The sequence below is a fragment of the Gymnoscopelus microlampas genome (assembly GCF_963454915.1).
Source record: "Gymnoscopelus microlampas genome assembly, chromosome: 17".
In the NCBI taxonomy this organism is placed as follows: domain Eukaryota; kingdom Metazoa; phylum Chordata; class Actinopteri; order Myctophiformes; family Myctophidae; genus Gymnoscopelus; species Gymnoscopelus microlampas.
The window spans coordinates 24,333,138-24,476,625 of NC_139954.1; the positions used below are offsets into that span (position 1 = coordinate 24,333,138).

General features: G+C 41.9%; 7 protein-coding genes across 19 annotated transcripts in view; 3 read left to right on the forward strand and 4 right to left on the reverse strand.

Annotated features, from left to right (window-relative positions):
- Positions 1-10,702: 10,702 nt before the first annotated feature.
- On the forward strand, positions 10,703-37,311 carry ppp2r3b (protein phosphatase 2, regulatory subunit B'', beta). Of its 4 annotated transcripts, XM_084084957.1 has the most exons (15): positions 10,703-10,765; positions 11,484-11,868; positions 24,724-24,909; positions 25,303-25,406; positions 26,065-26,167; positions 28,032-28,106; positions 29,297-29,383; positions 30,483-30,639; positions 32,293-32,341; positions 32,463-32,552; positions 32,825-33,000; positions 33,444-33,562; positions 33,993-34,099; positions 34,949-34,991; positions 35,597-35,728. In XM_084084957.1, the coding sequence occupies exons 2-14, from the start codon at positions 11,518-11,520 to the stop codon at positions 34,965-34,967; spliced, it is 1,623 nt and encodes a 540-aa protein (XP_083941083.1). In that variant the 5' UTR covers positions 10,703-10,765; positions 11,484-11,517; the 3' UTR covers positions 34,968-34,991; positions 35,597-35,728. The 4 variants fall into 4 exon arrangements, with proteins under 4 accessions (XP_083941083.1, XP_083941081.1, XP_083941082.1 ...); XM_084084955.1 differs by lacking the exon at positions 34,949-34,991 and having other exon boundaries at positions 35,597-37,311; XM_084084956.1 differs by lacking the exons at positions 10,703-10,765; positions 34,949-34,991 and adding an exon at positions 10,923-11,056 and having other exon boundaries at positions 35,597-37,311.
- A 68-nt stretch (positions 37,312-37,379) lies between these two features.
- LOC311064874 (cohesin subunit SA-2) lies at positions 37,380-58,747 on the reverse strand. 3 transcript variants are annotated; one of them, XM_084084893.1, is made up of 32 exons: positions 58,571-58,747; positions 56,946-57,064; positions 56,732-56,801; positions 55,370-55,534; positions 54,083-54,179; positions 53,874-53,950; positions 53,692-53,763; positions 52,811-53,015; positions 51,823-51,974; positions 51,600-51,673; positions 51,374-51,497; positions 51,134-51,232; positions 50,965-51,044; positions 50,755-50,862; positions 50,075-50,195; positions 49,634-49,751; positions 49,185-49,297; positions 46,745-46,837; positions 46,254-46,340; positions 45,129-45,329; positions 44,936-45,012; positions 44,754-44,838; positions 44,000-44,080; positions 43,711-43,791; positions 42,919-43,093; positions 41,246-41,382; positions 40,618-40,719; positions 40,359-40,510; positions 40,120-40,248; positions 39,847-40,022; positions 39,694-39,766; positions 37,380-39,508 (listed from the first exon to the last, which is right to left on the reverse strand). In XM_084084893.1, the coding sequence occupies exons 2-32, from the start codon at positions 56,984-56,986 to the stop codon at positions 39,340-39,342; spliced, it is 3,534 nt and encodes a 1,177-aa protein (XP_083941019.1). In that variant the 5' UTR covers positions 56,987-57,064; positions 58,571-58,747; the 3' UTR covers positions 37,380-39,339. The 3 variants fall into 3 exon arrangements, with proteins under 3 accessions (XP_083941019.1, XP_083941018.1, XP_083941020.1); XM_084084892.1 differs by having other exon boundaries at positions 43,699-43,791; XM_084084894.1 differs by lacking the exons at positions 52,811-53,015; positions 55,370-55,534; positions 56,732-56,801; positions 56,946-57,064; positions 58,571-58,747 and having other exon boundaries at positions 43,699-43,791; positions 54,083-54,143.
- Positions 58,748-62,090: 3,343 nt separating this feature from the next.
- LOC311064366 (uncharacterized protein) lies at positions 62,091-63,950 on the reverse strand (the record flags this gene model as incomplete). Its single annotated transcript, XM_084084197.1, has 5 exons — positions 63,840-63,950; positions 62,945-63,063; positions 62,664-62,724; positions 62,365-62,432; positions 62,091-62,210 (listed from the first exon to the last, which is right to left on the reverse strand). The coding sequence occupies exons 1-5, from the start codon at positions 63,898-63,900 to the stop codon at positions 62,091-62,093; spliced, it is 429 nt and encodes a 142-aa protein (XP_083940323.1). The 5' UTR covers positions 63,901-63,950.
- Positions 63,951-64,978: 1,028 nt separating this feature from the next.
- Positions 64,979-81,290, reverse strand: med14 (mediator complex subunit 14). Of its 2 annotated transcripts, XM_084085419.1 has the most exons (29): positions 80,906-81,290; positions 79,987-80,013; positions 79,795-79,900; positions 78,570-78,743; positions 77,966-78,095; positions 77,509-77,637; positions 77,002-77,109; positions 75,031-75,163; positions 74,768-74,918; positions 74,552-74,663; positions 74,063-74,188; positions 73,893-73,971; positions 73,647-73,806; positions 73,254-73,448; positions 72,985-73,119; positions 72,350-72,426; positions 72,086-72,246; positions 71,794-71,940; positions 71,267-71,511; positions 70,159-70,428; positions 69,556-69,799; positions 68,684-68,806; positions 68,220-68,396; positions 67,825-68,063; positions 67,534-67,713; positions 67,162-67,269; positions 66,909-67,034; positions 66,105-66,294; positions 64,979-65,690 (listed from the first exon to the last, which is right to left on the reverse strand). In XM_084085419.1, exons 1-29 carry the CDS (start codon positions 81,076-81,078, stop codon positions 65,614-65,616), a joined length of 4,302 nt encoding a protein of 1,433 aa, XP_083941545.1. In that variant the 5' UTR covers positions 81,079-81,290; the 3' UTR covers positions 64,979-65,613. The 2 variants fall into 2 exon arrangements, with proteins under 2 accessions (XP_083941545.1, XP_083941546.1); XM_084085420.1 differs by lacking the exon at positions 68,684-68,806.
- Positions 81,291-83,019: 1,729 nt separating this feature from the next.
- Positions 83,020-125,923, forward strand: usp9 (ubiquitin specific peptidase 9). Of its 5 annotated transcripts, none has more exons than XM_084084792.1 (48): positions 83,021-83,554; positions 92,855-93,129; positions 95,739-95,887; positions 95,971-96,050; positions 96,471-96,583; positions 97,831-98,049; positions 99,872-99,987; positions 100,135-100,386; positions 100,511-100,646; positions 100,982-101,134; positions 101,670-101,774; positions 101,937-102,143; positions 102,326-102,462; positions 102,990-103,028; positions 103,911-104,044; positions 104,167-104,257; positions 104,864-104,977; positions 105,107-105,335; positions 107,400-107,495; positions 108,007-108,218; positions 108,467-108,707; positions 109,109-109,258; positions 109,352-109,472; positions 109,567-109,697; positions 110,352-110,630; positions 111,187-111,312; positions 111,833-111,970; positions 112,517-112,683; positions 112,805-112,913; positions 113,047-113,193; positions 113,318-113,464; positions 113,900-114,107; positions 114,460-114,680; positions 114,968-115,155; positions 115,257-115,430; positions 115,556-115,697; positions 115,961-116,711; positions 118,341-118,464; positions 118,558-118,783; positions 119,145-119,274; positions 119,464-119,649; positions 119,961-120,181; positions 120,381-120,469; positions 120,652-120,808; positions 121,063-121,275; positions 121,970-122,080; positions 123,488-123,586; positions 123,753-125,923. In XM_084084792.1, the coding sequence occupies exons 2-48, from the start codon at positions 93,022-93,024 to the stop codon at positions 124,005-124,007; spliced, it is 7,941 nt and encodes a 2,646-aa protein (XP_083940918.1). In that variant the 5' UTR covers positions 83,021-83,554; positions 92,855-93,021; the 3' UTR covers positions 124,008-125,923. The 5 variants fall into 5 exon arrangements, with proteins under 5 accessions (XP_083940921.1, XP_083940918.1, XP_083940922.1 ...); XM_084084793.1 differs by lacking the exon at positions 83,021-83,554 and adding an exon at positions 83,926-84,045; XM_084084795.1 differs by lacking the exon at positions 121,970-122,080 and having other exon boundaries at positions 83,020-83,554.
- A 1,380-nt stretch (positions 125,924-127,303) lies between these two features.
- rpl8 (ribosomal protein L8) lies at positions 127,304-130,125 on the reverse strand. The gene is made up of 6 exons (XM_084084553.1): positions 130,101-130,125; positions 129,174-129,317; positions 128,919-129,060; positions 128,143-128,361; positions 127,778-127,893; positions 127,304-127,499 (listed from the first exon to the last, which is right to left on the reverse strand). The coding sequence occupies exons 2-6, from the start codon at positions 129,309-129,311 to the stop codon at positions 127,341-127,343; spliced, it is 774 nt and encodes a 257-aa protein (XP_083940679.1). The 5' UTR covers positions 129,312-129,317; positions 130,101-130,125; the 3' UTR covers positions 127,304-127,340.
- A 5,465-nt stretch (positions 130,126-135,590) lies between these two features.
- The window catches only part of ddx3xa (DEAD-box helicase 3 X-linked a), an 18,311-nt gene continuing 10,413 nt past the window's right edge, over positions 135,591-143,488 (forward strand). Inside the window, exons 1-5 of one of the 3 annotated variants that reach the window (XM_084083952.1) lie at positions 135,591-135,923; positions 137,659-137,710; positions 137,971-138,018; positions 142,741-142,917; positions 143,238-143,361. In XM_084083952.1, the coding sequence (XP_083940078.1) occupies positions 135,879-135,923; positions 137,659-137,710; positions 137,971-138,018; positions 142,741-142,917; positions 143,238-143,361 (446 nt within the window). In that variant the 5' untranslated portion in view covers positions 135,591-135,878. Of the gene's footprint in view, positions 135,924-137,658; positions 137,711-137,970; positions 138,019-142,740; positions 142,918-143,234; positions 143,362-143,488 lie in introns of all 3 variants that reach the window. The other 2 variants (XM_084083953.1, XM_084083954.1) reach the window with 2 other exon arrangements.

The window sequence follows — 143,488 nt, forward strand, 5'->3', positions numbered from 1 at the left end:
CTCTCTAGAATCCTTACCCAGTAGCATAGACTTTTAGATCTGCCTTGTAGAGTGACTTCTCACCTAGCTCCATTAACATCAATGTGTAAACATTTGTGTACCACTTTTTTTTACAGAAATAATTTTATATCTGTTGTATACTGTAAGTAGGTAATCCTCAGCGTAGCTTCCTGACATTCTCCTGCATGCTTTATACAGCTCCATTCCTGAAGTAACAGCCTTCCTACATTCAGACATGCCGAGTGCCGACCACTATCACACCACGCTAATGTGATGTAAAAATTGAATGATGAAATTCAAGGAGGCCAAATGAAAGAGAAGCCGGTGAGCGTGAGTGTGTGCATCTTTGACAGAGTATAGTATGCGTGTGTGTGTGTGTGTGTGTGTGTGTGTGTGTGTGTGTGTGTGTGTGTGTGTGTGTGTGTGTGTGTGTGTGTGTGTGTGTGTGTGTGTGTGCGTGTGTGCGCGCACTCTACAGGCCTGCATGTGAGCTCATGTGTGTTCAAAGGTGAGGCCTTGGGTGATAGAGCATAGGCTTCTTTTACCTCCTATAAGTACAGACGAGGATAAAAGCCAGCTGTAATGACCTTGGTATAATGAAGGCCTGCTGATTTCCATGATTTTCCTGCTTTCATGCCACAAATTTGCTATTCCATGGGAGGGTAAAAAAATAAAACGAGGGGTCTTTGTCTGGCAAAACTTTAGCGACCGACAACATTAGCTCAGAATTGAACACAACCTCTGGTTCCCATGTTCAAGTCATTAAAGAAAAGATTATTATCTCCAGGCAAATTAATAGATGAAACACATTTTTCTAAATGGATTGCTCTTTTTTTTTTAAGTTGACCAATTTAAGTGCAATTTCCCTAATTCGTGAAATTATTTTTGAAAGTGATGTAATGCCTGTTCCTTTTTATCTTGAAAGCAAAGGCTGCATCTAGTCTAGGGCCTCTCAGTACAGCTAATATGGCAAAACGAAATGAAAGGGCTTCAAAAGAGGCTTTTCCACTTGGAGCTCATGTGGTGCTGTGGCCGACCTCCAAATATGATTAGACTGTGGTAAATGCAACAATAGAAAACAATAAACAACTGGTAATTGGAGTGATCTTCGGTTCCGACAAAAAGCTCCCTTGATTTTCCGTGAATTGTGAGCAGCATTAGTGTTTGTGCACACTCTGCCTTTTTTGGAGGATATCAAAAAGGTCCAGCTCGTGCCTGACAGGACCGTCTCATAAAGAAATTAAGGTCTATGGCCTGATTAATACTTTGTCATAAGATGGTGTCACTCACCGAAAACAGCCGATCTACAAACTCACAACACGACCATGTATAAATTAAGCATATCAGGGAAATTCACATCCATTCAGCTTACTAACTGACATGACCTCACTTCTAATTCATGCTTGCTGTGTGCATGAAGTGAGGTTAATATGGTTTTAATAGGCTTACGTGGAGTGAGTGTGTGCATTTCTCCGTGTGTGTGTGTGTGTGTGTGTGTGTGTGTGTGTGTGTGTGTGAGAGAGAGAGAGAGAGAGAGAGTACATTTATGTGTATGGTAGTGTAGAGAGAGCTTGAGAGAGAGAGAGTGAATGAGAGGTGTAATGTTAATGCATCCCAGGTGAAGTGTGCCCCCTACAGGTAGTAGTTTATATCTCCACATTTTCATATCCTATCCAAGGCACGTGCAGTAAAAAAAGCATGGATTTCAAACAGTGTTATCAACGTCTAGGTTAAGCTGTATCGTGAAACGACATATTCCGCATCACACGTGAATTGTGCACGAATGTCTCTTGAGCATACAAGAACATTGTGATGTGGGGGTAAAAGAAGAGCATAGGTTGGCACACTTGCATCCAGGAGGTTTTCCTGCTTGGCTCTCCATCTCCACAACCAGCACATACTACCTCTTTCATTAATATCACTCCAGATTCCCCCCCCCCCCCATGCCCTAAGTTATACTTTATCGTATGAGTGTCATGCAAAAGTAAAATGGCTGATCTATAAGCTCACAACATGTCACATTGCAATGTGTTGTGAGGTGGAGATCTGCTATTTTTGATTTTTTTTTAATAAATATTAACTAATGACTAATGAAAAGTATTAACAAGACAACACTGGATCCATTGCAGGTTCTTTTTTTCTACTTTCTTTAGCTGTAGGTTTTGGACATACAAGGTTTCTGCCCGACAGAGACTATATGTGATAATAGAGAGAGAGAGAGCGAGAGGGAGAGAGAGAGAGAGAGAGAGAGAAAGAGAGAGCGAAAACTCTCGAAAGACCTCAATAGGCTGAGGCATTGTTTCTCTTTTAAAATCCTCTCAGATGGAAGAATCAAACTTCAGAGAGCCAGTGATGTGTCTAATGAAAGTGTCTCCTCCTCATGCCGCGTCTCCATTTCGCACAGTATATTAGGAATCTAAATGTTGACTGAAGAGGGTTTTGATTCTTTCCCTGTGATTAGCTTAAGGAATAAAAACAGCATAGCATGTTTACAGTGTAAGCCATGAAAGTGCCATGAGAGGGCTCATCACTATCCTGTGCCATTTTGGGAAGCAGAAAGTGAGGTTCTGTGTTTCGTACCACAGTTCAGTTGAAAGACATATCAAACGGAAAATGTTTAAGGCTGGAATCAAAGCAAATTCATGGTCAATAATATCCTTAGTTAGACCGGCATTGTTCTTGTAAATGTATTAGTATTACTTTTTCATTTCAACCATGCTTGGCTAATATTATAATTTGGAGACATGGGAGAATATTTGTATTATTATTTTATTTGTTTCCTTGAAAAATATGATGGCTCATAACTTATGAAGCAGGTATGACACATGACCTTGTCCTTGCAATGTGCATGTACCAAAATAGTAATTGTTCTTTTTGTACGACGTATATGGAGCTATCAAATCACTAAAATCTAACAGATCTAACAGATTACAGCATATGGAAAGTGGTTTCATGAAGAGACAAGTAGCAACACTTCCACTTCACACAGCCTAATATACTGCCATACTCCTATGCTACAGTATGAGCTTTAATATTACTACAATCTTTATTGTTTCAGATTTTAAGTCGTTCCATACTCCTCCACAATATAATGGATACGCAATAGACAAAAAGCAAACTACAGATACATCAATTACATATTGAATAACCAAACAACCAATCCTATAAACTTCAGTTAAAACTGTTAATTAATTAATTATTTCTCCGCCATAGTAGATAATCAAATCCTGATGTTTATGTGTGGGCAACATATTCTTTACACTGAAATTTGAAAGAAAGAAAAAATTATTGAATTACATTTGTGTAAAATGAGCTGCCATTTCTTTAACTTTTTAAAAATGTATTAAAAAAAAGAATATATATATATATATGGGGGGAAGAAAACTGAGACACATATTGCCGTTATTTTGCTCAGAGATCAAACGTTGCAAAGCTCAAAGAAAAGGAAGTTATACGTACACTTATAAAACCTGGCACAACCTAGAATCCAACCATAACCTATTGCCTATTCTACTGTACACAGAACATGATCCAGTCTAAATAACTCTCTACAGTAACAGAGCAGCAACACAACACTTTCAACTTTACTCACTCTCCTTATTAGAGCCGATTGCTTATTGCCTACTTCACAGAGAGTCCATATAGCATAGCTGACAGCAGTAAGGCAGAGCTGCACATATGAACTCCTCAGTAACACTTTCCTACGCTAACCAGCTGTCCCCCTGTGGTTTCAGCCTCGGCCAAACCTTTGAAATGTCCTTCAAGGCGTGAAAAAAAAACATGCACACAGCTTTGGGTAAAATCCTATTTGTACACTGTAATTACACTTTGAAAAGTTGCAAAGTTTAAAGTTTCAAGACCTTCACTTTTTCTCCTCGCATTTCTGATATTGATTAGGGTCTAAAATACATGTAAGGCTCGCTGTTGCAAAGTACAAAGAGGTTTCTGATTACGTTCTGTGCCTCGGAAAACTTTGAATGTTTCAGATTTTGCTTACTGCTGTTATCAAGGGAAGCAATCAGGAGAGTTCAGTCGATAATTTTCACAACCGTTGCAGACAGTGTTCATTTGCTCTTAACACAAAAAGCTACAGGCACTTTTTGAGCATAATATGTACGTGTGAGAGACCTTGGGTGATAAGCATTCTTTAAGACTAAACAACATACAAATGAACAGAACATAATCTATTTATGGTATACTGTATTGCATAAATTGATTTGTGGCAGATGATCAATTCAATCAGTAGCATATAATAAAGCTTTATGTTTTTGATTGGGCAATTTGTATTAATTAAAACATTTAAACAAACACATTTTGGGGAAAATAAACTGAAAATGTAATGTAAGTAATTAAAAAATCCATCAGCAAAATTTAATACTGTGTTCCTCTTTCTTGCTAGCAATTATTTTTGTCAGAGCCAGTGTCACAGCTTTTAAAATGCTGGACATCTAATTTAGGAGCGACGCTATTTAATTTGAAATGGACTTAATGCTGTACAATTAACACCTGAGTGTGTGACAACAAACCCTGCTCCACAAAATGTAGCCACCACAACTGACTCTCAAAAATATTATTAATCATGAATAATGAATAAAGCCACAAAAAAAATGTCTACAACCTTTCAAAATGAATTGAATGAATCTATGAGTGATGTATGTATGCATGCTGCTGTTGAGGTATCAGACCCGGTATGACGTGTCGTGAACAAAGGGAAAATCCTTTCCTCTTGCTAGCAGAAAAGATACAACTGTGAGTGTCATGTATGGTGCCCATTATTTGAACTGACCTCTCGCGGTGAAGCTGTCTATGGGATGCAGTAGGGGAGACACGATGTCTGGGCCCTCTCCTCTCTACGGTAATCAATAAGACTGTCCAGCTCCATACTCACTAACCAATTCTAGCTGCCTCAATGTGGGGAGAATAAGAGAGAAGAGAAGAGAAAAGAGAGAGTGGGAATCAAGCACAGATGTATCATTGTTATTCATGCAAAGAGAAGCAGGATCAAGTTTATAAGAGGCTAAATTGAACACACAGGACTAGTTTCCAGGAAAATAACTACTTCAATGAGTTGCAATTAGGGTATAACTTAAATCTGGATAATGGATGGCATAAAACAAACCATGCTAACAGAGGAATGCTGATGACATTTGAAATGTTCAGGAATAAAAGAAAACATGGGTGCATCCAATTGTGTAAATTAAAATGAGGTGTGTGTGTGTGTGTGTGTGTGTGTGTGTGTGTGTGTGTGTGTGTGTGTGTGTGTGTGTGTGTGTGTGTGCGTGTGCGTGTGTGTGAGAGAGAGAACTGTGTTCCAGTATTGCCTTCTAAAACTTTTCTGCGCCCAGTACAGTACTTGACTACACACTGGTCTATGTTAACTATCCCATGGGCGTTTGGAACCACAAACACATGTACACTTTGGTCTCTGAACTAACCTTACATGGTCCTTCAATGTTACTGAGCTGAGGATGGATGTCCCTTGTTTTGACTGTAGGAGGGGAGGCTTCTTCCGCTGACAGACAGGACTCCAACTGTAATCTGTAACAAAAATACACACAGCAAATATTACAGCTTTATGACATGAAGCGGTAATGCTGACAGCCAACTAGGTATATAATTCAACAAAAAAAACAACTACAAACAAACCAACAGCAACAGGAACAAGGTGAGCCTGGAGGAAGTGTGCACTGCACCATCCATCCATGTGGGGGAGGTCTCCAGTGTTGCCAAGTCTACTTATTATGACTTTTTTTTTTCTGTAAAGTCGCTTGTAAATATTGGTAGTTACGGTTTTTTTTTGGGCTTGTTTCTAAAGTGTAAGTTGCTTATTTTGGGCATGCTTCCTAATGTTGTTTAAACCAGTGGTTCTAAAACATTTTTATGTCAGGGACCCCCAAATTAATATGTGATTATCCAAGAACCCCCCCCCCCCCCCCCATCTGAAAATATTGTGTGACGAGTCGACGACCCCCCCCCCCCCCCCCCCCCCATACAAGATTTGTGTTGTTAAAATGTTTAAAATATATTCTACATATTCCACTTTTTTCCAAGATTATTTTTGAAAATAGCAGATCTACAAGCTATTATTTTCAAATAGCCGATGTACTGAGGTTACATCACTTCTTTTGGGCTTGTTTTCAAAGACCTTCGATTGATTGAATACTTTATTAGCAGGTTGCAAAAAACAAAGCACAGGAAAGTACAGTTCAATACAATGTCTGCTAAGAGGATTTGAAAAACCAAGAAAGCCTATGCCTTGTTTCCATTGGGGTCCTTTGTACTCAATTCATCGAAACATTTAATGGCAGACAAATATGGTATAATTAATGGTATAATTCAGCAACAACAAACAAACAAACCAACAACAACAGGAACAAGGTGAGCTCGGAGGAAGTGTGTGCAGCGTCCATCCATGAGAGCGGGGCAGGTCTCGCGTTAGTAGGGCTTTGGTTACCAAGGGAACGAGAACTTGAAAATGTGCGCCTCGCTAGAGCTCCGTTCGGCTCGGCTCCGTTCCGTCAGCAACGATAGGACATCCGGTTTTTGAGCTAGCAACAATAAGGTTTCCGGTTGCCTTCAAAATAAGATCTTGAATTTGTAATGTTTTTTAAAAGACACAAATCTATTTTAAAAATACATTTATGATGTATGTCTTTTAAATGGTGCATACTAGAACACTTCTAATTGCCAGTTTTTCTTTTTAAAAGACACACATTTATTGAAAAAATACATTTATGATGTATGTCTTTTAAATGGCTTACACTAGAGCAGTGGTTCTCAAACTTTTTCATGTCAAGGACCCCCAAATTGATATATATTTGTATTATATTATTGTATTGTATTATTATTTGTATTATATTTGGACCGCCAGAAGAGAAGATTTGTGTTGCAAATGAAAAAGTTCAAAATAATTTCAAGATTTTTCAAAAATGTTAAAAAATAGCAGATCTACAAGCTCGCAGCACGGCACGAAGTGACGCGCTGCGAGCTTGTAGATCTGCTATATTTAAAATAGCGAACTTATAAATGGATAAAGTGGTTAACTACTTTTGCTGGGGACCCCCTGGAACCATCCCAAAGACCCCTGGGGGTCCCCGGACCCCACTTTGAGAACCAATGTAGGCCTACTATAGCACTTCTAAGTGAGGTTGTTCCAGATCTAAATTGGCTATTGATCCCCATTAAATGTGCACAGTTTCTGATCCTGTTTTGCACTTGGATATTGTGTTCATTTGTGTGTGTTAGATATATGTATTTTCTTTTTGAAAATTATTATGATACAATATTGTTTATTTGCAGGAGCAAAAGAACAATGATAAAAGCAACAACAAAATATGCTACAAATAATAATAGTAGATGCAGTGCAGGTAAGATAAATAAATAAAAAACGTAAAGGGTTTATTAAGTTGATCTCACCTATTTAAAAAATAAAATACAATACAAATAAGAATGTAATCAGAAAAATACATTTAAAACGTATATTATTTAACAACATACATACAACATGGACACAGTATAAAAAAAAGATTAAAGACATATTGGTAGATTTGTAGTATATGTGCTGTTCCATAACTGAGCGCCCCTGAACTTGATAGAAAAAAAAATTGTGGGCTGCCCAGTGCGGCCAGAGGTCAGAAAAGTGCCACTTTCAGACAATAGTGGACATTGGACAGGAGACGGCTCCGCGAGGCAACACTTTGGACATATGCACGCGTTCAGGGAGACCTCCTCTACAACACCACACTCTCTGTTAAGCCGGACGGGTGTGAAATAGAAAGTGGCGGGTCGTCCAGTGAGGTCAGAGGTCAGAAAAGTGCCACTTTCAGACAATAGTGGGCGCTGGACAGGAGACCGCTCAGCGAGGCAGCACTTTGGACATACGCACACGTTCAGGGAGACCTCCTCTACAACACCACACTCTCCGCTAAGCCGGACGGGGCTCAAACAAAAAGTGGCGGGCCGTCCAGTGAGGTCAGAGGTCAGAAAAGTGCCACTTTCAGACAATAGTGGACTGGGCGCTGCACAGGAGACGGCTCAGCGAGGCAGCACTTTGAACATATGCACGCGTTCAGGGAGACCTCCTCTACAATACCACACTCTCCGCTAAGCCAGGCGGGGCTCAAACAAAAAGTGGCGGGCCGTCCAGCGAGGTCAGAGGTCAGAAAAGTGCCGCTTTCAGACAATAGTGGGCGCTGCACAGGAGACGGCTCCGCGAGGCAACACTTTGGACATATGCACGCGTTCAGGGAGACCTCCTCCACAACACCACACTCTCCGCTAAGCCGGACGGGGCTCAAACAAAAAGTGGCGGGCCGTCCAGTGAGGTCAGAGGTCAGAAAAGTGCCGCTTTCAGACAACACTGGACACTGGACAGGCACCGGCGGACACTGCCGACACTTCTGACATACGCAAGCGTGCAGGGACACCTCCCCTACAACGCCACACTCTCGGATAAGCCCGAGAGGTGTAAAAAAAGTGTGGTGGACCGTCCAGTGAGGTCAGGGGTCAGAAAAGGGCCATTTTCAGTGCATAGCCTTTACAAATTGGACGCTGGACACAAGACAGCTATTTGCCGTGGCACTTGTGACATACGCACAAGGTTTATCATACCTGCCATTCCATCTGTACTTTAATTTTATTTCTGTTATCTATAATTGTATTTCTACTTCATTACATCAGTATTGTTACTTGTTACTGACATATTTTGTTTGGTTGTGTAGAAACAGTCTTTGTAGAAACAGGTCTCAAAATTTCACTGCTTGTACCTGTATTGAGTAAGTGACAAATAAATATCTCTTGATTCTTGTTCAGATTAGTTCCAGAGTTCTCTTTGAAAATGTCACACATTTTGAAATGGCTCCACATCCATTGCCTGATTGATATTAAGCTGGTAGGTACACATGATGTAATAGACATGCCACTAAAAGTATGCACTTAAAAATGTATTTTCATTCATTGTTTATATTCTTTATAATTGTGAATGTTAAAAATTGTGGAAAGTTGAGCAGAACATATTTTTGCAACTGTGTCCAAGATGCCTTTTTGTGACACTTCAAGTGGCTGCACTATGAGTTGTGACATATTCTTTCTAGATGGTACGGCCTGGTCACCACATTGAGTACAAATATAGCGACCAAGATTTTTCAGGCAAAGCAGGTCATTTCCAAGGAAAGGAGCCCCAAGTGTGTCATCCACAAAGCTGTTTAATATGTGGCACACGCCTGTCATAGAAAATTGCCGAGACACTAATGACACCACCTGAGTGTTGGCAACACTGAGTTTCTCAAGCGCTTTTTTAAACAATGCTGGGGACTGCGCTGCTGCTGCTGCTGCTAGCCGTGTGTGACATTTTTGGAAAGCAGATGTCTGTTTTAGAAATGTTAGTATTGGTAATGGTATGGCTTCACACATATTGTGATTTGGTCTTTTATTGCAAAAAAACACATCCACATCATGGCCAATATCTTCCAAATTGTCCTCTATTGTGATGCCAGCATTAAGTGGTGCATCATTACATTTCACATAGAAATAAATGTACCCATGTGGTTTTGCCACTTGCAATGCATTTGCTGGTTGGAGGATCTTTATATTTGTATCATCTGCTTTAATTACAATGTTGTCATAAAGCAAATGTGCCCAGAGGTGTCCGGCTTTGGCCACAGAGCCTACATGACAAATGATTGAGTCCACTATTGTCTGAAAGCGGCACTTTTCTGACCTCTGACCTCACTGGACGGCCCGCCACTTTTTATTTGAGCCCCGTCCGGCTTAGCGGAGAGTATGGTGTTGTAGAGGAGTTCTCCCTGAACGCGTGCGTATGTTCAAAGTGTTGCCTCGCGGAGCCGTCTCCTGTGCAGCGCCCACTATTGTCTAAAAGTGGCACTTTTTGGCACTTTTCTGACCTCTGACCTCACTGGACGGTCCGCCACTTTTAGTTTGAGCCCCGCCTGGCTTAGCGGAGAGTGTGGTATTGTAGAGGAGGTCTCCCTGAACGTGTGCGTATGTTCAAAGTGTTGCCTCGCGGAGCCGTCTCCTGTGCAGTGTCCAATTTGTATAGGCATACAACATAATATGTCGTTTAAATGCTTAATTTATAGTTTTAATGTGCAAATTAACCGTTTTTCAATGGCTCCTTTTTGCTCTAAAGGGTACTCTTATTCTGAAGAGATCGTCCACCGGAAGTCTAATTGTTGCCACCTTATCGTTGCTGACGGAACACAGCTCGCCTCGCTCACATCAGTGTTGCCAGGTCGGCTTATTATAAGCGACTTTGGGCTTCTTTTTCTGTAAAGTTGCTTATAAAGATTGGTAGTTGCGGGTTGCTTTTGTCTTGCTTGTTTCTAAAGTGTACTTGCTTATTTGGGCTTCCTTCCCAAAAGAATATTATTATCTAAACCAGTGGTTGAACTTGGTTCACAAATATTTTCATGAAAATGTTTTGTGACAGGGAGCATTTGTGTTGTTTAACTAGAATGTAAAAAAATAAAAATAAAAATATTCCACATTTTATTGCAAGAGTTTTTGACAATAGCCCATCTACAAGCTCCGTTGTGAGCTTGTGGATTGGCTATTTTCAAGTGGCCGATGGTTTAAAGTGCTCATGTGGCCCAAGTTGCTTCTTTTGGGGTTGTTTTCCTAGACCTGGTTGCTTATTTCTCTCACAAGATATGGCAACACTGCTTGAAACATTGCGCCTGACATCCCTTAAACCGGTTAAAGGAAGAAGGTATCGCCGCCACAAAGAACCTGCTGACATGATATACAGGTATTTACAGTCATTGGCGACATCAAGGCTATACGTGACTGGACTGTATGTATGAACATGCATGTGAATAAAGTCACTAGCGTTATTCGCTCTTCGCTGTGTTCTGTAGTTGATGCATCATTAGCCCGCTAACGTGCTAAGTTTGCTAGCGTTAATAGCCTACTGTAACTGTAAACATTGCAGTCAGACTGTTGTTGTGGCTCCCGTGGTGTCAGACTGTCAGTGTCCACCTTGTGTGGTCCGTGGACCCCCCAGTGCAAATGGTTATTATAACCGAACCGCTGAAGGGAGGTAATCTTGTGTTTTCTATTTAATTGAATACACAGGACCACAATGGAAACAAGCCCCGATTTTACAATGATGTTAAAATGTGTTATCCTTTTAGCATCGTTGTAAAATCGTACCTCTGTACTATTTGCAAACTGTGAATAAAGTAATCAATCAATCAATCGATCAGGAAAGCCAGTGTGTTAAGGTTAATGTAGTTATTTAACAAGACAATCCAGCAGACAGACAAATTCAATAATTGAGCCCAGACATGTTTTAATTCAAACTGATCACATACAAAATACGGAGTTGTCTTGTATTCAATGGATTTGCTTGATGCGTGTATATTGTTATATCGTGTGTATTTTCAAGATGTAGTATATTCTGCAGAAGGTGGTGAACCATTAAGGCTAGATTGCATAAGTTGAGAATCGTTGTGTTTTTTCAACAGGTGCTTCTTTGGTCCTACGTGATTTTCTGTCAACATGCCATCACCACAAGTCCTCCAGCCAGTTGTTAAGATGAAGGTGGATGAACTCTTCCTCAACTGGTTGTCTGAACCAGACACACAGGCCGTTCTCACGGGATACCTCCACCTCATCAAGACTGGACAAAAGGTTGATTTAAGCGGCGGTGAAGCCAAGGACAAAGGGTCGGGGACCTTCGGTGAGAACAACAATGTGGCCACCTTGAGGGGCCTGGCAGAGAGGAAGTCCACCGCTACGAGCCCCACCTCTGCTCACACACTGCCCTCTGGGAGCAGCAGCAATGCCAGGGTGATGGGACCCAATGGCAGAGCTCTACGGAGGTCCGTCAGCACGGTCACCCCAAAGAAGGTAGAACTGTCCAGATTATAAACAGGGGGGGGGGGGAGTGGATCATGGAATGATGTAAACACATTTTAATGTGGTAGTGATCAGATCCATATCCTTTGTAAATTGGCTTTCAAAAGGAAAAAACAAACATACATGATATACAAGTGTACTATCATACATGATACAAGTGTATCATCACACAATCAAGATATTATCACCGCAAACGACACCTGCAGGGCAAGAACTTGAAGCAAGGATAGAGGGAATATAACAGACAGAGCATTACACAATACATATTCTGGAACATACAGTATGTACCAGATAGTATTAGTAAAACATAATTAGACTTACTAGGCTAAACCTTATACAAACTGTTATGAAACCGCTTCACAGGTTTAAACAAGATTCCAGAGAGCTTATGCCACAGAGAGGGCTTATACACCTGAGTTGCACTTGATAATAAAAGCGACAGGGTGTGGCTAACTGTCAGTTTGTGCCTGCTGGGACGGGTGTGCTGTCGGTGGAAGTGGCTGCGACTCAAGGCATGTGGAGAGATCTCCCACCGTGTGTATAATGTGTCATCACAATCTGTTGATGCTAAAGTACTGTATTGTGCACAGTGCATAGGTAAGAGAGAACACGTCTCTCACCTTCAGACGAGCCACCTTTGACTTTGAAATGGGAATGGGTTTTGAAAACAAACACCATTATCTGCCAACTACTTGGCAGCTATGCTGAGATATTATGGTCTGTTGTTCCCTCACTCCTGCCAGTTAACCCATTTAGACCTGGAAAGCCTATGTTGTTATACCTTTTCAATCCGGGAAAGCATCCGTGTAGTTTTAGATATCGCTGCTGTCGGGCAGAAACCTCTTATCTCCATATTCTTAACTTTTTGTGTTTTTTCGTAAATTAACGCCCTACTTGATCATCCTACAGCATAACACAAAAACATCAAAAGTAGCTGATCCGAAAAGCTCGAAAACGTGGCGCGAAGCGACGAGTTTTGAGCTTGTAGATCTGCTACTTTTGCTGCTTTTGAATTTGAATCCTGAAAAGTAACAGTTTTTGACATACTGTATGAGGCCTCAGGTCTAAATGGGTTAATCCAATCAAGCATTGCGGACCAAGTGGTGCGAGAGATACAGAGTCGATAATTAGTCTTCCGCTTTAGTTAATTAAATCAATTCAATGATTTAGCTGTTTGTGTTTATAGTCAGCAGATTCCAGCTGTAAATGCTCTGTCAAACTATATATTTCCCCTATCTTGCCACAAGGGGCTGCTGAGTCACTTATAGCAAGCAAGGGTGGTAGATGGCCATCCACGCCTTCCCACCAATGGTCTGGATGGAGCCTTCATGTCTGTAAGCATATGTAGAGAGACTGACAAATACTTTCCATATGCTTTGGATACACCCATGAATCAATGTGGTTCTGTATGGGAGGAGGGAGCATATGAATGCAGGCTATCCCTGGCACTCTAATAACTCCCCTTATTCTTTTGCACATGGTCTGGGCCAGCAGGACCAAGCCTGCTCTGATCAGGGTCTCCAGAGGTAAATGGGATTTTGTCAGGGACAGCTTCAATTATAGACTGTTAAAAAACCATTAAATGCTCAGTATGATTTGTACTGCTTTGTGTGCATGTCCTCCAAGCTGAGAGAGAAGGCTATCAGTGTGGCCTGGTGGAGGTTGGTGAAGGCCTCTACTGTATGTGATGACAGTGAGACAGCCAGGCAGCTGGTGGCATGCGCCCTCTGCCTCCTCCTCACATTCTACATGTTGTTGACACGTTGAGGGCAGGCCAGAGGAGGTGTTCGGCTGGTCACTGGTTCTCCTCCGCTCTTTCTCAGACCCCCAACACCACAGCTTGGAGAACCGGAGTTTGGCTGTCAGCAACAGTGCTTATCCGAGTGTCACATGAGACCCGCAGATCGAGTGTACAGACCAGTGTCTAGTTTTTGTGTATGTAAAATAAGAAAAGTGTCTATTGTATTTGTATGTATAATAAGACACTTGTATGTATAATAGACCAGTGTCTATTTTATGTTTGTAAATTAAGATCAGTGTCTATTTATTTGTGTGTAAAATAGACCAGTGTCTATTTTTTATGTATGTAAAGTAGCTCACAAACGTAGTTGAACCCACTAGTCTTTTGCATGCCGTTTTCACTTTGAAAAAGACATGGCCACCATCATTAGCTCATCAAAGTCTGGGGGGGTGGTGGTGGGGGTGGGGGGTATTCTCAGAAGATCCCCTGTTGAATGAGTGACAGCCATAATAGCCTGACCACAGAAGTCAGAGAACGTAACAGAAGACCAGTGAATTGCTACAGCGTCATTCAGACTCTGTCTGTGGATTTCAGATCGCTGTCTTTCTCATGAGGGACATCTGTTGGCAATGAATCTCTTGTCATGAGCTGTCTCACTTTATGTCTGTCTGCTTAATGTGCGTCCTCATGGTGAAACGATAAGAGCTTTGACAGATGCAAGAGAGCTTTTTGATTTCCACGTCCCCTTTTTCCCTCTGGGCTCCTCACTGATCTTTGGCCCCATTCACTGTCACATGGAGAAACTGCTGGACAGTTTGTGTATTCCGCCGTGGCGGGCAACGGTATGTGCCCACAGTGTGTCACTTCATATTAAAGGGATTGTGATCTAGCATAAAGTAAATGTTCCTATTTAAAGACAGCCAAAGGAATTCCTGAATACAAATGCATTCTTCAAAGGATTAGTTAAAAATTCAATTAACGTCATACTGATGCTGCCGGGAACAGCTGGTCCAACTTTGACACCAGACACCGATATAGATAGCCTTCGTTCCCTTGTGTTGGAATTATATACTCAGAACTGAGCCAGAGAGATGAGGTGTGGCATCACATTCATCCTCTGTGTGCTTCAGTGAAAACTACTCCAATCAGATGTCTGAATAATTAACCCATTAAGACCTGAGGCCGATTCTACAAAGGCCTTTTTAAATCAGTGGTTCTCAAACTTTTTCGGAATTCAAAATTACACTTTCACTTACACTTACACTTACACTTTCAAGATTTTTTAAATTACAAAAATAGCAGATGTACAAGCTCGCAGCACGGCACAAAGTGACGAGCTGTGAGCTTGTATATCTGCTATTTTCTTAATGGCCAACGCAAACATTTTAAATGACACAAATGCTTTCCTGGTTTTAATGGGTTAAAGGGATATTTCACTTTCAAAACATTTTTGTGTCATTTTATCGTCTACTCAGGCTTTTGTGAGCCTAAGAGTTGCTAAATTCTTAGTATTTAGATATTTGATATTCATTTTATCAGACACGCCCCCTTCCTATACAAACCCATTATAACTTCAAACTCCATTTTTAACATGTCAGATTCATCAAAAACACCCGGCCTTGGTTCTGGTGACTCATCCTGCCGTCATAATATGTGAGGGGCCATGTTTTTGATTACTTTTTCATTTAATCTTTTTATTGTATTTCATCTTCTTAATTTTAAATATAAAAAATAAATGAAAAAAGTAATTGAAAAAACACTGTCTCCTCACGTATTAGAAGGACAATATCAGTCACCAGAACCAAGGACGGGTGTTTCCGACTAATCTAACATGGTTAAAATGGACTTTGAAGTTACAATGGGTTTGTATAGGAAGGGGGCGTGTTTGATAAAATTAATATCAAATATCTAAATACTGAATCAAGCAACTTAAAAACTGTCCGGGGTGCTCCCAAAAGCCTGAGTAGATGATAAAATGACCCAACATTTTTTTTTAAGTGAAATATCCCTTTAAGGGCTGATCAATCACTCTAATTGGTTACTAACTAATGATGGTTTTCAGGGCTGCTATGCAGATCAACAACACTTACAGTATGACTGGCTCTGTGCCGATTGCAATAGGTCACACATAGAAACACGGTAGACCTTGACCTATAGTTCTTTGATTGCATTTCTAAGAAGATTGACCTTGATCTTTTAATTAAAGATATAACACACTTAGGGCTCATCATCACACCATCCTGGAAACCTTAATCTAAGTGTAATGACATTGTAAAATCCCTGTCGTTAATTTAAGGACCTACAGGTGAATTTTTACACTCTGTGTTAAATTAACACCGAGCATACAGTATGGACGTACAAGTCCATTTTTACACTCTGTGTTAAATTAACACTGAGCAGCGGGAACCCATGGACCTACAAGTCCATTTTTACACTCTGTGTTAAATTAACACTGACCATGGGGGACCTAATTAACACTGAGCATGGGGAACCTAATTAAAGACATTATGAAATGTCCTTGTATCCTCCTGTGTGGATTTTGCATCCCAGGCTATTTTCTCAAGGTGGCTTTTTATAACATGCTTGCTTGGTCGGGCTCAGCAACCTTGAAGCTATTTGAAGCTGGGGTTAAGGGTCACATTATCAGTTGCCTGACCTATCAGAGACACCGAAGTGCTAAACTGTTTCCCGCAAGAGTTTTTTATTAGGGCGCCTTGTTCACTTGTGAGTGCAAAGTAAGCTTTGTCTTTCAGCAGATAAGTCACAGTGTGCTGTTAGCCGACAATCTAGGTATATTACAGATATTTTGGTTGTCTACTTTTGTTGTTCCACCAGATAAGAAAAGATAAGATTTCAACACCTTGACTTTGTGAGTTTTCATATGTACTGAAACTGAACACCCTCTACAAGAAGGATTATGTATTCACAAAATCCCAGTGTGTCTCAATGCTTATTGATAATATGCTATTGTTGCCTCCACCAGTGTGTACGGCCAAAGGCTGGAGACTATGTTTTTGTGTGTGTGTGTGTGTGTGTGTGTGTGTGTGTCTGTGCGGAGCTCCGTTGGACTGCCTTCCAAAGTTTGCGGGCCCTGGTAGGCAACCCAACCTGCATTCTGAGGAACACACTTTTCTAGCATTGTATTTCTTATTAGTATTTGATATTATTCATCTGTGATTGGAATTGGACCGAAAAACTGAAAGTATGCCCTTTCATCATCAGTTCTTGTCTAGTCCGGCTACGCTGCTATTCAACTCTGTATTTTTCATAGCCACAACATAAAGACTGTTGTTGATTCTCTCTAGTGGCTCTCTGACCTTTACTCTTAACTTTCTGACCACTTAAGCCCTATATATTAAGTCGATCTACACTTTTCACTTATAATGTCCAAAATGGGGACACAGGTGGAAGGTGGTTTAAACATTTCTGCCTCCATGTATCTATATACTGGACACATTTTATAGCCAACCTCATGGTACCTGTGTTAGGTGGCTATGATCTTGCATGGTCACTCATATGCAAACCAGCTGATCTGCTCACATCATGTTGTACTCACTGGCCTTTTCTCTAAGCCCACGATGTTGCCAGTGAAGTAGACCCTATTTTTGGCCTGAGTTCATATGTATTCCAAATCCCTATCTCAGACATCAGATTGGGAAGGATTGAGACAGAGCTCTCTGGATTTCAGTTTTGTACCAGTGTGCCCATGTTGTTTACCAGCTCTCTGTCTCTCTCCAAGTACTGTCGGACTACCTACATAGTCTCTTATTCTTAATAGTTAGCCGCAATGCGATTGCAACACTAGAATCAAGAATCAAGAGGGGTTTGTATTGTCAGAAAATTTAAGAAAATAAAGTTCAAAGTACATGTAGAACGGCAGGTACGGAATCTGTAGAAATGGGGAATGTGTAAGAAGGCAGAAGATATACATAATGTACATTAATTTCACTTGTCTATTTCACTTGTCTATGTAAATTCTGCATGTAACATTTTGAGCAGCTGCTCATGATTCTTACAGATTGAATGCCGTTTTTGTTTTATTTAGTTTTGTTGTTCTTTTGTTTTTGATCATGTCCTCATTCAGGGTTCTGACAGGGGGAAAAAAAATAGTTTTTGAGCCCCAGGCTGTGAGACACCTCCAGTGCTTACCACTGGTCCAACAGTCCGTTACTGGGGTGGTGCTTGCTTGCCCTTCATACAGTAATCCTTTTTGCCCTCTTCTCAAGCAGCTGCTGTCGTATGTGTCCTGCAGGGACATAGACTAGAGAGCTCCTGGTGGTGCGCTCGGCCGACCTCACCACCTTCCGCAGCACTCGCAGATCCTGGGAAGAGCTATTTCTATACCATATAGTGATGGCCCCTGTCAGGATGCTCTGGGTTGTAGCAGAGTAGAAGCATTTCAGGACTAACGTAATGAGGCTGTCTAATAGTCTATGTCACTCTGTGTCGACAATGACTCGATACACTGCAGCAGCATCATTTCAACTCAATATCTGACACATAGGGCAATTTGGTGGTCAAAGGTCAACAACACTGAGGTCATCTGGCAAAGAGCTCAACTATGCACGCCTCTTTGTTGTTATTTGTTAAATCTTATTGATGATTTGGGAAAAGCCCGGCTTGGGGGACAACTTGTATTGGGTTTCTCCCACCCATCTATTGTGTATTTATTTCAGCTTTAGCTGTCTATTTGGACTGTACCATACTGTGTGATATGTATCCATTGATGCTAGGCAAGCTGGATTGAATCTGTACTTCTGTTCCTTACTTCCTTTATTCTCTGTGAACTGGGGTTTCTGCAAATAGCTCTCTGGGTCTGGCTGCTGGAAAAATTACAGATTACTAGATGTGCTGCTGGTCACCAAAACCAGACAGTCAATTTCATAATCTCATCTGTTATGTAATAAACACATGGTGGGACACATGGCTGCACTCAAATCAGATTTGGAGTGTTCGGCTTAGACACATTGCAAGATCACACACTCAAACGTCATATTTTCTTGTGCTTTTACAGTGAATGCTTTGGAGTCAGGCCTGTACAACTACGTAGATTGATAGTGGCCTCTTAGCATGCTGTTGTTTGGATATAGCCTGTCAACAATGACCAGTGAATCACAAACAAATCAGACAATTTAATTGTGAGCGGGATGCTTGTTGGAGTTTGTCCAGTATGTTTTTTTTAAGGGCACATGATTCATACCATCCTCTTCCTAGGAGGAAAATCAGAACCTGTGAGTGTGGGTCTCAAAATCAGAACCTGTGTGTGTGTGTGTGTGTGTGTGTGTGTGTGTGCGCGTGTGCATGTTTGTGTGTGTGTGTGTGTGTGTGCGCGTGTGCATGTTTGTGTGTGTGCATGTTTGTGTGTCAGTCGGTCGGATGCCCTCTTCCACAATGATCTCCAATTCACAGCCCACAATGCTGCTCATATGATGTGCACTCGTGTTTGAATCCACAGAGAGTTATTATGTAAACCAGCACATCATTATCCCTGTTGTGTGATGACGCCTAGTTATTTTCATGGAATAAACCTCAGATTTTCTTTAGTCTAACAAACACAGACTGAAGGGTGTTACGGCCACCAGCACATGATCTGCCAGGTTTATGTTGACCCCCAAGCAGCTTGCTTTTCATGGAACCGACGAGCTTTGAGGGCTGTTGGACAACAAAAGGCAGATGGCGTGAAAAAGACGTCACATATAGCTTATCAAGCATGTGCAGTATCCTGCATGGGGGGATAACAGGAACTGGGTTTGGGCTAAAACCAGCGGAAGAATGTGGACTCTGTGATCCCGTCGTCTAAAAATACTTATCATTTAAGTCCGGGTGTGCTTTTCTCTTCACACCCACATGTTTACACTCATACAGCAACGGTAGCAACACACTGCCTCTGTAGTGCCAAACATAAACATACACACATGCACGTACGCAGGCACACAGGCCACATTTGCATGTAACCTCAATTCTGTGTGTACATTTTTACACATAAACTTAACACACACGTGTATGCCTTTTTTCTTCATAATTAGATGCACTTGTAGAAGAACAATAGATGTTCCAGTACAGGTCTTTCCCCTGGGCCTATAGGCATTCAGCCAGGACCTCCTCTTCCCAGCACCCCACCAATAGTGCAGTTAGATCAGCACGTTTATAGAGAATTGATGTAATTGCTGTCAGTCCAGGACGGGCGCGAAGGGAGGTAAAGCGGATGTTTGTGTGCCGACTAAGAGATATACAGCTTTGTTTTTTCAGATCTGGTTTCTTGGGTTTAATAGGCACTGACTGGTTCAGCCATCAATCTTTTGAATTTGACACTACCCATAGCGCCGACTCTGGCCCGTCAACTGTGATAAGAAGACGACCCAAGCTTGCGAACAGGAGGCAAAACAAATGGAAATACATACTGTTCTGCATCCAACATGGGATTCTGCATCCAAGATGCGATATAGAACTGTAGCTTTTAAAATTTGACTGTTGTTTGCTTATGCTGTACGATGATTTGGCTTCCGCTCTTGTCAGCTTGCTTTATCCAACAGGAACAAACACATAGGCATACACATAGGTACATTTCTATGACAGCCTAGTATGCTATTATGAATTTCAATTGGTTCAGCATCTCAGTGATGTCTACTCATTTTTGTTAGATTTGTAAGACCAGGATGGAAGTTTCAGTTTTACTCTAGCATATCCACCATTTCCAATGGCGTATACTGGAATAACTTATAAAAAAGGAGAAGAATAGCTTGAATTGTTCACAATGTCAGCTGACCGTGCTGTCCCGAGGAGAGGGGAACAGCTTGCTGGGCCGAGAGGCAGGACCTGAGTTTTTCTTTGATGCGCTTGGTAATGTTGGAGCCGTTTCAGAGGGGAAGCTGGCGAGCAAGTGTAAGCGCTGTGTCATCTTGGTGTTCAGCTGTGTCCCCTTCAGCGGAATCTGCGGCCGCCACAAGCCGCAACAACAGGTCTGTCTCTTTACATAACCTTCTATGAGCGCTGAGGAATGCAAACTGGAAAGGGCAGATCCACCACACACACCCCTCCCACCCTGTGCATTCACTCACTCTCTCTCACACACACCCTCTCTTTCTTATCTCCCCAGTAGCTTTGAGGCTAGGGCTCCCTGACCCCGAGCAGTGTGTGTGTGTATTTGTGTGTGTTGTGCAGTGACTGGGACAGGACAGCAGGCAGAGCTGAGATTGCACAGCCAGATCTGGACTGAAAGAGCGAGATAGAGAGACACACAGTAGCAGCTGCAACCCTGCATTAAGGGTCTCATTCTGACAGAGGACAAATAGGGGGACGCAGCTTGACAGGACTTCTGCTGCTGCAACTGCGACTACTATCACAGAACTTCCAACTACAACCGTCTGCTTTGTACAACTGGGAGGATAAAACCAGATTGTGTGGGTGTGGGCGCACACGCCCCGTGCTGGTTGAGGATGAGGATGAAGGAGTTGTCCCTGCGTCAGGACCCTGACCTGAGGAAGGAGTTGGCCCTGTTGGCACGCGGCTGTGACTTTGTCCTGCCGTCGCGCTTCAAGAAGAGGCTGAAAGCCTTCCAGCAAGGACAGCAGGCAGGTGTTCATTATGATAGTGTCTCTTCCCAAGTGTCCCAGTCCATTCATGTGGACAGACTTGAGTGCAACTAGTGACTTAATTGCCAACTTTCTCCACAGGCTGCTAGTATTTGTCTCTCGTTTATTACAGGTCAGGATGCTGTTAATGTTTATTATGACTGCAGCTTTGACATAATGTGTACCGGTTACTCGGAATTATGGGTACTGTAGTTAGAGAGAAGAGCGGGGGAATTGGTTGTAGTTCTAATTTACTTGGCATTTGACACACAGAACTGTGTGTGTGTGTGTGTGTGTGTGTGTGTGTGTGTGTGTGTGTGTGTGTGTGTGTGTGTGTGTGTGTGTGTGTGTGTGTGTGTGTGTGTGTGTGTGTGTGTGTGTGTGTGTGTGTGTGTGTGTGTGTGTGTGTGTGTGTGTGTGTGTGTGTGTGTGTGCGCGCGCATGCACGCAAATTGGGCTTATCAATAACCTAAACCGTTCTTTTATGTAATGTCATGTAAAAACGACAAATGTGTCATCCTTTGTTTTTGTGTTGTTGTTTTTTTGTCCCAGTGGCAGGTGGTTAGTCTCAAAATTCTCCAGCCACTTTCACTGTTTGGCTACCTGCCAAAGTAGCTGTTAGTGAGTGGATAAACTTACCAGCTTTTACCTACCAAGTCCAAATACACAAGCATTTGAATAGCTCAAATTCTCACTATGGTTGTCACCATCAACTTGAACATTGTATCATTAATACATTTACTTTTCTTTGGGGTATCATTGAGTTTTGCTTCACAGAAAAGGGACTTAAGACTTTTTACTTTAGCTGTAGTTTATCAAAGAAAGTTTTGTCCTTGACAACTATGTTTGTGTTTGACCGCCTGACCGAGCCCGGTCAGACTGCATCATAGTGAATGTGTGGAATATCACAGGGATTAGCAGCTGTGCTTAGGGGCTCTGCTAGTGGTTAGCATCGGGGGGGGGGGGGGCACACTGCATGCTGAGCAGCAGTAGATGTCTATGTCCTTTTATAGCCATGGCTGATACACACCACCCCACACACACACACACACACACAGGACAGTGAAGGACTGTGGATCAGCTGCGTTTATCATCCGGTGCATTACACTGAGCAGAACGCCACACAACTTTTCCAAATAATCAACATGGACACACGCACGTGCACTGCAAACCATACAAGGTTGCCTGCCAGATGGAAGACATGGACATGGATGGATTCAGCCCCCTTATATGGGTGTTGTCTCTGTAGCCTACAATTACAGATGAAATATAAATTTAGGCAGTGAGCTACAATCCGCTGGCATGAAGATGTGTGCGTTTATCAGATCTAACAATAGGTGATAACTGGCTAGGTTTGAGTGGCACCTTAACAAACAAATGACATTTGTATCTCCTAGCAGTGGCCTCTGGCCTGTGCAAGTGTGTTTATGTGGTTGTTAAAGGCACAGAGAACGATCCAGTGCACAGATTCTTTAATCATGTAAATAGTCTTTGGGCATGAGCTAGAATGCAGCAGCCAAGATGTTTTTTGGCTGGACAGCAGTAGTGGGCCCAGCCCTATAAACACTGCATGTTCCTGTATCCGTCGTTTCAAATTAAAAGCCCTCCAGCATTTCATACACGGTCCAGACATACTAGGTTTTGACCTAGTCTTGTTTAGCAACTAGCTAATAATGTGAGACATCACTACACATGCGTTTGGGATTTGAATATGTTTGTGTGTGTGCAAGCGTGAATATGAAAAGCCTGTAGCTGGAGCCATAGTGCCTCTTGGCTCACACATAGTGGAGGCTGTGCCATTGAATCTCCTAACAGTATGTTTGCTATGCTTAGCAGGTCTACGTAAATCAAACTGGTATGGAAGTAAATTGATCATGACAGCTTAGGCCCTGGGCTTAATGTTATTGCATGATGTCATAGTTGTTAACCATTGAAAAGGAAAGATTGGTTTCCAGTGTGGTGGTTGTGGAACTTAGTGGCATGCTTTGCGCACCCGAAGCCCTTGTAGGCAAAGCTGTCACTTTGCGTCCTGGTTGTAGTCTGCGTTCGGGACGCAAAACACCCAGACACACTCTCTCACACACACACACACACACACACACACACACACACACACACACACACACACACACAATCACAGCTGTGCACAAGCGCTGGCATGCGCATGGTTTTAAGTTACCAAGGGCTGCGGCACTTTGGAATGACATTCATAGGAGTTAGTTGGGATTGAGATGCACAGAGACAGGGAGCTGAGAGAGAAACCGAGCTGGTCCGTGGATCCAGTATGAGCCCTTAACTCCTACTGTACCTTCTGTCTACGGTACAAACTTAAAATGTACACAAAGCACATGACCGCCTTTCATCTATCTGTAAAGCTGTCATGAGCAACTGCTCTTTGCCTGCAATCAGGCCCGTTATTTAAACCCAGCCATGGTGGCTCCGCTCATTCTCCTCTCTCACACTCTGATACATGCATGTCCATTCTTGTTATAGACATGGACAATGTGGTTATCTAGTGATTTGTTATCTCTCCTCTCACTGGATCACACACACATTCCTCTCCCTTTCCTCTTGAGATTAAAGCCAAACTGTGCCGGTTCTGTCTGTCCACAAGCTTTACTGGACCCTGTTTGTTTGATCATGATGTCTGGGTCATCCCTTTGTTCCCCAGGTTTCCCACTTACCTTAGGGTTAGGGAGGAACATAGATACCCTCCCATGATGTCTTGACAGTATTGCCCAAGAGTAGTATGCGAAGTGACCCATTATGTTGTCTGTTTTGACCGCTGTGTAGGAGCACATGTGCTGAAGTTGAGCAACGCCTTCTCTGTTGCTTAATCTAGAGTCAGTAGTTCACTGTCTGTAAGCTCCTGGTTGATTGTGTATTTTGGAATGCTGTTGGGTATTCTATTGCCAACCTACCTACACAGTAAAACCCTCAGTGTTGATTTATCCATTTGAGTGTACAAATGGACCCATCATTGTTACACTCTTGCCAATAAATGAACTGCGTATTCCCTTGTGGTACAGGTCAAATACAGACTATATCTCAGATCACATTGCTCATTTGCTCTCACCAAAAGCTCTCTCTACTATCCAGCGATATAGGAGCCTGTCTTTTCCTCAGCTCTTCATTGACATGATTTGCTGAATAATGCCATTCATTAGTCAGAAACAAGGCTGTGTGTAGCAGTCTATCAGTGGGCCAAAATAATAGTAAATGGTCCATTCTGTACCTGCCAATGTCAGTTGACACGTCTTAATTGAAAGCCATTACGGATAAATGGTTAATGGGCACGAGTGGCGGGGGAAATGATTTGCTGAGCAATCATAACTCTTCCCTAATGGACGGCTGGGGGTTAGCTGCGTGTGGGTCATGAGTGTTTACTAGAGCTACACGCCAGCGTAGCTAACGCCAGCTTTAGCACATGCTTCTGTGTGGATGCGAAGTGTTAGCATATGCTAGTATCAGTAGCTAACACAGTTTGTTTCTGTCACAACCCCCTCCCGTCCCCCACCCCTCTCTCTCTCTCAGGCCCAGGTGAAGCCGGAGGAGCCCGTCACCACAGCACTGAGTGAAAGCATTCCAAAGTTCTACTTCCCGCGTGGCAGGCCCAAAGCCAACCTCAACACCGACAGCCTCATTTCCAAGATCGAGAAAATATTTTCCCAATTCCCCAATGAAAGGGCCACCATTGAGGACATGGGGCAAGTTGCCAAGGTGAGAATGTGATTTGTAGCGCACGGGGGGCTGCCACCGCCACCCGGCAAATTATTTTCATTAGTGCTATTAGCCCCTTCTGACTTTATGAAATGTTTGCTGCTTTTAACCCCATGGAAAATATTATGGCTGGTCCCCCCTGAGGAATGCAGAGCTATGACCTGAGGGGAACCTGCACGTACAGAGAAATGACAGCAAGCGTTTTCCTCTGGGAAGAATTTGAATGAAGCGACGCAGCACTTATCAACCATAGGATACTGTGTCATTGTTCTGCTTTCTCTCGTACTGCTGTATTTGAAAGAAAGAGATTATGCGTGTGTGTTCATCTACAAACATTTTGTTTTCTTCTCTCTTGTACACAACTTCCATTCTCTCCCCTACATGTCTCCACAGGCCTGCGAGTGTCCTCTCTACTGGAAGGTCCCATTGTTCTTCTCGGCTGGAGGCGACAGATCGGGCTCACTGTCCGTTCACAAGTTCGTGGCCATGTGGAGAAAGTAAGACAATGGCTTCTCTCATGCCCAGTGCACCACAGAGACACACATACACATACACAATGGCAGCAACTCGCTGGTGATCTGAAAACACTGTGCCGTTATCTTCCATTATGACCACTTCTTTTTTCATTTGTAACAAAAGGAAAGAAAAAAAGAAATCACTTAACAGAAGTCACCAGCAGCCTCGAAGGAACCGCTTCTGTGCATATACTGTATATGCATAAAATAGTCAATTCAATGCGTCTCTTTCTGACAAAGACAAGAAATACCACAGGGCTTGTATAGTGAAGGCCTGTGCAATGGGTTCTGTACTGTATATTGTTGTATGCGATAGTCATGCTGTTGTATTAAAGTGCGAGCCCCCCAAGAGAAGTGGTCCTGCCTGGCCTTTTATACAAGCTTGTGACCGAGTGAGACGAGAAGCCATGGCAGAGACTTGCATTATTTCAGCATCATTCCCCTAACGCTCTTGAGCCTGTAATCGCCCCAGCAACAATTCAGAATCCTAATTTTGGAATGCATTATGTACCAGCACTCCCTCTTTTGAGCTGAAATAATTTCAGACTTGTGCTCTTGCATGTAGAAGGTTGGGGGGGTAGTACAAGGGAGGACGAGGGAGTAATCCAGCAAGCCATCTGTTCTCTCTTTTCCTCTCCAGAACTCTGCAGACCTGTCACGATGACGCGTCTAAATTTGTGCACCTCTTGGCCAAGCCTGGCTGTAATTACCTGGAACAAGAGGACTTTATTCCATTCCTGCAGGTACAGGCTAACCGCACACCCATGGAGAGGGCTAGGCTTGGCAGGATGGGATGGGATGGGAGGGTAAAACCGGACTGGTGGGGCTGAAGTTAATTTTCTAATTGTAAAGGTGGTGGACTGGTATGATGACTGTTAATTTGGGGTGCACCCGGTGCAGCACAGGAGGTATATCTAAGGGAATTTTACTTAACGCTTTTGCCTAAAGTGAAATTCCCTTCTAGTCTTTGGAGGGGACTGTAGCTCAGCAGAAATGAATGTCAGTTAACCTCTTGGTTGGGTGAGATGTATAAATGGCTCTTGCAATCAACTTTCAGCTCGGACCAGCAATTATAACATTTTATCTCATGGGAAAACACGGGATGCACTTTCATCTCAATATATGAATAGCCAAATTGACTGTTAAGTCCTGTCATGCAGATTTTGCTGCGCTAGCTGTATTCCCTGTCTGTCTGGTGAGCTGTTGGTGAGCCCCGCAGCCCTCCCCACACCTGATTCATTTTCATGCTGGCAGGAGTGGCTGGGCCGAGCCAGCCGGCCGTTAGTATACGATCAGAGATGCCTTCTGGCACACGCTGTTTAATTTGTATTGTGCTGCCCGGCAAAATCGCCTTTGACTGTTGTGATGAATGAAAGGTGGATTGCAGTGGAGTAGATTTGACTGTCCCCGCCTGTTTCCTCAGCCCTGTGATTTATGTGTTTTTCTATGATTTAATTTCTCCCAGGAAGAGTCAAAGAGGCACGGTGGCCCGCCCCAAAATAAAGCCTTTTAATTTCATTGCCGCCTTCGCATTTGTGTCAACATTTCATCCCCCCCACCCCCCACCCCAGTAGAAAGGAGAAAGGGTTGGAGGCGGGCATAGAGTAAGGGAAAGAGGCGTGAGGGAGTTTCATGGCAGCAATATAGCTATAGTTCATTTGAAATGCAGCCCACCACATGAAAGACCCTGGGTGATTGTGGCACGGGAAAAGGGAGAGCAGCCACTAAGAACAGTCACTGCAGGCCTCTATTTCTCTGCCCACTCAGAAAAGGTTAAGATCATCCCTGAAAAAAAACAGTCCGGTCCACTGTTGCAGACTTCAAAAGTTAACATTCGAATTAGACTGCCTTTTTTACATCAAGGTCTACGATTTTTCTACACAAAGCTTAACGTAAAAAACAGATGGTCTGATGGATTGATCTAGATGGACATTGACAACTGTGGATGTTTGAATAAGTACCCTAAGTTCCCATCCCACTTGCGATCTTTTTAATGTGCACCATCAAGCACAAAAGGCAGACAGATGTGGTGTGTCTGCTGCTCACTCATCTCTCAGACTCAGAAGACTTCCAGTAGAGTAAATGAACATACAGTATGTATTTGTTATCGTTATTGGGCACAGGATTCTGCTGTCCGGTCTGGTCCTTTTCCTTTTTACAGTTTTATTGTAGAGATGGGAGAGACAGAGTGGGCTGACATTTGGCACTTTTTTTTACTAAGAAAGGGTAACCCACAACCTTCCAACCCACCTGAAACTTTCCAAAACCTCTGAAGTTTTCTGAGTGTGTTTTTATTTACGTTTTCATTGAACCAAAACCACCCATGAAGGTGGATAAAAAAAACAAGCTGATCAACAAGCTCACTTGTAGATCGGCTGTTTTTTAAACATTTTGAAAGTATAACTTCTGAGTTCTGGTTTACCAGAGCTCCCTCAGGGTTAGTACCAGCTCCTGTGCAGGGCCCAAATTATGTTCTAAGAACCTTATCTGAAACCAAGCCGTAAGCGAATAGAAACAAATTCAGAACCTGTGAAATAAGTTACATGGCACGGCACGGCTCGCTTAGTTCTTCTAGTCGAAATGAGACATTTGCTTTCCTTTCCTCAGGATGTGGTGAACACTCACGCTGGCCTGGCCTTTCTGAAGGAGGCTTCTGACTTTCACTCGCGCTACATCAACACGGTGAGAGAGACCAGCAAAATAACACTGTAAAATCTGCAAAATCAACACTGTTCAATTAACTCGGAGGGTATGAAATGGTCCATTTCTACACTCAGAGTGGTAAATAACTCTCAGGATTTTGCCGTGTACACTAAGCAGAAAAGTGATGCCATTCCATATGCATTGCCTGTGCCTTGCCCTTTACTCAGCAAATATCTCTAGCAGATATCTACAAATATTCGTTCCATGCAAATCACACTGTATCGGTGCCCTTTCCCCAGTGTATTCCTATATGGTTTGAACTGAATACAGTGGTGGGAACTAATTACATTTATTTTGATACATAAGAGTACTTTTACTTTAGTTGAGTATTTTGATACATTATACTTCTCACAGGCAAATATTTTACTCCACTACAGTTATTTGATAACTTTAGTTACTACAGTTGTTCCTTTGCAGATTTTGATTATCAACAGAAAAAGTGCCTTATAATTCATATTGCTATATTATTATAGGTTAAGCTACCCAGCCGCACATACAGTAATCGGCCCCACCTTAACCAGCTGCAACATTAAAGGGTGTAAGTGATGTGAGTGCAAGTGGAATTTCTTTCTTCAGTAAACGGAAAATAAAGTTTCAGGTTGGGACTTGGTATGAGCTGGAGAAATGGAGAGATGCCTTTTAATAACGAAACAAATCATTGCCAAATGATTGCTATCAATATATAGAGCTATTTAACTAAAATGGTAGTACTAACACCCCTTCACAATGATGAATACATTAATGCATTACTAATTACAATACAATAATATGATTGAGAAATTGGCCTTTCTGCTTAAAGGAGAATTTCCCCCCACGTTATTCTTACCTTTATTATGACGTTATGATATCGCCCGGAAGTGTCGTGAAAGCGTGGCTTATGGTCGAGGGTATTCAAGAACAACGAGTTGCATAGTGTTCTCTCACTGTAAACATCAGATCTGTCCAGGAAAAAAAAAAGTATTTTAATTAAAATACGCGATTTAAAGCAAGAACCATAGGCGCAGGTTTTTAACTGTGGCGGATCCGTTAAGGAGTTATGGAATTTCTGTATTGTACCATTCGTACTGTAAGTATATTCTGATGTCAATGCTTTGGTACTTTGTGATTACAGGACTTATAAAGCAAAACATTTTGCTACTACCACTGACTGGTTATGTGTGATTTATCAGGTGATCCAGAGGATATTCTACAATGTGAATCGGTCGTGGACTGGCAGAATCACATGCTCCGAGCTCCGGAAAAGCAACTTCCTTCAGGTCGGACATAACTCTATAAAGACTTACAGTATACAGACAAACCCTCTCCTTTGTGGTTTTCTTTAGTTTTTTCATACTGGTTCCCATCTGGTTGTTGTTTGTGTTGTGGCTATCCTCAGTTAACACATTTAAAGGGCACGATCTGCAAGAAATGTAAAATGTTTGCTCCATTGACTAGAAATTGATCATTCAAAGTATGCTCCTCATTGACTTACACTGTACAGGCTCATAAACGAACACAAACAAAGCTGATTCTGACAATATAGAACATCACTAAACCTGGTACTATTTTTTATTTTCATCAAAATGTTTAGTAAAAATTGATTTTTCTATTGAAGATCTGGATCCACAGATCAAATCCAGGTTCTTCTTAATGAAAATGGCAAAATCAACAGGAAGTTGACATTTTTATTTAAAAACGGTACTGGAGTTTGTGATATTTTATACTGTCATAATCCGCTTTGTTTGCGTTCGTTTACGGGGTAAAAGACTGACTTTGAGAGATGTTTCACCGCACAGTGTAAGTCAATGAGGAGCATATTTTGAATGATGAATTTCTAGTTAATGTAGCAATTTTTTTTTTCTTTCTGATATTTTTTTCTGCCTTTTTTGGGAGTTACATCATGGCAAGGTAACAACACAACCCAAACCTCTACCAATGTGGTGTAGCCTTTGTAGTATAATATCATTGTCTTTTTTTTTTTTTTTTTAAGATATTTTTGGGGGCTTTTATTTAGACAGGACAGTAGGCTGACAGGAAATGGGGAGAGAGATGGGGGGGGGAGACATACAGCAAAGGTCGTCGGGAACGGGAGTCGAACCCGCGACACGCTGTCATGCTGGATTACCAGCATATGTGGTATGCGCCTGGACCGCTAGGCCAGCGGACGCCCCCTTCATTGTCTTTTTCCTCTTTTTATTGAGGTACATTTATTCATTGTGTCGTTTTTGTTTTCTTTTGTGTCTTTGTAGGATTGTTTATTTTCGTGCAGGGTGCTCTGGGGGAAAACATAATTTCACTGTGCTTGAGCAAAATGGCCAGCTGCTGAAGCAAGAAATGGAACCATTAGTTTTCTAAAGTTAATGTCTTCCTCTCCAGAATGTAGCCTTGCTGGAGCAGGAGGAAGATGTCAACCAGTTGACGGAGTTCTTCTCTTATGAACATTTCTACGTCATCTACTGCAAATTCTGGGAGCTGGATGCTGACCACGACCTCTACATAGACCAGAGAGACATGGCGCGACACAATGACCAAGGTACGGTACACACACACGTCCATCCCACAATACATAACGACAGGGGTATGGTATTTATATAATAATTCTATATAATAAGTATTCTGAGCGTGTGCACCCATACTTTAAGTGCCCATTTTGTTACATGTGTACACTCTTCTACACAGTTACAAATCAATTTGTCCTCCCAGCCCCCCTTTTTTTCAAGATATTTAAAAATACTTAGTTAAATAGCTTAATCTTGCGTAGCCTGCTAATACAGATATACAGGTGTTGAGCAGCCCTTACTGGCACAAAAAAAGAGAGACACTATAACTCCTGTCTTAGCGGCGCTCCATTGGCTCTCTATCTATTTCAGAATAAGTTTTCAAAGGTTTATTTGTTTTTATATAATTACATGGGCTGGCTCCTCCTTATCTCACAGAATTGTGGAACCGTATACCCCAGTCAGGGCTCTGAGGTCTGCTGACAAGTTGCTCTGGAACAGCCTACCCCTTCCCATTAGAAGCGCTCAGACTATTGGGGTTTTTAAATCTCTCCTCTAGACTAATTTATTTTCTCTAGCTTTTAATGTTGTTAGAGTCTTTTTTCATATACTTTCATTTTTGCATGTCCTGTGACTGTTGTTGCACAGGCCTGTTCTGTTGATGCCTTCCATGTAGCACTTTGGTAAATTATTATTGTTGTAAATGTGCTATATAAATAAAGCTTGATTTGATTTAATCAGAAATATCTGCCTCCTGATACATCTAAATAAATCTAAATTAAGTGGCTAAAAAGCTTGATTTGATTTAATCAGAAATCTCTGCCTCCTGATACATCTGGATACATCTAAATTAAGTGGCTAAAAACTGGGTGGAAAGTAACAATTCTAAAATAAAAAAACTGCATTATCCAAATACACAGCGCTTCTTTTGAAAACAATTCCAACCATACACTACATATTTTTTCCTGCACTCAGGAAGAAATGCCTTGGTGAATCAAAGGTATTGAACACTTAGCAAATCAGCTCATCACCCTACAATGAAGTGTAGCCACTTGCGACCAGCAACATACTGTACCTTCCAGGTCCGCTTTAACCTCCACAGAGAACCAGATAAGTTGGGTTTACTGTATCAGGAGTTGGTGCAATGGTGACAAGTAACTTGTCAGTCACTGCCAAGTATTTGAAATTAAATTTAGTAAACGCTTCACATAAAAATTCCCAGCAGCTGTTGTCTTCTTCTATGCAACGATTCTCATTTATCTGCCAGGTAAGAATCGAAAATAAGTATTTTTGAATACCATTAGGTCTAGTCCACACACAAGTACTGTACACACTTGGGAAAAGGGACGTTTCTCTCCCACACACTCCACACCACATGTTCTTGGTTGATGGGTCCATGAGTGCAGCAGGGGAAATGAGACACAAGATCAATGGGAGAGCAGTGTATTATGCTCTGGCTGGGTGACGCCATGTCTGGCACAATTACTACCACCGAGTGGCCAAAAATGATGAACAGAATATTTATGGTATTGTCAAGATAAAAACAGAGCTACATTTTGCAATGACGTCGGATTTATGATGTGTGAGAAGGGAAGTCTGAGAGAGTTGTACATTAAGCTGAAAGAGCTTAAAAACATGGAATTCAAGTGCTTGTATCGTAAATGTTTTCTCTCCACTGTGTTTTCTAGCCATCTCCCACAAGATGATCGAAAGAATATTCTCAGGAACGGTAACAAGGTAAGTGACCATGGTCTTCCCTTTTAAAGGATGAATGTGTCATACCAAATGCTTTGGTAGTGAATTAGTGAACAATGTTGAAAGTTAACATTGATCATCAACGTGCCTCGTGTTCTCTCAGGGACAGGCGGGTGTACAAGGAGGGGCGTTTGAGTTACGCTGACTTCGTCTGGTTCCTCATCTCTGAGGAGGACAAGAAGTCAGATACCAGGTATGCAAACATTGGGATAACCACTTGATTGTTAACTAGTATCTCTATTCTGGATGGGGGGCATTTGCTGAAAATTGCAGATCTACAAGCTCACAACGTGTTGCGAGCTTGTAGATCAGATTTGGTGTAGAGTGGGGAAAAGAGCAGACCAAAGTTTGAGTGTTTAAAGCTGCTGTCTTTAATGTACTGTAGTGTTTCTTTCCTCTTTTGGATAAACAAGATGTTGATACGCACTCACACTCTCCCTGCCTGTTCCCCCTGTGTCTGTCCAGTATAGAATACTGGTTCCGTTGCATGGACGTGGATGGGGACGGGGTGTTGAGTATGTACGAGCTGGAGTACTTCTACGAGGAGCAGTGCCAGAAGCTGGAGACTATGGCCATCGAACCTCTGCCATTTGAGGACTGCCTCTGCCAAATGCTCGACCTCGTCAAGCCAGAGGTTGAAGGTCAGGCCCGCTCAACATGTGTACACACACACACATAATGACACATTGCCGATGACAGTCACAACACGTGTCCAGGCCTGATCATCCGCTTGGCAAATAGTAATCGATGAAAGACTGATTGATTCATCGGTCCTGGCTGGCTCTGGATAGCCGTGACACCTAACTGTCAACGATCTCCTCCCTCCAGCATTTAGGCTTTACCAGTATGCATGGCAGCAAAAAGAATCTGACCTTTTTAGTGGAAGCAGTGACACGCCGTACCAACCGAGTTATAAGCATGAAACACGAGACATAGCCGCACCTAGGAGGGTATTTTAGGCCGTCATTTTCTGGTTGAACACTTAGCCAAATCAAACCTGTGACATAGACATATGCTGTGGACGGATAGGTAAAATAAGGGAACGCCGACATAAAGTTTACCCATTTTATATCCCCACTCCCAGGTAAGATCACACTGCGGGACCTGAAGAGATGCAAACTGGCCCACATCTTCTTTGACACATTCTTCAACATCGAGAAGTACCTGGACCACGAGCAGAGGGACCCCTTCTCTCTTATAAGGGTAATTAACTGACTCCACCCACAGGGCGGCACCTTATCTTGAAGTAGGGCTTCGGCAATTAACGGCCCATGTTTACACACACACACACACACACACACACACACACACACACACGTGTGTTTACATACACATATATATATATAAATAAATTACAAACTATTAGTCTGATTAACAACATAACCCGGTGTTATACTTCATTGTACATAGGGGTGTTTATAGTGGTGTGCAAAAATAGAAAAAATACCATATCTACAAGCTGGATCGTGACAGGTGAGCTTGTAGATAAGCTATTTTCACACACAAAAAAAGTTCTATAATTGTGTATTGATCATAATCGAGGCATGAGTTTTAATTAATGGTGATATTGATTTGAAGTCATCAGTTCACAAATGTATCTGACGTATTGTCTTTGCAACGTGTTTTTTCTAAGGAGATCGAGGTGGATCGCCAGGAGATGTCTGACTGGGAGAAGTATGCTGCAGAGGAGTATGACATCCTGGTGGCTGAGGAGACTGCCGGTGACCAGTACAATGAAGGGTAAGACTTGATTTATGGTCATCCAGTTAGGAATCACTTAATCGGGAGGGTATCACTTTCTCTTCAATCGAAAACCTAAATCCATGTGTTGATGCCAAATTACTATTTTATTTTATTTGTATTTATTTTTTACACAAAATAAATAATATAAGGGGTTGAAAAATAATCAGTAATCGACTTTCAAAAATGGCGATCTGCAAGCTCAAATGCATCGCAATGCGTTGTGAGCCTGTAGCTTATGTATGACGGTAAATATAAAATAGGGCAGTAAGTATAAAATAGGACTGTTTATATCATTCATGATATAATTTATTCTCGATTATTTGTTTAAAAAGTGCACTAAGTGATATTGTTTTGCTAAAATAAGTGTTAAATAGCTCTACTAAATTCTGATAGCAATCGTTGCTATTGAGTGTTTGTTCAGTAACAGGGGTCTCCCTGTCTCTCCCACTCTTTAGTAAACCGAAAATGCATTTTCAGGTCGGGATACCAATTTTATCCAACCAGGAGAGAGAAGCCATACAGCATACAGTATAAAAAGTGAAATTGCAAGTGATGACACAAGTGAGCAGACAAAATGATACCATTATAACACAATAAAATGGAAGCTGATAAATGTGTACTCTCTCCTGTTTGTTTACTCTCTCCTGTTTCAAACACTTTATATAGAATATAGAGCTTTAACCTTTTAACAAAAAAAAACGTTTTGTTTTAACCAAAACATTTCACTTACACTACATTTAATCAAAAAAGTAATCGTTAGAATAATCACTAAGATAATCGATAGTCGCAGCCCTAGATCCAGTGATGGATGAATCCATTGACAGCTATGTTATGTGGTGCTTTTAGGAACACCACTGACTCCTAATGACAGACTGTTCACAGCGGGCAGGTAAGGAGACATAGGGCTACAAGCAGTGGCTAAACTCTCAACCCCCCCCCCTCCTCTCACCCTTTGCTTTTGAAAGGTTTAAACCCACTCCTAGCCTCTGCCCCACTGCCTGTCTGCTCTGAATAATATGGGCTATTAGTATATGATGATGGGTAAGAATCAGCATACAGGAGCTGGGAGTCTGTTTAGAACTGGACTGCCACTTCCTTCGTTTCCCCTACAGTTTCTCCATGGAGCTACCCCTGCACCCTCTCATTGGTTTTACCCATGGTTTGTTTCAGTCACTTGGCCATAAACAGACCATGTATCTCAAGCTAGTTTCAAGATTTTCATACCGTACTGAAAGGAGCGGAATCCAATGGCTTCCTCAAAAATCCTAACAAACTACAGTATGTTTTGGTATTTCCTTAAATGCGAAGCTTCTGACTGTTACAAATGTCTCACAGTCCTTGAACGTTACATGGTCTGCTGGAAGTTTTTATATGATCCATCATGACATATTGACCCCTCATATTGTTTCTCTATCCGCCTCCTTGATTTAAAATCAATGTATTTTTGTTGTCTCTTTCACACACTCCATCATTGATCTCTGTGTGTCTGTACAGGTACGATAACCCTCTGAGCCCCATAGGGCAGCACATCTCCAGTGAGCAGGATCCGAGGAGCAAGAAGCACTTCTTTGAGTTCCCCAGTCCACACTGCAACCTGGACCTGGACGACTATGAATACGAGGATGACTATGAATGACCTTCCTCAACCCTTATAAACTTAATCACGACCTTGCTCTGCAACGGACATAACACATACGGCAGCGCTAAGGCAGTTGAACGCCACCAAGCCTCAGTCAATGCTACACAGGTTTCAGGTTAAGTTCCCATCCAGTGAGACAGGAGGACACACTTGTCAGGAGCAAACTTGCTGTCAAGCCAGAATGACACCCTTATCAGAGATGTGGGAATGGGGGCGTCTGGGTGGCGCAGGAGTAAAGTTCCTTCTCACCACAGTGGAGAATGGGTTTTCATTCCTCCGTGTGGCCATGTTTGCGGGTGGAAAGCTGGCAGGGGAGGGCGATCTGTCGCTGCACTAGTGACTCCTGCAGGTTGGTCGGGTGCCTGTTCAGCAAGGAGCAGAACTGGGATGAATAGCGTGTTCCTCTGCACGCTAGTTAGGACAAGGCTGACAGATTTTCTTAATTTCTGACATTTGTATATCTCTGTCCGTCTTTGTTGGAGCCTCCCAAATATCTTCTGGATGCCCCGTGTTCAATGGTCTTGCTACTCCATACATGTTCAAAATATAAAGTGTTCACAGTCAAGCCACGGATGTGGCATAGAGTCGGGCTGCTAATGTTCTATAATATTCAATTTTGTTGCAATAAAGAGGTGTTCACACCTCCTTAAGTGTTCAGTGGATATTTGGGAGGTCCACCAAAACTGACGAAGTATACAGTGGAAATGTCAGAATCGGTAAAAAAACAAAATCTGTCAAGGCTTGCACCCTCCCGGTGAAACTCCTCACTATCGGGTGAAAAGAAGCAGCTGCCGACTCTGTATCAGAGGAGATGCGGTTGTCTACACCCTTCCTAGATCAACAGTAGGGGTTGGCAGTGACAGGGACTATACACATGGGAGGAATTGCAATGACTAAAATGGGGGTTGGGGGGTGAAATGGCCTTCAAACTACCGGACAAGCAGACATAATGTTCACACTTGACACTGATTACGGGGATTTAGGAGGCTGTGCAGTCTGAGCACTAGTTAGAACACTGGCTGGAAGCTGCTACTGTAGGTTGAACTGGGCCAACGCTACGTTCACACAACACCCTGCGCTAGAGCTCATTCAGGTACAGTAGTACATGTGTATTATTGGACAGCCACCATGTTAATTTGAATACTTAAGATTTGAGGATCTTGGCTAATCTGACATTCCAGATAATAATAATAGTACTCAGTAAGAATGTAAATACTGCCATGGCTTGACTGAAGGAGACCGCTGGAGAATACTGAAAGTGCCAAACTAGACAGTTGACCTGCTGTATACACACACACACCCACACAGTAAAGTTGGCCACTGCCCACACATGAAGTGTCTGTTTCGTGTTCATTAATAGAACCTTATATTTTGCAAGATATAAACTTCAGTGTGAGAAATGGTTTTATATAAATTGAGATATTTATTAATAGATGTAAATATGTATTTTGCGCTTGCTGTGTTGTAAATTAATTGGCCAATTTTCTTTTTCTATCTGAGATATGTTTTACAGGAAAGATGGAACCAATTTTTCAATGTTTTGTTTTGTTCAAATAAATGGTGATGGAGAGATGTGTATATACTGTCATTATTGGTAGGGACTCGATAGATATCCACCAAAAGTAGTCAATTTCCACACATCTAATTGTTACTTTCGGCGAGCACCACAGTTGTACGCCAGTATAGATGAGGCTTAGCTCAACACTGAAAGTATAATTTGATGCCCAATAAGTACTTCCCTTTTCAACATTATTATTACTCAAAGCCCTGGTATGTGTAATGTATACCAAAAATTGCAACTCTACAAGCTCACAATGTGTTTAGAGCTTGTAGATCGACTATTACTGCGGGACACCGTCATAAAAGTACAAATCAGGCTTTAGAAGCCTGTTTGTGCAGTAATGTTTTTAAACAACCCCCACTCAGGCTACTACAGCTAAATGCATGTGTGAAATTAATCAGGACAGACAAGTCTTGTTTGAACAGTCATTTATTTACAAAAGTACTTTGCCAAAGATTTTTTTTCTTTGAAATGCTAGAATTAGAAAACAGTCATAGATATAAAGAATCTTTCCTGATGTTATGTAGTGTTCAGATGACTAGTCTGTATTTATACATTTAAATGTTATGTATGGTCTAAGTGGAATGTGGGATACCATGGTCAGTTGTTGCCGCATCAGTAACCAATATAAATGGATGAGTCCCTTTTTATTCTCCATTTTAAATCATGGCGACTATGCAAGATGACTGAAGCTTGGCACATGCCTCTTTAATATTAAAGACTGAATACCAGTGAACCAAATAATGAAAAGGAATTATCACTTAAATGTACACCCAATAAATAACTGTATTTGAATGCAAATACTTACATGCTCAGAGTGCAGTTTTATTCAAGTTTGACCTAATTATGGGTCAAATTTATCTTAAAGAAAACACTGCACACTTTGGGCCAAATGTAAATTCAGCACCTTCAATTATTTACCATAATGTTCCATGTAATACATATCAAAATAACTGTAGAGTTTTAACTATTTGTTTACATGATCAAAAGCTTGCATCAATAGAGGTCTAATAAGAGGTTTGAGAGCACATGAATTGCATTAGCAGAACCACTGCCCTGACAAGACCAAATTAAATTCAGACCACATACTCTTACAAAATAACACATGCAGCATTTCCCAAGCTAGGGATGATAAAAAAGAAAAGAGAAAACTAGAGTGGTAATGTCTACACAGAAGAGCTGACAAACAGATGACAGGAAGGCCAATCCTCTCTGAGACACTGTCCATTCCCTTGGAGATGCTGTTCAGGTTCTGAATACCAGAGAACCAAATTGAAAAGGAATGATCCTTTAAATGTACACCCAATAAAGAACCATATTTGAATGCAATTACCTTTGAATGCAAATACTTGTAAGCAGAGTGCTTTACTGTGAGTGTTTTACTCCAAGTCTGGCCCAATTATGGGTCAAATGTATCTTTAAAAAAAACTAAAAAATCAAGTCCACACTTTGGGTCAAGTAGTGTTCCATGTAAAATACAAATGTATCAAATCAACGGACTGGAGATTATTTTTACTATTCTACACGATTGTAAGCTTGCATCTGTAAAAGGGGATTTACTTTGCAAGACCTACTGCCCTGACATGACCAGATTAAGTTAAAATAACATATTGCAACATTTCCCGTGTAAGGGATGATAAAGAACTAGTGACCTAGTTCCAAGACACACTGTAACTCCTTACCCTCCTTCAAAACCGCCATAAAAGAGCACCTGTCTGGTCCTAGAAGAGCCCTCTAAGCTTAACACCATAAATGACCCCCCCGCCCCCCATGTTTACTGTACATATACATTCATTGCTACTAGTGTTGATTATGTCTTGTTTATTATTGTATGTCTTTAAATATCTTAATGAATTTAATACACAGGACCACAATGGAAACAAGCCCCTAGGGCTTTTTGTGTTATCCTTTTAACAATCATTGTAAACCTGTAACTCTGTACAAATTGCAAACTGTTAATAAAGACAATCAATCAAAAAACTGTCCATTCCTTTGGAGATGCTGTCCAGGTTGAACGGACATTGTTGCCCTCTTCCGTCACACATCTACCTCAATCTCAATAGTGTCAATGTCCACTTCTTCATTAGTGCTGGTTACAGTAATGTCTGAACTCTCCTTTATTATTGGAGGCTCTGTGGTGACGGGACACTGATCCATTTTGTTGATCTTCTCAGGGGGGTTGGAGATAGACTGCAATGAACACGACCTGCGAGGAGACAAGTTTGATTATAGTAGATGCTCCGTTAAAGTGCATTAGCTTCCTTTGGTTTATATAAAGATAATATAGTTAGGGTCAAGATGGCACTGACGGTTCGGTTTGGAACTGTTCTGTGAAGTAAGGTTTAAGGTGGTACTTAATATCAATATGACAAAACTGCTCTTCAGCCTCACCTTGAGCTAGCCGTGTGCTTCGGGGCCTTACTTCCTTTGCTGATGCAGCTGATCGGGCTGGGGGACTTGGACCCTGACACAGGAAGAAACAATGATTCAGTCACCAATTCATTATTACAAAGACACAATTCTGACTTTATTCTCATTCCTTACCATCTAAAAGCAAGTTCTGACGAAGATATGGCCTCTTGTCAAAGCTGACGTAGGAGCTGGCATCTTCCCCATCGGCTACAGCCAACAGAGACGCTCGGTAATAGATTAGTGGCTGCCAACAGTCCTCCTTGGGGCTCATGATGTGTTCCCCTGTGTGCTTCTGCAGGTAGGTGAACCTGATTAGAAAAAACACATAAACAAACAATGTTTGAGCGCTTCACATAAATACAGATACATAAAGACACAACAGTATGTACTGAAAGAAACACTTACACTGTCTTCTTGTCTGGTTTGAGCAGTTTGCTAGAGAACTCGCTCAAAATGACCAGGTAGGAGAGGTAAGGAGGAGAGAGTCTATCTGGAGTCTGGACAAACCCGTGAAACACAAACTCTATACCGTTCCTACACACACACGTGCACACGCACACACACGCACACGCAGAAAGGATTTGTGATAAAGACACCCAGTATAAAATGTCATCTTATTTGATATTGAGAGTTCATACACTTACGTGTGGATCATGGCCACGGATTCGCGGTACTTGACCAGGTCCCCGAAGGTGAGAGCGAAGCGCCTGGCCAGCTCCTTGATGCTGGAGAAGGTCTGGACAGCTGGGTTGGCCCTGCCACCACTCTGCTGCTCCTGCTTCAGACGCACAAACAACTGGAACAACAGGAAGACGTCAATACATCCAGTCAGCCTCTCTCTCAGATGCCACACTGTGTTGCTGTTGATTGGAAGAAGTGCAAGAGAGAGTGCTGGGTCAGTACCTGCTGCAGACAAAGCATCAGTGTGTGAGCACTCTCGATCTTGTCTGTCTGCCTGGTGCGGTACAGAGTCTCCTTTATGATGTCCCCAAAGTCATTGTAATGCTGTAGGATGGACACAAAGACGAGAAGTATGTCACATGGATTAATTAACCCCATGAAGCCTAGTGTCCCTATTCTAGGGTGAGCATTTGGCGAAAATAGCAGATCTCTAAACTTAGACATAAGTTTAGAGATCAGATAAGAGATTTGATGTAGACTTGTAGAGTATATACCCCTAGGGGACTCCGGTCACTGAAGTATATACAGGTAGGGTTTAAGTGGCAATGGTTCTTTTATACTTAAGACATGAGTATATACAAAGCTTTAAAAGTAAAAAATTATAATTGTTTATTATATGAAATATTTATATTTTACATGATGAAGATCCAGTAGGATCGAAACGTTGAACAGCAATAAAGTGGAGCTGAAAACCAGTGTTGCAGACTTTATTATTTATTACTGTTGATCATCTTTTGTCCAGCACCTTGGTGAGAGATTGGATATCCATGCACTATCACCTTTTTTAATATACAAAGCTTTACCTTATATTACTGTGCCTCGGTATCACGCGACACCATGCAGCAGTTACCTTCATGTAAAACGAGTAGATCCCGGCTGCCATGCTCATCTCCAGTACTCCGTGCACTATGAGTTTAGAGTAGGCCGCCAGCAGGTTTCTCCGTCTGTGAAGGTCCTCCAGCTTCTCCACTTCAGAGTCTTCGCTGACTGAATGAGGCAAACCGAAGGACCGCCGTGCGGAAGACAGAGAGAAGCAAAGACAGAAAGGAGGACAAATAAAAATATGAATTGCAGAGGGGAGCATGCAAGAGAGTGAAAGGCAGAGAGAGAGTGCACATAGGGTCATTTATTTTTTAGCTCAAACATGAAAAAGAGCACACAGAACAGAAAAGAACAAAAGGACAGATGCGAGAGTGCTTTAGTTAGTTTGGGACAATGGCTTTAACAGGTGGAAATCAAAGATAACATGAGCGTAGAGTTATGGCTGTGTGACACCATGTGGGTTCAATCTGTCACAGAGCTAATAAAATAGGCTCAGAGGTGAGCCAGAGCTAATGGCATTTTCTCACGGAAAGAGATTGCCCTCATTTCATGACTTAACTTAATGTCTTTGCCCTCGCAGTGATCCCCCCATCCACCGGCTAATAGAAAAGACTGTGTCTATATAACATAACCGTTATGAAGCGAATCTAATAAAACAATAGCTTTTTATTACATGTTCAAAAACCAATAATCCCATATTGAATTTGTTTGAACATTTAAGAGATTCCCATCAGGACAGTTATTGACTTCTATGAACTATCTGTATTTGGATGTAATATGTCTCAGAAAGCGGAGCCTGTACTAGATATTAAATATGGTTTAAGTTATAGTCAAACCATCGATGAATTCATAAGTTCACTGGAAGCACCGCACAAAAAGAATACCCATTTTTATTTATTTTATTCCAACATATCAGGTCATGACATCACTCCCTGCCCAGCTCGTTTCTTCAATTTTACAAGAACTCACTCAATTTACAGGCCGCTTCACTTTACATAACAAAACGTAATATATCCTTTCAGCCAAATAATTAATTCTATTCCATCTGCGTTTGCTAATGATATTACAGGGTTTTCCTTTGTAATTGAGGGTCAATTGTTGGGTCGGGTTGAAAATCCAACCCCCAGTTCATAGTCAGTGGGAAGCTCTGTTGAGTTATTAGCCACGTCTGTGGCCATGCATTTAATATCTGCATGTATTTACCACGGTGAGCTGCTACAGTGAATAAATGCTTTCCTCATTGCTGCGAAGGGAAAAAGAACTGTGCTCAGAGAGAGTGAGATTGCCATCTGCTGGGCAACAACACAATGTGTGTGCCCTAGCGTTACACCCTGTTGGAATAGCAGTTCATAGCATTGAATATGATTGTCAACACTTTGAAACAAGTAGATATTTAGAGAACACAGTCTTGAAAATGTCGAATCTTCCCTGCATAGTAGGGCTCACTGAAATAGGCTTTATAATACAGTGGGAAATAAAATGTAAGGAAAACTGAATTTGGTGTCCTGACCTGAAAGTTCAAGAGTAATGATGAAAATGAACAAGCAAAATAGGTAATTTTCCACCTACTGTATCTAGTTAAGACCCTTGAAGTTTCATTATAACTAACGCTTCTAACAAATCCCATCACACGAGTGACACTAAAAGCACTTTAACCAAAGTTTAAGTTGCACTTAAGTGTAACATGAGTCACTCACTTACCCCTGTTCTGGCCATTGCTATCTGGGCTGATGAAGACTTGGTCCAACGTGAAGGTGGACAGCGCCCTCTGCAGTTTGGGATTGGGAGTGTAGCGCAGCGGTCCAAAGGACGTGGGCTCAAACACATGCAGTTGATAGTTGTGGGCTGTCAGGATGTCACACAGGCCCAGGAAAGCCTGACTCAAGAGAAAATGGGAGACAGACAGCGAGAGAGAGAGAGAGAGAGAGGTTAGAGCGTAAAGATGGCATTGATAAGAAAGACTTGGAGAAAGATACTGTATACAAGGATTGTAGTCCGATTTTAAAATGGTCCCTGTCAAGATTGTTGTAGTTTTTCCTGATGATCTAACATAAGCCAAAAATGTATTACCATGTTACCTTTACCATAATGGACAATAAAGCATTCTGAATCCTCATTATATGAGAAGAAAAAAGTGATATTCCCAGTGGCGTCAGTTCAGCAAAAGCTAAGGTATGGCAGCATGCACGCGCGCGCGAAATTTTTGTGCGGTTCTGGGCGGGTTGGGTTCGTTTTTTTCCAGTTTCTGGCTACTTTATTTCGGTTTTAGGGTTAGGATTCGGGTTAGGTTAGGGTTATGTTATTTAATTCTTATTTTTGCCTGATTTTCCCGATTTATTATCAAAAAAGTACTTCTTTTTTTTTTCTTCCCTGGAGCCAGGGTATGGCAGCTGCAATAGCCTGCCATACCCAATTGACGCCCCTGGATATTCCAAACAACATTACGCGTGTGTATCTTTCTTTCTTTTTTTATCTTCATACCTGCTCCCTCACATTCATGTTGACGTGCGTGAGACAGCGATAACACTTCTCGCTGAACACGCTCAGCTGAGTCCTTTGGGCCACAGCCTTTTCCTAAGAACACGCACACGCACGCACACACACACACACACACACACACACACACACACACACACACACACACACACACACACACACACACACACACACACACACACACACACACACACACACACACACACACACACACACAGTGTAACAACTCCCTAACTAAATGAACTGTGGAAAATCAAAAATCTAATATAATGCAATGGCAATTTACCCTGGAGGTCAAAGTTACTCCGCTGGTGTTGAGATTCCAGAGCATGGAGAAACACAGACATCTCAGTGACTCCAGCAAGATCTTCACACAAAAGGGAGGGGGAAGAAAAAGTCAAGGGTTCAAGAAGAGAACTCCTGAACCAAGTTGATGACACAAACAAGGGAATGTATGGCAGATCTACATTTTATCACAATTGTTAATCTACACTAATTGAATAACACTTAAAGCTGTCATCTGTAAAACTTATGTCCTAGCTCAGTGTATTTTAAACGTTTTATGTCAAGGACTGCTGAGCTAAGATGTCAAACCTGTTCATAGACTGAACTGAACTGTGTTTTAATGCACAAACTGAACTGATCTGTTTTAAATGAACTCTCCTCTACTTTTTATGCACTTTATCTCTTCTATGCTCTAATTCTCCATCTTTTAACTGCATTGATGAGCCTGCACAATTAAGAATTCACCCATGTTACCTATAATATGATGCAAAAATAAAGTTAGATTCTGAGAGGCCACCTCCAATTACCACAGCTGTGTTAGTTACTGTTAATATGTTGTATTAACATACTCTACCATACAGATTGGTTAAAATAATATTTTGTTCACTAAAATGGATTGCAGCAATAAGTGACAATGGCACTCACTAAAATCTTAAAATTTAAAAACAGCTTTACAGACTGGAAGTACAAGTCTACAAACCTGTAAAACACTGAATTTAAGGTAACTTTTTCAAGCCTAAAATGACTGATGGTACCTCAGGTGGTACTCCTCCCCAGGTGCTCTCTGCGGAGAAGAGAGGTGTCAGTAGCTCAAACAGCTTCAGCTTCAGGTCCTGGGCACTACCATCACATACAGGGACACACATTAAACAATTCAATACTCATCACTGGAAGAGCACTTTCACACGTTCACCTAGAAGTAACATGCAAACCTTACTTGTGAAAAGCACAGAGTTTCTTCAGTGTAGCTAAAATGTCCCCCGTTTTCTCCTTGTCTGCAGAGAATGTGCCATCCTGTGACAGAGAAGTAACAGTGAGAAGTCGACTCTTTCCATGTGTAGATGACAAATATGTCTCTATATCACAAAATTCTGGATGATGTTGTGCTGTGTATTGGGCAAGTAGCCTACCGTCAGTGAGACCTCCAGAAGCGTTGCCAGCCTGTCAACCCAGGACTGCGCCAGGGAGTCTCTGGCAGTGCTGGCAATGAGGTGCCAGGCCTTCTCCTCCCCACATAGGCACTGGTACGAGCGGGCAGCGGCCTCCAAGACGCCAGGGTGTGTGTGGAGGTCAACGACAGCCCCCATCTTGGCCAGCAGGTCTAATACCATCTGGAGGAAGACATGGGACTAGGACATTTACTACCTCTCACCAGCAGAGGGAGATAAAGTGACATTCATTCTGTAATATACTGGACAGTGGCAATACTGAAAAAAACATCACAAAACATGATGTAACTCCAAATATTGTTGATATATCTGCAATGAATACCGCCCAACTCACTCCAAATCCAACTCACTCCATGAAGACTTAAGAAATATTTGCCCAACTCACTCCAGGGCTCGCCCAACTCACTCCAGGGCTGGGACAACTCCCTCCAGGACCAAAGACCAACTCCCTCCAGGACCATAGCCAACTCACTCCATGTAGGACCAAACCCAACTCACTCCATGCAATGTCACCAGTGTAATATTGGTTCAATGTGTCAGTGGTGTAAAGTAACTAAGTACATTAACTTAAGTACTGTACTTATGTACAATGTTGGGTATTTGTGCGTTATTTGAGTATTCCCAACTTCCAATGGTTTTACCTCTACTCCACTACATATTGGATCCACATATTGTTTTTTTTTACTCCACCAAGCCTAAAACAGAATAGAGTTAAAAGTAACAAATTCCTCAATATTGTACTTAATTCCTCAATATTGTACTCAATAATAATTTTTGGAGTGAGTTGGGCAAGTGTGTGGAGTGAGTTGGGCAAGTGTGTGGAGTGAGTTGGGCAAGTGTGTGGAGTGAGATGTCTGGAGTGAGTTGGGCGCGATTTGGAGTGAGTTGGATTTGGAGTGAGTTGGGCGGTTACCCCTGTTAACCCGTTAACCCGTTGATTAAAACTAATAATGCAAATTGTTGCGAAAATAATGTTAATGTTTACGAAGAAATGATGATTCATCTACTGTATGCTGCATCAACCATTTGTAATCATGGCAGACATTTGTTATTCAGAGACAGAAAGAAAAAAAGAGAGAGGCAGACCTGTGTGTTGTCTGTGGCAGGACACTCTGGAAGGAAATAGTGAGGTATCCTCATCAAGGAGGCCACCATGTCGGAACTGTGGGAAAACTGTCAACAACCACCAAACACCATCAGCTCTTTCCACCCATGACAGCATGCCAACTCTAATCAGTTCAGCCTGGAAGGACAAAAGCCTCCGGCTCTAGTGCAGAGGTCCAGATCAATGGTTCTCAAACAAACAAGGACCCCTAAATTGATGTTTGGCGGACCCTCATCTGAAAAGGTTTTGTCGAGACCCCATAAGGGAAGATTTGTGAAGATTTTCGAAATTATAAAAAGAAAAGAAAATTTATTATAAAATGGGGTTAAAAATTGTTAAACTGATTTTGATGCTATATTAACACATTTTGTTGGGGTCCCCCTGGAACCCCTGGTGGTCCCCCGGACCCACTGGTCTAAATACATTGTAAATATGGAAACAAGAAGCTTAATCCTCTCCTTCTGTTTCTTACCTTGGACAGCATCTTGGGAAGCACTGACAAGAAATGTTCAGTGATTTTTCTACAGTCGTCCATCTGGTTTTTTTTCTCTTTGGCACTCATTACCTGGAACACAAATGTAACCCAGCTATAAAATATGTTATACTTTAAATAGTATTAAAATCATTTAATGAATGGTTTGTTTAAAAAGTGGTAAAAGCCTTTAAAAAGGTATGTGTTTTTGTTTAAAAACGTAATGTATAACTCATGACTAATTCATTAGGAGTTTTGTTTTGTTTTGTTTAAAAGCAATGTTTTCCTGTTTATTCTGACCAGCACTTATGGGGTTAACATTCCTGTGGGGAACGTAGCTAGTAGAGTGTGTTGCTGACCGGACGGGAGAGAGGGGGACACATGAAGAAAGAGAGGGAACGTAACGTAACCGAGTGGTTTCATTCAGAGACATCTGTATGATATTATATGTTTGCAGTGCACAGACCTGCGTGTAATTTGTGTCTTACATGAGTGTTTGCACAACAGTCAGTATAAGAGGACAAGCTGCACGTTTGACAACAACAAGAAGACTTTCTACACGAAATTCAGAGACTGTTGTTTTCTGTTGTGCTAAAGGCTAACGTCAATGCTAACAAGCTCACAGTGAGTCTAGCGTCAGTTCATAACACGTGAACAGTCGTTTCTAGGCACAGTTTAACTTCCACAGTTGAACTGTTAAGGTGATAGTCTGTTGTTCTCTACTGGAGGACACAAAGAGGACAATCCAAATAGAGTTTCAGCAACCAGGGCTTCACAAATAGTTCTCTGGCAACGTGGGATGAGAAGATTGTGTCTGGACTGCACTACATGCTAGTCTGCTACTAACCTGCACCAGTGAGTGACTGTTGGAGTAACAAGGAACATTAAGGTATCATTCTTTTATTTCTGCTCACCAAGGAGTGAAGGGGCCAATGTGATTTGAGGCCACAACGCGCCCAAGCAACGACCAGGCCTGCAACTAAAGGGCTTTGGGATAACTAGTATAGTTTTGCCGGCTTTAAGGTGGTGTGTGAGAGTGTGTGTGTGTGGGCCCACAAATTATAATAGTAGTCCTTAAGTGACTTGGTGTTGAAAGAAAGGTGGTACACTTTTGAATAATGTCTTTAAGAAGGTATATTATTGTTTTTTGAGGTTTATTCCTGAAAGAAGAGGGGTATTTGTCTTTAAGGTTTTGAACCTGCACAGTGTTGAAAGAAAGAGTTGAAAAGTGTTGTTCACATTTATATGTCTATTTTATTCTATTTTGCACCAATCATTGCACAAATAACTAAATAATTGAGATTTATAGTTTTCTAACTACTTGGTTGTGTGAATTCATTTCATTGTTACCTTTTAGATAGAGGGTCCATTTGGTTACAGACCTAAGTATTTACAATTGAAGCTAAGAGAGGCTAATTTAATATACTTTGGGTTAAAAACTGCATGAAAAGGTAAATTGATAACATTGTGACTTTAAAAAACTGCTTTTGCATTTATTATTATAAAAGAGATCCAAGATAATTAATACTGAGTTAATCAGAGTTAAGTTAAATTTATTTAAAAGAACTCAAAAGCCCTCCCCTCAACCACGTGACGATCGAGGGGACCGCTACACAAACATACCCTCATGCAAGTGCATGTGCAGATACATGTGCGCGCGCACACACACACACACAATGACACCACTGGAAGTTCTAACACCAGGGGTTCCGCCTTGTCCTCGGATTAATAACTCATGCGCCTTTGCTCATGGACTACTGGGATTTCTGGCATCATCATAATTAGACGCCTGCCAAGGCAAACTGCCATAAATGCTTTTCACTGTCGATAGAGTAGACTGTATATTCCTCTTTTTACTCACTGTAGATTTCTGTCCATATTTATGACAGAGTACACACGTACAGTATGTGTATATATTTCATTTATTTGTTTTTACTTTTTTTTTAAATAACTTTATCGGCAGTTACATGTATGCAGCCGATGTGTCCCGATTTTTAACCACTTTCAACTTGGCATCCCTATTTTAGCCAAGTCATTATAGGTAAAAAACATCAAAAGTCTTTGAAAATAGCAGATGTGCAACGTGACACATCGTAAGCTTGTAGATCAGATTTTTTCATTTTGAATAGGGTTATAGGGCTCAAGTGGTTAAACAAAAGTAAATAGAGTTGTACACATTATATATACATGTTTATAATGTGTATACATTTGTATTGCTAGTTAATGTATAATTAAAGTTAAATGTTCTTTTCATATATTGAAATGTATTTGTTTGCTTATACGTGTTACGTTTTTAAACCTGATTAGAATTGATTTTGCACTTTTTGACTAAACATAGTGGTCTGGGACTATCCAACATGTGGATCGGCATCAGATGCAAAACTCTGCTCTAATTATCTCCCACTAACAGACGTTACTGGAGCAATTGGCTCCAACTAACCTTTTTGGCTCCACTCCGTCCAACCAGCACAGCACCCTCGGAGGCCTGCCGCACTGACGCCACCAAGATCTCTACAACCACAGCTTGTTCTGCCAGTGTCAGGACCAGTGGGCCTAGAAGGAGACCAGTGAATGTGGTATGACATTTACATTTTCACAATCCTGTGGTAAATAAGGGGACACATTCTCATTTTCTATTTCAGATTCAACTACTTTGCAATGAGGCCTATTCATCAAAACACACCACTGAAATAACTGTGGACACTGTGTAGACTGTAGATCATTCAAAAAACATTATGGAAAATAAAATCAATATGACTTAATAGTCTCTTTTGTTTTTTTAAGTCACATTAATTGTCCATACACTGTTATACATATTTTACGCAATATTTCATATATTTACATGATATTTCCAATCATTTGATATATTGCGTGTGTGCATTTGTTGACCTGTGTTTTCCGGGGCGGGGTCCTGTAGCAGTATGAATGTGATTGTTGACCAGTCCTTCAGCAGAGCTCCAGCACAATCCCACAGGCTGTCCACTAGATACACCACATGTGTATGGAGCTACACACACACACACACACACACACACACACACACACACACACACACACACACACACACACACACACACACACACACACACACACACACACACACACACACACACACACACACACACACACTCTCTCTTATTTTCTCAAATGATTGCCTATCTTCACTGAATGTTCGCCTAGAGTATTATGGCATGCCCAGAATAGTCTCATCATGCTCTCATAAACTCAAAAAGGTTTCCTGTCAGTAGTATGTCCTTTCAGACACATCATGCTAGGCTTTGTTGCGTAGACTTGAGCAATCCAGTGTGTGATGTGGTTCCCGTCACTCACCTCACTGTCCTGATAGAAGCGCAGCAGTGCCATCAGTTTGGTAGTAGTCTGTAGAGTATGTGTGTCATTCTCATTCACTCCATCCTCGGCTTCAGGCGTAGGGGATGAGATGTTGAGAAACCTAGGAGAGACCAGTCATATTAATGCAATTAATATGCTAAATATGTTATTTAATAGTACATAAATACTATAATAAAGACAACGATTAAAGTTAGAAAGAAGCAAGCTAAACAATCATTTTTGATTGGAATCATTGGAAAGGTATGCACAATGAATCATGGGAGTAGTTCCTTCATTCTTAAAATATGTACACAATCTTGTACCTTTTTTTGCGTTTTCCAATTATTTTCAATGAACAGAATCAAATGTTTTAAGGTCATGATTCACCAGGAGCCTGGTTGCCTTGATTCCAGGCAACTAAATAAAAGGATTTTCTGAAACATCTATAGAGAGAGACATTTCTATCTGTGGAAACTGCGCCAGTGAAAGAAATGGCAGCGACTGCTACTCTCTAGAGAGCCATGGGTGAGCATGAGTCACCAACATGCCCCATATACCATGTCTGGTATGTCTTCATCAAGACATGGACGCAAAAGCTGAGGTGTAAATGTATTTCAGTGTGCTTTGTCTTATTTACTCTTGTTTCCTTTAATTTGGCACTTACATGTAGGTCAGCCTACCTTGAATAAAGAAGCTCACCAGCAGAGGTTGCTAGAAGGCGCTGTGAGGAGTAAACAAACTGAAACAGCTGCTTGTAGTCCTCAGGACTCAACACCTCGTCACATGTCCTGCAGGAAAGAGGGGATAGATAGATAGATAGATAGACAAAGTGAGAAAAAACAGAGGGGAAATAAATAAAAAAAACACTAAAGAAACAGCTGGTTACCTACTTGGAGATAAGTACCAGAAGCTTCATGGTCTGCACTGCGACCTCATTGTCCTTATCCAAGGTCATCGAGATCATCCGATCCTGCAGAATAGATCATTTACACAATGCACAATATGTACTCAGTACTCACACACATATAATTTTTAGATGTACTCATTAAGATTGGTTACCTTGAAGCGGTTGCTGAACAGGTCTAGTTTGGACAAGAGCACAGGGTCTCCATATAAGCCCTGTAGACCTAGCACACATTTCAAACGTACTTCTGGTTGCTGAAAGAAAACGTACTTCGATAAGTGAAGAATTACATAGACTTTAAACTACATAGCTTTATTTAGTAATAGAGCCTGGGGAGCTTAGAGTACAATGTTCAAACTGCCACTAATGCAACATTTCACTGTGTGACTCTTTACCTTGTCGTTCAACATCCAGCCCATGTATTTGAGGTAACTGTCATTGAGAAAAGCTGTGCTGTAGAGTTTCATCCACACGCCCAGCTCCTCCATACATATGGAGCGGATTTCTGTCAATACATCACTGTATACACACACACAGTAATCAAACTTAAAAGGCCGACAATAATGTGTGCATGTGAAACCAAAGGCTGAACTTTGACATGTCAGAGGAATAGGCCTTTACCGGTATCTCTTCAGGAAGACACCTTTGAAGATGCTGTCCATCATGTTTTCTATCTCCACCCTCTTGTTCTGGAGCTAAACAAACAGAGCCAAATACCTAACACGTCTTAACAACTTAAGATGTCTCTAATTCGCCATGACTCACATAAAGAGAGACATAGTATAGCCCTACCTAAATCCCCCTTCAGAAACTACATGCAGGTGTTAATAAGTGAAGGTCTTACCTCTGTGATCTTCTTCTGCATTTTGCCTAGTTGAGGTGTGCGTCGTCGTCCTGTGGTCTTGGTCTTCCCCACATCGTACAGTTTCTGGCTGTTCTCCACACCAACACTCAGACTGAGAGCCACGCCCACCAGAGAGCTCACCAGCTTCACCGCTTTGGAGCAGAGGTTCAAAGAGCACGGTTGTTGCATCCATTTTACATTTCTCACTTTTAGTCACCCATTTGATCTGCCACCATCGCTGTATGCCAAAACTTTACATGAACCTTTGTCCAGCACCATGTCTGCTCAATTCACCAGCATTTATTTTTTTCCCCATTTTTTCTAAGATATATTTTTGGCCTTTTTGTGTCTTTATTTGACAGGACATCGGGATCGGGAGTCGAACCCGCAGCGTTGTCAGACCACTCTCAGCCTAGGTGCCTGGACCGCTACACCAGCGATCCAGGCCATTCACCAGCATTTTTTAGGCCGATTCGACAAATTCTCACACTTTTTTTTCTCCAAAAATGGTAAAAAATAGCAGATGGTACAAGCTTGCAGCTCAGCACGAAGTGACGCGCTGTGAGCTTGTATATCTGCTATTTTTGAACAGCCAAAGCAAAAATCTAAAATGACACAGATGCTTTCCCGGTTTTAATGGGTTAAGCGGACCCCAAACCTTAACCATACTACCAGTGCCTAAACGTAATTAAAGGTCATTAATGAAAGCTCACCAAACTTAATCTACAGGTATACTTATGGTATCGTGACAGCGATGATGGTAAGACCCATGGGCAGCTGGACTATGTAACGGGAAATGGCTTCTGTTTTAAATTTGTGTATGGCTGAGCAATACATTGAATTCCACATATTAGATAATATTATTCATTTAATGTATTGCTCAGCCATATGCACAAGCTGTGATATTTAAGGATATTGGGTCCATAAATATCACAATTCACAATTTTTGGTCTGATCAAATAGTGCTAGTTTGTGTATATTCTATTACCTGCTAGGGTGCAGGTGTGTCTGAAGGCTCGGACGCAGGAGTCAGACAGCTCTGTGAGCAGGGAGATGAGGATGCTCATCAGGTAGTTGTCAAAGATGACGCTGTGCTGACATTGAGACACCAGGACTGACACAAAGTCACAGAACTCTATGTGGAACCAGCGGCCGTATGGCCCAGGCTGGATCAGAGGGTACTCCACGTTGTCCTATATTAGAGATACACCGAAAGAAATCCCCCACAGGGAGTGTGTTAACTAGAATGAGAATTAAGGGTATCACATTTGAATTAATTGTGCCATTTTAATGAACATGAGGTCCAATAAGAGTGTGGTTCCATGTGGAATTCTAACATTTCGATGATGCCGTCAGACATGTCCAAATATAAAAGGGTGGAACCGTGGCGGGTTGTCGGTGACACATTCTGCATCTATTTGTCTGTACTTTTCATGATTCCATTTAACTCAAGGCATCGTATTGCAGGAGAAACTAGCTCCTATAGAGACATGCTGTAATGACAATATTGGGCGTACTGTATATATGCACACAGCTTTTAAAAGGAAATGGATTCCTGGCATATCGATGACGTCCTATTGATGACGTCAGCGCAAATCTGGGCATGTTTCAGCCCAAGCCGAGCCCCTTTGACTTCCATTATAAATGTTATTATTTCAAAACATGTGTGAACATTTTTGGATATACTAAGTTGACCTACTACTGGCAGCATGCACACGAAATGTGGTGCTGATTGGTCCTGTGGTTTGTGAGATTACCTCCGGACAAAAAGACAGACACACAGAACCTCTACTACTGTAGATGGCTTAAAAAGAAACGATGATGATGACAAGTGGCGCAGAAAGTTTGAAACCTGACTGTGGTACTGACTATGTCCATGGGCCATGTGACTGTGAGGATCCATGGGAACGCCAGAAACTTCTTGTACTGTACACCAGCATCCTAAAACACATAAACACATAAATACATACACACATTATATAGCCACAGTTAGGAGAATCATTTCAGTATCCTATGATTGATAGGCGATGGATGGATGAAAGAGGTCTTACTTCATCCAGGCTCTCCACCATCTTGCTCAAGACTTCACTGTCCTGTCTGTTCTGACACATCTCTGCAGTCACCACACCTGGAAATGAGAGACATATAATTAAGAATGTGTGTGGATATTCTCTCTCGCACACACACACACACACACACACACACACAGTAGATAAGTGCGTGTGTGTGTGTGTGTGTGTGTGACACAGTGACTGCTTACCTTTGCAGCCAGAGCACTGAAAGAAGAAGCTGATGAGGTCGAGTAGTGCAGTGTCTCGGTCGGACTCATAGGCCTCAATCCAATCATCAACCACTGCCTGTATGACACATATTCACACATTCATCACCAACCAACCTGACAGTAGAAAATACTAAACAAACTGGCTCATATTTACTTAGAGGATTGCTGATCTTGGACAGTGGTAGGCAACAGGCAGCCCAAGGATAGATTCTGTATTTGGACACTATAGCCTATAAGTGGGACTGTCAATACGATATTGTATATTATTTACAAATGATATATATTTTTTTACATGATTTGCAATATCGTACTGTCAGTACCACATATAGGCTATAATGTACAAATACAGAATCAAACCCTACTTGAAGAATGCTTATACTTCTATCCATGTTGAGAGTGAATAAGACAATCATGAAGGCAGCGGGGTGCACTGTGGCACTGAACCCCTCATAGTGCAATATATCAATAGCTAGGATCTGACAGATCTGGATACTCACTACAGCTTTGCATTGATGAACCAGGGTGGGATGTAAGCATAGTTCTCTTTCCATTTATCTTTGAATGCTCCGTTTTCACTGTCAACTTTCGTCTTTAGATTTTTGGATGACAAAACCGTAGCTATAGCAGGTTAAATGTTTAGCTAACACCAGGGGTGTGAGTGTGGACAGTAGAGTTGCACTAGGTCTAGGGCCTGTGGGGGCCCATGGGGAGGGAGGGCCGACCAGCGATGTGTTGGGTGGAGAATGCTCATTTATGATCTCCGTATAACATGTTCCGTTTCTAATTTCTTTTTAATTAACTGCATGCCCTCTAAGTGTAACATTTGAGGATGTGGCCTGCACAAAATGATTACACAAGCATTTAATCTGATTCCACATGCAGTTTTATCAGTATACTGTCTAATTTTTTACTTTCATGGCAATATAGTTATGATTTTATATAAGGCGGTCTGTCGCAAGTTCCAGTTCTTAAATTAGCCGTTGATTATGTTCTGGCCAGCCAGCTAGAAAACAAATTGGCCCACTGCCAAACTTACTTGGTGACCCTTGGTTTAGGTTTTCAAATTACAATGAATATGACGTGGAGTTAAGATAAAGCGCATGTCACTGATCACCGATCTGTCTCATGCACAGGCATATCCTGTGCAAAAATCCAGAGTGTTCATTTAACTCAGAGTACAAATGGATTTATAAGAATCCATTTTTACACTCTAAGAGTTAAAAGAACACTACCCTAGTGTTTATGTAGTTAGAGAATACACGTTACCTGCATAGCACTTCTGCCCATGGTGACAACCTCAAACAGGGTGACCGCCTCAACATTGCTCTTTTTGCCCCGGCCGCTCGCTGCTCTGCTGACACCGCCACGGCTGGTCTTGGCACGACCGCATTTGACATTTTCAGAGCTCTCCCGAGCTCTTTTCTTTCCCCTCTAAGGGTTACAGGGAAATTGAGATTATATAGTTATACAGAGGAGTGTCATGTAATAAGATAAGAAGAACGTTTTACCATGTCATTTACTCCAGAAAAAAATCAGCCACCATGCAGTAGCATTCCAGCAAATTCACCCCAAGAAGAAGGCTTCTGCATGTTGCCTTATTTAATAATTTGTCACATAACTCAGATTTAGCTACGTGATTCACACATGAATGATCCGATGTTCCCTCTAGTTGATTGTGGACCAACTGGAAGACATTAGGCCTCATGCAGCAACATTCTAAGTTACTATTATATTGTATTAAGTTATATTTAACTTAATTTTCTGTAAAGAGAGAGAGAGAAGAGAGAGAAGTGAACTCCAGATGCACCAAATGTTCTTAACGTCCAAATTGTGTTTACCCAGGAGTGCTGAATGAATCTCTGTCGGTCATAAATTGGAGGAAGCATGGCCTTTGTTTGTTATTAGCATAGGTAACGCCCCCCTTTTGTGCCATGTGCAAAGAATTTGGCAAATGCCCAAGAAATAGAGATCATTTCACTAGTGTAATTGATGTGATTTTCCAGCACATATAGGGAAATCAGAAACCCAGAAATTACTAAATATTAACATTTCTGTGATGCTGTAAATGCTGTGTTAGTAGTGGGGCACACAATAAATGAAATTTATTGAAATGAATCGATCCCAATACTAATTATTTAGTCCATGCATTTAATACATTTTATAAACGAGGGAACCAGGAGACCTGGTACTGCCAGACCCCTAGCGGTTGAAATCTGAATGGCCGGACTTCGCATGACGTGTGTGCAGAGGAAAAGAGGGACAGACCGACCGACCGACCGACAAAGCCTCATGTAGGCCGACCCCCTGGGTCTGGCAATAATATTGATAAATTCTTAACTTATGTTTCCTGGCATTAGACAAAAACAATATGTGGACTGTTTTTTCCTCTCCCAAAGAACAAAAAAAACAAGAAAACATTGCTGAATCCCCATAACAAAATAAGAAGAAAATGTGGATAAGAATAAAAGTAAAACGAAATGCCCATTGCCTCACCAATGCACATTCCAAAAATAAACTAACAACAAAATCGACCACTCACTCCCTAAGAAAGTGTGATAAAACACTCCTGTGGAAGACCCATGGAAAGAATCTATTCTAGTCAGTCAATCATCACCAGACAGCACTCACCACACTCTTCTGCCTGTTCTCATTCCCACACTCATCTCCAGAGGGGTTCCTCTCCACACCTGGGCTCTCACTGCAAAACCAAACATACAAACTTCAATGAAACACGCTTTGCCACCATTTACAGCAGACAGAAATTGATGAACAGAACAATTATTCTGACACAAACATGGAAACAAAACCCCAAAAAGGGGGGGGGGGGTATGTATATCCTTACGTCTGCTCAGAGGATGCCTTAGCTGCACCCTCCTGTATCATCTCTCGTCTCAGATCATCCTACAGGGCTTGTTGGTATCTCAAGGTCTGGTGGATGTGTTTGTGTTGTTCAGTGCTCGTCTATCCCAGGAATTATTTCATGTGGAGACGGAATTAGCATTAGACATAATTAAGCTGCAACACACTATTAAAGTTTAATACAAATGATACATTGATGTATACAAAGACCTCTTTCTGTGAATAGAATTCAGAGGTATGGAAACGTGTAGCTCTGGTCCCCATAGCGTTAGAAGGAGTTAGGACCAGAACTAGGAAACTTGGTAGTTGTGCATACAGCTATGACACATTGTACATATTGCAGGTTGCCCCAACTTTATTTAGTTGCTATGACATCAGTAGGCTACTATCAGTGGTGTAAAGTAATTAAGTACATGTACTCAAGTACTGTACTTAAAGGGATATTTCACTTTCCCCCAAAAAATGGGTAATTTTCTCGTCTACTCAGGCTTTTGTGAGCCCCCCAGACAGTTTTAAATTGCTTGATTCAGTATTTAGATATTTGATATTCATTTTATCAGACCCCTTCCTATACAAACCCATTATAACACCCTGACCTCCTAATACTTGAGGGGGCCGTGTTTTTTTTCATTTTTTTAATTAATCTTTTTTATTGTATTTCTTTTTTTAATATAAAAAAACACACGGTCTCCTCACGTATTAAGAAGGACAATGTCAGGCACCAGAACCAAGGACGGGTGTTTCTGATGAATCTAACATGGCTAAAATGGAGTTTGATTTTCAATGGGTTTGTATAGGAGGATGGGTTTATAAAATGAATATCAAATATTTAAATACTGAACCAAGCAACTTAAAAACTGCCCACAATTTTGAGGTATTTTTTGATTTTTTACAATTGTCAGTACTTCTACTTCTACCCCACTACATTTCAGAGAAAAATATTGTACTTTTACTCCACTATAATTATATTATATAGCCTACTTTAGTTTTTACTAGTTACTTTGCAGATTTTGATTATTACAAAACACACTAACCACTTCAACCCTATATATATATTTCGGCCATTTGAAAATAGCAGATCGACAAGCTCACAGCTTGTAGATGGCTATTTTCAAAAGATTGTTTATACATTTTGAACTTGTGAAATGGGACATTATGCACAATGAGTACTTTTACTTGATTGTTCATGCCGATACTTACTTTTATACTTTTACTCAAGTAAATTTTGAATAGCTGACTATGACTTGTAACAGAGTACTTCTACATTGCTGTATTGATACTTTTACTTAAGTAACAAAAATGTGAGTACTTGTTCTACCATCACTGGCTACTATAGGCTAAAGTAACCAACTAAATCCAGCATCTGAGCGCAATCTTGGATGCGGGGAAAGAAGAGCTTCTACTTCAGTGGGATATCAGGGGGGTACTGAGGCTGCAGGATCAATGCTTTTCTGTCATTCTAAAATGTATGATGTATGTATTCTCAGCTGAATGACACATGTCAGAGTCCACACAGGCAGATATAGAAGACACCACGTACACTACAGTACCATCAGCTGACATAGACACAAGACAGATACATTATAAAGAGAATTAAAACAAACTCACGCAGATTAATGGAAATCTCTGTACGAATGGAAGTCACACGTGCAGCGACATCTTTATCTAGTACGTATCCTCTGACTTCATATTATTATCCTTAATTTCATGTTCGAATGCGACGCGATTTATTTATTTTTCCTGTTGACATGCAGCTTGTGATTTTATTTGTTTTTATTTTTTTGCCCCAGCGTCCATAAAGTTTGTGGGAGGGACAGCCGAACATCCTGGTATGTTTGGATCAAAGCAGTCTATTGGCCGACATTTTCTCAAGGTCTGAAAGCCCAGTATAATGATTGGATACGTCTGACTATCACTCAGTCTCAGGGAAACTGTACCGCCTTCAGCTCCAACAGGGCAACAACGTCCAGGAAAATGTCTGGACGATGAGATCATGGATGTATGAGCGCGACACACACCTCTCCTCTGTGGGAATCAGGGTTGCCATGTCCGCTTATTATAAGCGACTTTGGGCCTCCCCCCCTCTAAAGTTGTTTGTAAATATTGGTAGTTGCGGGTTGCGTTTTTTTTAATGCTTGTTTTTGAAGTGTGGTTGCTTATTTTGGGCTTGTTGTGTAATGTTGTTTAACCCAGTGGTGTCAAGGACCCTCAAATGCATGTATAATTGTCTGCAGACCCCCCCATCTATAAATATTTGATGCCAGGGACCCCCAATACAAGATTTGTATTGTTAAAATGTTTTTAAAAATGTTGTTGTTTTTTTGTCTTTTTTTTTTTAAATAGCAGATCTACAAGCTCACAACGCGTCGTGAAATAGCCGTAGCCTAGTCGCTTCTTGGGCTTGTTTTCATAGACCTGGTTGCTTATTTCTCTCGCACAACGTGGCAACACTTTATGAGACGAGAGACATACCTCTCCTATGCTGTGTGGGAATGCCATCATGCAAGAGCACTGTTGCTAAGCAACGGCGAACAACAAACATCGCTGATTTCCCCCTTTCTGAAATATGTGACAATCCAGAGCTGTAGGCTTCTAATTGCTGGTAAATGTAGTAATAATATCTCACCAACAAAAAAACATAATTGAATGCGAAGAATACCAAAACGCTCACCCCAAAACACAGTCGCCCCGGGGCAAATCCGACGACCTCGGAACAGTCGCCTGTCGCCACCTGGTATTCCTAAACGTAACCTCAGTAACTCATTCCTAAACTAACCTTATTCCTAAAACTAACCTATGCGAAAGCAAGCAGCTAATAAATTATGACGCCACGTGTGAGATTCGAACACCATTTGTGAGAGTCGAACAAAAGGCAGAAAGTGCTGATCGTGCATTTTAGTGAGTACCCTATTCAAGAATTCAAATGCCACGTTTAGTCAAGTAATGTTCATGTTAAATCATGGCAATTGCATGAAATAGAGATCTCTATTGCATACAATTTTATTGTCATTTTGGTAAAAATACAGAAACATGACTCAAGTGTCATTGCAGGGAATTACAAGGCCTAGGCCTACATCAATTTTCACACAGTTCAGATTTCAGATTGTGTAAATCCAGTATACAATCCGTCATTGATCAGTAATGTTAGCACCTTTTTTATGACATAATTCCTGGGGTGAGCTGTCTAGATTAGAAGACGGGGTGTGTGTGTGTGGGGGGGGAGACACTGGGGGCGATCAGTGCCAAATGTCTTGTCCACGCCTGGATTATTATTTTCTTTCTTTTTTTCACATATTGTGAATATATCTCTTTAGAGCTTTAACTTTGTACTGGAAGTCAACGGAGGTCAGATTGGGCTGAAACGTTGCCCAAATATGGAGATGACTGATGTCATAGTACTGACATCATATGTAGATGACTGACATCATAGACTGGCCATTTGACGTCCGAGATCCACATGGAAGCCACATCGTTATTAGACCCTGTGTTGTTTGCAGTCAGTTTAATAGCACATTCCTTCATTTAGATCCAGGAGACCCCTGGAACCCTACTGCAACAAAACCACTTCCAAGCTGGTTAGATGGGACTATAGGATTAGTCAGGATAAGAACTGGGACACAAAAGCCATGGGCAGGCTAAGGTCTTCTGTCAGCTCCTCTGGTAGCGATGACACAAGTGACGTTATGGTCTGAGTTATTTCCAATATCCTTTAAGGAACACACATAGACACACACAGTTTAAAGTTGCACTAAATACAGTCAGACAGAACTATACCAAGAGGAAAATCTGTTTTCTACATACAATATTTTGATTTTCTATTACCAGCTGATGTAGGGTGCTGCCAACTGTGGTTCCTGCTTGGAGCCTTCCTCTGTCACCAGAGACTGTTTCATCTCTTTGAAGTTGGCCTCAATGTCTTTCTTCATTTCAGACAAACACCGGATTCCTCTAAACGAACAGATTATGTGCTGCAAGAAAGTTGAATTTAGAAATACATGGTGACTGACAGGTAAAGAAACCTTAATACAGACATGGAAAAGATTATAGCCCAATATATTTTCTCACATAGATGACTGAGAGCTGGTGGGCAATATATTTGTGGCTTCCAAGGTGCCTCACATCCTCCTCTAGCTGTTGGCATAGGACTAGGAGCTGGTTGAGTTTGGCAATGTGGGAGAAGTATTCTAGAACACAGATGGTATCCCATTCAACACATATTGCAACCTTCATTCCTTTATGAACTTGGTCATCATTACACACAATGCCATTTCCAAAAGGCCCACATCTCCTATTGGCTTCTTCCAATTCTCTTCCAATTCAAATGCAAGAGAAATTCACCAAGTAAAACATCTCATACAGTATGTGAACATACCTAGTTGATTAACAGATTTTGAATCTGATTCTGATTCTCTGCTGCCTCTGATTGTACTAAACATAATTTCACCCACTTTTCTTTTGCACTTGTAAACCTGTGATGTGACAGTATAGTTGAAGTTGAGATGAAGATTGGAATGAACTTAAAAAATCATGACGTTGTGTCCTTCCCTGCCTCTAAGGATAAAATCTCCTCAATTACATAACCTGCAAGCCTGTGTCACATGTGCTTGGCCTGCTACATGTTTGTTGTTTCCTGTTCTATCTTGTTGGTACCGCACCTTGCCGTCCTCTTAATGTATTTCATCTTCATTCTTTCTTTTGTAATGTATATTGATTTTGCAATGTGTTGTTATTTTAAATGAGAACTGGTTGTTAATTTACCTGGTTAAAAAAAGGATATATAAAAAAGATTGGATAAGTTTAGGACACAGAAAGGTGCTCTGGTATCTCGAACATTGATCTTGGAAGGACTGACTGAGAATACTTCTTTACGATAAAGCATTTGAGTTCTTCCTCTTAAAAAAATGAAAAGGAAACATGCATGACAGGACTCAGATATGTCTCAGACTTGATGTGACAATGTAGATAGAATCTCGCTATGAATTCACTATACTGTGTCAGTCTTTATACGATTCTAGCAACCCTCTGGGTGAGTTGTGTTCCTAGTTAAGTAATGAAGGTTTTGTCAAGGTTCATTGTTTTATCTTCCTGAATACCAGACAATCTGGAGACAAAGGTTAACATTAGATCTTTATATGAACCCCTCACCATCCACGGGTGGTCGCTCCAACATGTCCACTGGGCTACCTTGGATGAGGAACACTTCCACGCGGGGAAACATGGCCGACAGACCAACTATATCCAAGTAGTCCTGGAGACACATTTATAAACAGCCTAATCATTTCATCACCAGTGTGTGACAGTAACCTCACCTGTAATCAGTTATCTTATTTAACTTACTATATTTTAATGCTTCAGCAATCCATGACATTAAAACAGTTGGACTGTAATTTTGGATGTAATACCTCCAGTTGTGGCATAGGCTTTGGTAGATGTTCAAGGCACTGCAGCATTTGGTCAAGGATTTCTGCTCCTGTGTGGTCGTAGTACAAATATTGTTATTCATGTGGGCTCTTTTCAAGTTGTGCTCAACAATACCATTGTAGATGAAGGGTTGAAAATGTACCCTAACACTGGAGATAATATCATAAGGGTTTTAAGACTCTTACTAGACTAATTTAGGGTTCTGAACCAATTCATTTTCAGTGGAAACATTCTGAACTGATTCAAAATTAGGCGGGAAAACATAAAATAAAATGCTGACCTTGAACCTGGAAAGTGTCTGACTCCTCTGGACTGCAGTCCTGGCTCAACTGCTCCTGAAACTTCAACATTAAAGTTGGTGAATCTGACTATATACATACATGCGTGTGTAATATATAGGCTATATATTTATATGTGTGTATGTATGTATGTAGAGTATAGGCTATATATGAAGTGCGTGCGTGCGTATGTGTGCATGTGTGTGAGCGAGAGATTATTCTAGTATTTGAAATGACTTGCATACATATATAGACTATATGTGTGTTGTGTTTTGTGTCATACCTGTTGTACCTGTGCCCTGATGAGGAGGTCTAGTTGTCCACACAGACACAACATCTCCAGACCCACCTGTTCAGGACTTAACTGAATGGGCATCAGTGGTCTCTTCACCTGCAGTTCAACTGACCACAAGTGATACAAAACAAGGTATGTCATTGTCAAGCATATGAACCCAACGGCTGCACTGACAATTCCCCTTTCCGCCTGCCTCACACATTCCAATGGGCAGTGGTGGGAAAAGTACTCAAAAATACTTAAAGTACCAAAAGTAAAAGTACTCAATGTGCAGAATGTCCCAGTTCAAAATGCAATGAAAAATATTTTGAAAATAGCGATGTGACGCAATGTGAGCTTGTAGATCTGCTATTTTCAAATGGTGTTTTGTAATTATAATAAAAATCTACAAAGTAACTAGTAACTAAAGTGTTTTAATAATTTTAGTGGGGCAAAAAGTACAATATTTGCCTCTGATATCTGGTGGAGTAAAAGTAAAAGTAGGCTATAAACAATTGGAAATACTCCAGTAAAGTAAAAGTACCTCAAAATTGTACATACTGTAAGTACAGTACTTAAGTAAATGTACTTGGTTACTTTCCAGTTTCCACCACTGCCCAGGGCTTCGCACGATCAGTAGAATTTAGCGTTAAATCATTCCATGGCATGAGATCAATGGAGGAGAGTGAACAAATGAGGAGGACAGAGGAGTCTGGACCGAACTGAAATAAGGTGCAGCCCGTTTCTGTGGAGAGAATAGGGGGGACCTCATTTTATGTGCCTATTCCGCCAGAATGAATAACGTTATTTTCAATATAATAATAATTTAAAAACATTACATGGCACCATTGTCTTAAAGTAAAACAACAAATGCATAAATTCAGTCGGCGACGATGAGACTTACCTTTAAATTTCTCGTGATAAACGCAAGGATGGCAGAGCGGTTCAGAGATGCTTACTGCCATTATGTGACCTGCTGGGTGTGAATGATTGATTATCGCAGTATTCTGACGATGAGCTATAAATACATAAATGAGATCCTATGCATCTGTGGTTTACGTCTAATAGTTCTTGAAAAATATGAGAATAGGCCCTGAGTTTTGTTGTGTTTTGTCGAAATCTGATCGTAACTATTTTGTTGTCTATAACGCAAGCGGGGTGCATTCAGGAGCTAAACGTTCAGAATGGGCGAAGCGGATGTCAATAAAAAGGTTTTCGCGCGCACAATGCAAAAATGCATTAAGTGCAGGCAAACGTAGCTCACTGAAGAAAATGTTTAAAATCCCAATACATTGAGGTATATTCATGTAGGCATTTGATCGCTTGGTGAATCCACATGTCCACAGACTCCACCACACCCATTGCAACAGATTCGCCGTCTTGAACGCCTCCCTGATAGAAGCCCACCCGGCATTCAGAATGATGTCATGTTTTGGACCACAGGATGCTGGAAGGCACCTGTCCTGAATCCAGTGGTGGAAAAAGTACTCCCATTTTTTACTTAAGTAAAAGTATCAATACTGCGACGTAGAAATACTCTGTTTCAAGTAAAAGTCAGGTAATAAAAAATTACTTGAGCAAAAGTACAAAAGTATTGGTATCAAAATGTATTTAAAGTAAAGTACCAAAAGTAGAAAGTAGCTACTATTTATGCAGAATGTCCCATGTCACAAGTTTTCTTATATAAAATGTATAAGTCTTTTGAAAATAGCAGATCTACAAGTTCACAATATCGCATTGTGAGTTTGTGGATCGGCTATTTTCAAATGGCCAACATGATACAGAGCTGAAATGGTTAATGTATGTTTTGTAATAATAATCAACATCTATAAAGTAACTCAAGTTTTCAAATAATTGTAGTAGAGTAAAAGTATAATATTGGTCTGGAGTAGAAAGCACTGAAAATTGGAAATGCTCGAGTGAAGTTAAAGTACCTCAAAATTGCACTGAAGGCGAAAGTCAGGTTTAGGCTTGGTTTATTAAATAGTAATCAAAGACAGACAAGGAGTCTCTGATTATTCACTCAGGACTCAAACGCAGTCATAATAAAATACAGCTGGTTTATAAAGTTTGTCACAGTTTTACAGTATTCAAAGTGACAGCTTCAACTGAAAAGGTTGAGGTCTTGACATAGTAAAGGGAAGAAGACATTTAAATAGTGTGCTACCAAAGAATATATCCAATACCACAATGGTATTGATCTGGCATTATAAAAAAGAATGTGAAGACAATTTCTATCAAAAATCTAACTCAACTGCGTAGGATTCTGTTCAACACTCAAATATACAACAATATACATCTTTTGGTTAACAACCATATTTTCAATTATATAATCCTCTCTGGGAACAGAAACACTTTTATATTCTTTTGCATCAGTTGTTGCATTTTAAGATACACCTCTGTAGCAACAGTTGTTTCTTTGAATGACATGTTAGCTTTTATCAAGAATAAATGTGTTTTACAATTCTGCATAATTCACTGGCTTTTATTATAGGAACTGTACATCAAGTCCGAAGTCCATTGGTTGAAGCAGAGAGGGGGGATATGTTGCATTATGACATCTTGGAACTCCAGTTATTCGTCTCCTTTACTCCATCTGACCCTGGGAATGGAAATATCCCTGGTGAGGGAGCAGACTGTCCCACTGGGCTCTGGTATCAGCGGATGCTGTGTTCCTGCTACTGGCGACCACCACCAGGGGGCAGTATGAGGTTGGCCATCAGCTCTTGAACAGAGGCGAATATTGTACATTCACCTGAGGGGAAAAATATATATATATATTTGTTCTTTTGTCAACAAAGACGAGTAACATCAGTGTAAAATTGTTTGCCAGTAGGCCCATTTAATTTGCTCACATTTCTGTTGTGTCAGTGCTAAACAGCAACCTTCTCATATTATGTTTTCATTCATAATAATAATAATAATAATAAGGTCCCCACTCCTTTGGGGTATTTTTGTCACAGTACATTTATACGTTTGTGAAATTTGTCCTCTGCATTTAACCCATCCTACCTATTAGGAGCAATGGGAAAGTGCCATTAATACAGCACCCAGGGAGCAGTTAGGGTTAAAAGGGGGCATAAAACACTAAACCCGTCTTTTGTTCTTTCCGTCTTTGCAAATTGCATTGTGGAGAGTGAATTGTGCACATGCCAGTGTGAGGCCTCACCCTGTCTGGCGGGGTGCAGCTCGTTGAACCTCCGGAGGATGTTGGAGACCATGAGTGCAGCAGCCCCAGAGGAGCTGTGCTGTCTGGGGATGTCAGCCTGCTGAGTAAGGCCGGTGGCCATGTCGTACACGATAGGTACGATGATACTCACAGGCTCCTGGGGCACGGGGATACGCTGGGTCAACTGGAGCTGAGGGACCGAGCACAGAGGACACAGGGTGAACACATTTTGAAAAGAGCTCTTAAACACAGTAAAAAGCCACAGTCTGGTATATTTATGTCATTTCTGGGGTTGGAACCCAGGTGGAAATGCAATTTCTCCCCTGCCCGCTTGGCCAGGGGAGCTATTGCGCGTTGAGTTTCCGGCAGTACTACACTTTTCAACCAGTTGTGCTCCTACCCGAAGACTGGGTTTAAATTTCTCAATATTAGACCAGGGAGGCCACCGCCAACCACCGCAGTTGTGTTAGTTATATCGTATTAACATACTCGAACATATACTGTAGGTCAAAATAAAAGTTGTATTCACTAAAATTGATAAATTAAAACTGAGGGGTTTACTGTGTATGCAACATACACCCTTTACATTTATATTAAATTCTCATTGCTGATTTAATTTCACGGCTGGATATGAAGATATACAGTATTCTTCAAAATAACGATTATTATAACATGCGAGATGATATGTGTACAATCGTTATATTTTTATCAGGGTAGATGCAGCTTTTATCTTTCCAGGCTATCTACAGTTGTGCAGAATCTGTAATCTTTGGATGTATATAATGTAGTGGTGCTGAAACGTACAAAGAACAGCATCTTGGACTTGAGCACCACAGCGATGGTTCCAGGAGGGGCAATGGGAGGTGCACTGGGCGGGATAGTCAGACAGAACTGGACGTTCCACTTCAGTTGGCTTGCCTGGTCTGGGAACTGCAGGGACGGACAGGGATAGCGTGTGGGGGGATAAGCAGAGAATTATACACTTAAAATATTTACCAAAAAAATAAGAAAATATGTGTGACCATACAAGGCAACAATCGCACATAGCGCCACTGACCAGCTCGAGCTTCATGATGCGTACACAGTCTCTCAGAATGTTAGTGGGAGCCCCTAGTAGCTTGGTGAAGGCATTCAGTGTGTTGTACTTGAAAGGAGGACCAGCCACCTGCAGCAGAAGACACAAGGGAATGAATGCACAAAGGTGAAGTAAAACATTTAGGCTAAAAGGATAACACAAAAAGGTCTTGGGGACTTGTCCTATGTCATTGTCTTTTTGTCGCCCATACACTATTTGTTTTGAGACAATTTTTATCTCAATGGGTTTCTTACTGGTTAAATAAATTCAAAAAGAAGGTCAGACTTCACACAAGGTGAAATTCAAGAATGTGTTTGTGTGAGTGGTCATCTGGTGTGGAGAACCAGCACCTACCCGTGTCTCAAAGAACTTCTCCAGAACCTGTAATTCCTCCTGTGACCAGGGGCCAGCGTTCTCCGGGGTGACTTTGAGCTGCAGCGTCTGGTAGTTCTTTGGGTTTAGAGCCACACGACACTTCAGCACCTCCGTCTTAAACATGATCACGCCTGGTTCGTTGGAGTTCACGATGGACAGCTGCAGGAGGGAGGGATAAATTAGCAAAGAAACGATGGAAAGTTTAAGAAGTGGATGAATAGAAGGAGAAAGAAACTCTACATAAGCACTGTTGAGCTGTGCCACACTCACATTGGGCTCTTGCTGGATAATCCTCTGCAGGTGGCGTCTCATGATGACAGAGCCCAGGAAGCGTTCCAGTGGAGAGCAGAGGTAGCTCCCTGCCAGACCCGGCACCAGGCAGGGCGTGGGCGAGGGGAGCAAGAGCACGTGCAAGGCATTGTGGGTGAGGATGGTGGGGATAGAAGCAGCCCATGGGCGCTGAGGTAGCTTACGGGGTGGAGGCATACTACTGGGCATGACCTGGGAACCTGAGCAAACAACACACACACATTAAGTTAGTATGCCATCAAGATGCTGCTGGTAAACCTGTGTGTTTCTCATCTCATAGTTTTGTCTGAGGACACACAAAAATAATCCGTAGGCATATCTGTGATGATATGAGGTACAGAGAGAGCAATGCTTACTGGTCCCAGCACGCGGAGAATGTGGGTCAGGGATGGGCGAGTGGAGAGATGCGCTTCCAGGGGACATTCCATGCATACGTGCCCCTGGGGAAGGTCCTGGGACCTGGGGAGAGCCTGGCCACTGGCCCCTCTGGCTGGGAGACACCATGGCATATGGAGAACTGGGATCTAGAGCACCTGGGCAAAAGGTAGTCATCATCAGCCACATGGACTTCACTTACTACAACACAAAAAAATCCAAATGCATGCACTACAGTGTGCCCACTGTCGATCCACTTGATAACACCTATTGTTGTGGGCTAGCTAACTTCTGTGTGGCACTGCCCTAAGGCCAAGCAGTGACAAGACAAAATATCACTAGTTTAGATAGTGTCAGTCCATTCCTAGCCAGTCCTTGCCCAGCCCAGCTGACTGCAGATTAGAATTAACCCCTTGTCAGCTCTTTCTGCAACCCTGCCACTTACCGTGGGGGCTGGCAAAGCTTGTCTGGCCCATGGCTATCCCCAAAGAGGAAGGAGACGGGGTAGGACCAAAGGGAGAGGGTGCCCTCAATGCTCCACTAGGGGAGCCAGAGGTATGGATGGTCCCTGCACACATGCACACCAAAGGGCTCGTCAGACTCTGGTAGAAGTTGACAAGTTCTTCGCAAACATGTACACAACATCATGTACACACACTACAGCTGGGCAGCGGGCGGTGGCTTTTGGCTGGGAGAGTGCGGGGGGGACTGAGACGGTGCGGGATGGAAGGAGCAGGACTGGCTGCATGCTTTCTACCTTCTAGGCAATGAGGCGTGTGTCCAATGTTTATGACATAAACACCTGATTCTCATGTTACAATCAAAAAGGGCACACACTTTCATGCATTATCTTTTATAGGCTTTGACTTTTATACACATAATTAGGACAGAGTGACTAAATGTTTTTCTTATCATCATCAACATAGACTACAAAAAAATCCAAGACCGAAAAATGCATTTCTTAAAGTATAGCCATCTTGCCAAAACAAATATATCCCGGAAATCATAGAACTCCATTGTTGCATTGTTACTTATGCATTTTCTGGTCTTGGACATTTCGTAGGTTGTGTTGACAATAAGAAAAAAAATCTATGCCGGCCTTATCCTTTAAGCAAGACAGGGTGTGAACTGAGGACTGAAAAACAGAATGATTTGATTTATGGTGGGCTGACAAGCTCAGGTGGTAATAAATAAATAAATGAAATGCATAGCACATGGCACAATTCTGCCTTTTAATATACAAACACACACGCAGACTTCCTCTTCAGTCCGTCTAAAAAAGAAAATCCCAAACAAAGCTCCATGTGGTATCTTTACCTGGCGACTGGGTGGGCATCATGGAGGGTGATGGAGCTACGTTGGTGTGGTAAGGTGTTGGTGGCGACGTGAGTGGCGGGTAAACCCCTCCCGGCCCACCTCTCAGTGGCTGCTGCTGGGCTTGCAATTGGTTCATCAGGGTGTCCATCACGTCTGCGCCCACCGGCGAGGGCGGATTGTCATCTTCGTTGACGGAGCGTCTGCGAGCGTCCTGGTTGCTGTCCACAAACATGTTGAGGAACGTCTGCAATGGAAGCGAGAGGAGAGGAAAATGAAGAACATGATAAAGACAAAGTTTAAGGTGTAGCTAGCAACACACAATGCCTGCTGTGTGGAAAGACGGTCTAGGAAAAATCAGAGTTATGCATATAACTAAGGTTCTATTTCATTCCTTCTGACCGCCAGAGGCAGTGTTTTCAACACCTGGATATTCAGGTGTTGAAAACACTGCCTCTGGCGGTCAGAAGGAATGAAATAGAACTAGGGTTAACAGGAATAGACACTGAGCCACGTGTCTGTAAAGGCATTTATCTCCAGGTCGCTTCGGTAGAGAGTCATCGCCTATCCTAGATAAGATACAGCACTTCGTAACTCTGACAATACCTTGAGTCCTGGGGCCGGGTAGAAGCCCTCTACGATCTTGGTGTTGTCGAAGAGGCTGTAGGCACCGTCTCGAATGGCCACCACCCCTCGGCTTCGGCAGTAGATGTCTATGCAGTACATGTTGCGGAAGGCCAGGCGGATGTGTGTGGGTGACTGGGGTAGGATGGAGAAACACTGGTAGGCTGTGTTTGTGCGCTGGGTCAGACCCAGCATGGGCACTGTAGGCAGCTTGTTGATGGCATTTAGAGGGGCCTGTGTGTCAGACAGAACCTGGGGAACACAGTGGACGGGAAAGTCAAGCCTATTAGCAATGTCAGACAGAAGGCATGGGGGGCTAGACAGGGAGAGTACAAGCCATGAGTCAACAGTAACTTGTAGTTTCTTGACAAAATATTCTGTTCAGTTTACAGTAGGGATGTCCGATATTATCGGCCTCCCGATATTATCGGCCGATATTAGCATAAAAATCGATATCGGGAAAATATCGGTATCGGTTTTTGAAAAAAAAAATTTTTTTTTTTTTTTTTTTTTTTTTTTTTGCTTTATAAATAAGTTACAGGAGTTCTTACTGTATATGGTGTGTGTGATATGAAATTTAAGCTTACCCTAATCACAGTAATCCCCGCATATATCGGTATCGGTTGATATCGGTATCGGTAATTAAGAGTTGGACAATATCGGTATATCGGTTATCGGTAAAAAAGCCAATATCGGACAACCCTAGTTTACAGTGTAATTTTCTCTGCAAGAAAGTAGGAATACGCCTGACATAAAATCTCACTTTAGTCTTTGGTCTTTTTTGGGGTTCTTTGACATAAATTCTATCCAAGAATCCCAAAAATGTAACACAGTTTGCTTTGACATTTAGACACATAATAAGGACAGAGTGACTGAATAGCGTGATTTTCACAAAAGTCCCAGCCAATCCCATCCACCAGGGAGAGAGCAAAACGGCTTCCATGTTTGCATGTATGTATGTGTAATGTGCACAATGTAATGTGCACAATGTGGGGGATTTAGCCGGGTGGGAAACATGGGGAGAAAAAGTGAAAACAAAATGCCTTCACTGAAAAGTCCCTTGCAGCAGCAGAACCACACCCATGTGTACCTGCAGCAGCTGTACGACATTGGGACTCTTGTTAAACATCTCCTGCAGCTGGTGCAGAATGATATTGTGACAGTTGGAACAGCCAGAGTTGGGCCCCACTGTGCCCAGAGCCAGGTGGAAGCGGTGGGTGCTGGAGTTCCACTGGATGGTGACCGAACTGCCTTTGGTGCTGCCGTAGCACAGCACCAGCTTCCTGTAGTTGTAGAGCCGGATCTCAGAGAACAGGCTCAGGTACGACGGCATGTCTGGAATCATAATTGTGCATAATGTTTTGATAAGTCTTTTCATGGTTTGGTATTCATTCATTTTATTTGACGATGTGAATAGTTGTGCGCTTGTCTTTGATGTATTAACTTGCACAGCTGATGTTGATTTAATCTCAATGACTCTTCCCAGGTTAAATATAATTAATAAATAATTATACATATAAAAAGGCTGTGTGCATCCAAGCATTTATTTATTTCCCTATAGACAAATGAGCAAAGTTAGTGATCTACAGAACTTGTTAGGTCTGAACAGACACACACCTGGTAGCGCTCGTGAGAAGTCAAGGACACACTGGTAGAGCTGGCTGATAGAGCTCCAATCATTGAGGAACATCTCCACCACCTTCCTCCCGCCTACTGGCTCCGACAGAGGGTTCTCATAGGTCAGGTATACATGCCGCGTCGAGGCTGATTGGACGAAAAGAGGGATGTCACATTTAGAGGCTGAGACAATGTGTTGGAAAACAAAAGAAAAGTAACTAGAAACCACGCAGTCAGAACTCAACAGGTCCTGATAGTCAGAGGTGAGAGCTTTGTATGTGTATATATACACCTTGCTCCTTGCTGTGTGTGCTGTTTAGAGGGCAGTTGGCCAGCACCAGTTCAGCCACCCAGGTGCGGTTGTTCCTGCCCTGCAGGCGGAAGGTGCAGTCCAGCAGGGTGCGTTCTAGAGCTCTCCTGGTCTCCTCTCCTACCCCTTTACTGGGAGGGATTCTAGGGAGAGGGAGAGATATGCAAAGCAAGGTTTTTGTGGTCAGCATATTTTCAGCAACGTTTCTTGAAATAGTTTGAAGGTGTTGCTTGTGTGTGTATTAACTTGAGAAGGCGTATAGCGTGACTGCATCCGTCTCCCTCCACCTGGACTCCTTGGTTGGGGATCTCCATGTTGGACAGCTAGACACACACATCGACAGATACGCACATTAGTCTGGTGAACCATGAGGAGGGAAAATTAGATGCAAGCACAGATGTGTTGATATGAAGACAATGGTGAGGTGAATGATGGTTAGAGAATAACCTTATTTCTCATAGGGGAAACCCTGAGATAAGGTCTTTGATTCCTGTGTCAAAAGGGAGGGAGGTAGATAATAACACCCCAATAACACCCCCCAGGGTGTTAAGCAAAACGTGATGCACGAGTGCAAATGAGTACATCATATAACAGGCATATTGCACAACGGATGGGCTGTGTAAAAATATAGCATTGGAAATCAGCAGTGGGAACCTGGCGGGAATAACTTCCGGGTTGCCCTACAAAAAGACATCATCCCCGGAGCACACTATTGACTCTGATAACTCTATATTACACAATGTCCCTTTTCCCCCCTTTGTGTTTTTACACCCGAGAGTGAGAAGAAATGGGAACCGGAATTGATTAAACTAGTTCTTATCCAAAAAAATCGAGGAGCTTGTTCAAGCGTAGTCCAGTCAGAGAGAGATATGTGGACATACCTCTGCTCTGAGGCCAATGAAGGGCATGTTGGTGTCACACATGGCCACTAGGTGAGCAAGCTCCTTGTTGAAGGCACACATCTCTCCAGATCGCTTGGGCTTCTTTGGCTCCAGGGCCCCCTGGTCTCCAGACATCTAATGCACAACACACAGAGAAATGTAATCTCAACATACAGAACATATCAAATGAAGCTAATTCATACTAAGCCACCGACAAATCATAATACCAGTAAACTGACGTTATCCTAGAATCTTCTACACATATCTACCTTCCTCTTTGTTCCGGGGCGGGCCCCTTTCCCTGACATGGTGTCTTGGACAAGTTGCTCCACATTGGGTTTGAAGTGTTGCAGAAGCTGGGCACATGGATGTCCATCATCGCCCTCCAGCTGCGACACGGAGAGGAAGGAGTACTTGTACTGTAGGTCTGTAGGACAGCCAGGCACATCCAACATCTCCACAACCTATGGGTAAGGAGAGATGACAGGTGGGAAGGAGGCAAAAAGATTAGAGAAAGAAAATAAGAGAGAGAGAGATGATAATTGAACCAAGGAAGACAGAGATGATAAAGGAATAATGGAAAAGCGCAAGCAAAGGTGTGATTGTGTTATATTTTGTAAAGGACTGCCATTGATTTCATGAATCATGAATGAGGAACTCACAATATAGTACTGTGGTAGTCGCGTGAGCTTGATGAAGAGCTTGTGTTTCGATAAGCTGCCTACAGGATGAGAAGTGGCATTGGAGAGGTGGAGGATATCGGTGCACACGGTGGGGAGGTGCTTCACAGACTGTCGACAGCGCTGCTCACCCAACCACAACCTGGACAGAGAGAAAGAGATAAGATTCTCTAAAGAATTTCACATTTCAAATTCCTATCCGTCTATAATTTCAGGGGGTGAACATACTTAAGCTGCTGTAGCCAAGATATAATACGCTTCATGTCATCGTTGATGGTCTTCTCGATGTCATCCAGCATGGACTGGTCTGTAGAGAGAGGATTTTTAGGTTTAGTGATGAAAAACACACCAATGCTCAGTTAATTTAAGTTTTTCTTTTGCGTTTGCCCTTTACCTACCTATTCCATATAGCATGGGCTGGAACATCCCTGAATGCAGGTCTACAAAGATATGCAGGCACTCTGAGCGACCACAGGGCTCCAGAATAGGAATGACCAGAGTCGGTAATGCCGTCTCAATAAAAGCTGAAATACAAAAAAAAACAGACAAACAATAAGAAAACACATACATGCATCCTCCTCTCTCTGTGTCCCATGTGCATTCATAAATGATATCTTAGAAATTAAGGTCTCAAATGTCACATGTCTTGGCAATGCAATCTTCTGTTGACAAGATAATGCTGACTGGGCTATGGAGGGCAGGGCTGTGTAGCAAATATCTGAACAATCCTGCATATAGAAAATCTTTAGCTGAGCTTATGTCAAGCAATATTTTACACATTTGTTACAATGAGATATCTTAATTTGTTGTCATAGACAAAGGAGATAAGAGTTCACTATAGAATTATTCTACTGTAGAAATGACAGGAGTTTACTGTAGACTCTTACAGTTATCACTCGGATTGCTGGCCTTTAGAATAGCCTTCAGTTCCTGCAGCTTCTGATGAGAGCGGGCATGTACACTGTCGATCAAAAGCTTCTCTACGGACAAGTGATCAATCTACAGGAGCAGGAGAAATAACAGTCAAGCAAGATTTATTCAAAATGCCCATATTGTACTTTGATGTTCAATGAGAAACATATCTTTATCACGGTTCAATGCACCTTCATAGCTCTCTCCATGAGTTTTGAGTCACAGGCAGGAAGAGGAGGCTCATGGGATATCTGTAGCGGCTTGGAGACATCTGATTCGTCGATCTTGATGGTGACTTTGTGCACTGCAGCAGTGCCTGTTTTCCTACCCAAGACTTGTTGACTGAAAGGTTGAAGAGAGAAAGAGAGTAAGACAGGAAGATGAGATGGAAACGGTACTGTATACAACCAACAGAATTGTTTTTTTCCACCCATATAATTTAGTTCCATCTTACTTCCAGACGGCGAGTGTGAGGTATTTGGCAGGCAGGTATCTTTCCACCTGCACCAGGTCTCCCCAGCGCTCTCTGTACAACATTTGGGTCTGGGAGTGGAGAACTTCCAGTTGAAGAGATAGGCAGAAGGAGTCTTAACACGGGGTTAAGGAAGATATAAGGCATAGGAAAACACAATACCCACACACATCACACCCTCTATATTCAGAACACACTCATCCACAGACAAACACATTTCCCACACACACCAATACCCGGTTTGTTAAAAAAAACAAAAAAAAACACCACCCATTAAAGGGCTATTTGTGCTGAACACAGGCAACTCTTTGAGAGGGTAAGCTGCATCACTAGGTTTGGTGCAGGGGAGGCAGAGCTGAGATGCTCTGATTAGTATTGGGATTAGTATGGCCATGCTCTGCTGCATGCTTGATTAAGGACTTTGATGTTAGCATGAAAGCTAACAAGCTGTTGTTGTTTGCCCTGCACCTGATGGTCTAGTAAGCCAATGCAGTTTGAATGCACGCATGTACTTTCCGGGGTTAAAGGGAGGAGCTACGCCTGTTGCTGCAAGAGAGTGTCTGTTCCTTTGTCTGTTTATTCCTGATATGCCAAGAATGCCATGGCATCCGGCCGGCTCTGTTGAATGAAGCAATAGTGAAAAACGAGACTGACTTGCGAGGCTAGCCACTGAGACGTGTGGATGTGGCCAGCTGATGTGTAATACTGTCCCACTGATTCAACACAGAAACTACACTCCCTGTAGATTACTGGCCATGTCCGTATCACAAATGTGACAAATGTCATGATAATATAAGCGCTATGTGATGCTTTCTCTAGTTGGCATGGCGGTAGCAGTACTTTGTAGCAACAGTAAATTCCCATCTGTGATTTTCCTGAAGTTGCCATCTAACAGAAATCACTTGTGTTGATGGGCTATAATGATGGAAATGAGAATTCAGAAGGAACTCTGCTCTGCAGCTGTGTGGCTCATTAGGATGCAGTGTGTGTTAGTGCTTGACCAGTCAATACTCTATAAGCTCCAACATACACAGGGTGGCCTTACTGCAGCAGTTCACATTAGACTGGGCCCCAATCCAAGATGCTGCAGGGCACAAAGAAACTGTGTATCTGTGCATGTGGGTGTGAGCACATAGGTGCACACGCACACCACAGGCACAAAAGCACATGCACATACACCATACCAGGGTTTCCGCTAGGCAATTTTCAGGCTGGCCACCTTGACCAACAGGATTATATTTTTCCGGCCAAAGAATATATTAATCGTCCATAATATAATTAACGTCACATGCGTGTTTGCAGATACGTGCACCCAACTGATCATTACACCTTGTTACGTTGTATAATATCCAAGACCCATAAGAGTTCGGGTCCCTGTTATGCGCCCCCTGGCGTGATCACAGACGCATTACTTATACACTTCCAGGCAATTTCATTGGCTAGACTGGCTGTCACCTGACCAGGATGGCCCTGTCCCTTGTTACAACTTACAAAAGGTCAGCACTGATCAGCAGGAGAGAAAAGCAGCCGTGTAAAGCTTGATTTGTGCTTCGCCGCAAGACGGTGTTGTGTATCGAAAATAGCAGACATACAAGCTCACAGCGTGGCACGTTGCGACGCGTTGTGAGCTTGTAGGTCTGATATTTTTGACGTGCAACACCATTGTACAATAGGCTGATCTTTCAGAGAACTGCAGCGCACAGCAGCCTGCTGGGACTTAAACCACAGGTTTTAATGGTTGTAAACTACGTATTGCAATGTTGTGTTATTTTATCCAAATAATAATATCAAAAATAGGCTTAAATGATAAAATAGCCTAATAACAGCATTTTCCCAGTCGGCCACGGTGGCCGGTGATGTTTATAATTAACGGCCAATTAAACATTTTATAGGTCAATGGCCAGTATATACCGGCTAACGGAAACCTTGCACCATACACAGTGAGGAGGATACGTAAGCAGTTGTACATGTCCTGTAGGGGCTTCTCATCTGCAAATAGTCGGGCTTGCACCAACTCATGAATGAAGTTCACCTGCATGCTGTGCACCAAGGCTCGGCCATCTGTCAGGAAAGAGGAAGATAGATGGTTGGAGGAAATGGGGTGGTTGAAAGATTAACAGAACATTTTACCACATAAGCCCTGTGTATTTAGTCGTATGACGAATAGCAAAAATACCCGATCTACAAGCGCACAACGTGTCACGATGCAAGCTTCTAGATGTGCAATTCTTGAAAAAAATATATACATTTTGAAATTTGGGAATTCTTTTAGAAATGTGTGCCTATGATGACATGCACAAAATAGGCATGCTAGGGTTAATCAGAGAAGTGAGGGAGAGTCAAGAAATTAGCAAACAGAAGGTAGTTCATCCATCCATCATGGTGTCTAGACACCCCAAACACACTTTTCGTTCCCAGTCTCTCCTTGGCTTGTGTGCAGCAGAGTTGTATCCATCTCACCTCCAGTCTCTTTGTCCTCCACCAGGATCTCCAGCTTCAGCAGCCGCCAGGGAATATCTGGGTCATCTCCCATTACTGTCAGGGTGGCCTCAAACTCCCCCTCCACACGGAACTTTACACGTCCATTAGCTGGAGACGCACACAGACACAATTTCGAGGTTCTCATCATAGTTTTAACCTAAATGTGTGCTGACTGACCAGACTTGGCAACTAACCTTCTAACAGCACAACCTTGGTGATTTCACAAGATTCGTTATAAATAATCATCAGTTACACTTTTATAAAATAACTAAGGGGAAAAGTAAACAATAGAACAGCTAGAACAGCCAAGTAAGTTTCAAGTCACTTTACTGTAATGCAGCCTTTAAAACCCAAATCCCAGATGATGTAGTCTCATATCACACAATATCGATATATTAACCATCCCCATAATATGGTGTGTACAAAAACGACTTACCCACTGTGAGGTTGGCTAGCTGGGGAGGCAGGTCTGTGGTGACAAGGCGGTGTCGTAGAATCTGATTGAGCTGGTTCAGTGTAGTCTGTTTCTCAACCTTAGTAATGGGGTCTGGAGGAATGATCTTATCCTATATTCAAATGCACACAAAACACACAACAGTAAGCTGACAAACTAGACCACTAGTATAAGATAGTTACAGTGAATATAAATAGTTTGCCTTAACAACTGTATGTCAAGTCTGGTTATTGACTAATGAGCTATTTGTATCTGTATTTTTTTCCTTTTTTCATTTCCATTCGTACACAGGTAGGACTGATCTTACACTGACCCAACATTACACATTTTCCAATCATTCTTTGCATTCCAATTCTGGCAGTTTTAGCATATTGCCTTCTTCCTGGTCTGTTGAGAACTGTGTGCGCTCCTTCCTGTGCCTTCCATTTCCTGTCAACTATGTGCATCTAATGAACGCCACCAAGTATCCAAAATAATACTGCAAGCTATATCTACACAAAATAATATGATATGTTGCCAACAAGAAACAAAAACAGCTACTACATTAGTGGATTGTACGAGGAATCCTAAAAAAGTAGAAACTTACCCTTATGCATGTGGGCAGCCTAGGATAGGTTCCTGTAGTGAGAACGTCAATGGCGAAGGGTATGGCAAAGCTGGGTAATCGGGCATGTACCAGAGCATCTCTGGCCAGTGATGCAAGCCTGTCAGCTGTGTCCACAAAGAGGAAGGCCTGCTGGTCCAGGAAGCTGGAGATCATCTGTTACCAATACATGGATACGGCAGTTAGAAATTGTGACTGGACAGTGTGTTGTGCTAACATTGCAGGCTCTTACTAAATTATATTGTATCCCTATAAGAGTTGTGAATGTTGGAATACATGGCTTCAATAGAAAATATACTACAAACAAGATTTCGCTGTAGATTACATTTTTGTCTCGCCCCCTAGTGGACTGGAGGTCCGGGGAGAGACATAGAGTAGGTTTTCTAAGTGTGGCCAGAACCAATCAAATCCAAGTTAAAGCTTTTTTGTAACCAACCACCCTCACCAGTGAGGGGGTGGCCAGGGTTGTGGCTGAGCTTGTAAAAACCAGGGTAGCGCTCCTCCCCTTGCAATTGACATTGGATGCGTCCCCAAGTTACTGCTTATCAATGAATCGATTGATAAAGGTTCATCAACTATCGCTTCATGATTTAAGCGATAGTTTGCATCCCTACCATTAACAGATTTATCATAGTGTTTATGCCCCATATAATGTGAAATCATCCTACTGTTGGGAGTGCGAGACATCATAGGCAATAGCTGTATGTTGTATTTTACCCAACCACAGACCCACTAATATTGGAGGTAACAATTAAGTTATTTGGGATAAAAGTGAGTTAATGCATGTTAGATGGCTGACACAGCTCCCACTTAGAAACTCACTTATTTGGGGATCGTGATTACCAAGAAATAGAGCCGGCCCCTAAATGAACTGAACTGCACTCCTCTAATTGACAAACTCCAGAATAATGTTCAGTTTTGGAAGAGACAACCATCTCTTTAGTCACAGTGAACTCACCAAAATGTAAATCCTAAAAAGGTGATTCTGATCATTTATCAACACATACCGACACCGTATATGCACATATGTACTATGCCCTTATGCTCTTTAATCTTAGTCTTGTTTTATTTGTTCACTATCCATGGAGTTGACCAAAATATATTTCACTACCAATAGTTTTTAAGAGCTGTATGTGACAAATAAGGTTGAATTTAATGTAATTGAAACAAGAGAAGTGAATATCTTGTAGAAAGTATTGTTACGTACCGCACATTTCTCAACTTTCCCAGCATTGCTTGCCCATTTCACCAAGGCTAAGAGGCGCACAAAAAGCTGCCTGGTACGGCTGGCAAACTGGACAATCTCAATTTTCCTGCAAGGAAACATTTGTTTACATCAACAAAAAATAACAGAATATGTCATCAATAATGTGTGTTTCAGTTCGTAGAGAAAGCCTACCTCTCCATGTCCGTTTTTCTGGGAAGTCTGTAAGGAGGAGGACACCAAATCATCATTATCATCAAATCACGCTCAGCAAAGTTCAGTAACAGCCTAAGGTGTGTAGTTGACCAGAAATTATATTTAAAAAGGCTTTCCAGTTAACATGCTCTGAAAAGTACAGTAGCAGATGAGCCCCTGTTATGTCAACCGTTTGATACCATGAATTCTCATAACTCAAAAGTCATTTACCAGCCACACTAACACAAATGAAACTATTAGAGCAGTATTGACAAATCAATGATCATTGATTAAGACATATTCCATGATCTCATCTATAAATAGTACATTACATTACATTACAGTCATTTAGCAGACGCTTTTATCCAAAGCGACTTCCAATAAGTGTATTCATTCTAATCTAGCTAGCTCATTGGTTGTGACCGCCCCCTTCGTTGCAGCTCTGGGACTCAATCTACAGTAGTGGGGGAGGTCACAGATGGGGGCTAGTTGGTTGTTCACATTATGTTTTTTGTCATATTCGTTTTGCTTAACCACAAATGCTAAGAATGTTATTTGGATGTAGTTTAGAGTAGACATATGCTAGGTTTGATGTTTACCTGGTATCCTAGTTGTTTGAAGCTCTACATTGTTCTCTCTCTACTTATGTGACTATAGTATTTACCCTGTCGTTTGTTGACTAGGGTTCATGCCATTTACTGAAGTCGCTCTGGATAAGAACGTCTGCTAAACTGTAAATTGTATAACAAACTGTATCTACCAAACTCTTGGATCGGCAAATAACTCAGCAAAAAAAAAAAGACACTGACAGTACAGTGGAAGAGCATACACAACGTTTTATAAATTAGCAGTAAGAGTTAGTTGGCTGGTTAGCTTAGTTACCCATCTTAGCTTTCACGTTTAGGCCTAGGCTACTTACAGTTCAGCTAGCAGGGTGATTTCGTGGTAGGTCCTCTGAAGTAGAAACTCAATCAACAGGCTCAATCGGACGCCCTGTGTGGCCGGGGCCCCGGGTGGAGGAGGCTGGGGACCAGAGGTTGGTCCTCCAAGCGGGACCAGTTGCCCATCTGATCCGATCTGCACTGGAGCCATTTTACAATGACAATACGGAGCTAAAGCGATGCACACATAAAAAAGAAAACCAGCGACTCGCAATAACTTCCAGTGAAAACAGATTTCACGTATTCTACAACATTTCTTCTTCTGAATAAGTTTCGCTGGCCTTTGTTTACTTGTTCGATAGAAAACGACCTAAATTCACCCTATTCAGTAACTCATTACGAAAAACGCTGTCCAACCGCCATCTTTGCTGTCGAGAATGATCACAAGTCAGCCGGTGGAAGGGAAAACCCGGACATGGAACCATTTACAAGTCAACTCCTTCCTGTCCCTGACGCGGTGCCTCTTCTGAGTCTTCTCTGCTCTTCTCTATGGTTGTCTGTAATGTCTGGCTTTAGCATGATAGTAACGCACGGCATAACGCATGATAGCCTATGTTACAATGAACCTATAGTCATCTCAAATTCCGCTATTACCACCCCCACTAGGATATTTTTTATATCCCTATTCATTGTTTTTAAAATCTCATATAAACTATGTATGGATATCTCAAGTCAAGTCCAAACAGTATGGCAGAAAATGTGTGTTATCGTGTGGTACCTCTTATTACCTAGTTGATCATGCATTCATAATTTCAGTCAGATTTAATTTACACTTAATTTAAGATCTATTTTTCCCCTGAGAAGCTGAAGAACGAGTTGGGGGGCAGCCAAGGAAAAACAGACTGGAGGGGGGAGGGGGAGGGGGGCTTCACACCTTCACACATCATCTGTGTACCTGCTCCCCCTGATGTTCAACAACATTGTGTGAGACTGAGTCATGTTCGTTGACTTATCCAGCCACTCTACCTAGCTGAGAAACATCTCAGTGATGCAGGTGGAACATGGCCTGTGGCAGACCACAGTACATCAGACTGCAGGGCAGCCTGTCAGATGTGCTGCTGAGAAACACCAGCACACCCCAAGGAACCGTGCTGTTCACCCTCTACACCAGTGGTCCGGGGACCACCAGTGGTCATTGAGGGGGTTCCAGGTGGTCCCCAGCTAAACGATGGAGAGTTGGTAACCAAATGGACCATAGATCTTTAACTCTTGAGTGTAAAATAAAACCAAATGGACCTTTACGGTTCATTTTGTTACTACACATTTGTTTACTATTACTAACACTCTGATCTGTGGTCTAAAGATAAAGAGAGACTTTATCTTCGTCGAACGATTAAAAACTATCCCATTCACAATTTGCATGTATTTGAAAACATTTACAACAAACGGTTGTATGAACGGCCAAAGAAAGAGCAAGCAAATAGTTGCGTTTATTGAAATATTTTATTATATTTTAGTTCATGCTGAGTGAGTGAATATAGAGTAGGCCTATAGACCATCACCATCATCACTGTTTGAATGTTTGTAAACAAAATATAAATTAAAGTGTTCAGAAATGTGCCTAGTTTGTCAAGCTGTGTGGATATTTAGAACAAAGTCATATATTTCTAATGGTCAATAACACATATCCCAAGTGATGTTAATAAAATAAATAAATAAGGTGGTTGAATAATACTGCAATCGGACATAGTCTACCGGACATAACGTTTTGGTTGAGATGATGTCATGTCATGATGATTCGGTCTAAAATTGGGTGGTCTTGAAAACTGACCACCCCCCCTCTCCTGAACTCTTCAAATGTCTCGATGAATTGAATACACAGGACCTTCATGGAAACGAGCCCTGAGGGGTTATCTGGATTATCCTTTTAGCATTATTTTGCATACATCTGTGCCACCCTGTCTTGTTTTTGCAAACTGCTAATAAAGTATTCAATCAATCAAAAATGTACACTTTTTATCGACTGTCGAGTCTAATGACCGAATATCAATCCATTGCAATGCTTATCCCCTACGATAGGAGGCGGCAAAGTCAAAATAGTCAGGGGTACTAGCTACGAGCTGGGCAGCTTTCAAGGTTTGAATGAAAAAGCGGAGACGAAAATCCTTGCTGGACCCGGAGTCAAGCGATCGTAATTGTAGGATTTTTTTTGTCCAATCCACTCAGCTCGTGTTCCATTTGCAGGGCTGTTTTCGGTTGCAGTGCAAACTGGCTCACTGACAGACTAGTGTTGACGGTTGGAGATCCGAGAGACCGTCTGGTTTGTTAACTATTTGTATCACACTGCGCTTCCGCCATGTTGAAGTGATTCAAGTTGTGTGACCGACTGACTGACTGCTGGGACAAGTGACAAGAAGCCCCAGCAAAGATCGGACTAGATAGAGTCGGGGGGGGGCTTGCCTTGCTTATGCTAGCGCGCCGGGTGACGCAGGAAAAACACCCAAAAAGCGGAGGAAAAAAGAAACACAGTCGGAATCATATTGTTCCAGCAACCCGTTCGCGTCTCAGAAGAAGGAAACAGTCGATGATATAGGCCACGTTTATGTAATATCACGACGAAACCATCATCGCTCAAGGCTGGACATATAGCCCGTGAATAAAGAGGGGGAAGTCCTATCAAATTCATGGTGAGTTGTTAGCTTTACTAGCGCGATAGCCCTGTCGTCGCACGGCCATGTCACCCAGCAGATACGACGCCGTAATAATTCACAGAAGAAAAGTGTCGACGTGACGAGCGTCGACACTTTTCTAATGTGAAATATTACGTCATTTTCCACCGAGTGATATGCTCGCGCGGCGAAATATAAATTAGCCCTAACTAGCCTCGAAGCTAGAATACGAATACCAAGGATTCGTTTTGTATGTCACCGACATGCGGAAGTCCTTAACTAAAAACAAATTCCGCAAGGGCCCGGCTACACACTTCCGATTGTTTGTGATGTCACCGCATCATCCTTGGTATCTTTGTCCTAACCTCGGTAGCAGGCAGGCTAGTGTTGCTAGCTCCCTCACACACAGCTCTAATATTAGCGTCAGCTGGTAGTGGATGCAGGGCAAAACGCTACGGCAACTGACCTGACTGTTATCAGCCAGTCGATGACAGCATTTCCTCCATTAGGTAACATACGTTGCAATTTTATGTACGATAGCATGACAGTATCGATGATATGAAACTGTAATAATGTGCTGTTTTAACATCGCAACCAGTAAGACTCAGGTTAGCTGGCTAGCTTCCCCGATGACAATCTGAACTAGCCAGACTAGTGTTAGCTATATAGCTGTTAGCAGGTAAATGGACCCCGGCGCTGTCTACAAACTGACAATTCCATGTTTACAAGTTGTCTCTGTTTTAATTGTCTCACGCAATATTGCAGTCAGTGTTGGTTTGCATTGTGTCCGTGAAAGGTTTAATAGAAGTTGTGCTCTTTTGTCCCAATCATTGAAATATTATGGATTTCATGATTGTGTCTTTATTTGTTTTATATTACAAAAAAATATTGCTGCCGCACAGGCGAACACTTTTCAATTCCATTTCGGGAAGTAGACGAAGCCTCCTGTCTGTCAATAGCAATGGTTATTTGACGTTAGCTGTGTGGCTAACTGGTTTGATAACACACTTGACAAAACGGCATCAAGTAGTGGTTTACGTTGAATTGAACCGCATTGGTGATAGCTAGCAGTTGTCATATGACGGCACACTATTTCATTTAAGGTGCAGCATGAGCTAGTTAATGTTACGCCAATAATGGTGAAATCATTTGCTTGATTCAGTTATGACGTTTTGTTTCGCTAGCAAGCTAACGCTAATCTTAGCTAACGTTAAGGCTTATAACTTATACTTCGTCGCGCAACCGTGTCGCTCGACAAAAATGACGTATTTTCCAATGAAAAATGTCGCGTCGACACTTTGTTTCAGTGGAAAACATGTCGATTTGGTCGAGGCTCACGCGAAGAAGTATATCAATTGAAAGCCCGACGGTTCCAACCCAACCAGGGTCGTTGCTCGTTATAAAATGGTGTTGTTAACAACGCCACAGTTGGTTAACAATGACATAAGCTCAATAGTTGACGCATATATATAAATATATAAGGTGTTCACGGTCAATAAGCAATAAGTGTGTGTCCGTCAACTCGTTAGCCATTGAGCATTGTGCAGCATTTGAACCAAGTGTAATGTCAGGCCTGTCAGACCGTGGCCTGTGTGTCTGTGTCAATGGAACAGGCTTCGGACGAGGCCTTCTCTCCTCTGCCGTCTGTCTGGGCGGATCGCCTTGCAAACCCAAAATAGCCGACCTACAAGCTCACAGCGGGTCTGATCGCGACGCGTTGTGGGCTTGTAGATCTGCTATTTTAGGCGCGCGGCACCGGCGCGCAACTAAGTATAAATCCACAGCACAACATCGGCTACCGCATCCAAGAGCAGGCGTTAACTAACTCAAATGCCAGCTGCTAGTTTAGCAATCTTATTATGTAATATTACGTTTTTCTTTCTTAGACTCTTAACGTTATGCTCTTTAGGTCAGTTATCTAGTCAGAAGGCATTGTAAGCTAACATAATGTAGATGGCTGATTTTAAGCTAGGCTCACAGGGGTTTTATTCCATTTTATCCCCTTCACATGCCGGTTCGTTCTAACAGCAACCTTACTTATCATTGGTGCTGATATAGGTCATGTCCTGTTAATTGCACATTGTTGATGAATTAAATACATGGTTTCCTTTGGGTTTAATAACCTGCCCCCTCATATAACCCATCAAGTGGCTAAGTAGCAGATTGTTTATTGGCTAGCCCAGTATCTCAGCTCATCGTTGTAATAGCTTGCTTTTTGTATAATAACCCACGTTGTCCAGTTTTCCTACCTGAGATGGTATGCCTGAGATAGGTTTTATGTCATGTCATGTATTGACTTGGTTCATGGTTGCTGATCTCAGCTATCATTGGATACCTGCAACACTGTAAATGTAAACTAATTGTTTTAGTAATACACATGACAACAACAAACTATTTACTGTTGCTCTCACCACAGGATATCAATGACAACTCCATTCTCAGATTAGAGATGTATGCCCATGTAACTAGTAGTAGATTGTACATGATCTTATGCTTGATATATTTATTAATAGTTAATACATTTTGCTATTGCTAACGATCAGTCAGATGGCCAGGACATACGTGAAGTCTTCCATTTTATATGTTTTTAATTTAAAACGCCTCCTTATTTTTACTCATTTTTATATTACTACTTTTTTATTCTTGAATCTTATTCTTAACTGTATCTCTCTACTAGAGTTGGATGGTTTTCATGTTTTCAACATGTCAAAGTCCCTCAAAAATACAGCAGTATACTGTTTAAACGGGTGCTTTTTTATTAAAAACAAATAGCATGGGGCTGGATGCAGCTGATCTACCAAGTTCCTGCAGTACCAGGCTGCACTGCAAATTCAAACTGCATTTCTTGGGCCCTAGTTGACGTCTTGAGTCTTAATTACTTTGACAAAATGTAGGATGTAGCACTAAATAACTGAACAGCATTTATATTGTGAAACAAAATGCAGTACCTGTTGCAACAGGTGTGTTTGTCAACCTTGTTGACAAGTTAGTGACAGACCTGATGTTTTCCTTTCAAAAGTTCTCTTTAGTGTTTATTTCATAGATGAAAACATCAGATCCATGGGTGCATATGTCAGTGTTATTTGTCTGTTTTCTTTCTCCAGACTTGCTTTTTTTAACAACTTGATGGTTGAACAACCGGTTGAACCATGTTGTACTTTTCTCATCTATTATATCTCTGCTCAAAGTCAAAAATGTAATACACGATGGAAACAAGACTGTCCTTTGATATACAACTGCCATATGAATATGCATCATAGACGAGACGACCCGTTTAATCCATTTTAAACTTCACATTGCAGCAATGGCAATAGCAATGGTAATGTTGCTAATTGTTGATGCTTTGCAGCTGTTACAGACTGAAACTGAAACCATAGCTCCTGACTTGTGTGGGACCCTATTGTAAATAACCTAATAAGGGGGAAATGCATGCCGTTTGTATTGTATTAAATATTATGACGGGTTTGAAACTACCCCCCCAACCAACCATACGCTCTACTCTTACATGTGCCTGTCCTGTGATTTATGCCAACTGTGGTGCTGCTATGACACCTGCTTTTCCCCTCGAGATCAATAATCTTATGGCTAACACAAACTAGCTATTTATTTATCCATCAATAATACAATCATTGTATTCCATACTAGTTTCAATTCACACAGCTCAGCCTTTCCCAACCAACTATTGCCCTGTAGAAAACCAGCCGTGCAGCTGCTGTGGTTTTTAACGATGTTTATATTTTGACAGTCATAATTTGTTAGGTCTTAATCAAATGTGAAACCTTTCATCCTTACATTCTGAAGTTTTTATTTTATTTACACTCTGCATTTGTTGTATGTCTGTCTAGTCTATGAAACATGGTTGCTCACTTCTGTTGTGTAGGCCTATTTCCAGCCATTTATTGATATGCTAGAACAGTGGGGAAGAAACGGGTATTTCTGGGCAGAGGACTGACAACAGTGAGGCTTTTAGCTGTGCACAGTGAGAGGAAGAGTAAACAATGCTCATCATTATGGCTGCTCATGGCCTTATGTGTCCTCTGGGGCTTGACTTTATAAGGGGTCAGCTTGCATATTATGATTGTCAACTTCATTGAACCTTTGAGCTTGCTATGTGGGGCGAGACCATGGTTGGTTTAAGCAATGTTTCTTTCGTATTTATTTTTTGGGTCAAAGGCTACTTTACAAACAAGATTGAGATGGATACTGACATTAACTAAAGTTAATCTGCATTGCCAGCCGATCCTTAAGTGCATGGGCTTGTGTGTAAGAAAAAAAATTAAAAGATGACAAATGACTGTTCCACTTCCCTGCCAACCAATTCCATGGTTATTGCAGGAAAACCCCCATCTTGCCTGAAACTCACAAAGTCATGGCGTTTTCACTTTGTGGTGTCCTGTAGTTTGCTGGTCGTGGTCACTGGACTGCCTAGGACAAAGTTTTTTGGTTGTAAGCTCATTATGATTACTTCACTGCCCCCCACCCTCAACCTCCCATTACATCTGGGGACCACACTAAAAGTCATATCGCTATTTTCTAGATGAGTTGTATTTTGAATATATTACCATGTATTCATGGAAGTGCCCACCTGTTCATATATTCATGTCTTATAAATGCAGTACATAGCAGCAACATTACATTCTTAATAGAAGGGTTTTTGTTCATAATTTGATTCAAGTTCAAATTAATTGGATGTGAAATGAGTTTGCAAATTTATGACAGCACTGCACAAATTATCTTTTTACTAGGTGCATTTCTTTTTTAATTGACTACAGATTCCCAGAATCATAATGGTAAACAATATTATAGTATTTTACATTGTATACATCCTAAACGGGGAGTTTTGACTTTAGTGATTAAAAGACCAAAATGATCATTTTGTTGCTAATTGCCGGTGACAGTGGAACATAATGATACGCTGCAAATCAATTTATTGATTACCCTCTTGTGACATAGAATTTGAATTTCTGGCTAATGTGTGTTGGGCCAATAGTAATCTGAGTTCCCAGAAGTTTTCGCCAGCTCTCGCATACAAACGGGAGTGGCGAGGAACTTCTGGGCCAGAGCCCTGGTATTTGTGGGCGGGATGTAACTTAAGCTCAGAATCTGAGCGGACACGCCTCTTACCGGTCTGAGAGCTGTGCAACTCGTCTAAAAAGTCCGAAGAGAGGCAAACAGCAGTACACAACAATGGCGGCCGCAATTTCTCAAGGGGAAATTGCTTCCCGTCGCTCCTATTTACAAGCAACACCCACTGCATGTGGATCCCGCCCCCTTTTCTTCATTGGCTGTTGATTTGAATCACAACGCAGTGGCCGCGCCCCTGCTGTCCAAGCTCCGACGCAATGCCTCCCAGACTAGGCTAATAGTAAATCATGCGTCCTTCCTGGTTGTTTGATTTATTTGTAATTGTACAACACGAGAATGTAGCTACCTTTTAATGGAAGTTTATGACAAATTATATACCAATCACATAGCAGCACAGATAGTATTATGTACTATTATAGGTGGGTCCCTGATTTTGCCGGGCTTGGTAGTCTGTGTGATGCCCAGGTCTAGTGTTCTGTCGGTCTGTACTCAATTACAACACCTTGAGAGTGCTTGAACCATGGATGGCAAAAATGGGCAGCTATTCTGAGCTTGGGTACATGGTTTGGGTTTGAGAAGGTTTTGCTTAGTGGTGCAGTTAACAAAATTGCTCACTTCCTTGTAAGACAACTTCATTTTCTCTAAAAGCTTAAAAAAAACCCAATAGTCTCAGTAGCTAGCTGCCTATTGACTGCTGCGCTGGAATGGTCTGTAAATGCAAGTTAGTGCCGTGCTGTCCCTGAGGCTGAACATAAACAATATAGCATATGTGCAAATTCACAATAGGGGTGCAACGTTTCATTTAGCCCACCGTTCTGTCTATACCTTGTTTTTTGGGCCACATTTTCAGTTTGGTTTCAATAGTTTGAAAAAGGCAATTTTGGAAATATTTCCATAATTAATTTATTAGCAAACAAATTGTTTTCACATTTCACAGTTATTATTTTCAAGGGGAAAAATGAACCTAATATGTTACATTGCCTTTCAGTATTTTCAACGGTACTTGTTTTGGTTTTAATCTCTATAAGGTTTTACAAATATTATCTCTGGGAACACATGGGTGGAGCAAGCGGTGCGATTCATCAAGCTGAGGTGACGACTCTGCAACAAACAACACTGCCTTAACAGTGAAGGCAGAGGAAAGCCATCTTACAATAACGGTTGTTGTGTGAAAAAGTACATTTGTAACACAAAATGTACTTCTTAGAACATTTTAGGCAAGAATTCAATGGCGTAGATTTGTAATATTTGCTAATTTTGGAAAACAAATGCCTATTTGATTATTTGGCTTTTTTTCTGAGGTGATCGAAACTTTTGCATTTTATACAGGAGTGGCACAGTGAATAAGCATATTTAGAGAACATATATAAAATTCATTGACAACATTAAAGAACCACTTAGCCTAATGCACCCAGCGAGTTAAGCTGTAGTTTGAGCCAATCTGCAATTCAATAACACTGGTCTGCACACCAATAGTGGATAAACTCCTACAGTAACTGTATTGCTGAGGTTTAAATTTGATGCTTAACACAATGGGTGCCAAAAATGTCTATACGCACTTAGGAATGATCCATCCTAGGACCCTTTTAAAAGGCAATGGACAGATGTGACGTCATCCCAAAACAACTGACGTGCTTCCGCCCCAATGATGGGATCTTGAGAAAAAGGTTTTTACAGTGGTCAAAGCGAACCCTTTTCGGCGGGCGATCTCTCTGCAATGGCGGATCGCGGTAGAAATGTTATTGTTCCAGTCTTTAGACTGGACCCTTGGCCATCGCCCCCAGACACCGCTTTTTTCATCCGGGTCCTCGTGGCTTCTGCAGCTCTAAAAAGATCACCAATAAACAGTAAAAAACGCTGGCACTGGCTGTACCCTATTTTAAAAACCGCTGGCACTCAATGTGTTAATAATGAAGCTAGTTCTGAAATACATAACCGTTTAACATTTCCAGCATAAGGGTAAAGATATGTTTGATATTTGATAGAGATGTACCAATTATAACATTCCTAGTTTTCTCAGTGTGACTTACCAACACAGATTTGTTTCCGATTTTCTTTCTATAACAAAAAAAAAACGTTTTTAAATTAAATTGTCTTCAATTGTTCATATTAAAACATCGACTATTAAATAACTTGACAACAGTAAATTACGAACAGAACTGTATTGCTTTTGATTTAAATGAGTTTGTCAAATGAAACATATTTTGGCTTAAACGCAACTCATTACTAGGCCCTCAAATAATTATTCTACCAGACAGAAGGCACCCATTTTTAGTGTGATTAAAATGTGCTAAATATCAATAGTAGTATGTTTAGTATTTCGTTTGGGGTTGTTTAATGACATATTCAAATATATTCAAATATGAAAAAATAAAAGGACTATCAAATTAAGGTTCGAAATATATAATCTGCCTCGAGTTCTCGCAAGATTCTGGGCACCTGTGACCTTTAATAGCAGCTGGTGTCGTGAGATCAGAGAGACATCAGCTTCAAGTTAAACTCTGTTTATATCTCGTTGTACGTCGATGTAGCACTTCCAATGCGAGCCAATCTACAATCGCACAACGCATCATGGATGCAAATCATGCGACACATTTTGGGCTTGTATATCGGCTGTTTGCCACAGGACACAACAAAGCATAAATTGGGTATGCCGCTCCTTTGCTGTAAACGCAGAGACTCACCGCAGACAGACAACACCACTTGCTCGGTAGAGAACCTTTCCACCGCAGCGTTGTACACACGTTTAATCACACAACGTCACTTTAATTGATTCAAAACTTAGGTCAAGCTAAAGCGGGCGACCCAGTTGGTAGTGATGGCAGAATGCATGCTTCCATCTGAAGGTCAGGAACTGTACATCCCATACCCCCAGATGGATAGCTTGCATTATATTGGCTGTTTCCTTGCGGACACGTGTCTATGGAAAACCCTGTGATGGGGGTGGGGTTAGGCTTGAAGGACAATTGTTCTGCAATATTTCATTATGTCCCACAAAAATACAGTAACACTCTATTTGAAACCTCTGGTTCCCCATCCTCACCTTGTTTGACTGGATCCTCAAGTGAGGATGTTCTTTGACCCCATTTGCAAAGGTAAACTGACTGGGGGATGTGGAAAGTTGAGATTGTGAATTTTATTAAATATATGTGTGTGTGTGTGTGTGTGTGTGTGTGTGTGTGTATGTATATGTGTATATATATGTGTGTGTGTGTGTGTGTGTGTATATATATGTGTAAATATGTATGTATATACGTGTGTGTGTGTGTATATATATATATATGTGTGTGTGTATGCATGTATGTATGTATATGTATATGTGTATATATATATATATGAGAGGGAGTGTGTGTGATACATATACACACACGCATACACACACTTACTGTATTTATATGCTGGCAATATAACTGAAACAAAACCTTTTGACGTACCTTGCCCTTCACGGTTGGTTGTAGTTATCATCGAAATGTAAACAAAAAACATAACTTTACAGGTTATGGAAGATTCTGGGTTACCCTTTGTGGTCAAAAAGTGACATTTTGTGTGTCTCTGGAAAGAACATCTTTTAACTGCATGTCAGACCACCATTAGATCTTGTTTTGAGGGTATTCTGTACGCCAATCACTGCTCAAATCTGGTCTGGAGCTCACTGCTCGCAGCTTCTGCCCTGAAACGAAGGGATGACAACATTTAGCTAGGATTACTACTGTATCAGTAAGGCTATAACAAAAAATGGGTTGTGCTTCACTTTTGGTTAACATAGAAGAGGCATCATTAGGCACAAAAACACTAGCTTCAATGTTAAAAGCATCAATCTGCTTTTAACAAGCTAGTGTTTTTGTGCCTAATGATGTTGATTACATGGAAAAGTGACGGTACCCTTTCACTGATCGTCATACTCACATTTAGCCAAGTTGTTCTTGGGAAGTTCCCAGCTGATCTGATGGGAATAGACCCAGAGTCAGCTATCTGGAGTAAGTGGAACAGGTTTTTTTAGCCTGGCTATGTGGTCACCTTTGTAACCCCTATCATTCCCACTTTTGTAGTTGGGGAGGGAAGATGGCAAATAACCAAATCCCAGGCCAGCTGTCAGAATTACAATTGATTTGGATCCCACATCCCAGCTTTGAAGACTGTCAGACATTTCTGACCATCTGTTTGTTTACTTGGCTTGTGAATTTCGCATAAACCAGCCTGTGCACTGACCTTTGCCCTTCTTCCCTGCTCCAGGTTATGCAATGGTCTCAGCGGCCGATCCAGATCTCCAGGTGCTTGTGTCCCTCTCTCTCGCGTTCAGGCTCCCATCCCTCCGCTCTGCGGCTGAGGCGGCTGTGATTTCCCTTCTGGCCAGCGTTCCCTAAGAGGCCAAGATTGCCAAAATCTGCCCCGTGGCGAGCATGACGGCCACCACGCGTGGCTCTCCAGTGGGAGGCAATGACAGTCAGGGCCAGGGCCAGGGCCAGGCGCCCGATGCCCAGAGCCAGCCCCCACTGCCACAGAACCAGGTCAGTGTCATCTCGACAATCAACACTCCCAACATCAGCATTACCTTACTCACCTTTTAGTCACCTGTCCATCACTTACTGTATACTATCCTTAAGAACTCCTTTCTGTTTTCCGAGAAGCCATTTCTCTTTTCATCTCTACCCTCTCATCTCCCTTTGTGTAGATCTGCCCCACCTTTGTTTCTCATATTTTTTGGGGGATTTTTTATCCTTTTTTCCTCTCTGCCAGTCGCTACTCTTGTCCAGCTCTTTTCTCACCATCTGGATTTTCACATGGCTGTGTGTATCACTACGTGTTACTGCACCAACGGCCACAGAACAATGCCATCAGCACCTCAGCAGCACTACAGACATGTAATTTAATTAACCTGCAAAGGGAGGAGAAGGAATGGTGTGCGTCTGTCTTGCTCCCTAAGACTGTAGACACTGCAGCACAGGTTTTGAATTATTCCTCCAACAGCTACTAGTGCTCATACCTAAACGCACAAATGCCCAAGGAAAGGAATAAAGAGGGAGGGAGTGGAAAAGGGTGAGAAGTCAAGGCATCAACGAACAGAGGCTCCTGAGTGATAGATAGGACGTGTGTATGTGTTCATGCGGCGCACATCCTTTGTGCGTGCGCATGTGCACGGCCCCCATCAGTTAGAGATGAGCAGTGCCGAGACGTGAGAGGCAGGCTGCCTATATAGGTCAGGCAAGCAGAAGGAGCCTTCTCCACACACCCCCACATTTCCCAAGTTATGCAGCTCACTCTCTGTGTGTCTCTTTTGCTAGCGCGTGCACAGCTGCTGATGACACCATCGTTGCTCATAGAAGATCAGTAAACTCAACCATAGGAATCGAGGACTGGCACTTAAATGCACATCCTCTCACACATACTGTACCTCACACCGTCTTCTTTGTTGACAACACCCCAACATGGCCCACAGACCACCACATTTATACTTAACTAACACAAGCATGGTAGACCACACATGTTTGGCTTTGTGCACTCCAGAGCTTCTCTAGGGAGAGTGGGGATGAAACAAATATTAACACAGCAGCCTGAATAACGATAGAAGCATGAGGAAGAATTTTATGGCTCCATTTAATGGCCGTTGCTGTTTTTAAACACACAAAAGATGAAATACAGGACTTATTTTGGTCGCATATGCGCCTGAAATGTAATGTGTCACCTCAAAATATAATTGGGAGCATTTGTGCTAGTGCAAACTTGTTGTGGTGCGATCAAAACGGGATGATAAAGTGAAACAAAAAGGGCGCTCCTCCCCTGCCATCTGCCAAAAAACAAACATGCCTTCTCATGTGACATGACAGTAGCGCTGGTGCTATAGTAGCGTGGAGATAGTTCACTCGTTGACGCGACGGAGCAGAGATATCGCTGGATGCTGTTGCGCCAACATGCCAGCACTTTATGTGAGATCTCACCAAACGAGACGCTATGCTGAGGTCAAGAGGTAATCGTAAAGTTAATTGACCTGAATATGAAACGGTATGCCATAGCGCAAATAAAGCTCCGTGCTCCGTTATGACAATACAATATAAAACAATTGGTGTTGCACAGTATTTGTGACTTGTAAGCTTCCATGGATTCCGTCCATGGATATGCATCTGTTTGTCAGGACGCTAGTGAGGATTCTGACCAATAGACCCTTTGTCAAGTCCCGCCCGTGGTCCCGCCCCTTTTCGCTCTCATTGGTTGCTGTTGATTGGTTGAAAAATAAATCTTCTCCATCCAATACCATTGGAAAAAAACGTGTTTTTCAGTTGCCTCGTATTGATTTCAACTTGGCCTAAGTAAAAAGGAACATCTCAGGTGAAGTATAGTGACTCAGCATAACATGTTTTTTCCCCCAATATTTGATATTTTTTAAATGATTTGCAAACTCGGCATAAATAACCAGGGAGAGGCGGGCCTGCTGGTTGGTCTGTCAGGAACAATCAAAAGGTTTACAATGCATCAATGTGTAGTCAAGCAGTGTTTACACACGTCGCCTTTTAACACATTGACTACCAGAATTAAAACATAGTTTTTCACCCCCTTGCTAGCAAAACGAGCGATTTTACTTTACCTTTTGAAAATTCATGGAATATTCTTCGTGACCACCGTCCCCACGGAGATCGGCTCATTACACGCTGGGGCTGTCGTAGTAAAAATATATATCCGCTCGTCGTAATCCATTGCATAGCTGTGGCCATTTCAAGCATTTGAAGCTTGTTTTTGCCATAAAGCAAGACGAAACGGAGATGAAGCGTTTTCCCCTCAGGAAGTAAACATGAACTAAGTGAGCTTTTCTTTTTTTTAATGATGTCAATTCCGGGTCTGACGTCATCAGGCAGTGAAAGCATCATTCGTTGGTTGTTGTATTTGAAAGGACGTAAATATGTCCTTGGCAGGCATGTGTTATAATATCGGCCTCAGCTCGTTTAGAACCTGGACGTCGGTCGGGAGTATTAAAAAAGACTGGAAGAAACTAGTAGCAGGTACTTTGTCCTAATGGAAAGGCAAAGAGCTGTGGTGTGTAGAGCTGGGACTATGCAATGGAACAGAACTAAGTATATACAACAAATTTATATATTGCCTTATTCTCTTGTTCTGATTGCTCCAGACGTCGTCTCCAAACTCGTCCAATGAGAACTCTCCAGTGAGCCCTCCAGATGATCAGGGGGGCCAAGGGGATGCTCCCCCTCAGCTGGAGGAGGAGGAGCCAGCCTTCCCTCACACTGACCTGGCCAAGCTGGATGACATGATTAACAGGTACACACACATGCACTTAAATAAGTGTCTTTTGCTTGTGAGTCTTCCTATGAATTCACATGGATGTTTTGCTTTTATCGCAGACCCCGTTGGGTTGTTCCAGTTCTGCCAAAGGGAGAGCTGGAAGTCCTCCTGGAAGCTGCTATAGATCTTTGTAAAAAAGGTACAGGTTGGGTGGCTGATTGATTGAATGTTTTATTAGGCATAAATGTAAAAATGGCCCAAGTACAGTTAATAACATTTTTACTAAAAGCTCAGGCAGTTTTCATGCTCCTTGTGAGTTGCGAGGACCCGAGCTCAAATCGGATTGATAAACTAACCCCCTTTTTTATGCTGATCATCATTAATTTGTTTGACCAAGAGCTAAAGAAAGTAAACCTCAACAAATCTTTTACCATGTGGCATGTTTTATTGAGTTGACCTGTGAAGTTTCTTCACACCACTCAAGCTGAACAATATCAAATATGACTTTTTAAGACGTAATTTACATGTTTTTATTAGATGCTCTCATCACTGTCTCATTTAACTTTGTTAGCGCTCCTCAGTGAATGCATCTCTGAATGGTTTCTTTTTTCTTCTGCAGGACTGGATGTAAAGTGTGAGGCATGCCAGAGGTTTTTCCGGGATGGTCTGACCATCTCCTTCACTAAGATCCTGACAGACGAGGCAGTCAGTGGCTGGAAGTTTGAGATTCATGTGAGTGTTCTCAGTTCAACTCCATGCCCTGGTACTTTGAGCTATACTAGTCTCTATCTTTATTGGAGAATGATTCCATTTCAAGAATATCAGCTTTACAGTCATATATTTCTGGTCATTTGATGGTATAATTAAAGCCAGCTGTTGAATAAATATTGCAGAAAGGATTGTTTCAAAGTTAAATTAAGTTCAAATTACTGTTGCAAATTCTATGTAGGTGGGGTTAAAAAAAACAGCACTGACTGGAGTCTTTAGACTTTGATCCTGCCTATAGATAACCACAGAGCACCATTTTTCCTCAGCATAAAAGAGCAAAGGGGCTTGGGTCTTTTTTTTCTTTTCCTTTTTTACATAAACATGACTTGGCAAAAAAAATTAAGATACAGCGGTGGTTCATTATGGAAATCTGAATTTGCTAGTAGACTTATTGCTTTGTCCGGGATGATTCATCCCTGTTCTTTGTTATATCAGTGGTTGTATTGTATTTAGTTCTCCAGCATGGGAGTCTGCAAATTGGGTTTTCTGTTTGGCTTTTCTCAGAGCTGAAGGATGCCCGGCATAGCCATGGGTGATCAATGATCTTTTTGTTAAAAGTAGTTTAGGCTTGGCTGAGTTCTGCCAAGATTGACCTGCCAAAACTTTAGCAGTGAAGCAAGGAGTCATACTGTGGACACCAAAAATGTTAACTTTGTTTATCTCATCTTATCCATGATTTTTATTTTTTTGCTTATGTTGAATAGGATTTAATTAATCAAATCTTATTTTAAGTGAACCATGACATTGTACCTACAACTGAACTCTGTGACTTCTTTGGTGCACCATATCTGCTCTAGTTCCTCTTATTAGTAGACCCACCCAAACATTTTTTGAAGGAAACAAAATGCAGTAAGCTATATGTTTGAAGCCTCCCCAGCCCCCCAGACAGCTATGTTGAGTCATCGCCATATTGATTTCACCTATCTGGTTCCTCCAGAGCTGTGTCCTAGTCCTACACATAAGAGCGAAAGGGAACACTGGATACACATGGCTGTAAAGAGTATTTTTGTTCTTCAGTTGAATATTATTGTTGAAGGCTGTACTAGGTCGCTCAGCGATAATCTGTAATAGAAAGACTAAGGATGGCAACTATGTGCTCTCTTAGTGTAAGAGAGTCTTCTTTTAGTCTTGACTGACTTTGTCATAGTGTGTAAAGGGATGTTATCAGGAGGTTATTTGGTGTCATGGCTAATGCCCCCTCTCTCTCATAGAGGTGTATCATCAACAACACTCACCGGCTGGTGGAGCTGTGTGTGGCCAAGCTCTCTCAGGACTGGTTCCCTCTACTGGAGCTGTTGGCCATGGCCACCAACCCCCACTGCAAGTTCCACATCTATAATGGCACGCGGCCCTCCGAGACCGTCCCCGCCGGGGCCCAGCTGGCTGATGACGAGCTCTTTGCCCGCCCCCCGGACCCTCGCTCACCCAAGGTGAGATGCCGCCACATAGACATAGTGCTAGGCACTTGATTTTACCCACATTCAAACAAAAGGTCATGCAATAACTGTTGTTCAGAAATGTCATTTGGGTTTTGGGACACAGCACTTGAGTTTATTTCGATCATATCCCCCAATTATTTGATTATACTCGGGAACGATGCAAGTTGGGAACGATACAAGTTGCAAATGCTTGCCCCACCCATTTATACAATATTGTTCTACCCATTGTCAGAGTACCCGTTTGTCTGTGCGTCCATCTGTGTCCCTTTGAATTTACTTTAAGATTATTATTATTTTATTTATTTGTTCACTATCCAAGAAATATAAGCATATTCTAAACAGTTATGTTTAAAGCGGTCCAATTTCAGCCTCATATTTGCTTTGATTAACTCTGTCACTGCCAGATTAAATAAATAAATAAATCACCCACTGCCAGGGATTTCTGGTTTTCCTTACCTTTTCAACTAGTCACAGAATATTTATATCCAGTATGATCGATCCCCCGGAGGGTTTCACTGTACTTCCACAAGAAAAAGAAAGTCATTGCGATCCCCCGTTTGCTTGTTACAGAAAAAAAAGATACAGCCGTTTCCCCAAATACGCTAAGCAGGAAAATAATGGTGGTGGAGATCTTTCGATCACGTGATCTCCTGGATCTGTGTGACTTGAGGATGAAAATGGTCACTCATGTGTTAGAGAACAGTGCCATCTAGTGGAAAACCACTGAAAACGAAGAAGTTGTAAAAGTCGTCTTTGGCAGTCTGAGCCTTTGGAGAAAAAAGTCGTCCTTGGCAGTGAATGAGTTAAAGATAACCTTTGCGGAACATGACTGATAGATTTGTTTGCTTTTGGTCTTTAATGGCAATATTTTGCAAACGGAAGAAAAGCTTGAAAGAGGTCTTTAATAACTTAGATGGTGGATATGAGGCGAAATTGCTTGCAAATGTCTGCCATCCATCTCAGACGAATCTTATTAAGCCAGTCCAACATGTAACATGCTTTTTTTAGGCTTATGTAAGATTAAGTGGCATTTCTGGATTGTCCAGAGGGGTCTCCTGTGTTATTGCCATGGGGACAGATTTCTGAAAAATGGGCACTTTCTGCATCTGCAAACCAGTTGTCTGTCTGTCTTCTTATTGGACTATGAATGGAGTATATAAACTGTAGCCTGGCATTGGGCTTTTGTAAAACAGAGAATCCTTCTGTGAGATGGAATACAAATTTTAAATAATTAAAACCAGAAAAGCTGACTACGACTATTAAAGTACAGTAGTTGGCTACGACATTTCGTGCGTTTATAGCTTATATTTTGTCGTATGACCGCGTTGCTCGCCGAAAGTAGCATATCTACATGCTCACAATGTGTCGCGATGCAAAACGCGGTGGACTTGTAGATCTTTTGGTGAGCCACACTGGCGTATGACCGGAATATAAATCATATTTTTGATTGCAGCCATATCTTGGGCAGCGATATAAGTGATGAAATATGATTGACATTGGCAACTAGATTGGCATGACGTCAATGGAATCGTTGACATTTAGACATGAGATCGCATAGATGTTTGAATCGTGAGATCATGAGATCGTGATTGTATTTTGAGAATTCGTTCTGCCCTACCCGCAAGTCTCCAAATTATACACACTTCTGTCTTATCGTATGACATTTTTAATTTTTATGTTCCGATTACCATTTCCGAAATCATAGAGCCCCAAACCCAAAACACATTTTGGCAATCTCTGATGGCATTTTGGAAAAACAGATGCAAGTTAACCATGTCTTTTGTTTTATCTTCTGCTCTCTTTCTTTTAACAGGGCTGGTTGGTGGACTTAATAAACAAATTTGGCACGTTAAACGGGTTTCAAATGCTGCACGATCGCTTCATGAGTGGACAAGCACTGAACGTCCAGATCATCGCCGCACTTATCAAGTGAGTTTGCCTCAGTGAATTACAATTTGGACAACATTGTACACAATGTTTATGTGCTACCAGAAACCAGACTATGTAGTCTTTATGGGCCAACTGTACTGTAACTTACTAGTTTCGTCTTTGACTGTGTTTTACCTCTTTTTACAGGCCTTTTGGCCAGTGTTACGAGTTCCTCACATTGCACACAGTGAAGAAGTACTTCCTCCCAGTCATCGAGATGGTCCCCCAGTTTCTGGAGAGCCTCACGGATGAGGAGCTGAAGAAAGAGGCCAAGAACGAAGCCAAAAACGACGCACTGTCCATGATAATCAAGTCTCTGAAGAACCTGGCTTCACGAGTCCCAGGCCAGGAAGAGACTGTGAAGAATTTAGAGATTTTTAGGTTAAAAATGATTCTTAGGTGAGTATTCTGACCTCAGTATAAGGTTACAGTCTTTATCAAAACACAGTGATGAACATCGTCATGTTTGACCATTATAAGTAGCTGATTACATTTTTGCTGTGCACATCTTTTCATCCCCCAGGTTATTGCAAATTTCCTCTTTTAATGGCAAAATGAATGCACTAAATGAAGTAAACAAGGTGATCTCCAGTGTGTCCTATTACACTCACCGGCATAACCCTGAGGAGGAGGAGTGGCTCACAGCAGAGCGCATGGCGGTGAGTTTCCCCAACGTTTTGCCTCCCCAGCTTTAACCTAAATCAAAAAATACATTTACCCCCTCTGTCACCACAGCCACCCATCTGACGCCACCGTGGTCTCAGTTTAGTAGCCTTTTCACTCCGTCAATAATACCATAAATAAATATTTATTTGTAAATTGATTCATGATCGGCCACGTTCGCATTGCGATGCATCCATGAATCGACATGACTCGGTTATGTCACTGTGCAGAGCTGAAATATTTGCTGATGTTATCAAATGAAAATATTGGTGTCACCTGGGGAAAAATGTATCTTGTATTCCCTCATTGAATGTTCTCTCACCTGTCTCAGGAGTGGATCCAACAGAACCACATCTTGTCCATTGTGCTGAGGGACAGTCTGCACCAGCCACAGTATGTGGAGAAACTGGAGAAGATCCTTCGCTTCGTCATCAAAGAGAAAGCTCTTACCATGCAGGACCTTGATAACATCTGGGCTGCACAGGTACATCGTGTTTAGGCACACATTCTCACACAGTTGGACAATATGCCTAAGCATCATGATTCATGTAGCGCAATTATCTCCTCTCCTTAAATGGCAATTGTTGTATTTTTCACCCACAGCTATTGCCTACAAAGGGCCATAGCTGAATGACTAGAGAGCCCTATTTGTTTTATATACACAGATTTTCAAACAAAAGCGCGTCGGAAACGGTATCCCAGTCAACGTTCATGTCATTTGTTCTTGTTTAGGCAAACAGGGAATTACAACTACTTTTTTTTCCTTACAGATACAGGCTTAATATTATTCTATTTGTCTGAAAACATTCCAATTCTCTCCAGGAATATTTTTCGCACTGATGGGAAAGTCAGTGTGATAATACCTACCCTTCTTAGGTGGCCCAAATTATGCAAAATTAAATAAGGGCCCATGTTGGAAAGAAAATGACAAATTCCGCTTTAACACCAGTGCATCCAGACTGTCACTATGGTGGTATGGTTAAGATGTTGACCCAGATATCCTGTTGTCCCCTCTCCAGGCTGGCAAGCATGAGGCCATTGTGAAAAATGTCCATGACCTCTTGGCCAAGCTGGCTTGGGATTTCGCTCCTGAGCAACTCGACCACCTCTTTGACTGCTTCAAGGTGAGGGGACACTGTAATTAACAGTGATTTATAGATTACCAAGGGTTTTAGATGAAATGGTAGATTATAGAATCTGGGCATTGGACTTTTGCATTGTAATCTCAGAATAGCTTCTATAGAACACAAATCCCATCTGTTGACCTGGCCTCTGTTCTGGTGCAGGCAAGCTGGACCAACGCCAGCAAAAAGCAGCGTGAAAAGCTACTGGAGCTAATCCGGCGCCTGGCTGAGGACGATAAGGATGGCGTGATGGCCCACAAGGTTCTTAACCTGCTGTGGAACCTGGCACACAGCGATGATGTGCCTGTAGACATCATGGACCAAGCTCTTAGTGCCCACATTAAGATTCTGGACTACAGCTGCTCACAGGTACATCCGATCCGTGTATATATTATTTGGGTGGCAGCTGACATCCTAGGGCTGCATTCAAATCCTCAAATATAGAGGATGATGGTTAGGGATGTGTGACAGGCCCCGCAAATCACTTTTGTTAATACTTAATTGTCATGTATTTACTTATTTTGCTTTTTTTTGCTTTTTTACACTTATAGGACAGAGACACCCAGAAGATCCAATGGATAGATCGCTTCATAGAGGAGTTGCGCACAAACGACAAGTGGGTGATCCCTGCTCTCAAGCAGATCAGAGAGATCTGTAGCCTGTTCGGAGAAGCTCCACAGAACCTTAGGTAATGTCCTAAAGTGGAACCTACTTCATTCAGTTGTAGAAGCGAGTGGTTGAATAAGCAGAGAGAGGGACTGCTTAAGCAGACATTGAAAGGTGGGTTCTGATGGATAAACTGTGAAGGGAAAAAATATCATACTGTACAGGATAATACCTACCATTGTATGTAACTCAGCATGGCATGTTTTTCTTTTTTCACATAGAGCTTGTATATCCCTAAAGAAAACAAAAATACAGCTCAGCCTTCATTTTTCACATATTTGACCAACTGACATCACTGCCATTAATCACATTTTGAGTGGAGCTGAGGCATGTCAACTCATGATAAATAAGTGTTTTTGTCAACAGTCTGTCTGGTGACCTCTCCACTTTTACCATATTCACACCAATGCAAAATAACAGCAATTAACAGCTTTGACTGATCAGTGTTACAGCTGTTACAAATAATTTTGACTTGGTCTTGGACTGATCTAGTGCTTTTCTAGTCAATATAGCAAAAATATGTAGCATACATACTTGTTGTTTTTTCAGAAAGAAAATGCCAATTAACATACAAACGATCTTAGTGGGGTAAGTTGAGAGCTAATTCAGGCGTTATACCTATTTCTCAATTGTATAAAAAGTCTACCTTATTTACCCAACTAGTTAATGCCACCTTTTATCATGAATCTGCTTTAGCAATCCTCTTTCGGGCTTAATCTCAGATGACTCTGACTCCTTGTACAATATTATTTGATCTACCACACTGCATGGTATAATATAGTCTTTTGAGATGGAGCCCGCTTTTCCTTGATGCCAGCTCCTTCCAGCTCCAATCACTGAGGGCAAAGTTTTGGGGAATGTTACTCGGGCACGCTTACTGACATTTTGCTAACTCGGCAGCTTAAAGGATATTTCACTTTTTCCCATATGATATTCAGTGTTTTAGTACTCTTCTGATAAGCCATGTCCTGAGGAGCACAATGTAGCCATTGTCAGTAATAAATTAACAGGAAAAATACATTATTTTGTAACAAAACTGTCACTGGTCATTTGAAACGTACTGCTGTTCCTTGTATGACTCTGACATATTGATAGTGATGATGAGTCATGAGACTATTTTTCCTGTTTCTTGGACTCCTCTAAGGCCAAACATACTTTATGAATATCACATGGAATAAAACTGGAAATGTCCTTTCATGATATAATGACTAAAATTCTTTGTGCCATTTGTTGTGCTAGACATGCTGCACACAACATATACATTCACACACAAATATGGAATACCAAAGCTGCTTTCTTCATGCTTTGTCAGATTCAGACAAACAAGAAATCACCATCGGGTTTAAATATAACACAAACTGTATCCAAAATATTAAGTAATGGCAAGATGCCGTGACCAATCACAGATGCTCACTTCCCCTCTACATGTTTATTTCTTTCACCATCAAACATTCTGTTCTCTCTCTCCAGCCAAACCCAGAGGAGTCCTCACGTCTTCTACCGTCACGACCTGATTAACCAACTGCAGCATAACCACGCTCTCGTCACCCTAGTGGCTGAGAACCTCTCTGCCTACATGGAGACTATGAGGCAATTCTCCAAAGGTAGGCCGCCAGGGCATGACAAAGGTCACCAGGCATACAGTTGTATGGCTAATATCTAAGATTTGCAGTACATCCAAGTGGCCTGATTAGCCTAACGGTCTGCGTCTGTGTTGTTAACGTAGCGGAACAGGCGGAGTTTGACCCTCAGACAGTGAGGACTGGGAGCCGCTACAGCCATGTCCAGGAAGTACAGGAACGCCTAAACTTCCTGAGGTACAGAAAGATCTTTACTCTCTTCACACTCAATGTTCATCCAGTTATCCAAGGTTATAAATCTGCTAAACCTGTGCATGAAAGAAAAAAACTAAAAAGGAAACGTCTACCATCATCAAAGAAACCTTTCATCTTCTGATCATTCTTTTTTTTTGTGATTACGTTTTTATTTTATGTTTTCATAGCTGGAGGTTTAGACAAGCATTACAGCTGCACAGTACTACAACCATTTGACCATTCCAACACACATTTCATATTTGCTAACTGCCTAACAAGGGGTTCTTATTTGTCCCTCCAGTTTTCATCTGATCATTCTTATATTGTAAAAAGAAAAGTTGGTTAAGAATTCTGTCATAATGGATAGTTTAGATAAGCTGTTAGTATTTATAACGTGAAAATGCCATGTTAAAGATAAACTAAACTAGGCTAAAGATGAACTAAAATCAAAGTGAAATTGGAAATTAACAGAACTTATGAAATGCTACAAATTACTAACACAAATACTAATTTCTGTCTTACGTCAAAGGTGCTCCAAATGTCATGTAACAGAAGAATGCTGATTTTAAATCTTGTGAGTTGATGTGTGTTCTTGGTATGTTTTGACAGGTTCCTACTGAAGGATGGTCAGTTGTGGCTGTGTGCCCCACAGGCCAAACAGATCTGGAAATGTCTGGCTGAAAACGCGGTGTATCTTTGTGACCGTGAGGCTTGCTTCAAATGGTACTGTCCACTCTTACCATCTTTTCCAAAACACTAGCTTGAATTTGCTATCATAAAGCATCAATTAATTGATCTAGTCGATCGATCCCTGTCCTGACATTTAAGGTTTTCCTATATTGCTCCCAACAGGTACTCCAAGCTGATGGGTGACGAGCCAGACCTTGATCCGGATATCAACAAGGACTTCTTCGAGAACAACGTTCTGCAGCTTGACCCGTCTCTGCTGACGGAGAATGGCATGAAGTGCTTTGAGAGGTTCTTCAAAGCCGTCAACTGCAGGGAGGGCAAGCTGGTGGCCAAACGCAGGGCCTACATGATGGATGACCTGGAACTAATAGGCCTGGACTATCTCTGGAGGGTAAGGGACTGACATTTAAACCAAGGGTACTGAAATTGAGTCCATATAGAAAGTGAGTTCATGTGACAGTTTATATGAATGGCCTGTAGTTTCGCTGTTTTACCCCTGCTGGTGTCAGAAAGAATTTATTTCAATGCAAAGTGTGTGGGTTTTTTGACGAACTTTAGACTTTTATTACCTTAATGAACATTGTCATAAATACTATATGCTTCCAGTCGCTAGTTTAAAGTCTTCTTTCAATCATCATGATATGCGTTTTGGTAAATTATGGTCCCATTTATTTCAAGATTGACGATAAAGTAGGTTATGCTCTAGGAGGGGCGGGATGATTTGATTGACAAGCTACACAACCAATAGCATTAATTTAGGGATTGATTTCCGGTTGCTTTTTTGTATATACTACGGATTTCAAATAGCTGAAAAATCGGCTTCATTTACGGTCTGTAGAAACAAAAAGGTGTGCTTTAACACCACAGATGAGGAATTTAGAGTTATGCTGCTACTCTGACTGAATTTTTGATCAGTTCATCACATCCTGCCTCATCATGTCAGGAGCTGCTCGAAGTAATGGTTTTACTTGGCATGTAATATACTGTATGTAAGCGAGAAAGAGAGCTGCTATCCTCGTTGAGAATTTCCGTTTGATGTTTTTTTCTGACCTACATTGTCGCAGTCCTTGTATGTGTAGAAACCAGTCGGCAAGCATCTGGTTTTTAAAATAAGGAAGAGCCGTTTCCCCTGCAGTTCTCATTAATGGCCGATGTCGTTCCTGCTGGCTGCAGAAAAACTTAACACTCCATTCAAGTGAATGAGGTTTTGGCCAGACTTTACACTTGATTTTATTACTTTGGTGTGCAATATGAATGAAGTGGTTAATGAATTTGTTGATATATATATATATGTACATGCGCTTTTCAATTAGTCAATTAATTGGAAAAGTAATCAATATAATAATGGCTAAGATGATAACCAATAGTACTGTTGGAGACTTATATATAGAATGGTGGCTGTGGTGTCCTACATGGCCGATAACGTTGGCTGTTTTGTCCTCTGTGCCTGACTTTTGTTGTGCCATAGTGACTGATTGAGGTTTTTCAAATATGTCAGAATTATCATGATCTCTGCTGGAAGCAAAACGAGAGATTATCTCCCCCTCTTGTGCATGTTCTTGAATAAAGAACGGAATCAAATGAGCTGTACTGTGGCCAAACATGTAAGACTGTGGTTATACTGGGCCTCCTCCAGATGTGTTTGAATCTTTTCAATCTCCTGCAACTTTGTTCTTAGCCATTGCTGTATATAAATGTTAATTGCTCTCAGTCATCAGTAAGTATAAGTGAGTAAGTAGGTCGGAGTGGCGGTTATTGTCGGTATTGGCCTAGAATGAAGGTGTCTATCCCCTTTGCAATGCGTTAGACCCCTTGGAGATGGATTGCTCAGGTGGAGTGCATCACCTACCATCAGCAAACAGTACACTACTTACCGCATGTCTTGGTTACCCAAGCTGTACTTACCAGTGTGCCAGTTGCCAGTGTTTGGGATCGAACCCAGAACCTTGTGGTCCAAAGGCGAGTATCTACCTACTGAGCTACCCGGACCTAAAGTCTCAGTCATCAGTCCTTGTTGAATATGGGTAAAATGACAAGTGGTTAGCACTACATTGAAGGCGTGGTCTGCGAATATTGTGAACTCCTCCTTTTAACATCCTGAAGTGCAGTTTAGCTATGAATCATTAATTTCACTGATATATTCCATAATCTATTAAGCTTTCCAGTGTCTCAGTGCTCTCTCACTGTGCCAAGGCCTGTGTTGTTGGCCTATATTGTGAAACATATTAGTTGTCTTCTGCCTGGTGCTTTGTTTTCTCTTTTCTGTCCTGGGTGGCTTATAATAAGGCTATGGATGATGAGTCATTGCTCCACCTGACTCGAGTGTCTCAGACCCACACACATACATACACACACAGACACACACACGCAAACAGACTGGCTCCGACGCTAATGCAGAGATCCAAAGGGCCATTATTAATGTCTACTGTAACTGTTATTCCCTCTGCACCCCCAGGTGGTAATTCAAGGAAGCGACGACATTGCCAGCCGAGCCATAGACCTGCTGAAGGAGATCTACACCAACCTCGGACCAAAACTACAAGTCAATCAGGTGGGAAAGACTATTTGTCTATTAGATGAGCAGCTTCTTCCCTTTTTGTCTCTTGCTCCGTTATCCACTTGGGTTTCTGTCTCTATGTCTGACCAGGATGTTTTTCTCTGTCTTAACTCACTGAGTGCCAGGATTGCCAGAATTATTTCAGAATTGATTCTGAAAAGTGCCAGAGTTTTTTTCACAGAAAACAAAAAGTGCTTAGGAAGAGAGATATAGCCTTTTTTAGTTCTAAGTTAAACAAGGAGTGGATGGAGCTGCACATCTTCAGGTAATGATATCTTGGGTTCTGAACATTTTTTTGCAATTTTTTCAATTTTTTTAAAAACACGTCAAACACGTTAATGGCACGTTGCGCAATAGCGGTAAAACACGTGAAACACGTTAATGGCACTCAGTGAGTTAATTAAACAGCGTTCACTGGGTCAAAATGAGAGGGAAAAAAAGATGTCTCCAGTCATTTGACATAATGAAACGGGTTCTTGTTTTGACGGATGCATTTGCTCTGCAGGTGGAGATCCATGAGGATTTCATCCAGTCGTGTTTTGACCGTCTGAAGGCGTCCTACGACACCCTGTGTGTTCTGGACGGGGACAAGGATAGCATCAATTGTGCACGCCAGGAGGCCATCCGCATGGTCAGAGTGCTCACCGTGCTCAAGGAGTACATCAACGAGTGTGACAGCGACTACCATGAGGAGAGGACAATACTGCCCATGTCCAGGTATAAGGGCAAGACATTGACAGTTGCTATTTTACTTGAAAACAATATTTTCCAACCCCAACTTTATGTAAAATACTGCAAACAATTATTGTTTAGCCATATCATTTTGCATGCAAATATCTATTCCTTTCTGCCAATAGCACCAAGAGAACAACTCTTGTTCATATATTGTAGTTGGTAAATAAATGCTATTCCTCTCCAAACAAACGCTTGTAATCCCACTGTTTCTTATCCCCTCTCTCTTCCAGGGCTTTCCGGGGGAAGCACATCACATTGATTGTGCGTTTCCCCAACCAGGGACGTCAGGTGGATGACCTGGACATCTGGTCTCACACCAACGACACCATTGGCTCGGTGAGACGTGGCATCCTCACCCGGATCAAGGCCAACGCCACGCACACCAAGATAGAGCTCTTCATTGGTGGGGAGGTGGTTGATCCAGCCGATGACAGGAAATTGATTGGGCAGCTCAATTTGAAGGATAAAACGGTGAGAATGATACAATGACACTTGTTCTCTACACCTTTTGACTGAGTGAAGGAAGGTGCCTTGATAGGCATTATGTTGTAATGTTTTGTACTTTTCTACTGTCCTAATTTTCCCCAACTATGTAGTGTATTATATGGCCTTAGAGTACTTTAGAGTGAAGTGTAATCATAGCTGAACCTGAACATAAATACATGAAATGGCTAGAAATAGGTGAAGTGTTGTTGAAAGCACAGTGATGTTTGAGGTTTACAGACTTCTCCTGGTCACTGCTCATAAATATTTGACTAAATATGACTGAAAACTGTTCAAATGCACATACTTGATCCATCTCTAATGAAAGTTGACACTTTATTGTTGCCGTTTCATTAAGTGATGGTAGTCCTGTGTGTGGTTGTGTGTAGTTGATCACAGCCAAGCTGACCCAGGTGAGCGCCAACATGCCCTCCAGCCCGGACAGCTCCTCTGATTCCTCCACTGGGTCCCCTGGTAACCACGGCAACCACTACAGCGATGGACCCAACCCTGAGGTCGAGAGCTGCCTGCCCGGTGTAGTAAGTCTAAACACTTATCTGAGTTAGTAGTGTGGCTTTGTCTGGTTTGCGTGTGTGTGAACAGCAGCGGTGTAATGCTGCCTTATTTTGCAGATCATGTCGCTGCACCTGCGCTACATCTCCTTCCTGTGGCAGGTGGCTGACCTGGGCTGTAACCTCAACATGCCTCTGCTCCGAGACGGAGCTCGGGTACTCATGAAGCTCATGCCCCCTGGTACGCACGTATGCACTCAGTCAAACTAAGCACCACCCATACACAAATACTTTGTAAGCTCACTGTCTATATATGTGTGTGTGTGTGTACTTAGATAATACTACAGTGGAGAACCTGCGTGCAGTGTGTCTGGATCATGCCAAGCTGGGTGAGAACAGCCTCAGCCCCACACTGGACTCCCGCTTTTTTGGCCCCTCGCCCTCACAAGTGCTCTACCTCATCGAGGTGAGTCTCAGTCTTCATAGCAGTTTAGTCAGCTCTCCTGGTATATTACAACTGAGCATTTCTTTACCTTTTATAGCTTTATTTGTAACAAAATGTGTAAATATAACAATAGACATGATTTCTTACCTTGCAGCTCTCCTGTATTTATGCTTATTCAGTGTAGTTCATTAACACATTGGCTGCCATGGACGCAGATCTGCGTTCATTTGCGCAAAAGCCCGCAAATTGCCAAGGACGCAGATCTGCGTTCTTTCAACAACAACAAAAAAGTCAAAATAAAAGTTTTTTTTTTTTTTTTTTTTTAAACCCAAAGACCAAGGAGATATGATTTTCCGAAGATTTAGACTCCCAGACACTTCCTTGTAACTTAAAACTTAAAAATTCTGTATCTCGGCTCCTAAGTACTTTTTTTTTCTCATTGAAAAAGTCTGGCAGCCTACTGTAGGAAAAAAAAAAAGCTGGCAGCCAATGTGTTAAACAATATGTCAAAAATAAATAAAAAAGTACATTTGTGGACCAAACATCAATATAAATTCTCAGGTCTTTCTATACTCCCTTAAATACACAATTCAACTTGTAACCTCCTGTGTTTATGTATGTGTATGTCCTGAAAACAGAGTCTGAATAACCCCTCCCCCAAACACTGTTTCCCAGGTTGTGTATGCCCTGCTGATGCCTGCCAGCTCCACGCTGGGCGAAGAGGCCAGCGACTTCCAGTACAACTTCCTGAAGAGTGGTGGGCTGCCCCTGGTGCTGAGCATGCTCACCAGGAACAACTTCCTGCCGTCTGCAGACATGGAGACGCGGCGCGGGGCCTACCTCAATGCGCTGAAGATCGCCAAGCTGCTACTCACCGCTGTCGGCTTCGGTCACGTTAAGGCCGTGGCTGAGGCCTGCCAGCCCAATGCCGAGGGCAACATCCCCGTCTCACCGGTTAGACCACATACACAATTCATACAGACACATACCTGTATAACAGGTTTGAGTCCCTCATAAATCATGCATCATCTGGCTTGTTGTTATTATCTGAAATGTAAAAAAAAATAAAGGAGTCGAAAAGCCCTGATGGCAGCCTCTAGAGGCTTTGCTGCTCATTGCACCCAATTGGACCAAATTGGTTAGAACCATTGCCACTAGAGCACTTTGCTCTCTCTTGTGGGGCTACAAGGAAAATAATTCCAAATAGTTAATTTCACATTTTGGCTACTGACACTGGACACTACATCATGGAGTCCCTTAATTGGTTAGGGTTCATCCCCTTTGCAAGTGCACTCAGTACGTTTCGTCGCAATCGGTCGATTCAATTTTTAGAAGTCTTGGGCAAAATGTCCATGGTGGTTCCATGACAATCCAGCCTTCTTGAGATATATTGTTTGAGATGGTCCGACTGATTGACAGTTATAGCCATCCTTAAAGCTAGAAACAAAGCACAGACTTCTTGTTGACAAGTTTGCATGCTCTCTCCTTCTGTCCACTGTCCTATGTCTAGATTAACCAGGCCACTCACGACCAGGCCCTGGTCCTCCAGAGTGCCCTGCAGAACATCCCCAACCCCGCCTCAGAATGCATGCTACGCAACGTAGCCATCCGCCTAGCTCAACAGATCTCTGACGAGGTGAGACGAGAGTTCTGTGTTTATAAAGCTCAATCTGGAATCCACATTTATTGTAGAGGTTAACCTAGCATATCGGTGAATGCAGATAGCATTGACAAGTTATTCAGATGCTAGATAATGTATGTATCATTTAAGTTGATATGTGAGCTAAATAGCTTCTTTCAGACATGAAATGAAAATGGAAAACAACTTTTGCGAATATGCAATCTGCAATTTTGCGAATATGCACAAGTGGGAGAAGCCACTTTAGAGCAGCTTACATGCTCAGCACTTAATATCAGTTGAAGAGCCCAGAATGATAATAAATGTAAATGGGTGAGGACTCAAAGCCTGGTTAGGGTTCAGAATCAATTCCATATCCATAAAAACAGTATGTCAACATAAATTAATGTCAATTGCTTGCATATCAGAATAAGAAGATAGCAATGGTTGAGTATTAGTAAGGAAAGTACAATACGAGTTCATGAAAATGTATTTGTGTACAGTAGCATAGCTTTCATGTGGCGGTTCTGTCCTCTAGAATTTCTTCCAGGCGTCTAAGTACATCCCAGACATCTGTGTGATCCGGGCGGTACAGAAGATAGTATGGGCGTCAGGCTGTGGTACAGTACAACTTGTCTTCAGCTCAAATGAAGAAATCAGCAAAATCTATGAGAAGGTAAGAATTCAAACGCATCTATTATTATTGCTTTGAATTTGGTCTAATTGATTTACATGTCAGGCAATGCACCCTCAACTGCCAATGAAACTAATTCAGTGGCTACATACAGATGACACAAACATATATCACTATTACTGTTATTATAAGTGATAGAATTAGACGTGCAAAATACATTTAAGAACATTGTGTTTGGTATATGCACTTTCTTTATATACATTGGTTCTGTTTAGTTGCCTGCCATCAGCTCATTCTGAAGTGGTAATTATACATGTGCAGAATAATTGGGCTTAGATTGTAAGCTTACTGAGATGTGTAATTAGCACCTGAGTCGGTGAATCACACCGTGGTTTAATGTGTTGACCTGTGATTTACCGCCATTCACTGGATGAAATGCAACAAATGGAACACACCGCTCTTGTTCCTCTTTCACCCTGGAACCCTGGTTCTGCACATTGATTGGGGGGGGAAGACGACAACAACAACTTGATTACAGTCTTTGTTTCCTCAGTTGTGCATTCTATATTCATGTGCTGCTCTTTTCAGACGAATGCGGCTAAGGAGCCAGATGGGGAGGATGAGCAGGTGTGCTGTGAGGCCCTGGAGGTAATGACTCTGTGCTTCGCCCTCATGCCCACGGCTCTGGACACGCTCAGCAAGGAGAAGGCCTGGCAGACCTTCATCATAGATCTGCTGTTGCATTGCCACAGCAAGTATGTACAGAATAGCTTTTCTCTACCAGCCGCTTCAACAGGCAAAATTAATTCCTCATCCTCTATGTACCCACTTAGTAAGGATTTGAGTGACGTTTGGTACCGTGTGCTTTCACCCCAGGTCTGTGCGTCAGATGGCCCAGGAACAGTTCTTCCTCATGGCCACCAGGTGTTGTATGGGACACCGACCCCTCCTGTTCTTCATCACACTCCTCTTCACTGTGCTAGGGGTGAGTTGCTGTAGAGCTGGACCTTTTGCCTGTGGTTTGTTAGGATAATGCATTACCACACATTTTAAAGTTTCCACTGCTTCCAACACCATACAACTAAATGTCTTTCTGTTTTCTGTGTGCGTGTCTATAGAGCACAGCCAAGGAGCGTGCCAAGCATGCAGGGGACTACTTCACCTTGCTCCGACACCTGCTAAACTACGCCTACAACAGCAACATCAACCTGCCTAATGCAGAGGTGCTGCTCAACAACGAGATCGACTGGCTCAAAAGAATCCGGGTAAGATGGGCCACGGTCAATACCTCTCCTAATTTCTAATGGTGTTTCTCCGGATAACGACGACAATGATTTGGCTAATGCCACTCTGTGGTGATGGATATTGATGTTAATTAATGTCACACAGGATGAGGTGAAAAGGACAGGGGAGACAGGCGTGGAGGACACCATTCTGGAGGGCCACATCGGTGTCACCAAGGAGCTGCTGGCCTTCCAGACCCCAGAGAAGAAGTACTACATCGGGTGTGAGAAGGGAGGAGCTAACCTCATCAAGGTACAAGTAGTAACAAATCCTCCTGAGACCAGGATTGAAAACTCAACTGCATCTCCTGTCCGTACTGTTTCATCCTGTACTGTGATTATTAAAGGAACACAAGACTTTTTAGGGCTATGCGATATATATGTTTATGATTCAAATTAACATTGACAATTAACAATTAACATTGAGAAATCTAACAATTTTATGATTTATCTTTAAACAGTGTAACATAAAATAACCATCTAGATTCCACCTGTAGCTTCTGCTTTAACCAGTTATTCACAAGTCAACATTAGGTAGCATATATATTGTTGGAATTGTGTAATCAAGGAACTTCAGAGAAAACGTGACTGTATGGATACAAATGGCATGTCAAATATTGTGACAGCACTTGTAAATCATTTGTATTTTGACTCATCCTGTGGGTTATCTGTCCTTCCCCCTTTCCAGGAGCTGATTGATGACTTCATCTTCCCAGCGTCTAATGTCTACCTTCAGTACATGAAGAGTGGGGAGTTCCCTACTGAGCAGGCGATACCTGTGTGCAGCAGTCCCGCCTCCATCAACGCCGGCTTCGAGCTGCTGGTGGCCCTGGCTGTAGGCTGTGTCCGCAACCTTAAGCAGATTGTCGACACCCTCACAGACATGTACTACTTGGGTAGGGACTCTTAATTGTCTCCACAGGCCACTGGCTTCCTAAATTCACCAGTGGCTTGCACAGTTTTTACAAGTCAAATAGGACTTTTAAAATGGAAGCATGGCCTTTGAATGGTGTTTAGTTACCTGCCAAAGTCAGCTGGTTGAGTAGACCCAACTTACCAACCACAGTTAAACATGTACCAGAATTTGGCTGGTGGGTGGCGTTAATCTCCCTGGCTATAAGCTACATGTCAACTGAAATTTCTTGCTACGGAGTGCTGCGATTTTAAAAAGGTCACGCTTGTCTGCAGTGATTTTGCTCCTCTGCATCTTAACTTTGTTTACTTCCTTTCCCTCTGCCCTGCTTGTAGGCTGTGAGACACTAACGGAGTGGGAGTACCTGCCCCCGGTGGGGCCGCGGCCCAACAAAGGCTTTGTCGGTCTGAAGAACGCCGGAGCCACGTGCTACATGAACTCTGTCATCCAGCAGCTGTACATGATCCCTCCAATCCGCAATGGCATCCTGGCCATTGAGGGCACAGGCACCGATGTGGACGACGACATGTCTGGAGACGAGAAGCAGGAGAATGAGGTAGTGTGTTTGTGTGTAGGAATTCATACATGTGGTTAAGATGATTATCGTCCTATTTTCAGCATCCAGTGACTTAGTAGCCATCTCTGGGCTCTCCAGTTGTCTTTGCCAAGACCCAAAGTATCCCAGAGTGATGCACAGCTGTACATCAGTGTTGTCATTTATTTGGACCATCTAGCAAACTCTAGCAAATAAATTGCTCATTCTTTGGCTAAATTCCCAGTTTTTCAGTGGAGACTTAGATGGAGACATGCTTGACTTCATCTCCATGTGTGTTACCTCCACAGAGTAATGTGGACCCCCGTGACGAGGTGTTCAGCTACCACCATCAGTTTGATGACAAACCCTCCGGCAAGTCAGAAGACAGAAAGGAGTACAACATTGGCGTCCTGCGCCACCTACAGGTCATCTTTGGGCACCTGGCTGCCTCCAGGCTGCAGTACTATGTCCCGAGAGGATTCTGGAAACAGTTCAGGTATTTGAGGGACTGGGATCTGTTCTGAATTGGGTCGCTGTTTTTAAATACTTCTTACATTACAGCACATAGCAATGCTATATTTTCCATTTGATACCCAGGTTATGGGGTGAGCCGGTGAACCTGAGGGAGCAGCACGATGCCCTGGAGTTTTTCAACTCCCTGGTGGACAGTCTGGACGAGGCTCTGAAAGCCCTGGGTCACCCCGCCATGCTCAGCAAGGTGCTGGGAGGCTCCTTCGCTGATCAGAAGATCTGTCAGGGTTGCCCCCACAGGTGAGAGCCGAACACCGCTGCCAGTCACCATCTCACATTCAGAATTATTTAACCATTATGTCAGGGTGGTGGAAAAAACCCAGACAGCCTAAGGGTAACGGATAACTCAAATATTTGTTTGCCAGGTATGAGTGTGAAGAGTCGTTCACCACTCTGAATGTAGACATCAGAAACCACCAGAATCTTCTGGACTCAATGGAGCAGTACGTTAAAGGAGACCTTCTGGAGGGAGCCAACGCTTACCACTGTGAGAAGTGCAACAAGAAGGTGAGAACTCAAGCACCACGTCCTCTCTGGGTGCCACCCAGTGCCAAAAGTGATGACACCCATAAAGCACAGAGGGATCAAACGCAGCACACATTCAGTTTTACCCAGACAAACTGGCACAAAGCAAACTAATGAAAGGTAGAAAAGCCATTAAGGACTATCCCGTGTTTCAGTCAACTTGTTTTTGGTGATTTATTCATGGGGATCCAGCGCAATGTCATGTCTTGAATACATGTCAACGTATTTTTTTCTTCCTCCTTCAGGTGGACACGGTGAAGCGACTGCTGATCAAGAAGCTTCCGCCCGTGCTGGCCATCCAGCTCAAGCGCTTCGACTACGACTGGGAGCGAGAGTGCGCCATTAAGTTCAATGACTATTTCGAGTTCCCGCGCGAGCTGGACATGGAGCCGTACACGGTGGCTGGTGTGGCCAAGCTGGAGGGTGATGACGTTCACCCGGAGAACCAGGTGATCCAGCAGAACGAGCCGTCGGAGCCGACGCCACCCGGCAGTTCCAAATACCGCCTGGTGGGTGTGCTGGTGCACTCAGGCCAGGCCAGTGGTGGCCATTACTACTCGTACATCATCCAGCGCAATGGTGGCGATGGCGAGCGCAATCGCTGGTACAAGTTCGACGATGGTGATGTGACTGAGTGCAAGATGGACGACGAGGAGGAGATGAAGAACCAATGCTTTGGCGGCGAGTACATGGGCGAGGTGTTCGACCACATGATGAAGCGCATGTCGTACCGCCGCCAGAAGCGCTGGTGGAACGCTTACATCCTGTTCTATGAGCGAATGGACTCGCTGGATATCGAAATGATCAAGTACATCAAGGAGCTGACCATCTCGTCCAGCAAGCCGCACCAAGTCAAGATGCCATGTGTCATCGAGTGCAGCGTGCGCAAGCAGAACGTCCAGTTCATGCACAACCGAATGCAATACAGCCTGGAATATTTCCAGTTCATTAAGAAACTCCTGACCTGTAACAGTGTCTATTTAAACCCCCCTCCAGGTACATAGAGCACTGTGTTTGTGTGTGTGTGTGTGTGTGTGTGTGTGTGTGTGTGTGTGTGCGCGTGCGCGCGCACAAGACCATCCACATTTATGTGGATGGGTCCAAATGTATGTATTTATACCTCTTATCAGATAACCCACAGACCCTTCTTGAACTTAATGGCAGTGATGCATTATTTGATAGATATTTCAGTAGCCCCAGCGTAAATTCATCATTGTATTGCCAATCTCGGACAGCTGTTATTTGCCTGGGTGATATAGTGATATTTCATAGAGTTGCTTGCAGAAGTAACCTGCTTATGCAGGGAGCTGGAAGAAGGCCATGGTAAGCACAGGCTACTGTGGACTGCACTTTCCCTACATCTGTGTTTAACGTTAATATGTACCCTTACATTATTAATGGAGCCACGGACCTAAGATGCTTCACAGGGAAATTAACTACGAGGGGTAGTCATCGGTGTAAAAGCTCTTGGTTGGGATTAAATGTATCAGCTCATCAAAAATGTATAGTGTGTGAAAGCCTGTTATCAGGGCCTTGTAGACAAATATGGTGCTCCTGTAAACACCTAGATAGACAGACCTTTATTGGTCCCACAAGAGAAATTCAGTGTTCCCACCAGAGGGAATAATAAAGAGTAAGCAGGTAGCAATGCATGAGTATTAGGAATAAAGTACCAGAAACCAGGAGATTGAGGAGCTATTAACGGGTGTAGTTATACATTTATTTAAAGTGCATTAACAGTATATTAACAGTGGTATTATAAATATAGTCAAATTGTTCATAGTAATAGAATATAAAATAGTAATGTTGAACAGTCAGTTGGATAGTGAGAAATATACAATATATGCCCGCAAAATGTTTTTTCTTATTTTTTACAGTACGTAGCGTATACAAATGCCTCTTCATTTAGAAGCGGTGAAATGAAGTAAACATGTTGCATCTTTCATGGGGATGAGATTAAAAAACCCTGTTCCACTGCATGTCTGAAACATTACATTTGATGTTGATTTGTTTTCCTCCAGAGCCAACCGTTTAATCTTTCTCTGAGTCAAACAATTTCTGCTCTCTGGATATCCACGTTACTGTTTGCAGTTAGAAGCTTCATCCCTGTAGAGATTCACTGGTTAATGTAGAAAACAGAGAAATGTCTATGAGCTGTTATAGGAGTTGATAGATTTGGCTAGGTTGCAGTTCAGAAAGGAGACATCATTTCCTTACTTAGATTTGAGCCTGTTAAAATATTGCTGTGAAGTGTATTCTGCTTTAATTTAGCCCAGTTTATTTATTCCCTACCAAAATCTGTTTTGGTAGGACATCACAAGCAGTGAGGAGGACAATGTGTTGGAAAAGGCTCAAATGGGCTGTTGAATGTGGCCACAGAAATATTGTGTGAAATGATAATTACAGTGCTAGATGCTGGACATGAAAACTGAAAAGTAAAAATACAAGAAAAAGTTACATTTACGCATCTGAAGAGCTGATGTTTGAAACGTCATACGTATGTAGTGCTATAAAAAGGCTATTGAACGTAGTGCTAATGGTTTAATTTTTAACAGTTAACTTTTGAGCATCCCACTATATGTTTTGCTGAATATTGTGTGTTTTGCTGGTGTCTGTTTTCATTAGGACAAGACCATCTTCTGCCAGAGGCAGAGGAGATAGCTATGATAAGTGTTCAGCTGGCTGCTAGGTTCCTCTTCAGCACAGGCTTTCACACCAAGAAAGTAGTGCGGGGTCCCGCCAGTGACTGGTGAGTTATATCTACTGGAGAGGTCTTTTTGTCACTACTTCCGACTTTGTTGTAAATGCCCTCTCTGTGACACTCTTATCTGTGGTCTTATAGGTATGATGCCCTCTGCGTCCTGCTGAGACACAGTAAGAATGTACGCTACTGGTTTGCACACAACGTCCTGTTTGCCTACGCCAACCGCTTCTCAGAGTACCTGCTGGAGTGCCCCAGTGCTGAGGTCCGGGGTGCGTTTGCCAAGCTCATCGTCTTCATCGCACACTTCTCCCTGCAAGACGGCCCCTGTCCCTCCCCCACTGCCTCCCCTGGACCCGCAGCTCAGGTTTGTTCCAGGTCCTCTTATTGCACCCGGATTATTGTGGTTTGGCTAAACTCAAATCCCATGCTCTGATCTGTGATGATGTCTAATTACAATGTGGACAGTTGTATGATGCTTGCGGATATGGGACTGAGATCAGAGCACAACACCTACCATAACACAAACACATATTTTATCATCTATTAATAGCATTAGCCACATTACCAATGATAACACTTGATCTTATTGGTTACAACTGTAGCTGATTGTAACTGCAATTATAACTCATAAAATATGACTTGTAATATAATTAGAATATGCATTTTAATGTCAACTCGTAGGCCATGTTGTGACACATGTTGTTTCTCATGCGTTTGTGTAACAGGGCTGCGATAACCTGAGTCTGAGTGACCACCTGTTGAGAGCCGTACTCAACCTTCTCAGGAGAGAGGTGTCGGAGCACGGCCGTCATCTGCAGCAGTACTTCAACCTCTTTGTGATGTATGCCAATCTGGGTAAGGGCTCCACAAACGTGTGTGCGCACACACACACACACACACACACACACACTTGCCTGTCACGTTCATCTGCTCTACATTTCAGTCTGCCTCAATGGTTTATATGAAAATTGTTAGAACCAGAATAGTTTTTCCACCTCAATGATTTGCTTTGTGTTTTTGTATTCCGCCATCTTTCCCATACAGGCCTGGCCGAGAAGACACAGCTTCTTAAGCTGAGTGTTCCTGCCACGTTCATGTTGGTGGCTTTGGATGAGGGCCCTGGTCCTCCCATTAAGTACCAGTATGCGGAGCTGGGCAAGCTCTACACTGTGGTCTCCCAACTAGTGCGCTGCTGTGACGTCTCTTCGCGCATGCAGTCCTCCATCAATGGTATATGTCCGTTGTCTGTTTTTGCCATACGAAAGTTGACACAAACTGGAGCTAATATTAGTTGTCCTAGGCAATTTGGAGAGGAGTGCATAGATCAAGGAACGCCCAATGAGGATTTTTCATCCTTGCTCAGGATCAAGTGACTGACAAAACTAGCCACTCTTAAGCTTTTATGCCATGTAGGCAGAGCTTGGAGCTGAGGGCTTCCAGAGTTGAGACCAAGACTTTATTTATGGGTTGAATAACTGCATGAAAACCACTCATGCTGTCACTCTCTACTCCCTTTCCTCTGTACTTGTGTCTCTCTCTAGGTAACCCCCCACTCCCCAATCCATATGGTGACACCAACCTAGCAGCGCCGGTGATGCCCGTTCAGCAGCTGGTAGCAGAGATCCTGTTTGTGAGGACCAGCTATGTAAAGAAGATCATTGAGGACTGCAGTAATTCTGAGGAGACAGTCAAGCTGCTGCGTTTCAGCTGCTGGGAGAACCCACAGTTCTCTTCCACCGTTCTCAGTGAGCTGCTCTGGCAGGTATAGTGTTAACATTTTAATGGAAAATAAATATATAAACCAATTATTTTATAATAAATACCCCCCAAATTATCTAAAATTTTCCTAGATTTTAGAACACTATAAATGTCCAACACTGGCCCTGGGTAGTGCATGCTCTTATTATTAACTGCCCGCAAAAGCTTGTGATTGGGATGTTCATGCTATGTTTTTGGTTCAGGTGGCATACTCCTACACCTATGAGCTGAGGCCTTACCTGGACCTGCTGCTACAGATTTTGCTCATAGAGGACTCCTGGCAGACACACAGGTGTGTGTGTGTGTGTGTGTGTGTGTGTGTGTGTGTGTGTGTGTGTGTGTGTGTGTGTGTGTGTGTGTGAGTGTATGCTTGTTTGGTGACTCAGCGGTTCACAGGTGCCGTCTACAATTTTCCACTGTGCTGACTGTGATTCTAGTACATTAGTAATCTCTCCTTTCTCTCTGCTTTTGCAGAATCCACAATGTGCTCAAGGGTATCCCTGATGACAGAGATGGGCTTTTCGACACCATACAGCGCTCCAAGAACCACTACCAGAAACGGGCCTACCAGTGTATAAAGTGCATGGTGGCTCTCTTCAGCAACTGTTCTGTGGCCTACCAGATCCTACAGGTGCACATAACTCTCATAGAGGCAGCTAATTGTCCATATTCACACGGCAGCCATTTTGCTCTTGCATTGAGCTGGGGTGGGGTTTTCCACTCCTGAATATGACTTATGGACAAAATGAACATTGTGTGAATATGGTCAATCCTTCTCTCTACACCCCCAACACTAACAGCACCGCGTTTACTTATGCTTCTGGTGCAGCCTTTCTAAACTGATTGGATATGGAATAACCTGTGTGTGTAATTGTTGATCTACAGAGTAATGGCGACCTGAAGCGCAAATGGACATGGGCAGTGGAGTGGCTAGGGGACGAGTTGGAAAGGAGACCATACACAGGGAACCCCCAGTACACCTACAACAACTGGTCCCCTCCCGTCCAGAGCAATGAGACGTCCAATGGCTACTTCCTGGAGCGTTCCCACAGCGCACGCATGACATTGGCCAAGGCCTGCGAGCTCTGTCCTGAGGAGGTAATGGTCTGTCTGAGGCCACCATCGTTCACACAGACACTTCATGCTCCCACGCCACCTATTTTAAAATCCAAAATGACCTTTAGCCTAAATGGTTATGATTATAAAGATGCACTCAAAGCAATACAGTACTTTATTCTTGCATGTCACTATTGCATGCATAACATTAAATGGACTTTGCTCGCATTTAATTCTTGCAAATATAGTCTGACATTTTGGTAGCCATCTTTTGATTTATTTTTTTCCCCCGCTTGCTCTAATGTGTTTTTTATCGTATGAGTCTTGTGATTGGAGTGTTGAACAGCTAAATAACAAAATTCTTGAGTTGAGGTTATATCTAGAAAGCATTGATTTCCTAAATTAAGTACTTTTTGCTATAGATAGGGCTTTGAGTTTTCGACACTTTTATTTACAGTTTATTGGCCCCCTCAGATGTGTACAATTGATCATTTTTAGTCTTATAATTTTAGGTTGACCTTGTTTTTTGTTGCAAAACTTATCTGTAACCTATTTTATATTTGTGAAACGGAATAAGCTCTTTGTAACCTGATTGATTCTGATCGTAATTGACAGTATGATAATTGCCGTTAGTCTTAATATTGGTCGACGTAAAATTTGATAACTAAACCAGACAGACTTGTAGCGTCTATTGACACCTGTGGATATGCAATATTAACTGCCATTTCAAAAATAGTGTCACTTAACGAAGCACGAGGTGGTGTCTGAAGAAGGCGCCGCGATGCAGAAATCATCCTTGCCACAGCAGCTTTTGCCAGGGGAGAGGACAGGACAGCAGCATCACACTGTAAGACTCATATACCCCAGCAGCAAGCTTCCTCTGCCACTGTTGCCATCCTACGTCCTCTCTCCTTGTCCACTAGTATAGAAACATGAAAGAAAGGTAGCCAGTCATTGTTCGCCTGCCTCTGCTAAACATGATGGCTTATGTACAATACATTATAAGCGCCATAAGAAATAGTATTTTTACAGCTTGGACAAGTGAGGAGACTTTTTTTGTTTATTTCATGTCCTATTGCTGTCCAAAGAATCCATTTAGTTTGTTCTGCCTCCCCAACACACTCAAACCAGTGTAGCCAACAACCTGCACAACTGATCGAAAACTCGAAGCCTTGGCTATAGCTTAAGAGGAGCTAGGATCAATTAACCGTTATTTCAAATTGAAGCTAAAAGTACTGCAGGATTTTTGTTCTGGAGTCTTTTATGGTAGCTAATATCTTCACATTCACTTAATATAATACTGCACACTCTTTAAATGCTTCTTTGTCGATCTGTCAACAAGTAAACCGCTGATCTGATCACCTTGAAATTGACTACCTAAAAATAATTATGCAAAGTAAAGATGTTCACGACTTCATGTATGAGGTTTGAGGGATCTCAGGAGAGATGAGGACAATATTTTAACCACATTTTACTAGGGTGGTTGGTTATCCATCACTTCTCCGTCTGTAATCTTAAATATTAATAGAAAATTTCTTGCCAATGACATTCAAACCATATCCAATTGATTGTAATGAGCTAGAACAGAAAGCAGCAGAGAGGCTAACAGAAAAGGATGGTACCTAGTGATTAGAATCAATTGGTTGACCTTTACATATTGCAGAACGTAATATCAGCTTGTCCCGGTCAAAAGTGGGAATCTTTTTTCCATTTGTCTTTATGCCATGTTGTACTGTGTTCATAACTAGATGTTGAAATGTGTGACAGCAGCATACATATTGTAACTTATTACACAGAAACACTTGAAGCGCAATGGTTAATTAAATCATGCGCAATATGACTTTGAGACCTCAGCCCACATAGTCTGTAGAGGATGTTTGATTTGAACAGAGAAAATTGTATTGCATTCTACTGTTCCTGTCTATGTAGAATGTGGATATCCATCATTAAAAGCATCGCTCTCTCATATCAAGGGCTGTTCTCTGGTGTAAAATACACCAACACACGTAATTAAGTCGGTCATTAAGATTTTACCTCATTAATTTGATATAACACAATTGGATTTTTCCACATAAATCTCGCACAGGAAAATAAACAAACATCTAAAACATATGAAAGCACTCACAATGCATTTCAGAGAGAGACGCATTTCCATTTGATTCACAGCAGTAGTAGTTTTTTGTCTAAAGGATTGTAGATGTTTCAATACATTTTCATAATATGTAGTGGATAACCGATCTCGTACAACTCCCAGGAGCCTGATGACCAAGAAGCACCTGAAGACCAGGACTCCTCCCCACCAGAGGACACCTCTCTGTACCCACACTCTCCTGGAACCACACCGTTTCAGCAGGTAGACTCACAGACCACATATCACCTTAACGTTTCTCTGCCAATTTACAGAAGATGCCGCTCATTACTAAAACAATTTAATTAAATTTAAAAAAAACTGTGCCATGTTGGTGCATTTAAATTTGAATTGGTCTTTGGCTTATTTCCGTTTGTTTTATTCTCCTCAGCAGAACAACCACCCCCATGGGCAGCCTTACACAGGGCCTGCTGCCCAGCACATGAACAACCCTCAGCGCCCAGGGCCTGCTGCTGCACCAGCGTCAGGCCCTACCCAGACCCCGACCCAGACCCCAGGCCCTGGACCTACTCCTGGACCAGGCCCACGAGCACAAGAGAACTGGGAGAGCACCGAGGAGGTCGCCCCTGCCCCCGCCTCCACCTCCACCTCCACCACCCCAGCGCCTGCCCCACCTAAGGAGTAACGTCCCTGTCCCACCCCCACCCCTCTGCTGTGCCTCGAGCCTCCATCGTCCTGCTCTCCCTCCTTATCATCCTCCGGTTGACAGAGCTCCTCATCGGGACACTCTCTTGCTTTCTCTCGCTGGCCCCCAGGGCAGGGCAGAGCCACGCCTCCCAGCCCCTCTCTAGGCCACCTCTGGGAGTCTCTCCTCCATCAGCCTGCTAGTCGATAGTCAACCTGGGGAGGCGCTCTTCCCTGGCCTGGGGATGCCTGCCCTTCTGACTGGGGCCCGTTGGTGTCTGCAGAGGCGGGGGAGTGGATAGAGCGAACGAGAACAATTTTACCCAGACCTGACGATGCTGATGCGCTTGTCTACATGATGAAAAGGTGTACATAGTATGTTAATGTCTTTGACTATTCAAATCCCCAGTAGCATAACTGTGTCTGGTTTGCTGTTGGGAGATCTAGCAGATCTGATGGAAAAAAAACAAAATGGATACTATAAACAAACAAACAAAAAACGAAAAAAAAAAACTCTGTAAGAAGACAAAAAACTCCCTTTTGTTTATCACCCATGCTCAGCAGTGAGGTTTGGTCTGCCATTGGACGGTTACTGGTCATTCAACTGTAGGAGGACGCATTGTTATTATCATAATTATAATATTATTATTAAACTCCTTGGCAACCTTATGACCCATGCCAAATCAACTCACAACACTGTGGTTGGTTTTAGTGTGAGACGTGGAATGGTTGGGTGAACTTTTACGGTGTTTGGTTGATGTGAAAAAGCGGTGATGCAACATTGTTCTGAAACTCATTGCCTTTCTCTTTTTTTCTTTTTTTTTTTCCTTTTTTCTGGTAATTCAATCCTTTTGAAGCTCTAGTTAATATGCTGTAACATTTAGCATGGCTTCTCACCAGAATAGTGTAGCCCAAGGGAAGACTTGTGTTCATAACAACCTACAGCTGTCGTTCCTAATCCACAGCTCCAGAGGGGACTTATCCTTAAGTCTTTTTTTTGTTTTTTTTATTCTTCATCTACCCCTTGTACATTGAGGGCGATACTTTGAACCAATGTATGACTAAGTGGCTTTTCAATTGCACATTATTATGATCCTACAACTTCACATTCGGCAGTCAGTTTTTGGTGGGCTAGACAGCTTAGTTTTCATTGATAGGAATTCTGAAAAATGAAAAACACATTATGCAACAGAATTGCTACACCAGACTACCTGGTGTATGAATAGACTGTGTGGTTTGCTTTTCTGTCTCTCCCATAGGCCCTAGTCTTAGACAGACTTCTTGCCCGTCGGCTTCCATTCTGCCATGGAGCTGGCCAGTCAGGGTGTCTCTCACTGTAACCAGGGTGACTTCTCCTGAGCAGCAGTGTCTCGAGACTCCCTCTCCCTCCATGGAGAATTGGTTACACAGCAGGGTTGTACCATAAGAATAGCGGCTGGTTAGTCATGTTGCAACTTGAGCTAACGTGTAATTCTGTAGGAGTAAAAAGGTAACCATCAGTAAATACTGTATTTAATTGGTAACTTGAATGCGTGTATTTTTTGGATTTCATTTTATTATTATTTTTGTCAAAAAACATACCAAATACTCCTGCAAATGAAAATATTCTGCCCACCGTATTATATTTAAATATTTTGCTCTTATTTTATAGAATTTATTTTGTTGTATTTCACTAAAAAATAGAATTTGATTTAAGAGGAACATTTTTGTCCTTGTGTTATTTTTAAAGAAGATATTGACTGTACAGAGTTCTGCGCCCTGTTTTTTGCCGACTTTTGTTTTGGCCATGGTGTGACGTTGAATTCTGGAGCTACAGTCGCGATGTGAACTTTCACTTTGTGAGGTTTTTTGTGCACAGAAATATAACAAAAAAAAAAAGCATTGCGCCCTTAGCAAATAAAGAACATGGAATCTTGACTGCGTCTCATTTGTACTGTAGCATGCAGCAAATTAATCAGAGCAGGTTTCCATTTGCAGAATTGTTTAGTTTATAATCATATTTCATCACAAAGTGCATTCATATTAAGTTGACAGGGTGAAGTATGAGTTGCTGTGAGGTTCTGTTTTATAATGGATTGAGATGAGTGTGAAGTTCATGATATACAGTTTGGGCTGGCAAAGGGATATGCATCACTATACTTTTAAATTAAAGTCAATGGACACCATGTGATTATGTGTCATTTGTTTAAGGGTAACTTGGGATGGAGGGGCAGAACATTTTAAATCTACGACAAACAATGTGACTATCCTTTCCCGTATTCTATTAAGTGGGAAACCTTGTATGTCAAACTGTGGATCCAATTTAGTTGCTCTGGTTCAGTATAAAACATGCCCGATGACTGATTGAGCTTGTAAATCGGCTACTTGTGCGACACTGTTGGGCAGGGGTCTTCAACGTTTATCAGGCCAAGGAGCCGAGAGAGATGAAGCAGGGACCCCACAAAATATTGGATTCATGTTAAATGTTTTAGAAATTTAACAACTTCAACCTTCAATACTTTGACCTTTGGCTCGTTACTTGGTCTGCTTTTTTTCCCTACACCAAAGCTCTTCGATCTTTGGCTAATGTTCCCCCCAGAATAGGGAAGTGAGGGTTCAAGTGGTTTATAAAAAGTCCCTGTCACACAAAGATTTGGCAGCCACCCTGCAGTATCTGGGGGTCAGTCTCCCAGACACCCCTTTGAAGACCCCTGCTGTAGGGCATTAATGAAAAAAAAACCTTGAGATTGAAGGATTTCTGCCTGACGGCAACGATATACAATTGGCATAGTAATTCTCAACTAGTGAGCACTCTGTAAGAATTGCCATAAATATCAGATGCAATAGGATACTAAGCCTTGAAATACATCGTGTAGTTCTAGTAAAAATACTATTCCAAAGTGTACACCTGTGGTAGTTTATGGTAGGTGTGGGCCAACCACAATCTGGTTGCTCTGATCTCAAGTATTCTTTTAGGGCTTTTATCGTTACCACAACAGATATAATTGTGCATTCTGGCTCCTTTCAGCAAGATGCTCCAACTGATGAGACTGAATAACACAATGTATGTTGACACTCCTGAAAACCTTTAACTATTCCATAGAGTGCAATTAAAAGCTACTGAACCAATATTAACTTTCAACATGTACCCTTACATTAGAACACTTTTTGCATTTCAATTCTATAAAAGAAAAAAACTATGCCACATTGACACCGGTTAGACTGCTAAGGTCCAAGGGTTTTATTATGGTTAAAGGGTAACATTTCCTCACATGACCTTGATGTATGTGGTGGAACAGAAGAGTCCAACACTTCAGATTATTTTAGAACAACTTTTTATTATCAAGAATCACAATTAGTTCTCCTTATCCTGGACAGTCTTTGTTCCACGCAGTCTGCCTGTACGACGGGCAGCAATAAGACCGACCTTGCGACCAGCAGGTGCGTCCCTCCTGATGGTTGAGGGCTTACCAATATGCTGATGGTTACCACCACCGAAGGGATGCTCAACAGGCTACACAGGGAAGAGAACATCATGGTCAGTTAAAGGGAATTCACAGGGACACTAATGTACTTGGACCGAAGATCCTCACATTAAGAAAAAAAAATCGATTTCTATGTTCTTTAGCCTGAGAATTGCAGGTAATGTTGCACACATTTTTTTGTTTGGCTAGACTCAGATAATGAATAAATGTGCTTGTCAAATGCCTTTTTTTTGTTTTCCCCAAATTGATTAAATCACTTTTACTCAACAATTGACATGAAATAAACCAGAAATGCATGACCACTTACGTTCATGGCCACACCACGGACACGTGGCCAGCAGTTCCTCTTGGCCTTGTACTTGTGGTAAGCACGACCAGCCTTCAGGATGGGCTTGTCAATACGTCCACCGCCAGCAACCACACCTGGTGAAGATGAGGCTCAATCATTACTCACAAGGCACAGGCAACAGGACTATATGCATCACTCACATATAAATAATCGACTAAATCGATTGCTGTGATTAAACACATAATCCTGTACTCTATTTTCCCTTTTTTGTTCATTAATTGTAATCGAGGCAATGTTTGAAATAATCGTGATATTGATTTTAAGTCATATCGCCCAGCCCAACCTTGCTGAAGTCAAATAAAGTTCAAAGGGATGGTCCTTACCAACAACAGCTCTGTTGGCAGAGCCAATGACTTTCTTGGAGCCAGAGGGAAGCTTGACTCTGGATTTCTTGGTCTCTGGGTTGTGGGAGATGACTGTGGCGTAGTTTCCAGATGACCTTGCCAGCTTGCCCCTGTCACCTGGCTTCTCCTCCAGGCAGCAGACGATGGTACCCTCAGGCATCACACCAACAGGGAGGACATTGCCAATGTTCAGCTGAGCTGTGGGATAGACAAGTGGGATGAAACAAATGATGTAAGTGTGTTACCCAATACAAAAAAAAGGAAAGACCGACATGTTATCTCCGGTTTACTTCCTGTATCAGTGAAATAGGTGGCCGCCTTTTTAAGAGACCGGAAGCAGGTAGGAGTCTATTAATTCCATGGGAGAGTGAACCATTCTTTAGCCCCGTGGTCAATGAACTAAATATTGGACCCAATCGTCACAAGCCACACTAAAATGATTTTTTTCAGAGACATCAGGAGAAAATCAACTTTATTATCGACCCGTCTGTCCCAGCAACACTCTCGCAGGATCTAGCACCAGTAAACATAAGACGTTTGTGAGATCTGCCGTCAGACAGCGCCCACTTAGGAGACCATTTGTAGGATTAGTGTACCATTTCGCCTCTGGTTGCTCCAATTGGGATGGTCTATTTTTCTAAATCAACCTTTGATGTTACTTTGAGATGACAGGGAAAACGTTGATCGCGGTAGATGCCATCTTTGTGCATACGAAAGCCTAGTGAAACACCACAATGTCTGGTTTAGGCCCTTACCCTTCTTGCCGCAGTAAATGAACTGTCCAGTGTGGATGCCCTCAGCAGCAATGAAGAGCTCTGTCCTCTTCTTGAAACGGTAGGGGTCACGGAAGGTCACTTTGGCTAGGGGAGCGCCACGGCCAGGGTCATGGATGATATCCTGAGGGGGAAGGAATAACCAGGGTAAATAACCTAAGATACTCACATGAAGACCAAGTCAGATCCGTCTGCATGAGTTTAATGAAGTTTAAGATTCTGTGTGCATTTAGTTACCTTCACAATCCCCTTGATGTATCCATGACGTTCAGCGAAGTCAATGTGACGGAGTTTAGCAGCACCCTTCCTGTGCTTTACGTGAGCTCTGAATACAGAGCCTGCACCTTTTCTCTGTCCCCTGATAACACGTCCCATCGTGTCCTAAAGAAAAATACATGGCAGTTTTAAGTCTATGACTGCATCACTCAGTCCTAGGACATCATAACTCATTGTAAGTGGGGACAATGTACTACTGTGCACTGTAACTTCGAGGTCATGGTGGGGTGTAAGATCTATTCTCTATCAGATATACAGTAGTGCAGTTCAGTGGTTCTCAAAACTTCTAAATTTCAAGGACCCCCTTAACGGGTCCATTTGGTTTAATTTGTATACTGTCAGAGTTACAGACTTGTTGGGGTACATTTAGAACCCCTTCAAGGAACCCCAAGTCCCTGGACCCCACTTTGAGAACCACTGGTAGTTGAACAACATAATTTGTACCGATGCAAACATTAGCATGCAAGTTAAGCTGTGAATCACACCAGCTCTCATTGGCCCCCTTTAACCACATAGTTACGTTTACCTAGTATCTACCTTGCTACACGTAATGATAATTGTAAACAGAAAGCCAGTGAGAGAGCTGGCATGAAGCACGATTCACCGCTTAGTTAGCATGCTAATGTTAGCATTGCCGCAGAAAATCTGGCTCATAAAAAAGGCACAATTGTAAAATAATCACTTTAAGAATTAACGACATATTATTCGGCTGTTGTCTAAAAAATAATGTTAAGTTTGAAGCGGGAAGTTTATCAAGAATAGCCAACACTACCGGTCTTCTTGCTATCGCTTCACACGGATAGTACTACACCATGTCATCACGGAGTTACACACACATATTAGACATCAAAACAAGAACGTGATCTTTAAATAGTAAGTGAGCCGTACTCTTCTGACTTTGTTTTGTATAATCTAGTGGTGATTTTGGGTGGATGGACTTTAAATTAACATGATTTAGATTAGATATTGTACAGAGAATTAGGCCGAAGCTCCCATACCTAAACTCCGTTGACGGAAAGAGGAAGTGGAAGGGAACGAGCGGCTGTTTTCTTCCGGGGAACATGCCAGGGGGGTTATGGGAAATGTAGGCATCGAGACGATTGAATAAAGGCTAATAAAAAGGCGTGTAAAGTAACCAAGTACATGTACTCAAGTACTGTACTTAACTACAATTTTGAGGTATTTTTTACTTTACTGGGGTATTACCAATTTTCAATAATTTTTACTTCTACTCCACTACATCTCAGATGCAAATATTGTACTTTAGTTACTAGTTATTTTGAAAATGTTGAATTTTATTACAAAACCACTTCAAACCACTTTTTATACATGACATACTTGTGAAATGGGACTGCATAATGAGTAATTTTATTTTTGGTACTTTAAGTATATTTTTATGCCAATACTTTTGAACTCAATTCTCAACTCTTACTCAATGTTGAACACCAGACCTTTACTTGTAACAGAGTATTCCTACATTGTGGAATTGAAACTATTACTTAAGTAAAGAATGTCAGTACTTATTCTACCACTGCCACTGTACTTAAAAAAATACATATATATATTTGATCTTTTATTGACAGGACAGTAGGCTGACAGGAAATGGGGAGAGAGAGATGTGGAGTGACATGCAGTAAAGGCCGGGATCGGGACTCGAACTCGCAACACGCTGTCAGACTGCACTGAGCCTATAGTGCCTGGACCACTACGCCAGCAGTCCAGGCCACCACTGTGTTTTATCAACAGTTTCCAAAAAGTACAGAGGTACAGTTATACAATAATGCTAAAAGGATAACCCATTTTGACATATATTCCAACTTTTCATAATTTTTCTGTTATATGTTTAGACCTATGACAGATTACTCACGGAAATGTTGTCAGTTACTGAATACAAATGACATTCAAATTAGTTTAATTATCCCTTGGATTATAAAAATGTAATCTAATCTGAATACTTTGAAGTCATACACCTTATTTAAAAGATAAATTAAAAAGTTCTACCGATATTATTACTTTCTCTTTAAACATCTCAACACATTATTAATGCGACTATATTCAAATAAACGTTTTGCAAGTTGTAAGGCAAGTTGGACTTGCCAGGCATGCTTTTCATGAGGTAATAATTACCATGAATAGTATTGATGGTGCCACCTCTTCAATTTCAACCACACCTCCTATGTCTCCCAGTGTCTCCCAGTGTCTCCCCCCATAATCAAGGCCCTGTTAACCTATATTACCCCCACCCAGCTCTGTTTACACATTTCGCTATTCTTTATGAATTTATGTTTTTCCCCCACATGCTCTGGCAGTATAATAATATGTACATGATATTTGATTGAAAAGTCACCAAAAGTTGCAATGTGACTGATGTTTACTGTACATATGTCTTAGTTTTGTATGAGTTTAGTTGTACTTTGCAATATAACCATAATGTTTCCCATGCCAATAATTCCATTTGGATTGGAATATCTGTCTGTCTGTCTGTCTGTCTGTCTGTCTGTCTGTCTGTCTGTCTGTCTGTCATTGGGCAGGGTGCAGAACCTGAGGTGTGGATTCGGATGGCAGGTGTCTGGATTGAGAAAGGGGGGTCCTGCTGCTGAACTCTCAGTGGCGTGTTGACATTGCCAGATTATTGGCAGATGCATTGGCATTACTATGTAAAAAAAAGTTGCTGGTAACACCTCTTCAGTTTCAACACCACCTCACAGTCACTGACCCATCAATGTCTCCCTCCATAATCAACAACCCCTTAACACCTCCCCGGTAGTGACCCTCCCACTCTCCAGCTCAGCGCATCATCAAGGACAGGCACCACCACCACCCCAGCTACAAACTGTTCATACATACACCTACAACGACCGCAGCCAGGCAAGGAGGCTACCGTATATAAAGGGCAAGACCACCAGGTTTCCTTTAGTGGTGGGAAAAAAAGTTCATTTCAGTGAACGAACGATTTTGTTCACGTTCATGGCAACGATTCGTTCAAATGATTCGTTCACGTTCTCGTTCAGTGCGCTATTTTCTAGTGTTCAAAATTTACTTGAGTAAAAGTACAAAAGTATTGGCATCAAAATATACTTAAAGAACCACAAGTAAAAGTACTAACATATTTGAAAATAGGAGATCTACAAGCTCACAACGCGTCGCATCGCGACGCGTTGCCTAGGTCTAGGTATAAACTAAGTAGGGCTAAAGTGGTTAATGTATGTTTTATAATGTGTGTAAAACACCATCACGGGAGCGTTTTTTTTTTTACGTCGCGCGTGAACGTACAGTAACAGTTTCAGAAAGTGAACGAGCTCGTTCACGTTCACGGCAAATGAACTAGTTCTTTTTAACGAATCGATCATGAGCGACACATCACTAGTTTCCTTACAGCTTCCACCTGGCTACTATCAGACTGTTGAACAAGACATGACCACCGCCTGTCATCAGGCTGGAATTGGCTAATTTCACCCACTTCTTTACACCTGTAAACCTGTGACGTGACAATAAAGATGATTCCAACCAACCACCACTTTGATATTTTTGAGCTCGCTGTTTTTTCCCTTCTTTTTTATTGTTTAACATACATTTGTTAGTATATTGTTATGTTTATCTGTCTGTCTGTCTGTCTGTCTGTCTGTCTGTCTGTCTGTCTGTCTGTCTGTCTGCCTGCCTGCCTGCCTGCCTGATTATAGTTACTTGTTTTCTGTAGTCTGATTACATAATTCTGATTACTACCAAACCCTTAATGGCATGGTTTGTTCAATACATTGTCATTGTCTCCGCCAGGCCGAAAAGGTCTGTCCGTCTGTCCGTGTGTCCGTATGTTTGTTGCCCCCCTTGTTCTGTGGACAGCTAATCTCCGGCACTGTTGGCTTGATCGCAGCGAAACTGTGCACACACAGTCCCTGGATGCCAATTCAGAACCTCTGCCACATGGGCCTGTTATAGCGCCACCAGGAGGCCACTTTTTGCTAAACATTATTTTTATATTACTTCTACAAATCGGTACATATTATCTCTTTAGTCAAGTTATCAAGACGGATCCGTCCGATCTGTCCGAACCTACCTGACCTGGCGGAGACCTGTGCTCCGAGGAGCACTTTTTCTAGTTCTAAAATATTTTAAGTCTGATGACATCACATCTACACCTATGTTCTACCTCCCTTAAATGACAACACAGTTTGACATTTACTGAAAGTATAGTTTTAGTTAGAAGATCAGGTATCTGACTGGCATTGAATGAATACAGCAAATAAATAACAGTGTATAAGTGAATAAATATTTGTTGTATTGTATGTCTTGTTTTGTCCAGCAGGTGGGACCATAAGTCATTCCTCAAAAGCATCAATGAAGCTATACAAAATCAAAACAACAGGTATGATAATTAGACATCTAAAAGATATTGTGTTCTGATGCTTGCCATAGGAAAAGAAAAACTAGAAATATCCAAATAAAGCCCAATAAACTCCAGGAACAAGAAGATCCACACTGGCAACATTGTCCCATGGGTTGCCTTGCCTTACTCTGCTGAATATGCTGGCGATTGGCACACTCTCATTCCACCTTATATAACAGTCAGCTGGACAGGGAGGGACTAGCAACCAGTTGGACAACATTTTTAGAGAAGGCAGGTGTTAATACTGCTCCACACTGTAGGTGTGTACGGAAAGCACACAGTGTACGCTGCCAGTGTCAGATCAGTTATGGCGTCATTAAATATACTCCTATGCTCAGTGATTCATGGTGAGTCAGAAAAGAAACCCATTCATGTTGAGTCTTGCTCATGATATGGCCAAGCTGTTGTGGGCCTGATCTTCAATTGACTTCCGCTCACACCCATATTTGATTATTTGGCAGCAACTTTATCTTCAATTACATGATAGGATAAGATGTAAGACAACACTTTAAAATGTGTTGTTGGTACATGGATTAAACTGAGTTTGGAGATTATGAGCCTCACAGACTGGTTGGCATCTGAAGCCCCCATCCAATTACCTCTGGTATACTTGATCCCTGTGACATATGGTCACTATACCACCCAACACACCCCCACATCCCTTCCCCAAATGACTTTACTGCACCTATACATACACATGGCCTGTGTAAAGCTTTGGCTAAGGACATTTGAAACCTATGACCAGAAGCCACACCAGATGTCTTGTCCAGTTTCCAAGCAGCCCAGTGGAAGCAGGAATTGTGTACACGTGCATAGGCTGGTGTGTTTTGGTGTTTTTTTAGACTAGTGGTTTCAACTACCAAGGGACAATTTAATTTCTGTATTATTAGACAGGCCAGAAGAGATTATGTATAAGAATGACTATTCAGATAATGACAGTAATTCTGTGCTAAAACTAATTTAATTTAACAAAAATCTTCTCTGGAGGTCACACTGGCACAAAATATTTCAAATCAGGGTCTGCAGCCTAATTATCAATTTGGGGGTCCTTGACAGCAGTCGTTTGAGAACCACTGCTCTAGACAGGTCACTGCGACAAATCCCTTATTCCCTTATTTAATTATTAATTTGGGATATACACAACAGTATATTTTTTAAATATATATTTTCAGTGTTTTCAGGATTTAGCTAGTGGTGTGGAGATTTGTCCAATGTTGTGTCATGTAAACATGAAGTTGGGTTCAATCAACATACATGTACAGTTACAGTAACTAACAGCTGCAAAGTCCTTGTATTTTCTGTGTTGGCCTGAGAGGTGTACTGTGAGAGGCAGTGGTGTAAAGTAACTAAGTAGGCTACATTTACTCAAATACTGCTGTACTTAAGTACTTTTACTTTACTGGCGTATTTCCAATTTTCAGTACTTTCACTTTTACCCCACTACATCTCAGAGGCAAATATTGTATTTTTACTCCACTACAATTATTTGAAAACATTAGTTATTACTGTAGTTACTTTGCAGATATAAGTATTATATTATAAAACATACATTAACCACTTCAGCCCTATGTTATACATAGGCTGTTTGAAAATAGTCTTATAGTCCATCTTGTAGATCAGCTATTTTCAAACATTTTAGTAATCTTACTTTTGGAACTTTAAATATATTTTCATGCCAATACTTTTGTACTTTTAATAGGTAGCATTTTGAACACAGGCCTTTTACTTGCAACAGAGTATTGTTATATTATGGTACTGCTACTTTTGCTTCAGTAAAATACCTGAGTACTTCTTCCACCGGTGGTTCAATCAACATACAGTTACAGTAACTAACAGCTGCAAACTCAAAGTCCCTTGTATTTTCTGTTCTCGGCCTGAGAGAGAGGTGTTACTGTGAGAGGTTGGCCTAGCAAAACGGACCTATCGCGATGTTTGCCCTGGGAACTTTAGTGTAGTGTTGGTTATCTCGCGGTAACCCAGCGTTCGGTCTCTCATTCCACCACGGTCAAGACAGCCAGAAGGGGGGATTCAACTCAACAGCTCCGACACAAAAAAATATTCATTTGGGGAAACAACCCGAAAGGATAATTTATTAAAAAAACAAGCAAGATTTGTTTAATTTATTTATACAAAGTAAACGTAACTTAACACAACCGATTGTTAACTTAAAAATCCGCGTTTTCGTTTTTATTTTATTTTATTTGTTTCTGGCTAACTGGGTCGTGCTAACAAAGAAAAGCCTTTTCTCTTCAGAAAATAATCCCCCACTATTCTCTTTAGTTATGAGTCATGTGGTCGTCGATAATTCACACGGTCTAGAGCAGCAGGTAAGCACTTTTATTCCAATGTATAAATATATATTTGTTTATTACATCTGAACTTGAATACTCTTTAAAACAAACTCATTTGAAACAGCGGAAGATATTATATCACAGGGCGATTTTGTCGTGAGGGCTTTGCTAGCTGCTAAGCCGCTAGCCAGCCGTGGTGGCTAACGGCTTAATGCTTTAGTCGCACAAGCGTTTTATTCGACAAAAGACAGTCTGAACCGTCTTTATTTTTCAATTAAAAACGTATTTGTGGGTCACGCGACGAAGTTTTAAATGAATCTTTAAGGTAAATGGTTAAAATGGTGGAGGTTGTGTCGCCGTCGAAAAGCTTGTGATGGCGGAGCTCATTATATAGCTGGTTTGCCAGTTAATTAGGTCGACCAACTAAAACGTGATTTGATTCACTTTTCACTGTAATAACAGCCAATCAATCCCACAGAGACGTTGATGTTTGTTCGACGGTATCGTTTACTAAATAATACTTAAAACGCAGCAGTTTAATGCACGTTCGCGAGCATTTTTGGATACCGGCCGGCGTTCTGTGTAGCATGAGCTGCTAGGCCTTAAAATACAAGATACAAGGATTCGTCAGTGACGCAAACCTCACGCGGAAGAACCCCAGACCAATGTTGCCATGTTGGCTTATTATAAGCGACTTTAGGCTTCTTTTTTATGTGAAGTTGCTAGTTAATATTGGTAATTGCGGTTTTTGGGCTAGTTTATAAAGCGTAGTTGCTTATTTTGGCTTGTTTCTAAAGTGTAGTTATTTGGGGTTATTACACAATAGTGTAATAATATAATGTGAATATTTTCATTGTAATCACTCTCAAATGAATATGTGACAAGGCCTACTTGTCTGTGGGGCCCCATCTGAAAATACTGTAAGCCAGCGACCCCCATACAACATTTGTGTTAACATGTTTTACACATTTTCTAAAAGAGCTTTTGCGACGCGTTGTGAGCTTGTAGATATGCTATTTTCAAATCGCCTATGTCTAAATACAGTAAGTTTGAAGTGCTCATGATGTGACGTAGTTGCTTCTTTTGGGCTTGTTTTCCTAGACTTGGTTGCTTATTTATCTCGCTGACTCTGGCAACACTGCCCCTGAAACTACGCAAGAGGTCGAGCCCGCCAGGGCCCCACGAAGCTACAGCCTACACTAATTTCCGACTGTTTGTGACGTTGCTGACTTATCCTAGGTGTATTCTGATACTAGGCCCCTATGAGCATGAAACGTGGCGCAGGAAAAAAAACGGGTTGCGGCGAATTTAGTTCCTCTTTGGCACCATGCCGGGGAGACAATAACTAATATATTTTATTGTTGTACTAAATGTTAGGTAGGTATATGTTTAGCTTGCTGGTTGATATTTTTTTCCGTCGGTGCGAACAATTTAGTTTGTTTGTACTCATTCTGTCAAGTCTGAGAAAGCAGAAGATAGGTTGCACGTGATTAAATGTAATATAGTTATGCAGACGGCGAAGGCCTGTTCATCTGTGATGGTTGATTTGAGCCGAGACCCTACTAAAGCCAAATATGATTGCAACAGGTAGATGCTTAGAAATAAATAACATGACTCTTAAGTTTAGCTGAAAGACGACCATTTTAACAAGCCATTTAAACGGCAATGTTTAATGTTTTTTTTGTGTTATTAATGCAGTCTTCATTCTGAACCTACACATTGCAACTCAGAAACAAATTAACACTTTCTAAAATGGCTCCTTTTTCCCTAGCTTGCTGTCCTAGACTTGAACTCTGCTGACGGACAGGGTGGAGGCACTGGCAGTAAGTATTGATCTAGTCTTTGCTTAACAAGTGATATAAATGAAATCCATTAAAATATGCCCAGTAAACATTCGTAACATTTGCACCCAACCTGAATGATCTGTGAACCAGAACATTATATCTCATTTGAATTTGATAAATTATTCCTGTTATATTCTATTTTATCCTGCAATAACCACTCTTTTTTTCCCTTACACACAATTGTTTTTGATAATGCTGAACAGTATGTAACACAAAATGTTTTCTCTTCTCAACCTCAGGGCGTTACATTCCACCTCACTTGAGGAACAAAGATGCTTCCAAAAATGGTGAGCTTTATCTCTAATATCTTGTCAGCCACTCTCGGACCATAAACAATGTTTTAGTTCACTTGTAGCTTTATATTCTCTCTACGGTGAAGCACAGTAGCAATAACAGAACAAAATTCTGATGTGACATTTAATAGTTTCTTACTTGGATAAATGCTTAGGCATTCCTCCTTCAGATGTAAGACCAAGTCAGGAAAGTGTCAAATTGTTTGACTCAATAAATTGTCCTTGCAAATGGAAGTGCCGTGGTAATGGCACGGTTTGGATGATGCACTGCCTTTGCTGCTACTTGAGCTAAAGACTGCCGAAATGAATAAATTGTATGTGTTAGTGTGAGAGACATGGAACGTAAGCCACTTAAAGTTGATTTTGTGACTGAGCATCATGGCGTGCATTGGCACAGGTAAAGTAGGACAAGTGGTCCATAGGCTTGAACTGGATATGGCCTTGTTGCTCACATTCAGTTGATCACAAATGAAAGTATGGAAGTAGGCCAATATTTGTTGACCTTAAGTAGTTTAACATTTGATTTCTCTCCAGATCTTGGGAGATCAGTATTTATCCGTTTCCCTTTCATTTCTTTGGGAGCTGTTGACTTACCGTAATTTATTTCAGAGTGGCAGTTATGATGGCTAGAATGAGAGGACAAGAAAGTGGTAGGTTGTTACTCTAATAAAGGCATGAGCATACCCAAAATCATTCAACCGCCAGTCTTGGTTGTTGCGTGCGTTGTACGCCTAAGTAGTTTTGTCTCTCTCTTATCGACATTAAAGTGAGATGCATTGTATCTCATGCATACTCACAAGTCTAGGCCATAATCTCAATTTGCACTTTTAATATCAGAAATCATGGTACTGACTGTCTTTGTGGCATTACACACTTGACTTTTTTTTCCCGTTTTGCTGTTTTCTTATTCCACAGCAGGAAATGGTTATTCCGCTGGTAGACAGTGCGGTTATTCTGTGGCACCAGTAAACCTCTGTAAGTCCCTTCTGTCTGCTTTCGCTGAGGGCATCCTGCATTCCCAAATGCATGAAATAGCCATTTACACACCAGCAAAGCCAGTGTGAAGGGGGAGAGGGCTAGTTTATATACACACTCTACACTTCAAGGTCAAGACCACTTTGGTTGAGGTTTGGGTTGTGTAGTTACCTTGCCATGATATAACTCCAAAGATGGACAAGAAATCAAATTGCTCCATTGAGTTAAATTGTATGCTGAAACGGCTCTCAAAGTCGTAAACAAACGCAAACAAAGTTGATTCAAACAATATAGAATATCACAAAACCCAGTACTGTTGGTTTTTTAAATAAAAATGTTAACTTCCTGTTGATTTTGCTATTTTTATTAATAAGAAAGCCCGGACTGGATCCACAGATCCGGATCTTCAAATGGTAAAATCAGCAGGAAGTTGACATTTTTATAAAAAGAATAAACAATACTGGGTTTTGTGATGTTCTATATTGTCTGAATCTGCTTTGTTTATGTGCTAAAAGAGTGAATTTGAGAGCTGTTTTACCATACAATCTTAAGTCAATGAGGAGCATATTTTGAATTATCAATTTCTAATCAATGGAGCAATTCTATTTCTTGTCCACCTTTTGGAGTTACATCATGGCAAGGTAACTACACAACCCCAACCAAACCTCTACCATAGTGGTTTTGCCCTTTTAGCTTGTCAATGGTCTCCTGGTTAATTAATGAGCTTATCTTTGCTGGGATGCTTTGCACAATTGTGAGAATGCAAGAGGTAACAGGCAGTTGAATGTTAGTTACCCGATTGTCATGTTAAAATGATAAAGGGGAATATATTTTCAAGGCCAGTTTAAATTAGCCTGACGCATGAAGTTATAATATGCATTTACAACTTGGTTTGTGGAGGAGACTGGGAACTCTTTGACACTTAATTATGAATTAATTCTGTATTGTATGCAACAGGAAGCATTTTTCACACGAAAAACACATTTTTCATGTTTCTGAAGTTTCTTCTAAGCAGTACCCACAGCCATGGCAGGCAGAGCGTGAGCAAAGACATAGACATAACTATACTCCTGGATGGGATGACTGTAGGACCGGTAAAACATTTATTAGTCAACCTCAACACCCATACTGCATTAGTAAATAATCACAACCGTTTTTATAGCTTGCTTCCTTACCTTTACTTAGGTTACCCAAGACTGGCCTCTCAGGAGCTTGCCTTTTACCATGCCTACAGTGGGGGCTGGCCAAACAGATGTGGTATACCTTAATGTACCTGCATGTCATGCCAACTATTCAGTTCATCCTAGTATATGGAAATGGCCAGGCCTAAATGAGTGCATAGACAAAATGCTTTGGGCTGGCTACTTGTTGAAAAAGAACCATTGGAACTTTGGTCTAATGCAGTCATAGTTGAAGCTTGCATTTCTAGTTGCTTGTGATGCATGGTGATGGTGCTTTGAAGATTCTGCATTGCACCAATAGTATGGCTGTCTTACTAATGACAGTGAGTCACAATATCTGCAGTTGGACGGTATTGGCCTAGTGATTATTAGCATTGTCTATTCATCCACTTCCAAACTTGAATTTGTGGAAATAATTGACCAAATCAGGCATTTTACGTAATTTAGGAATATAGAAATTCACAGCACTGTTTTACAACTATGTTGCCAGGTTGTATCATATGCCAGCACAGGCATTTCTGGACACTTATCAGGTTACAATCTGAACCACCCTTGGTTTTCTATCTGCGCATGGTAGATGCATACTGTTTGACGTACAGGAAAGTTGAGGAGGAGATGTTTTATTTGGGTTTAACAAAACTCCACATTTGAAGGAACCTGGCACAAAACCAGACTGATCAGGAAAAGATCTGCATGTTAAATGCTTGATTTCATGTGCTTGGATTATAATGTGTAGAACTAGCCCTTCTGTTTTACTTGAATCCACTTCCAGTAGATTTTAATAACGGGCAGAAGCTGTGAACAGTGGTCAGTGATGCCGGAATGACTTCTGTGACTCATTTTTTCAGCACATTTCAAATGCAGGCACCAGCACTTCCCCTCAGTGCATAGTGTGCATTAATAGCAAACTGAATGAGCTTAAATATTTTTGGACTTGGCTGCCATTGTTGGTCTAATCTTTATGATCTGGTTCGGTGTGGAGTCATTTGAGATGCTGCCTATGAATGCCTGTTAGCCTCTGATCCGCCATCGCGTAATTTAAAGCATTTGGCTCGTGTGTGCCTGTTAAAACAAGTTACAAGGTGTTTTCCTTTCTGTGTGCACTTGTAGTCAGCACTGCACTGAATGCACCTACCTGTTGGCCCACAGGTACACATTAGATCTTCTTATCACAGACCTGAGAACAACCTCATCATGCCTGCCTGGTCCCATCCTCTAACACAAGCATTCAGGCGAAACTAAGCCTAGATCTGTTTGCCTGGGAATGTCCCCTGATGCTGCTATGGCATAGTCTCAGTTACTAGGCAAGCTTCACCTTGGTGATGCTAACTGTATTGTCCCCCTACCAGCCTCTTCCTCAGCCCATGCTGATAACGGTGTGGCCAATGATGGGAATGATGATACAGCCAGTGTGCACAGCTGGGCAGATCGTTGTGGTAATTGTCCCTCTACGGCAGAGAAGTCAGGGGCATAGCCTGATTAATCTTTTGGGACAGACATTTCCACAAGTATAAAACTAGAAAAATGTGCCCCTAGGAGCCAGGCCAGGTATCTTATTGTGGGCCAGCAAAGTTTGGAATCCAGTCACAGGTGGAAATTGGCGTGGCGTATTTGGGGATTTGTGTAATAATCCAAGGCAAAAAATCTGTTGGAATTTTATGACCTATGGTTCAAGAGCTAGGTCAAAAAGCGAATGTGCCGGTTAAAGCGCCGATTTGAAAAATGTAGGGCAACCTTTCTTTCTTGGCCTAGAGGGAATGTATGTGCAAACATTGGAAGCCAAGGAAAGAATATAAAAAAAACGGACAGATTCGTCTTGATCACATGACCATAGAGATGATGTGTACTGATTTGTGTGGTGTTTGGACAAAATCTGTAGACAATAGACATAATATAAAAAATGTGTTTTGCAAAAGTCGGCCTCTAGTGGCGCTACAACAGATTTGGTGCAGAGGTTTTTACATGGCCTCCAGGAAGTGTGCATGCGAAGTTGTTCGTCAAGTCGTCCAATGGTGCTGGAGATTAGCTGCTCACAGACGGAAGGACGCGCGGACACACACACACACACACACACGGACGGACAGGGGCGAAAACAGTTTCGGCCGCGCCTTCGGCTGGTGGACGATAACATACCTCTGTGATTCAATGGTGACTTTTAAGCATCAACTTCTCCTAATTAGTTTTTAAGGGAATTAAATTTGCGTTATTTTCTTTGTGTGTGGATGTCTTCTGATTATACAGCATTTCTTAATTTGCGGGGAAAGATATCCCTTGAGAACATGAGACATGAATGTTTGAGAATATATTGTTCTTGTGAATCACTAGTGACAAAATGTTTCCTGACGGGGAAGAAGCCTTATCATTCTGCTAAGCTTCAGTTTTATTCTAGAGTTGTGTGTTGCCACTAGCCAACCAATAAAATTGGGCAAAAAAAGTAACATTTTAAATCTGGCCCTGAGAGCAATAAAGTATCCCCTTCTTCTGACACACCAGATAAACAGTTCTACACTACCGTACAACTCTTCTCCCCTTTTCATTATGTTCTCTCCTGTCTCCAAAGATTCACCCGGATGGGACGGTGGACGCAGCAATGGATTTGTGAACGGGTACCACGACAACCGCACGAACGGAGGCTTCGGAGGGCGTGGTGGACCCCCTCGCAATGATAGAGGTGGGCGTGGCAGCTACCGTGGTAACAGGGGCGGCGGCTCGTTTAATCAGCCAATGCAAAATGCAGGTGGGGAGGCCTTTTGTGCCACTCTGTAACTGTAGCCATAGTAGTAGCAGCATAGATTTAGATGGACAATGGATTATTTTACCCCCACCCTCAGTAGCTATATTTGTACATGTATTAAGGGTAGTTTAGACAATTTATTTATATTGATAGTTCGCTGCAATTGCTGCCGGTCATCTAAGACGAAATAACCGTTGGATGGTTTGAACGAAAGTGAAGTTGTTCTACTCGGAACGGAACAGCAATGCTCTCATAGGTAAGACTAATTTGGGGCTGTGTTTTTCTTTTGCTGTATCATTGATCGTCTCTCTGTTAAATAGCAGGGTTTGGAGGAGATGGTGGCTGGGGAGGAGCTCAAAGAGATGCTGCCTATAACAGCTTTGGGGGACGAAACGATAGGGGCAAGTCTGCCTTCTTCAATGACCGTGGGACAAGTAACAGAGGAAGGTGAGTCAAGATTGTGGTTAGCCCTATAAATCCATTTAAATAGGGTCCTCTTTGAGCGAGTGGCTTAATTAACATCTGTTGAATTTCTTTATGCAACTGCACGTGTTGACCTTGGTTTTGTTTGTGC

Bases quoted from the DNA above. Each gene is read 5' to 3' on its own strand.
- usp9 (XM_084084792.1), top strand. From the start codon at position 93,022: ATGACGGCCACCACGCGTGGCTCTCCAGTGGGAGGCAATGACAGTCAG. The intron at 115,698-115,960 runs GTGAGAACTCAA...TTCCTCCTTCAG, and splicing joins GTGAGAAGTGCAACAAGAAG to GTGGACACGGTGAAGCGACT. The intron at 119,650-119,960 runs GTATATGTCCGT...GTCTCTCTCTAG, and splicing joins CATGCAGTCCTCCATCAATG to GTAACCCCCCACTCCCCAAT.
- rpl8 (XM_084084553.1), bottom strand. From the start codon at position 129,311: ATGGGACGTGTTATCAGGGGACAGAGAAAAGGTGCAGGCTCTGTATTC. The intron at 128,362-128,918 runs GTAAGGGCCTAA...TCTATCCCACAG, and splicing joins CATTTACTGCGGCAAGAAGG to CTCAGCTGAACATTGGCAAT. The intron at 127,500-127,777 runs GTAAGTGGTCAT...TTCCCTGTGTAG, and splicing joins TCCGTGGTGTGGCCATGAAC to CCTGTTGAGCATCCCTTCGG.
- med14 (XM_084085419.1), bottom strand. From the start codon at position 81,078: ATGGCTCCAGTGCAGATCGGATCAGATGGGCAACTGGTCCCGCTTGGA. The intron at 73,449-73,646 runs GTGAGTTCCTCA...CCTTACCCATAG, and splicing joins GACTACCACAGTACTATATT to GTTGTGGAGATGTTGGATGT. The intron at 68,064-68,219 runs GTAAGCATTGCT...TTGTTTGCTCAG, and splicing joins TTCTCCGCGTGCTGGGACCA to GTTCCCAGGTCATGCCCAGT.
- LOC311064874 (XM_084084892.1), bottom strand. From the start codon at position 56,986: ATGATACAGGAGGGTGCAGCTAAGGCATCCTCTGAGCAGAC. The intron at 46,341-46,744 runs GTAAGAAACAGA...GGTTGTTGACAG, and splicing joins TTCCCAAGATGCTGTCCAAG to TTTTCCCACAGTTCCGACAT. The intron at 40,249-40,358 runs GTAAGTGTATGA...GTGTGTGTGTAG, and splicing joins TCCGTGGCCATGATCCACAC to GAACGGTATAGAGTTTGTGT.
- ppp2r3b (XM_084084955.1), top strand. From the start codon at position 11,518: ATGCCATCACCACAAGTCCTCCAGCCAGTTGTTAAGATGAAGGTGGAT. The intron at 24,910-25,302 runs GTGAGAATGTGA...ATGTCTCCACAG, and splicing joins ACATGGGGCAAGTTGCCAAG to GCCTGCGAGTGTCCTCTCTA. The intron at 29,384-30,482 runs GTCGGACATAAC...CTTCCTCTCCAG, and splicing joins GGAAAAGCAACTTCCTTCAG to AATGTAGCCTTGCTGGAGCA.